Here is a 125,038-nt window from a genome sequence, read left to right as displayed (position 1 = left end):
GCTGTACATAGCCAGTAGAGTTTACTCTCCTTGCATTTGACATGAGGGGAACGTGTTCAAGTGTGCCTACACGAACGTGAAGCAATGGAACCAAACCAGATTTAGCGTTTGCTATTACTTTCATGTTAGTGACGATGGACATGGCAGTAGATAGAGTCTAACTTGAAGTAAACTTGGGGGCTCGCTTCTTGTCTCCTGCTTCTTTTAGTACTTTGCTAATTCCCCCCATTCCAAATTTCCGGTAAGTTCGCTTCTGCTCTCCCTAGAAACTGAACTTGGCCAAGACACCTTTTCCTAGTCGTTTACCATCTCCTGGTCGTTCACGCTAACGCTTTTCTCTCTCACTCCTTTGCTCCAGAATAATACGCTAGCTCTCCTTCTACTTTCGCAGCCTCGCTCAGTTATCTCCGTCGTTCTTTCGCCTTTCTCAACGTCAAGATTCCTTCAACCTCATTGCCACTCTAACTTCCAGAGTTGACGTCCTTGATCCTTCAGCCTTCATAGCGCAGCGAGACTTTTGAACTTGTTGCTAGACAATTTCAAAATATCCACAAGCAGGAAATTATCCTTTTCTGTTTCACCGTCTCGAATCACTTTCGGATTTTCCAAAGTCAAAAGCGAATACGACTTCGGTATTATTCCAACTTCACATATCCACACCCTCAACCTGAACACCAAGATCTCATCGCCCGACCAATCTCCGACCATGTATTCCTTCCATGCTCTACAAGCAGCTCAGCGGATAGTCGCAACCAGTCAAGCTTCGTTAGCAGAAGCCCATGCTAGCCTGCTTCAAGTAGCAGTTGCGCAAGCTACAATTCCGGCAGGAGCAGACGAGTTTACCAGGCGACAAGCTGCTATCAACGTTAGTGCAGCCCGCCTTGCGGTCGATACGGCGCAATTGGCAGTTGACAGGGCACAATCGGGTGTCCAAGTTGCAGTTGAAGCAATCGGTGTAGCTATTCAAGACGCAGAGCCAGCTCCTGCACCTGCTGAAGATGAGGTCATTGCTGGTGTTGAACAAGTCGTCCCTCGCCGCCCATCCGATTACTCATACCATGACTTCCAAGATTTGAGGCCGCTCATACCAAGAATCTGGAAAGCAGCAGGTGGCATTGGCACTTTCGATGAGTCCGATGGAAATAACGTCTTGCATGAATTGTTTCGCAGCGGTTGGGTCATCAGACGTAGAGATCCCGGCGATTCTGAAGGTATGTCAATTGGTCCCTGGTGGTGATATGCTAGGATGCTGATATCGCTATCCCCTAAAGGCGGGAGTCCTTGGGTGAAACTATCGCAGGCACATTTGAAGACCCACCTTTAGGGGAACCATTGGAGGCATATTTGAAGAAGAACCACTGGTGAACACCAGAATTTGATCGCTGTAACACCCTGGAGATTAGGGGTATGATCGCCTAGGTTATAGGCTGTGGATCGCTAAAGAACGCTGAAGCTCTGGACGGCGATTCGCACTAAAATTCCCAAGCGAACTGGCGATTAAGGGATAGGAACATGATCTGAAGAAGAGAAGAAAATCCAATCTCGAACTTTCTTCACTGAGCTCTGAAAATCTGCATTGACGAGCTGCATGATTTCTAAGGGAGGAGAAATCAAATGCTGCTAGCATTAAGCCCCTCTCCATTTTGCGCGAGCTTATTACAAAATTTCCCTTTAACAAAATGCAAGCTTTTTTCTCACTTTCCTCTCTCATGCACACAGAATCAATAGCATAGCATGAACGGCATGGATTAGTGCCTCGCAGACTTCTGATTCATGAATTGGCAAGATATTCCATACTATTACGTTGTTTTGAATCAGTAATACGAAATGACTTGAATCCCGAAAAAGATTTATTACAATAGTCGGGATTCGTTTGCTTCTCTGCCCAATACGCATACACTCAAAGCCTCTGTGTGTCAGTTACAAGCTTAGGTAGTGATTTGTGTATTTCTTGAATCCAACGTCTCGTGGCCTCAAAACTACTCAAATCAGGTCCCAAAAGTAACCTTATGTTCAGGGTCAATATTAGTATGAATTCCACAATTGTTTTCGTGATTTCCTTGTCTTTGAGACAGGGGCATTGTTACGCTAAGCAAGTGTGAGGTAACCCTAACCCCGCCATCTCCCCAGCTCAATTTATATGCATCCGCGAAGTTGCGGATAATATATCTACCCGACCACTCAGTTGTTAAGTTGAAATAGATTGAATTAGCCTCTGCATATAGTTTCTGTTCTCAATGCAATGAGCGCATTTAGAGGACACGTTTCTTTAACTTCGTAGACGGGGTGATATCCAGGTCAAATTCCAAAATTATATCTCCAAACCACTCTCACTCCAAATTTTGCTTTCCAGTACATACTTAAACCTAGAATTACCTACAAGCCCTCACAATGAGAACCTTCCTCCTTCTCAGCTCCTTCCTCCCCCTGATCCTAACCTCAAGCATCACCCCCAAAAAATCCGTCATCGACCCCGACAAACCCATCTACCTCGGCGACGTCTTCTGGCCCCCCTCCATGACATTCATCGCCTGGCTCCCCAGCGAACAACACGACCCGACCGAGTGGTGCTACCGCGCGACCGACACCTCGAACCACAAGCTGTTCTCGCTCGGCGGCATCGACGCCCTGCAGATGCACGACTATTTCAACCAGAACGCGTATATCACGCGCGAAGGGAAGCGGTACGCGGATTGCTGGATTACGCCGGAGAGCGGGAGGATGGGGGCCTGTGAGGGCGTGCTGGATTTTGATTGTGAGGGCGGGCAGAAGTTTACGGGGCCCGGGACGAGGAGGTGGAGTTGTTGGGTTGTGGAGGGAGAGAGGAATTATACGTTGCAGAGGGTGGGGAGGGGGGTGGGTGAGGAGATGACGAGTGAGGTGGTTATGACGCCTACTGCGGCCATATTGGGTTCCGTTCATAGTAGTTCGATTATGGGTGCTGCGTTCACGCCTGGCGTTACGGGCAGGCGATGAAGGAGTTTCTGTGCTTTCAAGTTGCGAAATTGCATCAGGTAGCTCAGTCGAGCCGTGGCTTGTATGAGAGAGCCGGCATAGGCAGTAGAAGCGTTTGAATTATTTCTATTATCTTTGACTCTGGGAAATGGTTTCGCTCGAGGTTCACTTCTGGTAGACTTCACAACCTCAACCAATAATGGACTTTCTCAAATCCCAAATCCTGTCCAGTATCGTCAACTTAGGAGACGGATTCGCCAACTCCGCTTCTGCTTCATCCCTATCAATCTTATCAAAGTACTCTGCAGGTGTGAAATCCATTTCTTTGAGAGGCACAATCTTTGTTCCAAAATACCACTATACTTTTGTCAATCTTCTTTGTTCATCTTCCACAGGGTTGTAGGGTACATACCTTGTAAGCAAAGTAGTCAATGATGAACAGCGGCACAGTGATGTAGGTAGAGAAGAAGTTCTCAGCACTCGGCTTCCCACTGAACGGAAAGATAGCGAAGTAGAGTTGAGCAGCGAGGAAGCAGATCACGAGCACAATGCCGAAGTACTGTGCGTAAGGAGCGATCATGGTGTAGAAAGGCAGGGTCTTATAATCGATACCTTGGGCTTTCAGGCCACGACGAAATCGGATATGGGATAGGTAAATCAGGATCCAGTTGCAGAAAGATGCTACTCCGACCTAGAATTATTAGTCAGGAGACCAACATTAAGCATTTAATCTTACCAGACTTGAAAACCACGAGTAGACTTGCTTGGCCGTGCTATTCAGATTCAAATACGTTAGACCACCACCAAGAATACCGCTGACGATCAGTGCCACCCAAGGACGGCCAGCTTCGTCCTTCCGTCCGAAGAAAGAATGGATGATTCCCAGATCAGACATATGCGTCATCGCCCGAGAACAGACGTAATAAGATGTAACACCACAAGACAGTACCGTGACGAAAACAAGACCATTCAGAATATGGGCGAAAATTGGAGAGCCGCCGTCTCGGACAGCGAGGATGAAAGGACTCGCGAGCGTGCCCGAGTTGCTGAGATCTGGGTCGTCGTATGGGATGCACATTCCGATTAGCCAGATGTTGACTACGAAGAAGGTGAAGCTGCGGTAGAAGAGAGGTTTGATGGATCGTTTTACTGTTCTTCGAGGATCTCGCATCTCGCCTGCGGTCATTGCGACCCAGCCAGCTAGACATGGGTTAGCACTGGTTTTGAAAAGAGAAATTGGTGAGATGATACTTACCAGAAGTACAACTGAAAGCAGCTTGAAGAAGAGCTTTACATATACCCTTCAGTCCATTATTGAAAGCAGCAGGAGACTTCCAATAGTGGAAAACGAGTGGTCCATGAGTTGCGGCCAAGCCTCCAGACGCCATGATGAACATAAAGCACATGCAGGAAACAATAGCAAGGACCTTCAAAATGCTCATAAAGATCTCAACGTGGCCATAGAACCGGACTGGGAACAGATTCGGAATTGCCGCGATGACCAGGAAAATGCTGATATATGCCGCCATAGGAAATGCGCGAGGAGCCTCCCAGTACTTGAGGACGGAAATACAGGCGATGACTTCGGCTGGGATGATCATAACCCACGAGAACCAGAAGTTCATGCCCATAGCGAAGGCAGCAGCTTGGTCAACGTATTCCATGGTCTGGCGAATATAGCCACCATGGACGGGTTTGTAGCAAGTCATTTCTCCGATAGACATGAATTCGATGTAAATAGCAAGCCTGGCTCATCAGTCAGTACTCGCAAGGAAGGACTTATTCAAGAAGCAGGACACTCACGCGACTAATGTATAAGCAATAGCACATCCAGCAGGTCCGGCAGCCGATAAAGCAGTCCCAGTACCGACCCAAAGGCCGGTTCCAATACCACCTCCAAGAGACAACATAATGACTGCTCGAGGTGAAAGACCACGATTCCATCCATAGTTCTCTTGCTCTGCTACCTCGACTTGTCCTGGCTCAATGTCCCCAACTGAACTGCCCTGGACGGCGATATCGCCTCCCTTCTTCTCATCGGCCATGCTTGGAATCGTATTCAAGAAGAGGCACAATTCAGGTCTTATGATCAATTATCAAATGAAACAAAGAGCAGCAAGCATCATCACCATGAGTGACCAGGACAATATGAATTGATATGAGGCCCGGTGAGCTCTCATCTAAGTTCGCAGAACAGCACAAAAAGGCAGCGAAAGCGCGGTGTTCGCCGACACCTACCCCATCATGTAAATTCTTATCAGCAAACTCATGGACATTGTCCGAAGTGGATTCATGATCTCCACTGAAGATTGCGGGGCGACAAGGTTCGGTTCGTTCATGGGTGGGATTGAGCACCTGCGGCAGTTACGGAGGTTGATCAGCACGACTTGAGCCAACACTCGAAGGCTGTGGATGCAGCGTTGTTAGAGGAAGATGGAGTGCTAGGCCAGGGCCAGATGTCGGGTACCACGCAACATAGACTTGCCTGGTGGCAGCGATGTAAGATACAGTTGCAGTCCAAAGACATGCAAAAGGTGTGAAGTTGCCCAGAAATCCAACCAAGGAACAAGATAACACACGCATCACCAAGAAAAGACGTTGGGACAGACGCCCGTTCCCGCAAACTTTAGGTATCCACCGTTAGTTACCGTTAGGCTCCTCAACACGCTAAAATCCCAGCATTCCAGGCACTGGCTCGCTAAACACCCCTAACTTCCAGCGCCGCGGCAAAGACATCCCACTTTACTCCCAGAAACGAGATAGGGCAACGTCTTTGTATATAGATACAAGAAAGCAAGATATTCTTATCAGAGTATCTCTTCGATGGGCCTCGTAGCCTCCGACATCACCTGACAAACATGACCTCCTCAGCACAGCAACGCTTAGAAGCCATTCAAAAGACAATTGCTCCAACATCCACATCACAAGCTGAGAATCCACCATTCCCATACCCAGTCCCCAACTCAACGGTCTCGTTTTGGAGAACGGAACTTCATCCTCTGGATAGTCATCGAAGTACGCCTGAGTTGCCGGAATCATGTGATGTTGTTGTTATTGGAGCTGGGTATACGGGAGTGGCTACCGTTCATCATTTGCTGGAAGGGAGGGAGGAGAGGGATGCGGGGAGGGGGATAGTGGTTCTTGAGGCGAGGGAGGCGTGTTCGGGTGCTACGGGCAGAAATGGTTTGTTGTTTTCTTCTTGCTTGATTCGTCTTGCAGAACTACCTTTCGATATGTCGTCGATGCACCTTGTCCGGAGCAAAGTCAATATCTACTGTTACCTGGGAGGTTTTGGGTTGGAAAAGTTTAGCCTGGTGGTCAAACATCCACTCTTAAAAACGGTACCTGCTCTTCCATCCGAACTCTTCCGCTAACTTTCATCCACAAAATAGGAGGCCACCTAAAACCAGACGTATACTTCAACAGCAAGTTCCCCTCCCTCTCTTCCTCCCCTCTCTCACTAACACCCCTCAAGTACCAAAATACCAAAAAATGTACGGCCCCACAATGGCCACCACCATCGCAGCCTTTGAATCCTCCCAAATCCACGCCGTAAAAGCCCTCGTCGACAAAGAGAAAATAGACTGTGACTTCACCCTCACCCGCGCCGTGGACGCCTGTCTCGACCAAGCCCACGCCGACAAAGCACTCGCTGAGTTCGAGGCCCTGGTTGAGAGCGGCGAGCCGAGTACCAGGGACGTGTGTTGTAAGGTCGGGAAAGAGGCTGAGGCGCTGAGTGGGGTGAAGGGCGCGAAGGTTGCGTTTAGTTTTACGGCTGGGCATGTTTGGTAGCTATGTCTCTTCTTGTGAGAGAGGGAGTTGGACTGATGTTGTGGTGATAGGCCGTATAAGATGGTTATGCATCTCCTGCAACGGGCTGTTGATCGGGGCGTGAATTTGCAAACTAACACACCCGTCCTCTCTATCTCGGACACGGCGTCGAAGGAAGGATACTACACCCTCACAACCCAACGAGGACCTTTATTAGCCAAGAAAATCCTCTTCGCAACAAACGCATATACGTCCTCCCTCCTACCCTCCTATACCGAGAAAATCGTCCCCGTCCGTGGAATCTGTACTCGCATCACGTGTCCCCCAGGAACGACTCCTCCTTACTTACCCAACAGCACGAGTGTCCGGTACGGACCTGGATGGTACGACTACCAGATTCCGAGACTGGATGGGAGTATTGTGGTTGGGGGAGCGAGACATAAGTTTATGCATGATTTGAAGGAGTGGTATAATGTTACTGATGATTCAAGATTGATTGAGCCGGCTGTGAGCCATTTTGAGAACGGATTGATGCAGAATACTTATTCTGGGTGGGAAAATTCGGGCGCGAAGTTAGATAGGGCTTGGACGGGCATTATGGGGGTATGTTGTGTTTTTTTGCTTGTGTGAATGGTTGAGAAGCGCTTACTTCGAACCTTGGAATATGCGTATCGTAAATGGGACGAACATTGACACTGACATTTGACTAGTACACTTCAGATCTGATGCCGCACATTGGAGCCGTGCCTGGAAAAGCGAACCAATATATTTGTGCAGGGTTTAATGGCCATGGAATGCCATTAATATTGTTGGCCACGAAAGGCGTAGCCAAGATGATTCGAGAAGACTGCTCGTTTGAGGAGACGGGTATTCCAGGCGCCTTTAAAACAACAGAAGAGAGATTGAAGGACAAACAGAATGCAATCTTGGACTCGAAACCTCAATGAAGACTTCGAGAACACAGAACAGCGCACGCCTCTTTGAAATGGGTCTGAAAGATTCATTCGCTTACTGTGGCATTCTTCGAGGATCTAGCTATAAAAAAGGCGAAAGTGTTAGAAGTGATTCGATTCTACTCTAAAATGGCGGTATCTTGGAAAATAGAGTCGAAGATGTATATCCCTCAAACTTTAGCTGCATGTTTGCAAACGCCTTTAGTCACAGTTGTGCATCTGTGCATGGTTCTGAACTTTTCCCTGAACTCTTTCGGATGGATACCATACCAATATATGTCAGCCCTAGGCAATGTGTAATTCACCTTCTCCGCCTGAATCTTCCACCTTCGTTGGAACTTCACAAGTTCCGAGTCCTCACAGCCCATGATTCGTAGTTGCGGTTCTTGTTCAACATCTCGTTCCCTGGTCAAGATGTCGTGAATGGCCACTCCAAGACGTTTAAAGTAGTCTCGATCCTCTCTATCAGAGCGCAGCCTGATGGTCAACTCCGTGATGTTTCTGAGGCCGGACATTCCATAGGTAGGACAATGAGTCAAAGGATGACAACCCATCTTTGAAAAGTCTTTGAGAAACATGCAGGCTGTTTCCGCAACTTTATTGTATTCACACGGTTGACAGATCTCGATTCGCTGTATCAGTCTGATATTGACTAGACCAATTTGAGTTTCGAAGCATAGCAATCCGGCGGGGTCCGAAAAGGTAAAGAGGTTCGTGGAGTAGAGTATTTCATTAGCTTCTTTGGAAGTTTGTTTATTCAGACGGCAGATGGTTGGGCCTTCAGGTTGCCAGATGAAGTTGCCTCGATCGTCGCGATATTTAATCGTGCACCGAAGAGGTTTGCTCCATTTTTCCACCCGAGCAAGCCTTGGTCGTGGCCTGATCGGCGTCTCTCTGGTCAAAGCATGTGAATAAATCAAGTTCCTGATTTCCGAGGGGAGTTCCAGGAATAGAAATATATCCTTCTTCCGTCTGACAGGTTTAATGGCTAGGTCGGTAGGCCTAGGATTTCTTTGCCATGTCCTGGAGGACTGGCGTATGGGAATAGCTTTACTCATTGGGTAGAGGAGCTTGGACCTGTCCTTACATCAAGAGTTTTTGAGTGGGTTGTTTATCGGAAGTTCGATATTGCGATTCGATGTGTGAAAATGAGAAGTCGTAATGCGTGTAAGTGCGCCTAACGATGACATGCTGCCCGAGTTTGCTTGACACGCTAAGCTTCTTTCGCGCAAGCTAAGCTTCGGCACTTAAGATGACACTTCACTTCGTCCATCAAATTTCTCGCAACACCACGATGTGCCCATGAATCCATATCTTGCATCCCGCCTCATAATTTCGCCCTATATTCAGAGAGAAACATTCTTAACTCTATTGAGAACGGAGCTTCTCCTTCCACAATCCTCGGCGAGTCGTTCCGAGAAAGTTCTTCCATACCGTACCCCACAATGATCGACTAACGGGTATGGCCGCAGAGGGCATTCAAACAAGCTGCTCATTGGGCATGCACCCCTCATGATGGCCCTGCAAGGAGAATCCATGTAGGCGGAAATCGTACCGTGATCCCTTGAAGTTTGGCACGCCACCTTCCCCTGAACGATATTCTATCTGAGTATACCGAGAAGCCATGCAAAAGCTTATTCTTGTCATAAGATGTTTGATAGAAATATTTTCCACCTCACATCGATCTGTTCCAGCTCCATGGGTTGAAATGCTGGCCCTGGACGAAAATGAGGGGTGGAGCATCTCCCCACTTCAACCCGAGATTGAGGATGAAGCGGGCCGACGGTGTTTATTTCTTCCTTGATTGAACTATATACTCTCTTTGAGTCCCCAAAGTTGAGTGACTGCAAGTTTTACTCTTTACTTTCTCTTGTCTTCTTTCATGATGAAGATCTCTTCTCTGCTTTCTGTTTCTTCGGCTCTAGCTGTTGCAAATGCACAGCAGTCTGCTTATGGTCAATGTACGTGCTCAGAGAATGAATCTAGTTATCAAGACTAATACTTCCAAGGCGGAGGAACAAGCTGGACTGGAGCTACCACATGTGTTTCCGGATATTATTGCTTGACTCAGAATGAATATTATGCACAATGCGTTCCCGGAGTTGGTAAGCTCACTTTAACCACAACACGAATAGCCAACTAACAAAGATCCCAGCTTCTACGACAGTCAGCCTCAGCTCATCTACCAAAGCTTCAAGTAGCACCTTGTCCACAGTGACTACCTCGAAGGTCTCGTCAGTCTCAACAACGAACAGCGCTGCAACGAGTTCATCATCTGCCATCACAAGCTTTGCTAAAACAAATGGCGATGTTTTCACAATCAACGGGAAGACCGAATATTGGATGGGGACCAATAGTTATTGGATTGGGTTCCTCACCAACAACGCTGACGTCGATCTCGTGATGTCTCATCTGGCCTCTGTAAGTCTTTCTAACTCATGACCTGCAACTCCTCTCAATGATCCCTCACTTTTGACCTCATACTAACAATCCCCAGACCGGCCTCAAAGTCCTCCGAGTCTGGGGCTTCAACGACGTAACCAGCACTCCCAGCTCTGGAACTGTCTGGTTCCAATCCTTCGTCACCGGCTCCTCGCCCGTGATCAACACCGGCACCGACGGTCTCCAGCGCCTGGATTACGTCGTCCAATCCGCCGAAGCCCACGGCATCAGTCTCATCATCAACTTCGTCAACAACTGGACCGATTACGGCGGAATGGCCGCTTATTGCACGTACTACGGCATCAGCCCCGTTACGGACTGGTACACCAATGCCGCAGCTCAAGCTCAGTATCAGACTTACATCGCGGCTGTTGTTGCTAGATATAAGACCTCGACTGCGGTGTTCGCCTGGGAACTGGCTAACGAGCCGCGTTGCAGCGGGTGCGATACTTCTGTCATCACAACCTGGATCAAGACGACTTCCGCGTACATAAAATCCCTGGATAGTAACCATATGGTAACCATCGGCGACGAGGGCTTCGGACTCACAACTGGTTCGGACGGAAGCTATCCATATACCACAGGCCCAGGGCTGAACTTCACCACCAACCTAGCCATCTCCACCATCGATTTCGGGACCTATCACCTGTACCCCAGTTCCTGGGGTGAGGTCGACTCTTGGGGAAATGGATGGATCACGGCCCACGCCACTGCTGCAGCAGCCATCGGGAAGCCTGTCATTATGGAAGAGTACGGATCTTTGACCCACTCTGATGAAGCGTCGTGGCAAGCTACCGTTCTGTCGACGCAGACGGCGGGAGATATGTACTGGCAGTATGGGGATGATCTTTCGACTGGGGAGACGAGTGATGATGGGTATGCGATTTATTACGGGTCGACTGAGTATGCGACGTTGGTTACTGCTCATGCTGCTGCTATGCTTGCTAAAGCGGTTTGAAAGTTGGGTTGAGATGTGGGCTCTTTTCTTCGGACGGACATTCTCTTGTAGTTGAATATCTGTCCTTGTTTCGGTGTATATATTGATTGGAAGGTTGCACATAAAATGAAAAGTAGGGACACCCGAGGAGTGATTTTAACTTCTTCAAAGAGATCTGTAGATCCCAAATTCCTTTCTTTGATCACTGTGAGCGAGACCACATAACTTTTGGGTGTTCAACTTTGCGTGCAACTCTTGAGTACTTCACTACTGCATTGTGTATCTACGGTTCTCTCATGTATTCATCAAAGAACGACGTTGCCAATAGACTCGCTTCGACGAAGTAATAGCTGCTGAATGTCATGGGCTGGGAGCCGCACTAAGTGTGATGAGGATCAGCAGGAACATCATAAATTGGTGCACTCTGCACTGTAGAATAATGTCTCAATCAATCCATTATACACTGCCATTCAGCAATAGCCTCGTTCCAAGCTTTTCTAAAACTCCGCCTCTGGTCTGTGGATAAAAAAGTGTGAACTGCAGCAATGCCGAGTCCGCTGGCACGTCGTTGGCTGAATTGTGGGCGATGCAACACCTCATCCAGGTGAATTGCGATTCTGGAAAGCAACAGGCGTCGCAGCCTAGCGCAAAACGTTCGTTTAAGCTGGCATTCTTCGACTGCGAGACATGGGCGGCAGAGGAGAAAGTCTATAGAGGAAGCAGTAGTTGCAACTTTGGCATAGAGACACGTCGGATTGGTACATGGAGGCTAGCATCAGCCAGCTTATGAGAGGGGAATGTTGAGCAGGCGAATACCTTTTCAGCTCGTATTACGCTTGCTTGTTCAAGTCCCTCCGCGATTTTGGAACGTACAGTAACAAGAAAGAGCGTCGGGAAGGATCAGGCACAACACTTGTGGATTCGAGAAATTTTATTTTGAGAGCATATCAGCTGTCGCCAAACAAAGCAACAGAGCAGCAAATGGGTATCTCGCAAATAGTACAACAAGCTTCGGAGCCTCCACTCATTTCAATTGCAACATCGTTGTTTTCACTCAGGAATGTCGAGCCCTCAGCCCGGCCATCTCCTTCTCCAGCCTTCTTTTCGTGACTTCATCCTTCAAGACTTTAGCACTACTATACTTGGGTATTGTCTTAGCAGCTGCTTCATACATTGATCTCTCCTCTTCGTTTTCAGATGCAATGCGCACCCTCTTGGGGCGTGTCATCGATTGGGCTTCTGGGGATTCAGGAATGACAGCATCGCTGAGATTGAACCCGTACCCCTTTTCAACACGCGGAATTGGTGTAGTTGGAATAAGGGACACTTCATCCAGATCAACGTCCTCCAATTCATCTCTCACGGCGCTCGAAGAAGTTCCAAATATGTCTCTTCCGTCAACAGATTCGAAAGTCACTTGCTTGTCTCGTCGAGTGCGCATGCTTACGCCTGGTCCCTTATGATGTGCATCCGAGGTTAAGAATCTACCTCCAGAGTTATTAACCTCTTCGAGAATATTCTTGCGCTTGGAGACAACTTTCTGTTGAAGGTGGCGTTCTAGTCCGAAGTATGGGGATGATGAGGCATCGGGGATTTTCCTTCGAAACCTCGGTCCCGGTGTGCTTGTGTCTGATCTTGAGGTTATGTTTCGTCCTGGCAAATCTTCCAACACATTTTCATACTCATCCCTCTTTCTCCAGAATCTGATAATTTTCTGGTAGCCTTCTTTGAGTGCTTTTGCTTCTTCGGCAGGTTCAGTGAACCACGGGTGCTTCCGAGCTTGGTCGGCCGTCATTCGTTTCTCGGGATCGCGCGTCAGAAGATTACGAAGGAAGTCTGACGCTCTGTGCGATAGACCCGGCCATCGCTCTTTTTGATTCTCTGTATGTAGCCCCAAGACGCGATCTGCGATCTCCTGCTGGCTCTCTTGGGTAAGTTCTTCGCGTGGAATAACATTGCAGCCGGTCAACATCATCATTGTCGATATACCAAGTGACCATAAATCAGCAGTAGCTGTGTACCCAGCGTTTGCCGCCTCGACAGCTTCGATTTCTCTGAAAGTATTAGTGAGGAAGATTAGACGCAACAATAAACTTACGGGGCAATGTAGCCAGATGTACCGACCCTTGACATTAATCTCCCGGATACTCGATGTGCGTAGTTCGCAAATCCAAAGTCTGTCAAGACTACTCGAGCACCAAAGTCCAAATTCGTGATCAGAACATTCTCCGGCTTGATATCTCTGTGAACAACTCCTTGTTCGTGCATGTATTGCAGAGCCAACACAATTTGTAGAGAGATGACGCGACTTTGCAAATCATCAAGCATGCCATCGTCGTGTGATGCGATGTAAGAGAACAGATCACCAGCAGGTGCAAGCTCGGTAAAAATGTAGCTGACAATGGTTAGATTCCTCGTGAAAGTTATGTAGCGTATACTGACTAGTGGGTGTTGGAGCAGAAGGTCTTCTTGAGATCGATAATGTTCGGCTGAGCACAGGTCAACACAGTTACTCAACGTGACAATTTCGACTTACATGAGAGAGTTTAGAGAGAATTTTGATTTCGCGCATGACCTTGCTGAGGCCCTCTCCTGCACGCTCTACCCTATCATGCCACGCCTTGCCGACAGCTAGAGAGGAATGTTCTTCTAGGCCGTCAAGAGCCTGTTGGATATCGACAATTTTGCAAGCTAGTTGCCTGGATGTCTCAACCTCTGTTGCCATATACACTGCGCCGTATTGTCCCTTGCCAAGGATACGGTTTGACACAGAATACCTATGGTCGAAATGATGGAGATCTTGGTTGTCGGCTAGCTCTTGAGACACTGTAGTGTTGTCTGGTTGTTGAAATCGGAATCTCCAACTCAATTGATTGTCGGTAGAATGTTTAATCTCGATAATCTCACCGTTAGTGAGCAAATGGCCTACTCGCTGCCCTCCAATCTTCCCAATGCAAACATCATCGACGTATGTACCATTGGTAGATTCGAGGTCTTCGCAATAAATCAATGGCTGAAACTCGTGCAAACTCTCCTTCTCGTAAATAACTGAGTAGATGCGAAAATGACGCTTGGAAACGCAAGGATGAGAAATGAAAAGGGTGCTGTCTTTTTAGAAATTGCTATCTAAAGTTCAAGTTAGGGACCTACGACGTCTCCCTAAGTCTACCAATGTATTCCTCATTTCCCGCAAATATAGGTATCGCTAGTGTTCATAGTTAGACACATATCCTCGAGTTGATGTAGTTTTCACCTACTGATATTACCTCCACGAGTGTCATCTAGGAATACGAGAGTCGCAAGAGGATCTTCATCTCGGAGTGGCTTGCGATTGTAGGGGAAATCTCCTCTCTGAAGTGTCTGCAGCGTCGTGCTGAGCCCGTCCATGGGAGGCATATCTACCTAGGTAAATGGAAGGTCAATTGAATTGTATATTAGTGAAATAGAAGAGTTTGTATAGCATGAGTTCTTCTATAGGCATTGGGCACCCATTGATTACTTTGATAGATTCAAAGTGAAAGTTCGACAAGAAGACGCGTCGAACACTTTCTGGTCTGGGAAGGAGACGTGAAGGGAAGGAGCGAAGGTGTCATGTGATAAGCCCTACCCTTACGATCATGCGGCGCTAATTTAGCGGTGTTCGCTTAATTCCATCATCATATCGGCACGCTCGATTTCCAACTTTTCATTCTGCAACTTCGTCAACACTCTCAAAACTTCGAACAAGTATGTTTCCACCACAACTCATTGATCACATCTAATAATCCGCAGCGATTCGAAGCCATGAGAGCCAAATGGAGAAAGAAGGTAATTCATCAAAAATCCACTTATCACGAATCCGCTTGGCCCTCATCACCTACACCCTCTCAACTCATTGATCACATCTAACAATCCACAGCGCGTTAGGCGTCTCAAGAGAAAGCGCCGCAAGACTCGTGCCAGATCGTAAGAAATACCCCATCCTCTTCACCTTTGGATCCTTGGCTGACTTCCTCCGCAGCAAGTAAACGACTCACAACAACTCGATCACGATCACTCTTACCTCTCGAACAAACCATCATGACAACATAACCTCCGAGTCTGCGCCATCTCCCGCATCGACGTCTACGCCTTTTTCAGCACACAGCCTACCTCACAGCTTGGGACTACCACTTTGTATTACGGCAGCTGGGTGTTCAAGGATGGAACAGTTTGATGACGCGCAGTCTTTGGCATTTGGTGGAATGGATTGGAAGGGAGCAGGATCGGTCAACAACTCTTTGTCGGATTGTCAATTGGGGGTTTGCGAACAAGGGAGCGATGGAATGAAGGCTGCCGAAGATGCTGGACACCATTGACTTCAATTGCTGCTACTGAATGAAAAAAGAAGTCCTACTTCAAACAACTTGCTCTTGTGTGATCTGCTTAATCCAATCGTATTTGCTCCTGTGCGTGCCTCAATCTCGACCGTGAACCTCTGTGATGTTGAACGTATGACGTATTGGGAGCTTGACGCACCGCCCTGCAGGCCATCATGGATCATTTCCAAAGTAATCTTTCATGCTAGAGACTCCTTTGGAGCTTCCTATCAATCTCCCAATCTCCCACTATATTCATGTCTATTCACTCAAGATTCCCAATTTGCCCTTCGTTGTGGTTTCCCCGCAAGGCGGTGAGAGCATCCAGGGTTTCGGCAGAAAAAAAAGCTCATCGAAAATTCACGGCCAACATGAAGATCCTTCAACCAGTACAGACTTGGGTACTGCGCAACTTTCTGCAAAATGGCAGATAAAGTCGAAAAGGTCAAGAAACGGAAGAGGCATATCGATGACTCTTCCAAGCCAAGTAAGAGAGTCGCAATCGATGAGGACAAGCAGATCAGCGTCTCCCTTCTCGAGACAGGAAAATGGGCTCCAGTTCTAGGTATGCGACTCTGCATTAACCTCGATCATATTGTTCATGATACATATACTGATAGTACATAGCTTCGACGCCAGGTCTAGCTATGCCATCAGAGATCAACCTCAGAGCATATACCAAAATGCGCAGAAATGCCCCTTCGAGAGTTGGGAAGAGCGGTGACATTGCAACAAAGGAGCTCATCCTGCACTCTTCCGACCACTCGAAACTCGACTACACGGCCCGAGAAGAAGAGGTAGGCGGCGTGGACTCGCTACTCAAACATTATATTGGCGTTTACGACCCTGAGACTGGCAAGATGGAGGTCGTCGAGGCACGAAAGATGATTGTACGAGGCAGTGTGAGAGCACATCAAGCTACCAAAGAGGACGACCTATCTATGGCGAGTTTGCAGATACCTTGTTCTGAAGTTAGTAAGCTAATTAGTATTCTAGAATATGAGAGAGCGTCGAAACGAGCTTGGACAAACCTTTGGTACCAAGAAAGCACGGAAAGCCATTGCTTCAGTCACGGAGAACGCTATTTCACCCGACAAATCTCTACGTATGCTCGCCAATGGCCAAGCACCCAAACTTGATGGTGCTTCCGCTGCTATCATTGCAAGCATGGCCAAAGCTACGAAAGGAATGTCAACGAGAGATGACCTATCTAAAGCTGCCGACGATGCGAAGCCCAGACCGAAAGCCAATCTGGATGCAACCGATGTTGCGGACGTATATACAGTCGACAGCTTGATTGGCGAAGATACAATGATGCTCATACCTGTAAGGCTGTGGCAGGAAGCTATCAGGAAGAACAAAGAGATCGTCATTTCATCTAGCTACGTGGCTAATCGCATTGGGAGAACTAAGTATGACAACATCGAGAAGTTGAAGATTTTACGATACATGCTTCTATTGATCGACGTCTACAACAATTGCACGATCATGAGAGGCCAAAGGAAGCTCCCAAATCCAAGAACACTCAGAGAGGTCATAGGCGATATGCCAGAGGCAGTTCTCGAAGGTGTGAAACGGAACTTCACAGAGGGAGGACTTATGTCCAAGTACAAGAGCGACTTACTGATCACGCATCTGTGTGCAATGGCATGTCTGGTAGACAACTTTGAGGTCGATATGTGGGATTTGAAGGAAGATTTGAAGCTGGAGATGAAGCCAATGGCCCAGTACTTCAACGAGATCGGTGCCAGGAATGGAGCTTTGGGTGTTGCAGAGAAGCAAAGATTGGGTCTGGACAAGGCAGCAGCAGCACAACGGAAGGTCGCAAAGCTAAAGCTTCCTCTGGACTTTCCGAAAGTGGGTTTTGGCAGGAGGAGATAGGTCAACGATCATACAAAAATGGAGCAATGATTCTTTCACTCGAATAATCGCAGCGAGTAGTCTACTAATCAACACTTACCGTGAAGCTAGAAATGGACTTTCCTACAATTGAACTCGGATCCCGGAGTCGTTGGAAAATCCCTAGTGACCGACGACTAAACCTCCATCCAACTCCAACGTCGTCAGAAACCAAGAAGTCTATTTTCGGAGTTCGGAAACGGTGCGAGCGACAAATAACCTAGAAGGTTGAGGCCCACAAGAAGGCAAATTTCATCTTGAAATTATTTCTGGGTACGCGTCAATGGCCAAGCCTCGCAAACCAAGAATCGAACAGCGATACGCTTGCGAAAGCTGTTCGCCGCTGACGATGCAGAACACCAACAGCTCTAGTAACAAATGCAACCATCATACCTGCGACACATGAATGCGAAACTGTGCACCGTGACCACCAATAGAACAAACTGCCGACCTCTCATAGAAACATTTCGAGCGTTTTCCGCATCTCACACCGCTAAAATGGAGGTTTTAGGGGTCCAATCCTAAAAGATAAGATCGCCAAGATGTAAGACGGGCCCTGCTGAAGAACAAGCAACGGAAGAACCTGCCAGCCAAGCATAGCCAAGGACAACAAGACCATAGGGCGCGATACAGCCTTACACACAAGCGTATTTACCCTCAATGGTCGTCGTCGTCAAATCTGCCTCATGTCTGCATCTCAACAAAGTTTCGTTCTCCTCGTACGGAACAACCGTGGCAAAGCCTTATGTAAAGTAAGGATCCTCGTAACCCTCGAACATGGTCTCGCAGCTGAGCCATTTAATGGGGCCAGGAAACCTTCATGCAGGCCCTCCATCGCAGCCAATCCCTCCCCCGGCATTGCCTTGCCGGTCAGACTTTCAGTGAACTGATTGCGATGAGACACGCGGCCGGATTGGACGATGGGAGAGCTCCTGGACTGCGCCCAGCGAGTGCATGGTTCCCGACGCTCTCTCTAGTGTGATCAGCGAGGGCTGAGGACGACAGGGTCGATACGACGGCGTGCACTTTAAAACGTGGACTTCCCCAGCCTTCTGATCTGACTGTTGTCTCCTGCTTTCATTACTATCCTATCGCACCCGTATATATACACCTTCTCATATACTTCATCGCATATACATCAATCGCACTCTTCGCTATATATCTATACCCCTTTTTTCAAAATGCCTGCCCAAGAAACTCAACAGCCCCAGGCTCAGCAAATGTCCGCTGAAGTCAATGCCGAGCAACCCGTAAGTGAACCTTCTCACCCATCGGTCGCCAAACCTCAATCATCTTACTTACAATTAATAGCGTGTTGCCGAGCAAATGACTGCTGAGCCCGTCAGCATGCGTGGTGGTGGTGAGGGCGAGGGAATCTGCTGCGGCATGTAAGTTCGGCTTCTTTCTTATACATATTTGTCCCAATGGATGCTGACGATCCTGCCACAGCTGTGCCGGTCTTGCATGCTTCGAGTGCCTCGAGTGCTGCTGCTAAATGCACACAGCTTAGTCTGATGACGAACGACGGATTGGATATATACCCTGGAGATACTTGTGTGGATTCGGGGTTGCGACTAAATGGAGTAATGCCTGGATATACGAGAACCGCAATTGAATATTGATGTTCTTCTGAATAATTCCTGTTCCCATTGAATTTATGTTGTGAATTTTACTAGGTGAAGGATAGTACCTCCGTTTTCTGCGACTTTGCTGTAAATGCGCATTAGTCTCGAACTGTCGTGAGCATCGACAGTATTTTCTCTGCGTTGTTCTTACTTCACAGCTGGTTCTATCCATATTGAAGATCCGAATCCTTTGTCTTTAAGCCTTGTGCCAACGAAGCATTGACTAGAACATGGGACGTTCCCCTGCAAAGTATATCTGCGGGTAGTGAGACATAGCTTCAAGTGACCAGTCAGGCAGTGCTTTCCCGCTGTAGAAATTCTAGCGTGCAGCTCAGCCGCACCCTTGCTGTTGAGACATGCTTTGTGGCGTCGCCTGCACGAGGACAGCTTCTGGTTCTCAGCTTCTTACTCCATTTTTCTGGAGCCACACATTGATGATTTATTAAGCACTTGACTTTACCTCCATCTCATCTTGCAAACCTTATGCACTTGTATCGACATGATGCTGCAGCTTTAAACCTTGCGACGAGCTTCTGAGAAAGATTGAATTATTCTTAGCTATTCTTAAATGTTGCTGGCAGAAGGAAAAACAAAGATCTAAAAGTCCCCACTAGCAGATATAGCCTCGCCAAAACATACACAAAAGCAATACCAAATCCCAAGACCCTCGTGACCGGGCCCATATATCCAAGTACCTTTCTCCTCAATCCATTCTTCCTGCTCTGTCCATCATTCTCGACTGGCGAGACAACCAAGGCCCTCGCACCATAGATCAAAGGCCAAGCAGCCGTAACCACCGCTGCAATTCTCCACAGCAATCCCTCTACCGGCGTCGGAAAGTGATAATCCCACGCAGCACAATGCAACAGACCAAACAACATCCCCCCGAGAATACCTCCCGCCCAGCCCAAGATCCCGCCTTCGAACTTTTGCCTCGCACCTTTCAAATCAGAATGCAAAGCATGTCCAGGCATCGAGTAATCATCTCCAGGAAAAACACCAGCGACATACGCCGGACCCGCCCTAGCCAACTCCAGCACCTCCTCCTTCGTCGGACATCTATCTGCCTTCACAAAACGCGGAGCAGCTATGTTCTGCGGTTTATTCCAGTACAGGAGGTAAGTACAAAATGCGCAAACCGAAAACGCTACAGTGACGACTTCAAATTGAGAAGAAGGCAGACTTTCTGCTTTGCGCATGATCAATTGGACGATTTGCCAGGTGACGTGAACGATAGCCAGGATTTTAGCTAACAGGTCGCCTTTGGCTATGTCGTCTATCTCATCGGAAGTGATGCCGGGAATCTTCTTAACGATGCCAAGCTCTCGAGCGAGCAGGAGCTGGGGGCCATCGAGGGCCCAGTGAGTACCTCGCAGACGGATGAGGTTGTAAAGTATGTCTGCCAGATCGGCCGGAATGATGTTTATGTCGTCTCCCGAGTAGAACTGTTGCTTCAGATCTGCGATGATTTCTTCTACCAGGAGAGAGTTCTTGTCGGTCTTTGGCTTGCAGCGCCTGTCCGCGACGCTCAATATGTGTGCCACTCTCTTGTTTGGAGGTTGTTTTGGTTTCTTCGGTGGTGCTTTGGATTCTTTGGACGCTTTGGACTCTTTGGGTGTTGCGACCGCGACCGCTGTTGACTTCGGCAATGCGTTTTCCAGGTCATCTTCATTGTTTGTCTCCGTGGCAGATAGTATGCTTTCACTTGTCGTCGCTTTCGAGATCTGGCTCTCTAACTTGTATGAACCAGAAGAACCTGCAGGAATCTGAGGTTTAACCTGAGGTAGTGGTGCTTTTGGCGTTTCCTCACTGAACAAAATCACAAACCCTCCCATATTAATAAAGAACGAATGAACCAGACTCCATTCGACTCCATCCTTCTCCGCAACGCTCCCAAACTGTTTCGTCAAAGCTATCGCACACGACAAATCGCCAAACGCCGTCAAGAGCAAGAACTCCGGTGCAAATATCGAAAAAATCATCAACTTGAACTGTGTGAGAGTTCTCTTTACGTAGTCTCTCCACCCCCGGTTTTGTATATATGCAGGAACATTCGGATGCTGAATCGACCAAGTACATAAGACTATTGTTGTAAGACATGTTAACAGGATATCGACAGTGCCGCGAGTATTCGGTTGCGTTACATAGTTGATGATATCGGGAGGAAGTGTACAATTAGTGCTGAACTTCGTCATGCCGTCAAAAAACAAATACTAGAACATGAATAGCAATAACGATATACAACAAAAACGACGCAAAAGATCAATACAATAAACAGAGCATCATTCAAATCAACATGATGAAGAGATGTTGAGATGGAGACGTCAACTTCCCAGTCTTTCCAACTCGGTGAGGTGTACACACACGCCACTCACGCGCACAGCCCATAGGCAACAAAGGCGATAAATGAAGCACGGAGACCTGCATTTCAGAAACACACCCAAGCCTTGCCGAACACCAGGGGTACCAATCCAGGGTCGGATTGGACGTTGTATTACGGGATCATGCAGCTCAGGCGGCAAAGTATGCTGGGATGTCGGCCCGTGCAGCGCTTGCAGATCGAGCCGAGAATAGATTCCGAAAAGGATGCCCAGATATCCATAGTCGGATTTGATACATGACTAGGAAATTGTTCGATATGCTCTGGAAACTTTACAGACGACTTTTGTCCTCAGGTACGCTCATTGAGATTGATAGAGAGATCTTGAAAAATTTTGACACCTGGGCAGTAGTGGGAGATCACGTGTAGCCCCTGAAGTTATCTGTATACCTAGGTACCTAGGCGAGTGCTTAGATCAAGCCGCTTGGTCTGGCTTTGAGATACATGTTCCTCCCCGCCAGGGTACACACAAAGACGTTGCTTCTTGATAGTAGTCAGATCGTGGGTAGCATTGAGACGCAACAGAAGCTCGAATAGTCACCGAAGACTCAAAGGTAGTCGTCGATAGAGGGCTGAACAGATTTAAAGTTCAACAAAACTTTCAAGTGAATTTAAATTCACTTGGAGAAAAAATCTTTTGTTGCACATCGCAATTCTTATAGCGCTCCCGGCAGGCACCTAAAGCGTGCGCTGCACCGGGAGATGTTGCTGAGACGCTGCGAGCACAACCGAACCGAAGAACTGCCTCGATCCCTCCACCACTACAAGTCAAACAAGGAAAGGTATAGAAACATCGCACGACGCAAGGGCATCATCATACAAGACTCAAGAGGCATAGCCTAAGACGTTAACAATTGCACAATGGTAGCTTCGAATTACTCCCTATCGAACATGGTGTTCAGAAGCAGTTGCCAATCCATGGCAGTCTATCAATAAGGCTAGGCTATGCGCAACATCTGCGGTGGCAGATTCCTTCAGACTTGGAGCATTGATGTCGTCGATTGTGAAGCCCCTCTCCGCCGTCATAGCTCGTGAGCTGTATCATCATGCCATATGCATCAGCAGCGCTCTGAATGGAACCGTTTATTTAGGGCAGAGTGGCAGGCTTAAACAACATCAATCAAGCTCCGAAATTCTGGATCTGATACATGGCGAGTGTCTTGTGGCATTTCCACTGCGTTGTCTATAAAGAGCTTATATTCTCAGCTGTCGATGTTCATTTAGGAGGCAAGTAAAGAAGTGAAGGTTGGTAATGAGATGTCACGTGCTGTAGTCCCTGAAAATTAGCCGAGGGAGGCCAGTTTTGTTACAATTCGCCTAGGTTTCTGGATATTTGAAATTACAACAAACAATCACACTCGAAATGTTACTTTCACTGTTTGCGTAATGATTTAGGATATGCAAATTCTATTAATATCAAATGCCCAATGCTTTTTGAAGTCAAGAAACCGTGAAATTTTGATAAGAAAAAACCAACGTTATATGCTCAATGCTTTTAGAATGTAAGAAAGCAAGAAGTTATGAAATAAAAGACCAACGCTCTATTCCAATTAGCCACGCCTCTATTCGCCACATTTTAGGTGGCCAAAATTTGGAAACTTTGAAAATGCCAAGTTCGCCCCATCTTCAAAAAGTTTGGGTCGTATCCAAAGGGCTACTTAGTGGCACACCATGCGTCCTTGGATGTCTCTCCCACAGATGGGCGGAGGAGGAGCTATTTGATGCTTGGTTGTACTCGGTACGGGACTCTTGCTCGTGATTGGATAGATCTTACTGGATGTTCCACTCGAAGAAGCATGATGCGTCAAGGTGAGTGAGGGTTGATGGGCTGAAGTGATTGGTGGTGGGTTGGTCGGGAGTAAACTATTCTCCGATGATGGATGGGTCGGAAATATCTTGTTTGAGATCTGCGAAGCTTGTGAAGTTGAAGATTTTGGTGGTAGAGGAGTTAGACTAGATCCTTTACTCAAGGCAGGACGTGGAGTTGAAGTCGGTGGTGGATGACTAGTTGTAGCAGGATTTGAGCTTGAAGACTTCCTAGTAGTCGTCAACAGAGTAGTTGGCGCAACACTCTTGCTACTAATGGCGGTGTTTGTAGCACTCGACTGAGGATCGATTGGAGGTCCACAACTGTTTGGTGCCATATTTGTCCCCCCACGTTTGACCAGTGGATAGTTAAGAGCAGCAGGGCAAACAAAACCTGCATTGGATCCTTTAGGAATAGCACCGTTGTAGACCATACGGACTGTGGGATCTGGGTTGGTGCTTCTCGGGTATGCCCAAGTAGTGACATAATCTGTAACCACCCTTTGCCAATTGAAATAATCTGAATAGTCGGCTTTTTGTCTGTTCGCATAGCTCTCCTCAATAGCTGCACGGTGGCCGTCGACATTCAAGAAGTATGCAATGAGACCTGCAACAAACGAAGTAGCTTTGAGCAAACTTGTTAGTATCTGACAATGTGACGGAGATATCAGCTCTAAGCTTACCAAATGATGTCCCCTTTTTTACCGCAGAACCCCCATTCGCCACATCGACTGTTATTGCAAGCCCTGGTGCATAGACATCAATGCCAGTTCCTGGAAAATTCGCTGGTGTTCCCCAGTTTGAAAAGTAGGTTCTGACGCCAAAGTTGTCGGTGGCTCCAACAACCATGATCGGAGCGGCTTTACGGTCTCTCCATAATGCTGGGATTGAGGATATTCCCTAGAAAAGTTCAGTGCCTAGACAGCTTTTGGTTGATTTGGATGTTTACACTTTGTTGTGCCGCTGTATTTCCTCCACTCTGAACCACAATACCTCCAATAGACAAGATTTTCTATCGAGGTTAGCACCTACTTCTATCATGCTCAATAGCGGCAAGGTCTTGTTTTTGAGTTCTTTCTTACCTGGATTTCCTTGTACCAAACGCCATACCAGAGATCTCCTGGTGGCATTGCTGACAACTGGGTTGAAACGGCGCTCGAAATAATCGCGTGACCCCAGGGTAGAGTGTTCGCATCATACCTCTTTATGATATCGTTAAGTGTTTGGGTATAGGCATCGACAATGCAGGCAATTCGAGTAGATTGAATCAAAGTCCCAACTGGGATTGGTGGATTTTGGGGTTTGGCTTGTTGGTCGGCCAGAGATTGTATACCTTGAGGCAACTTGACTATAGTGACATAAGTGCTATCTGAAGCTGCTAAAGAGCCAAACACCTTGGAAAGTCTGTTCCATAATTAATCCTGGGCATTCTTAGAGAAGCCGAAATGATAGATCCACAATACGTACTGCGTGGTTCCGTGCGCGCTGGAGGCTGCTTTGTAATCGGTTTTGTCCTCGTTATACGCATACGGCGGGATAGTCTCGTCGTTCACAGGCATTTTATTAGGATCTCCTGCGAACAGCCAGTCAGGTTCTACTCCGAACTTTGCTGTATACGCCAAGTACGCCTAGTTTATGTTTAGCCTTGACAGCACCCAACATGTACAATACCACCGCGGTAGCAAATACTCACCCTGCTTCTAGTATCACAGCCACTATCTATGATGTAGACCCTGGTCCCGGGAGTCGGACCCTGCGCCTCTGTAGCATAAGATCTAAGAGAGGATGCAGATATGCCAGGAGGCTGTGAAAGAATGAGGACTTCCTGGGGAGGTTGAGGATTAGGTGATTGAATGAAAGATGTAAGAGGTGGGGGTGGTGGGGGGGCTCTCTTGAGTAAGAAATCTTGTCCGGTATTGAAAGAAGCAGAAGTGAGGTTCTGATATGCAACGTCCGAGTAGGGGCCTGCATCATCATCGTCAAGCAAAATTGAGGCACCAAAATCTGTACTGATACTTGCAACCTACCACCAATTAGCAAAGTCAGACAGACGATATTACCAAGCTCACAGCTGGGTCTTTCTGATACTCCTCAACTTGAGAAGAATCTAGGTGTTGAGTCCAGAAGGCCGTGAATCCTGCGTCAGGTGCATCGGAAACGTAAAATGTTTGCGGATCAGTCTCTGCTTTTAATTTCGCGGTGAATGCGGTGATGACATTTCGAGGTTGATCGTAGTTGGGAACAATCACGTAGTATGTAGGGGTTGCTTCGGTTGTAGTTGTGGTCTTTGAGGTGGCTGAATGAGTTGTGAGAGAGCAAGCAGTTAGAGTATCGCATGCCTTTGTAGTAACAGTTCCAGTGGTACTTCCTTCGGTGTTGATTTGATAAAGCAATGTATATGTGCAATCAGTCACGGTAACCGTATGACAAGCTGATGTACTTGAGGGTTCTTCGCTCTGGTTGTCAGTGCCATCGTCTACCACAATGAGCGGTGGCGGAGCTATCAAATGTCAATAATTGCAGAGGGAGGGAAGTTTAAGCTGATGACTTACGTGGAAATCGATAGGGAAAGGGTCAGTTGGATCTGGAATCCCTACCCCTCCACCTCCACAGCCGATGATACATGGAAATTTGAAGGAGAATAGGTCGATAATTGTTCCCTGAATGTTTAAATTCTTGAGGTTGAACAGCACATTGAAACGTATGCTGAACTTTGAAAACCAGCCCCACAAGACAAATCCGTGGCGGTGCCCTTTGCTGTCATTAAAGAAGAATAAAGGTGCGATGGTCTTATGTCCCGTCGAGTCAGTTGTCGTTACCCACCTATCAAGCCCAGTGTCGGTTACCATTTGGATATTCAGCGAATCGGTAGGAACTGTCGTAGTTCCAGTCACTGCTACAGTTGCGTAGTTAGTCACAGTAGGCGTCTTCAATGTTGACGATGGACCCGACGATTTCACTTGGGAACCAGGTACGGCTGTACTAGATGGCTTAGGTGTCGAAATACTGGCAGGTGGGTGCGTAGAAGATGATGGTGGATGACTCCCTGATGGCAATGGTGTGGCCTTGACGCTGGACTCGATGGAGTGTGACTGTGGCGGATGCTGAGCACTCTTAGTAGAGCTTGCAATGACCGAACCGCTCTTTGCTCCACTGGATATACTGTGAGATGCTGGCGGAATTGACTTTGGTGCCTGTGAAGCAGAATTGGACCCAGCAATGATATGGGAAGAAGATATGCCTTGGGCACTGATGGACCCGCCAACGATGACATGGGATGAAGATGCACCTCTAGACAGTGGGGTAGTGACAGAACCAGGTCCAACAATGGCATGCGATGAGGATGTGATCTGACTTGCAGGAACCAGAGTGCTAGCCTTCGAGGGGGGCCCTCCATTGTTAGAACTCCAAGGCAAAACTGCTGAGCTTCTAGAAGGAACGACGGTACCCGGTGGCACAGGATTAGAAGGAGATTCGTGAGTGACGATCACAGAAGTAATATGAGCCGTGCCAGATGTGCGTACAGTCGTGATGGTATGCAGTGGCTCGGACTGTGGAGCTGATACAGATTCCGGAGGTTGTGCTGTTGGCGCAGACTTTGGTGCTGATAGAGAGAGCGTAGGGACTGGCAGAGAAAATGATGCTGGAGTAACGATCACCGAAGTAATGTGAGCCGTGCCAGAGATAATGATGGTCGTAATGGTGTGAAGCGGCTCAGACTCAGGCCCAGACGCATGGACAGCGATGGACGTCGCAGGCTTCTGTGTACCAGAAAGAACACTTGAAGGTGCTGATGGACCCACAGCGATGGACGTAACTGGCTTCTGTGTGCCAAGCAGACTACTTTCTGATGCTTGTGGTACTGAAGTGAAGACCGAAGTAATACGCACAGTACCGACATTCAAAATAGTAGTGAATGTCTGAGGAAGTGCCGGACTTGGCTGTACTTGAGTAACTCGAGACAAAGTGTTCCCTGGGCCAGTGGCCAAAGTACCAGGATGGCCTGGAGAATTGGCAGAACTGCCAATGCTGCTTGCAGGGTGCTGCGATGAAGGCTGAATAGCAGACTGTTGAATGCTTGAAGCAGGTAGTGGAGCTTTGCTCGAAACAAGTGGTGGGACTTGCCCCGAAGTAGGGCCTGGCTTAAAGGCACCACTCTGCGAGCTCTCGGAAATCACCGCCGAAGTGTGAAGCGAGGCAGTCGCAGTCAAGCTCACAGGATGACTTGCAGGCGCGACACCGATAGATGTGGCGGCAAGAGCTTGAGTCTGTCCCTGCATCAGGCAAGAGCATGCACTCGAGACAGCACCCGGAGAATTCGGGCACTGCGTAAGAACAATAGGTAAATCGTACACATTTCCGGTGTTGATGGTTTGCGTGTAAGTGTAGCAGAATGCCTTAGCCGGAGGACCTGTCGCCAAAAGTTCCAGATAGCAAGCACCAGCAGTACAGATGCTAGCGATTGGATTGCGTGCAGGAGGTGGTGCAGGCGGATGGGCTGAGCTTGGCGATTGGTGCTCTGTAGCTGGGCAGTTCGTGACCGTAGGGTGGCATGAAGTAATAGTGATGTGTGTAGTCTCATCGACGGTGATGGTTTGACCTTGAGCAGCTACCAAAGGAAAGAATGCAAGCAGCAATGTTGCCAAGATTGGTAGTAGAGGCAACTTCATGATGAACTTATCTCATGAAGATAGATTAGGTAGAGAGATTCAAGGGTACTCAAATCTTCAGAGTACCGAAGAGCTATCCGGGCCTTGAATAGTCTTGTTTTTAATAGTTACCGTGTTGCGAATAGATGAAGAGGTAAGCGGAAGATGCTCGTAGTAGTTGTTAAAAAGTTTGTGAAAGACAGTAAAAGGTTGAGGGAGAGGACGAACTCGCGAAGAGTACTTATGCTTTGAAAAGACGTAGTGAATAAAGTTATCGGAGTGTACCAAGACTTCACTGCGTTTGTACTGGTGATATCAAAGAAGAGAGAAGTATTCCGTGGCTTGCTTGAAGTTGTAGAGTCGTAAGACCAAGGGTTCTGCAGGCACAGGAGACTTTGACTTAAGCTCTATGTTGGAGGTCTTGGTAGTTGAGAGTAACGACAGTTGAGAGTAACGACAGTTGAGAGTAACGACAGTTGAGAGTAACGACAGTTGAGAGTAACGACAGTTGAGGGTACTGACAGATGAAGTTGTTGGTGGTTTAGGGTATTGCCAGTCGAGGGTTGTTGATACTGTAGAGTAGTTGAAGATAAGAAGCGTTATCGGAGATGTAAAAAAGGAAGAGGTTGAAGAGTTGAAGTTGTTGTTTGAGGGTGGAGAAAGGAGGAAGAAGAGTGATGGGGAGGGTTCTTAAATAGTAGTCTGGCTGTAGAACTGAGGCAGAAGACTAAGGCAAGAATAGGAAACCTGATAAACTGAAAAAGTGTTTTCTGTGAATTCAATCAAGCGCTATTGCTATGGTCGACTGGTCGAAGCTAGTAAGCATTATTGGAAAAGAACGTAATAGGAAGAAGAGTCGAGGAATGGAAGTTGCTGAAAGTCGAAATTGTTGTTTGAGGATGGAGAGAGGAAGGGGAAGAGTGATGAGGAAGGTTCTTGTATCATTGTTCAGCAGGGGGAGTGAGGCTAGAACAGAAGACTTTGTTAGATCAAAAATTGTTGTCGATCGATTCAAGAGAGGTCCGTTGATATTTTGGAGTAGCTGAAAATAAAAATGTTCGGAGGATTGGATAATCAACAGTCGAAAACTCGAGCTTAATGTTACTGGATAGAGAGAGGAAAAGGATAAATAGTGCCAAGGGGTGTTGGAGTGGTAGTTTGCCGGAAGAGCTGAGGCGGGTAGAAGAACCTCGAAACTCTTGTAAAGTGACAAGTATTCTTTGCGAACAAAGTAAAGACTGTTGATGCTGGAGTAGTTGATACTCTAGGGTAGTTGATGCTGTAAAGTATCTAAAAGCACGAAGCTCTGTCTGAAGACATGTAAAGTGGGAAGAAGTCAGAGTTGTTGTTTGAGTACGAAACAAAAAAAGAAGAAAAAGGAACAATGTTGTGCAGTGAGAAGAAGTCTTCAACTATCAGCTTTATGGGGGAATACTGAGGTAGAAACATAATCAAAAGGAGCAAGTGAAGTGAAGTTTTGCTTTGCGAACTGAAATGTAGTAAGGAGTAAATACCATTAAGCGAGAAGAAGTGAGGTCTGAACCAGAGTCATAGTATTGATAGCCACATTAGCTATAATACATATCAGTACTTGTCGTCTAACTAAAGGGCTTAAGAAGTGAACTAACTTTACTTAAATTTCAAGTCTGTTGACTCTGTGAGCAATGTTAGGCGAGTCCAGATCTAGACTTGGCTAGTCCAAGTCAAGTTCAGCTGAAAAGTGCTTAAACTTGAGTGGGACTCGGACTTGCCTAACTTTATCTACGAGCTATTATCAACTATTTGAAGAACTTCAAAATTGACCCGACTTTGCCTCCAACCAAATGACCCCAATTAAACTAAACAAAAAAGAGAAAAGACGATTATCAAACGAAAGCAACATCAACATTCGTAGCACTTGCTAGTACGTTTTACTACTACTTCGAATGGTATATTCATTGCTATTGCTAGTTTCAAAGCTTGAACGCTTCGAGGATACATGATTTATTCCGTGACATGTACAGATGTTGAGATTTTGTTTTTGGTTGTAGGGGTGAGGTACCTAGTTGCGTGAATGGAAGAACATGTTGGTGCATAAGGAATCTGGATGCTGTAGTGCTGGGAGGCGAAGGACCGGTATAGATATCTTCCGAGGATATAAAAGATGATCTGAAAAAGCATAGCAGCAGTAACAAGAAAAGAATACAGAATCAATCCATGACCACTCGATCATCAAGCCAACAAACTTAACAAAAACCATCACAATAACCCGTGCCGCAACAGAAGATTTCTTCCCAACCCATTTTTGGGCATATCTTACATTCTCAATTCCCGAATTCGCCGTACAAATACCATGATATACATACACCCAACACAACTATTTCCCTCATATACACGTCTGCCCGCTGAATCATAACCTAACCTCCTCCTTCACAGCAGCTTCCTCCCTCGGCCATTGAACCACATTACTAACGCCCCGGAACTTGACGATGTTGTCCTTATACGGATGGGCCTCCCCTTCAAAAGCTTTTAACCTTGCCTAAAACCTTCAATCAGCATTTCATTCATTCATTCATTCTTCTTTACCCAAAGCATCCACCTCTCCTCTCCTCTCCATCTTCATCCTCACACAGGGAAACACTCACAAGCCGATCATCCCTCAACCGATTCTTCGGCAACATCCCACTAACCGCCTTCCTCAGCACCTCCGCTCCCCCAAGCTTCCCCATCAACTCATCCATGCTCACACTCTTCAGGCTCCCCGGGCGTGTATTATGCCGATAGTACAATTTCTGCCACCGCTTCTTGCCGGTCGTGTATAGCTGCGCGCAATCCGTGACGACGACGTAGTCGCCGCAGTCGGTTGATGGGTCGAAGATCGGTTTGTGTTTGCCCATCAGCAGGATCGCGATGCGGGATGCGAGGCGGCCGAGTGAGGGAGGGGGGTGCGAGGAGGGAGAGGAGGGCGAGGGGCGGAGGGGGGAGAGGGAAGGATGGGGGACGGTGCAGGAGATGTGGTGCCAGGTGCGGGAGTAGGCTAGTTTTGTCTGGGGAGGTTATTGTCAGTTTGAATCCTCTCTTTCATATGTGAATAAGAAGGAGGAGTTACCAGGCCATTAGTTTGAGACATATCTGTAGCAGTCTCTTCGACCAATTGGTCGGACGGTGCTACAGCAGAAGTGGAAAGATTGGCGTTGGAGTGTAGTCGCGATCTCGATGAGGCTCAATCGCTGTCGTGACTTTTCCGCCAAGACATTTTTTTGGAGTTGTGGTTTTTGGGTTTAGCTTCGGGAGTCGGTTACCGAGCCGAATGAGGCGATTTCAAAGCAGCTTCCCCACGATGAGAAATGATACTGCTCTTTGACTTCGTTACAACTTTACAATCTCCCGGATTCACTCGATAAACCCATAGTCTATTATTATCTGAAAGTGATAATACCTTCATAGTAGGCAAGATGGTCATCACAACCCCATTCCAGGTCCGTATCCCCCAAATCCGGCATCGGCCGAGTCACGTGTAATATATACTGATGTGAAACAGACACTCTTCGCAGTCCCAATGACGTGCGAGAGCTGCGTCAAAGATATTTCCGGGTCACTGTACAAGCTGAGCGGGATCCAAAAGGTGGAAGCCAATCTCAAAGATCAGCTCGTGACTATCGAAGGCACAGGTTCGTCCCTTCTTACTCAGCCCTCTGAAACACTTCTGTGAGATGTTTCATCAGATTCTCTGTAATGTTTTATAGGATTCTGTTGTTGCCACATATCTGACTGTATCATTACTTAGCGCCACCATCTGCCATTGTGGCAACCATTCAAGCAACAGGTCGAGATGCGATTTTGCGTGGCACAGGTACTTCAAACAGTATGTTTGTGTTTGTTTTGTTTCTAAACACTTTTTCTCTCTTTCCCACATCCCTGCATATACATATATGTATTGACAAGAAACAGGTGCAGCAGTTTGTATCCTCGAAACACATTCTACCTCCGTGTCAGACAAAGTTCGCGGTCTCGCGCGAATGGTGCAAGTTTCGTCAGATCTGACACTTATTGATCTCACGCTGAAAGGACTCTCTCCTGGCACTTATTGGGCCTCTATTAGGGAGACAGGGGATATTTCAAACGGTGCTATCTCCACGCGGGGAATATGGAGCGATCCGAAGGAGAACTCTATTAAACCCCGTGGCGTTCTGGGAACGGTGCAAGTGGGCAAGGATGGGATTGGGAGCGTTTTCCTTGATAAGCCCGTTCAAATTTGGGAGATGATTGGGAGGGGGATGGTGGTGTCGAAACAAGTGCAGGAGGGGAAGGGAAAGTTTGAGAGGAATGATGAGGATACATTGGTCGGTGTGATTGCGAGGAGCGCGGGCGTCTGGGATAATGATAAAACGGTTTGTTCGTGTTCGGGAAAAACGCTCTGGGAAGAGAGAAAGGATGAAGTACAGAAGGGTATGCTATGATATATGGCACAAGATGGGACGATAAATGGCCTGCTGGAAGTCAGTGATGACCTGACCACCGGCTTGAAGGGACGAAAGAAGTAATGCAAAAGAAGAATATGAAGAAGAAGAACGCTCTGAGCGCTTCGATGGCCCTAGGCCTCTAATCTCCTTGTGGTGACTGTCAAACAGACAAGCGTTCATGCGTTTCTGACGGCTGTATCACAGTCGCCTTGGATCTGGGTGGGTACGCCAAGAATTGCTTGTTCGTGGAATGCAAGTCCCGGTCTGACAAAGTGCAAGCTGCCCTGATGGAGATCTATCTGGTGGCCCAAACAACAAGAGAAGGCTTCCGCTTCCAATGGATCCACCATGGAGAATGCCCGGCGGACGTCATTGGAGGTGAAGGTTAAAGTTGAGACGAAAACGGGCGGGCTCCTGTTTTAATGATCGACCGAGCATCATGCGAGCAGCGGGTGCGGTACGAGGCGAAGCCCTCAAGCCTCCACGGCAGGCATTTCAATGAGATCTCTTCATGCCTGAAATGTCCGACCTCTGGGTTCAGCATCGCCGACCAGGAGGAAGCATGTGGCAGTGGTGGGTAGGTTGAGGATGATTGTGGGTCGGTAATGGTGTACGATGTGCTGATCCAGGGCGAAATGCGAAACTGGCTGAGGTGCAAGCGAGTTTCGTCCAGCCTTGTGCAGCCTTCCCTGAGACTGCCAAGCTTCCTGCGCCAGGACCACACAGGCCAAATCGACGGCAAATAGAGGTGATCCATGAGCGTAATTGATGGCAGTGGGCGGCGGATGGGCGGCGGATTCGAGGCTCGCGGGACTGGAGCAGTGGAGGTTACGGGACGCATTTGGTACGCACTCTTGTGGTGTAGGTACGCCCGTACCCAAAAGTATGAGTATGCAGAGTTACGCAGTAGGAAGGTTGGGAGGAATGTGCGCAGGCGGAGTCGAGATTAGATACTTTTAGCAAAGTTCGTGGCGATAGCCAGGGATCTTGAGGTGATGAACGACGCGGCGGGATTCCTCTTCGTTCCTGTTGTTCCTTGGACCTGCAGAGGAATCGAATCTCGAATCTCTGTTGCTATTCTGGCTACTGGCTACTGGCTACTGTGCTGGAGAATCTAGCGAGATCTAGCCGTGCTGCCCTGAGCTAGAGCCCCTATTTTGAGCGAGACGAGGGAAAGGTAGAAGAAAGACGACCACCAACATCATCCTATCATGAGATGCAGTGGTGAATGCAAACAAGAGAAACAATAGACCGGCTCGGCACGTCTGTTGACTGGTTAAGACGACGTTGCGGCGTTGGACGTGAAAGCTTCGTGATAATTTCTCTCTCGGCGCATCTGCACAGTTGACGTTGTCTCCCCGCTCGTCGAACCGTGACAGCACTTTACGCGCCCATGGAACACCGCTCGTGACAGAAGCGCATCTCCCGTCGAACCAATAGTTGGGAATTGGCGCTCTTGGAACACTCGCTGCTTTGCCTTGGGGAGACATTGTTTTGCCGTCTCGACAATCGGACCAGGATGGGAACATGTGGCCTCCCAGCATGTCCTGGCCGACAGTAGTCGTACCTGTTCCCCTGTTACCAGATGAGTGGTGATGATGGTGGTGGTGTTCGTGTAGCAGCAGGGGAGGAAGTGGCTTGGATCTTTTGTACTGTATGATGTGCGCCAGGACAGCAGAGCCAGCAAGCCAGCAGCAAGCAGTAACCACGATTACGGCCTCATGCAACACACACTCAGCACTCACTCACTCACTCACTCACTCACTCACTCACTCACTCCCTCTCCTCCTTCTCGGCAAGACGCACCTCTCTGCGATACTCAATTCAGGTTCCAAACGTTCGATGAAAGTCTGACTTCACCCTGCTCCTGAAGGCACAATAGGGCACAGGGCTCACCTACCAATCTGTGTGTGAGGTCGCCACTATTGTCCCATTGTGTTGTATCTCCGTGAAGTGTTTCTGAAAGCAGCGAATCCTCACCTCAAGCCACGCAGCTTCAATCCCCATTTATTATCAACTGTCAAGCCGCCCTCGGACCTCAAGCAACGCAATTGCAACCGCTCCGCACGCATCACATCGCAGCACCCAAGCCAAAGCTGCATCGCTAGATTTGGCTTTTGTACCCGCATCACATCTACACCACGTACATCCCGTACAGCATCACAACCGCACCACCACCAGCACAAGACTAAGAGAAGAAGAAGAAGAAGAAGCAGGAACCACGAACTTCTTCACACGCACCGCTCGCTCCCTCCCGTCTGTTGTCGGTCGCGGCAACAAGAATAGAACAACATCTCCAATCGACGCATCCCTCGCCTTTCCGCCATTTCCATCACTCACGCATCTTGCATGAAGACGTCTCCACTCTAGCTCGGACCAGGACCAGGCCCCGCTGCGTCTCCCAATTCGACATTCTGTTACGCGCTGAACTCGTCGTCCACCCACTCAATTTCTTCCACACGCTCTCCCGGATCCAATCCTTACCCAACCTCCATTCACTCATCCAACATCTGCTGCTAGTCGGCCGGATCGTACCTTACATCTTCTGGGTCCAACATTTTCTTGTCTTTTTGACATCTTACAACTCTGCGTGGTCTTGCTAACGACTTCGATACACTCCTTGCAACAATCCCAGAATACTCGAACGCAACAACGCATTGTCCCGCCCTCGTATCCTACCGCATTCGAGAACACTAAAGTAATAGCCACGGGAACCCCGCAACGCCTATCAGCCGCCGCCTCGAATTAACAACTTCCAGGACTTGGAAGGCACACTCTGGAGACGGACATTTAGGAAATATTGAGAGCATTTGGACAAAACTTCTGAAGGTCAACATTTGGTCGGAGCAACGCAGCACTGAATTGTGTCGGACGACGAAGTACTGGTTCTGACTCGCAACATCTCGAGTTCCACACCGACAGACGGCTGGTCGCTTTGTGAGCGACCAGCGATTTAAATAACAGAGGATCAGGAGTAGGAATATTGCACTTGCATCGTTATAATGTCTTTGAAACAGGTGAGCAGTTTTGGCTGGCAGAAACTCTGAGGCAGGCACTGATGATTGAAATAGGAAATCGAGACCTGGGTGGCAGCTCTTGGCCACTACGATAATAATGAGTTTGACGAGGCGTTGAAGGAGTTCGATGGCATTTCAGATACCTCGAAGATTCTATTCAACTGTGGTGTCATTCATGCGACACTGGGAGAGCATGAGAAGGCGGTTAGTATTTCTACTGAGACCTTGAATTCCTGATTCTAATTATCGCAGGTGGAATGTTACCAGAGAGCGGTACGACTCGATCAATACCTCGCCGTGGCATACTTTCAACAAGGAGTATCGAATTTCTTGGTTGGTGACTTCGAGGAAGCATTGGCGAATTTCAACGATACACTTTTATATCTGAGAGGGAACAACATGATCGACTACGCACAACTTGGTCTCATGTTCAAGCTATATTCTTGCGAGGTTCTTTTCAATCGTGGTCTCTGCTACATATACCTCCAGCAAAAGGATGCAGGAATGCAAGATTTTTCCTTCGCCGCCAAGGAGAAGGTTGTCGAGGATCACAATGTCATTGATGAGGCAATCAGAGAAGAAGCAGAGGTACGAATCGAGTTAACCTATTTCTGGGTTCATTGCTAATTCTCTAGGGTTACACTGTGTTCTCGATCCCCGTCGGAGTCGTGTACAGACCCAACCAAGCCAAGGTCAAGAACTTGAAGACCAAAGATTACTTGGGTAAAGCAAGATTGGTTGCTGCTTCCGACAGAGCAAATGCTTTCACCGGTTTTGCGGGCTCAGAAATTAAGAATGTGGGGAAATTCCTTCACGTTTCAGAATCATACTGACAAGAGACAGGCTGGCAAACTTGACGTCAAAGACGACAGACCACCAGAAAATCTTTCCTTCGCAGCTACGAATCTCGTTAAACCAGGTCTCTCAAGTAAACGCCAACAATCAGAACCTCCTATTGGCAGAAATGTGTTCCCACCAACTCCACCTCCGGAGGCCGATAAAGCTCAAGCTCCAAGTCAGATGAGTCGTGGAGCTTCTGTTCGAAATGGACCCAAGCCTATGCCTGCGAAATTGAACATCGAGAAAGCTCGTCCAAATGAGAGATACGAAGTCCGTGATGAAATCCGTGAAGAAGCTAGAAGTCCACCTCAACGACGTGGTACTGCAAGAACAGCATCTGAGCCCAGAGGACCACCTTCCAGACAGTACTCACAACGCCCACCACCTCAAAGGAGACGATCAGAAGATGAGGAAGAGGATGCTTACCCCGACGAGCTGTACGACATGTACTCCGGATCCAGCAATTCTCGTAGCAGCCGAGCAAATGGAAGGAAACCACCACAACCTCGCTATATCGAAGAAGAGGAAGAATACGCCAGCGACTACGATGATGGTTCCTTTGACGAAAACGACTTTGAAATGATCAGAGGTCCTCCCGCTGGTCAACGATCACGTGCACCATCTACAGCCGGAGGACGTGGACAATCTCGTCGTCCCGACATTCGCAAGATTAGAGTCAAGGTGCATGCCGAAGATGTGCGATACATCATGATTGGTGCCGCAGTAGAATTTCCTGATCTGGTGGATAAGATTAGAGAGAAGTTTGCGTTACGCAAGCGTTTCAAGATCAAGGTCCGAGATGAAGATATGCCAAATGGGGATATGATTACAATGGGCGATCAAGATGATCTGGATATGGTGATTATGGCTGTCAAGGCTTCAGCAAAGAGGGAGAGGCTCGATATGGGGAAGATGGAAGTGAGTATCTTTTTCTCCGATCATTTCTAGAACTTGTATACTAACATGAAAATAGGTCTGGATTCAAGAAGTCTAAGCTAGTTGCTTCTCTTCCTATTTTCACGACATAATGAATTCCCTGTCTATTATATTGTTTTTTCATTTAAGCAGTCCTGAGAAGAGGAGATATATACCAGCGAGCGATCTTTATCATATCTTGCAATTGCATCATCAACAAAGAAGTTCTAGATTGGGGATGGAGTATCTTTTGTTTTTCTGTTCGGGGTATATATAATGCTCAGGAGTGAGGGATGAATATGTGAACACTACTTAGCTGCGAGACGGCCATGTAGTTGTGTTGGAGAGGAGAAGGGAAAGAGTATCTAGCTCAGATATATGTGATGAGCTTTGTAGTTATACAATCGTCTATCCTCACTTCTTCTCATGACATTTTGATTTCACTTCTCTATATCTATATAAAGTCCCTTCTTTCCTTACCAACTCTCACCCAACGAGACAAGAGCGTCTCGCGCTTCCAACCAATTAGAATCACCTTCCACGTGATGTTCCGGAGATCCTCGGCACCCGAAAGCCGTCCACTATCCGTCCATGATTATCGATAAAGGTTCAATTTTCAGTCAGCAGAAAAATACCCACCTACTAACCCTCTCCACCACTCACACGCCCCGAATTTCCATACCTTCAGCCTCTCAGCCTTCTATATATCAACCACCATGTCTCCCTCCAACACCTCCCTCCTCCAAAAAATACCCAATGCGCCCATCCCTCCTCTCAATCCTCCCAATCATCACTCCTCTCCTCCGTACCTTCGCCTTAAGAACAATCCCAGCAGCAATCCAACACCCTATCTGCCGCCGCAACTTTACTTGCCTCCCTCCCTCTTCCCAAGATTTCAAGACTATAATGTCTGATCTATCGAAAGAGGAGTTACCTGCCTCGATTGGCAAAATGGCAGACCCACCATCAACAGAAGCAGAAATCCTAAAGCAGCCAAACGACCAAGAGCCGTTATGCGACAAAACATCTTCCTCCTCATCCTCCTCTGCCCCACCACCAGAAGAAAGGAAAGAAGAACAGCCAAAACTCCCCAAACTCAGCGCCGCCGATTTCAGAACCTACAACTCCATGGCTGAGCACATGGAATACTTTGTCCGTCCCCCCCTCCTCCCCTCCCCTCCCCCCTCCCCGCACTAACGGATCTGTCGTTGTTCAGCACAACCACTTCCGCCAAACCTGGACCCTCCTCCACACCGCCTGCACAACCAACACGCGCCCCCGCAACCTCTCCCTCCGCCAATTCCTGCAAACCGGCCTCCAATTCATCTCGCACCTCGAAACGCACCACTCCATCGAAGAAGCGCACATCTTCCCCGTGCTAGCGCGCAAGATGCCGGAATTCAAGAACAAAGCCGAGCTATTAAGACAGCACCAGGAGATCCACAAGGGGATGGAAAGCATGGGGGAGTATCTGGAGAGGGTCAGGGATGGGGAGTGCGAGCTGGAGTTGAGGGTGCTGAAGGAGAGGATGGATGGGTGGGGGGAGGTGCTTTGGAGGCATTTGGATGAGGAGGTGAAGACGTTGGGGGCGGAGAATATGAGGCGGTATTGGACGGTGGAGGAGATGAGGAGGATGCCGATGTGAAGTTGAGGTGGAGGGAGGGGGGGCGCGAAGGATATGTTTGTTTGGTATGTGGAGGTTATTTTGTTTTATTTAAAGATCTTTTTATTTTATACTTTTACTACTGCCTGAGATAATGTGACCGAGGTGGTCATTGATGTCCCGCTTTTCCTGTTCATTCTTTTATTGCTTCGATCCAAAAATTGAACCCCGTGGTCAAGTGGTCTCTATTCTCCTTTACTAGTCATATTGCTTTCGTCTAGCATTCATATCGTCAAAATCATTGTATTCAATTCATCATCAATGCTATTCTGTTCTGTTCTGTTTTGTTTAACTTGTGCCATATCTGATCTCCACTAGAGGTCCTCTTGCTGATGCCGTTCGATCTCTGCTCCTTTCGTCTGAGTTGAGAAAAATAACTCGAGCTCCGATGAAAAGATTTCCCCAATTCCGTCTCCCTTGTACACCGGGATGTCCTCTGACAACCGAAATGAGTTCCCTCCGCCGACCGATCTAGCCTCAAAGAAGTCTCAAGCAAACTGTGCAAGTTTAGGAGACACCAGCCAGTGTGTATAACATGCCCAGGAAGTTGTGAAGTATGATTGAACTAATTGCCAGATGAGCGTGCTGCTGCTCCACTTGAAGAACCTGATTGCAACTTCCTTCTCCTCTCATTCTGTTTCTCCAATTCGTCCCTCCGCTTTTGCTCTTCTTCCTTCTGAACCCTCTCTGCTTGTTGTCTCTGAGCTTCCTCTCGCATTTGTCTCTGTTCTATAATGTGTTAGTTGCCGGTAGAGCAAGGCAAAACAAATGTAAATCAACGTACCTGGACTTTCTTTCTTCGCCGGGAAGATGGCACAAGCGGGTTTCACGTCCCTTCCGAAATTCCACGTGACATAATTGTATTTTTTGAGAATATCGTAGCCAAACACAATGTCATGTCTAGCAAGTTCAGCGACTCTGAAGACGTCTTCGCAGTGCTTGTTTTGGTCCAGTTCTCGCCAGTTCAGAGTCACGGTGCCTTTGCAGAGCATGTCTGTACCGTTAAGTGTCGCATACCTGTCTCCGGTACTTGGCGGCAGGATGGAGTCTGCATGGCCAAGCCTGCCTAAGAATTCGAGAGAGACCCAGCTAGTGAAGGAACCTGTATCTTTGAGCGGCACACCATGTGCCTCTCTTCCATTATTTCGGTATTCGACAAGAATATGAAGCTCGTCCTCCTATATTGAATCAATGTTCTGCTATTTCACAAGAGTCGAGGTGTGGGTTGCCTACCTCTGTAAAGATTGGAATAGACTTGGCTCTGGGGACAGGATCTAGGTCATCTAAAATGTTGAGTACCAATGACTCCCCAAGGTCCATGTTCTCCTCCTTGGAAACACCAATTGCCGGAATGTTGACTGAAGATGGAGCTTCTTGCTCGTGTGAAAAGCTTCCTCCCAATACCAACGGCTCCGACGATGCTCTCATCAGCTTCGAAGTGCCTTCACAAAGCTTCCTTAAATTTCTTTCCGCGTCAATACTCGATGTCATAGCTTCCCCTATTTCGTCAGACAGCTGTAACTTTGGGTCTTCCTCTTGTAAATCCTTGTTTTCGGTTGATAGATCCTGCCTGAGTGTATCATCCGAGAGTGCACTTTCCGAACCAAGTGCCGAGACTGGAACGGCCTGCTCTGAGCTCTGAATCTCGCTTGTTGCACTATTCGTCTCAGAGACAGGAGCGGACGAACACTCAGATCCGACTAGCTCATCTCTAGCAACCCCTTGTTCAACATTTTCGGTATTCAGAACCTGACTGAAAGACAATCGTTTGGCCTCCAGCTGCTCAGGATTGTTGCTTTTTGCTCCAACCTCTCCAGGGTGGACATCTTCAGAGGTGATTGTCGCAGCTTTGGCTGCCTCGGCCTTGTCAACATTCGTCAAAGTATTTCCAATGTTGGGAAGCTGGTCAGACAGCAGTTCTTTAGCCTCCACTCGCTGGAGATCACTATTCTCTACCCTGGCGTCTCCAAGTTTGAAGTCCTTGGAGGAGGTTGACTCCACAGGCTGAGCTATCTCGGACTTACCAATATTCGCACTAACATTGATGATATTCGCGATACAATCGAGGAAGAATCCCACGGCCTTGGCTTGCTTAGGATCACATTCTACCTCACGAAACCAAGAACTGAAGTCTCTAGAGAGAAACAACTGTAAGAACTTAATTGCGTCGGATTTGTCAGGCTCCTGGTGCTCCCTTAGAGCCTTGTCTACTTTCGAGAGCAGATCGAAGAACAATTTCTTCTCTTCCACAAGCGTATGATTGTTATTTTCTGTTCTATCACTCCTATATTCGAGGTCTTGAGAGGAGATTTGCTCTGTTGGCTCGATCAGCTTGGAACTTTCAAACTCGTTCGAAGCATGCTCATCCTTGAGAACTTCGATTGCGCCCGACAATTTGGGTGGAGCTTTACCAAGGCCATCGGTGCCATTCGCCAAGTTACCATTCTCGGGACCTCGAATGGGTTGCTTAAACGCTTCTCCTTGATATGCGAAACTGGTTCTTTCCGTAGTTATGCCAGACCCAGGATCTTGAAGGACGGATATATCTTGCACTGGCCCATATGTAGGGATCTTCAGCGATTCATCAAATCCACCTGATCCTTGAGGAGTGTCTCTTAAGACCTCTTGAACTTGTGGCTTTCTCTTGCGCGAATGTGGCTCAATCATGTCCGCAGTCCAGTATGATTCGCGAGCACTGGCGTGGAAGCAACGCCGATGGGTTGTCAAGGTTGACAGATTGAAAAAGAGGCACCGAAAGCATGCGTGTAGAGCATCTTATGTTGCAAAAAAGACATTGTTGACACGTGAATGATATCGCCGGTGGAGGAGTGGAAAATGGATTTAAGTTGTGATTTATCCGGCTTTGAATAGTTTATCTTGGTTGCTGTGAGACTCTGTTGAGACTTGACCAATAGACTAGGCTGAGAAATTTCGTTTGGTCCAGATGGGACAAAGTGCAGTCTTATCTCAGAGGCTTTATCGCGGAAAGTGGACATTCTATACTCGCAATGATACGTTGTCCTATACAGCAACGAATCCCGCACGAACTCAATCCTTGAAGCGGCGGGGAGAGAATATTGGCTCGTTCCAGGAATGTCTCTCTTAAGTAATCCGAACCAACATCCGCCCCAAACTCCGTCCTTGCGTCCAAGTCGTTCACTGGCTACGTCTTCAACTTGACTATTAAGAATTCGCCACCAGTTCCATGCCCGAGAACAACCACGTCAGAAATCATGGCAAGGCTGTCTCCATGGCTGCCCGGCCATTGTCGGACCCGGACCTTGAGAATGCCTAACATGATTCGTATGGGGAAGGTGGTGTGGTATGGATGCAGCTAGGTGCATGTGGCGGCGGCATTTGCGTAGACAAGATATGATTTATAATGAGAAAGCGAATGCGAATCGACACGGTCGGACTAGAACTGAAGCGAGAGGCAGCCTTGTCTGTCTGATCATCTCGAGGTCGAGGCTAAGTGACCACGAAACTTTTTACTCAACAACCAGCTTTTGCTTTCTGAGAGAAGTCAGTGTCATGTGCTAGGTATAACGCAATGAAAGGATATGCCAAACTTGGGTGGCTCATGGGAAATCGCCCCGAGACCGCCATATTGCGCTGTTTTTCATCACTCAGTGTCCAAAAGTTGCTTTACCTTCAGGCTGAGCTTACAAGTCTGGAGCAAGACCTTCGAAGATTCGCTGCAGAAGACGATGTCTCTTCTTATGGAAACAGAGAAGACTATTCAACTAACTGGCGAGCTCTCAAAGCATCCGTCGCTGAGAACGCCGAAGATGGAAAGTCAGGACAACAATGGGAGACTATGCTAGCAATTAGCGAAAAGCTTGAGGAGTATCGTGAGTATGGACTTTTCACTGAAGTCTTCGTTGTTTCTTTGATGATAACGATGTTCAGAAATTGCACTGCTCCGCCACCGGGAAATGAACGCTGTACCGGAACCCCTTCAACAGGACTTGGAATTTCTCATGAATTGGATGTCGCGCCCAGATATGGGAGGTGTACATTTAGACGGAGACGATAGGCTTATTTGGACCGAAAAAGAATTTCAAAGTGACTTGTTAACGTTGAAGCCGCGGATGAAGGAAGAGTTGTTTTATCACTGGATTTCCAGCAGTTTCATAAATCGATTTCATACCCTACTGGGATATTACTTCAAGGTAAGAGAGGCAAAGAAGGATCCTTATCAACTTTACTAAAGCAACTGAAGGCCACTCGACCGGAAGAACATCTTGCCGGGACAGTCATATATGACGATGCTCATCTTCGGCGCCTAACTAGAAGCATAGCAACTGTCTTCGCTTGCATGCTGCCAGTACTATCGATCGTAGTTCTTTATGTCGTGCAAGCTATGAGCAAGCGTCTTGGTATAGTTGCGGCCTTTACAATCATCTTCTCCGTCAGTCTTGTGACCATGACCAGCGCTGAGATGGGGGATATCTTCGCAGCAACAGCAGCGTGAGTAATCCCAAAGACAGATGTGGTGACAGTGTTAAACGGACACTAGATATGCTCTTGTGCAGGTTGTTTTCATTGGCACAACTGGCGGTAACTGTAGTTCAGTGAATTAGAGATAACTAGGTATGCTGCTGGGTAATGAGGTTCGGGCTCAAGAAAGAGTGCTTACTAACGAATTCCGCAACGAAGATGGCGAGATTAAAGTGGGGCTACCAAGCAGACGATACCGACGAGAATGGTTTATTGAAGATAGGGCGTCTAACAGTATTTGGAGAATTTGGTGAAGGAAATTGAAAGGGAAGGTGAAAAGATGCTAAATGTTACGCTCGCATGGAGACAGCCAGGAGGGGAAGGTGTCTCCACGTGATCGAAAGAGGAAGCTGCATAGGTTCCAATCAGAGCTTTTTCTTACAAATTGGAAAGTAGTACCATTTGATACAGTGAAAACTCTTATATCACAGCAAGTTCTGTAGGGTGGAATGGCCGATGAACAACTCGTTACAGTGAAAACTCCAAGAAAATAAATTAGCAGATAGAATACATTCAAATCATTGTTCAGACAAAAATATGAGCTGTTCACGTTGATCTAGATTCTGATATGAAAGGCACGGACAATGTTACTATGACTCTAATTTACAGTATGCGAAGGAAAGGAAGATGTTCTCTGTTCATCTCCCTTTTCTCAACAACATCACCATCCATCAATCCCCACCACCTCACCCTTCGTCACATTCGCATTCCCAACCCTCAACCCACTCATCTCTGCAACTCAAACCCTCTCTTCATTCAACAAAATCACCCTCCCATCCATAATAGCAAAATTTGAACTCCCAACAACCTCCCCTCCGCATCCCAAACATTAACACCGTCTCCACACCCCGCATAAACGTTCTCCTCACTATCCGTATTGATTCCGTCTGGGATGCCCACCCCAGGCATAGCAAACGTCCTCCGATTCGCCAACATGGTCGTAAAATCAGACTTGGAACGAAGAATCGTTTGCACACTTCGCCCCACTAGCGTAGCATAAAATCAGTGCTCTTCGAGCCTTTCTGTGGAAGCGAGCAATGAACAAAGGCATACGTGTACTAGGAAAGGGCATATCTTTAGTGTGGAGCCCTCGATAGAAGTGGCCCATAATTAATGCCAAGCCTTTGGACGTTTTGGCTTTTGAATTGAGATCTCATGTAGCAAGAGATGAATGGTATCATTGAATACCAGCCAACATTCAGCTATCCCGTGAGAGCACTTTTTCCCTCACACCAATATGTCCACTCAATCCTTTGCACAGCTGAGATAGAGTTCCGATAGCTGGTCCTTGAACCCCTTCGGAAATCTTGTGCTTTCCCACCCATGTCATTTGTGAACATTTGGCAGAATAAAAAGTGGCAATAATTGATCAGTTGATAATATTTTACCTGCTCTACTTAGAGAACCGAGAACTAGAGATACAGGATCAAAATCAGGAGCAATTATTAAAAACACTCTCCGCTTGTCTTGTAGTCACGTAAAGGGAATAAAGAGTGGAGGTCAAGATCAGAAGCAAGTGGTGAAAGCAAGCTTCACTTGTTTTTGTAGACACACAACGAGACTAGAGAACCAGGATCAGTATCAAAATCAGTTGGCACAAAGAAAATTCACTTGTCTTCGTAGACACGCAACGAAAAGGACTGAAAGTACTTAGGTTGATCAAGAGAACATGTTCACGTGACTCTGGATACACCAAACGGTATAGAAGGAATGGGAATAGCAGAATCCACCCTTGAAGCAATTGGAATATTCACTTGATGTAGGTACGCAACGAAAGGAAGCAATTGAAACAGCAAACTCTTACCCTAAATCAATTATAATCTTTACTCAATGTAGACACGCAACGGAAGGACCAAAAGCAGTTGATTGGTAGGGTACTTTCACGTGGTTCGTTCTGCATCGAACACTGGAATCTGCCATACGTGGAAATATACCCAACAGAGAGGTCTCAAGTGTAGAGATCCTCCATGATCGCCTATTCAAGCATTTTGACATGAACTTTGCAAGTCGTTGCGAGCCAAAAGATATCACATCGAGATGCCAACAAATGCTTGCCGGAGTATAGAACCAGCAGAAGGATAAAACTGATGAGCTTACCGTAAGTTCGAGCCTACTGTATAGTACTGCCCACTGCTAGCTAGTGTTCAACGGACGGAAACGTTGAAGACTGTTTGTGCTCAGGTGACTAAGCCTCGAGAACTATATGAAGGCGGTGAAATACTGAAAGGCAAAATTGTAGGAATCTTTCGTGGGTCTCTGAGACTTTAAAAATAGAGACACGAACATCAGTGCATATGAAACGACATGAACAAGTTAGTAGCTCTCTTGAATGAGGCTGTTATCTTTATGTTTGAAAATTTGGTAAAATAGAGTTCCAGATCCCATCTGCATAGTGGAACCAATCACAGCCCCTGCACTGCCAGCTCATACATTTCTGCATCTGCAAGACATAGGGGACAGATGTCAATGTTACACCTTCAACTAGTGTATAGATAAGCTGCATAAAACAAAAATCACAGGCAATTCCTGTCAGAGTTCAAAGTGGCTTGGGCATACACAGGATTAAGGCTGAGCCTTCATATTTTCGAGTAGCCAAGAGTCAGGAATGACTCAAATGACTCCGGTGAACTGCATATACTGCTGCAGATTGAATGTGGCAAGACCACTTCAGAACTGTAATTGCATATCCTGCTCGACTTGGGATATTCATCTAGTCAGAAGAGTCATAACTGAATCAATTCAGACAAGTTCTGACATGATATATCAAAAAAGAATAGCAGGAGCCGGACGAATCAAGTTTTTGAATGTCTCGAGACTCGACAGGCTTTGACAGTTGGAAGGAACAAAGATCATCTGTGACTGTACTCTTGATCATAACAACAGTGAAGGAAGATGCAACCATCAATGTCCCGCAGTGTCTGGTATAGGGTGGCACGTGCACCGCGCTAGTCAACAGTCTTGTAGCTCGTCAAAAATCCCACAGTCCCACCTCATCGCAAATCCACACAACCCAGAATCGATCGATCTTGACTCTGTGTACTACAGAGTGTCAAGACAGATCTTGTCGACGAAGACTCCCGAACCAAATTGTAGACTTGCAGCGTCCGCAACCGCCAAGATGAGTGACGCCCAAGCAAACGAGGCCGAAAAAAACATCGAGATCTGGAAGGTGAAGAAGTTGATCAAGCGCTTGGAAGCTGCGCGCGGAAATGGAACATCCATGATTTCTCTCATTATCCGTAAGTCTCTGGCACGTCCAGCAACGCGAAGAGTGTATATTGAGTCGTCGACCGTGTAGCACCGAAGGATCAGGTCTCCCGAGCAGCAAAGATGTTGGCTGAAGAATACGTCAGTCTGTCCAACCCCCACTGCTCTGGCTCTTCTAATATTCCATAGGGTACCGCGTCGAACATTAAATCCCGTGTCAATCGTCAATCTGTCTTGTCTGCCATTACCTCTACCCAACAAAGACTGAAGCTGTACAACAAAGTCCCACCCAATGGCCTGGTCGTCTACTGTGGTGAAATCTTGACCTCAGAAGGCAAGGAAAGGAAGGTCAACATCGATTTCGAGCCATTCAAGCCGATTAATACCTCCCTCTACCTTTGCGACAATAAGTTCCATACAGAGGCTCTTGCCGAACTGCTCGAGTCAGACCAAAAGTTCGGCTTCATCATTATGGACGGTAATGGTGCGCTGTTCGGCACCCTAAGCGGCAATACCCGTGATGTTGTTCACAAGTTCTCTGTCGATCTGCCCAAGAAGCACGGCCGTGGTGGACAATCTGCCCTTCGTTTCGCTCGTCTTAGAGAAGAAAAGCGTCACAATTACGTCCGAAAGGTTGCTGAATTGGCTGTTCAGAACTTCATCACTGCTGACAAGGTTAACGTTGCTGGCATTATCCTGGCCGGTTCGGCAGATTTCAAGAACGACTTGAATCAGTCAGACATGTTCGACAACCGTCTTCAAACAAAGGTCATCAAGGTTGTAGACGTCTCATATGGAGGAGAGAACGGTTTCAACCAAGCCATCGAACTTTCAGCAGAGACTCTCAGCAACGTCAAGTTCATTCAAGAGAAGAAGCTCATCGGAAAATACTTCGAAGAGATCTCCTTGGACTCTGGCCGCGTCTGTTATGGTGTTGAGGATACTTTGAAGGCTCTAGAGCTTGGTGCTGTTGAGATTTTGATTGTCTTTGAGAACCTCGAGATCACTCGCTGGGTCCTCAAGGACTCCAATGGTACTCAAACAGTCCTTCACACGTCCAAAGCCCAGGAATCATCCAACAGAGAGCAATTCATGGACAAGGAAACTGGCCAAGAACAAGAGGTTGTTTCGCAAGATTCATTCCTTGAATGGATCGCCGAGAAATACAAGGACTTTGGTGCTACCCTTGAGTTCGTCTCTGATCGTTCCTCTGAAGGCAACCAATTCGTCAAGGGCTTTGGTGGAATTGGTGGCATTCTCCGGTACAAGGTCAACTTTGAGCAATTAGCTGAAGTTGATGACGATGACGACTATTACGACGGTAAGTTATATCCTGGACTGGAAATGAACAAAAGCTGACATACATATGCTAGATTGACAGTTTGATGGCCTCGCATTGAGCGAGGACCCAACTCCAACTCCAGTTGCGCCGTCTAGTCAGAATCTGTCACCCCGCCCACCCGCCGTGCAGCAGATCCGACCCAGGCCCGCAGTCCATGCTGGCTCTCGCGCGAGAGGTGCAGTGTCAAGACCTAGTCCTCTCCGCTCCGTCACGATGGCTTCTTCTTGAGTTGAAGATTGAAAAAAATGTAGAGTATGCGACAATCTTCTCTCTGTGTAAAGAGCACTGGCTGATGTGATCCTAGGATAAAGACTCATAAATTTGAGTGCACTCTGATCCTCGCGGATGGGAAGGAAGTGGGAAGAATTGCGTTGAGCGAAAGTGCTTATCTGGATTTATGCTGCTGCTGTCTTTGAGATTTGCTGTAAATAGCCTACCCAACCTCGATCCACGCTTTGAGAGGTCGGGTCGAAGTATGAGAAAATCCAAAGACGATGCGGGCCACTATACATTTGAATTGACATATTGTGACCTATATATATATCGCATGCATAATCCTGCTTCATAAAACTACAGATAAAGTTGGAATATGTTGCGGCCCCTGGGTGACGTTAGTGGATAGTGGGGTAGCACTTGGTGGGGTCTAGTTCCGATACGGAGGTACTACGAAAACAAAAATCTGTTTGGTATCACTATCATAATTATCATAAAGAGTCGACCTCGGAAGCACCCAAGCAACTTCTCCGACCGCCCTGATATCGTCAGAGGTTGGCGAGATCTCAACATCGGTCCTTTTGACATGGCTTATTAGATTTCTTCTTCAATTTACTTGCAATTCCATCCATCCGCAACCAACATTTCCTCAATTGCTGAATGCCAACACAATGGATTCCCACCCCCAGTTCAGCAATGCGGATGTTCATGAACAAACTCCTATTGTCTCTTTCCTTGGTCCCGTTTCTTCTTATACTCATCAGGTACTTACTCTTGCGCAATATGAGCGTCCCCCTTGGTCCATCGGACTGACAGATTTCGATCTTGCCCAGGCGGCTCTCAGTTGCTTTGAGTCAGATAAATATGACTACAGGCCTGAGATTACTATCACAGGTACTTGCGACCTACCTCGTCCTCGATCTCCCTTTTAACTTTCGGTAGATGTCTTTGAGGCGGTTCAATCCGGAGATGCAGAATTGGGCGTTGTACCCTTCGAGAACTCTACTAACGGAGCTGTGATCTTCACTCTTGAGCTCCTTGCAGATCGCTACAAGAACTTTCCTGATATTACTGTCTGCGGTGAAGCTTACCTCGATGTTAGACATTGCCTGCTAGGCAAGAAGTGTCAACGCCAATCTACCGACTCTCCAGATGTGTCTGGCGCCTGTACTCCTACCTTGTCATCACCAAGTCCTACGAAACCACGAGCATCGCCCTTGCACAGTCTCAAGCACGTCAAGCGTCTCTATAGCCACCCTCAAGCTTTCGGACAATGCGAGATATTCCTGCAGGCATACTTGAAAGGCGTGGAGAGGATCGATGTCAGTTCAACAAGTCGAGCTGCTGAGATGGTAAAGGAGGATACGACAGGTACCAGTGCAGCTATTGCAAGCAATCTTGCTGCAGATATCCATGATATCGACATCCTGGCCAAGGGAATTGAAGACCGAGAAGACAATACAACCAGGTTCTTCATTTTGAGAAAAGGCGTTGACCCGAATGCAGGAGTGGCACCTAAATCCAAGAGCTTGATCTCTTTCACGGTTGACCACAAATCTCCCGGCGCTTTGGCATCTGTCCTACATTGCTTCCAGATATATGGCCTCAATCTGACAAGTATCAACAGTCGACCGACAAAGGTGGTTCCATTCCAGTACATATTCTTTGTTGAGTTCGAGGGAAGCAAGTTGCATGATGAAAGGGGTATGGTGAAGAGGACGTTGGATGCGTTGGAGGATTATGTTCAGAGTTGGAGATGGTTGGGAAGCTGGGATGACAAGTATGCGAAGTGAAGTACAATACTAGGAGTGAGTGGAGCCAATATACCTCACTTCCTGAGACATTTGACATTTGATGAAAGTTGGGAAGGAAGGCACAGCTTGGACTAGCTCCGATTTCGGTAAGCTGATAAGGCGATAAGAACCCCTGTCTCGAGAGAAATCTGAAGCTCAAGCTCGAGGTTGAAGATTACAAGCCATTGCATCTACTTTCTTCCTCCTCTCTTCTGTCGTTATTCCGTATCTCAACACCATGTGAAGACGACCGATCAATCTCTATGAACTCATCCGCTATCATTCCAGTCTGCCGAAATGTTTTTCGTCCAAATTTCCCGAAGCCATCGCGTTACCTGAACCACAGACACCAGTCTTCACTTTCCCAACTCGAGGAAACGATATATAAGGAGCTTGTCGAGTGCCAGCGGAAAAACCAAAGATGGGACCAACTTCATGCAAAGCATACAAGTGATCTTACACAAGCATTGGTGCACGTCCTACCTGTACGCTGTCGACCACCGAAACCTCCCATCAAATTTAGAGAGAGAAATCCAGGGGCTCTTATACCACAAGGGTATCATCAAGTCTACTTCAACAGTCTTTCTTCTCCAGCACGATTGCTTCCTGATGGGACCGATGATCAACACTGTCCGGGCCATGGGTTCGTCCAGCGGCTTTGGGCGGGAGGAAGCTTGACCTGGAACCCAGTGAGGAAATGGATGTTGGAGAGCGAGAATTATAGCGTGCTACAAGAAGATGTCGAGAGCGTCCAGGTTAAGGGGAAGGAGGGCGAGGAGAAGGTGTTTGTTACAATAAGCAGGAAAGCTGCTCTACACGGAGCATTTGGAGACCGCCGGAACTATGCACCAGATTCTCCGATAAATCTCAAGACTTTTCAGGAAGGGGTGCGTTTCGATGGTGGAGCTCTAGGAAGACTGGCACTGGAAGAGAAGAAAATTCTGGTGTTCATGCGATTAAAAACGAAGGACCAAATCAAACAAAGTCTCGAAACCCCAGCGAGAGTTATCAAACGTAAGCACTTCTTTTTCAAGCCATCCCTCGACCTAATTTCTAACTAATTCAATGATTTAGCTATACACAAGCCAGACTACAGTCTAGATGTTAACCTGTCTGCGCATTTACTGTTCCAGTTCTCAGCAATGACATTCAATGCCCATCGAATACACCTGGATCGTCAATACTGCCGAGAAAAGGAAGGACATCGAAATCTCCTCGTCCACGGCCCCCTCACCCAAATTCTAATGCTCTCTGTACTAAGATCACAGCTAGACCAGGAAAAGAAAGAAATGGTTCTTCGGTTTGACTACAAGAACCTAGCTCCCCTATACGCAGACGAGCTTATGAGAATATGTACCCGGAGACATCCAGACAATCCCCAAAAATTCGACGTCTGGATTGAAGGCAAAGAAGGAGGATATGCCGTTAAAGCAACAGCTGAAATTGGACCGGAACTTGACCACGACCCGGATCCATTATTGGTTGCCCCCAAGGTGCTTTCCAGAGCTACCAGGTGGAAAACGATTCTGAAGAGAGAATCTGGTGCCCCCATGGTGCTTTCCAGATCTACTAGATGGAAACCCATTCTAAACAGAGACTCAGAACCAGAGAAAGCCCCAAAGTTTAAGGACGGCAAGGAACATTTCTCGGAGCTTCTCAAAGTCTTCCAAGGAAAGAAAAGCGAGGAAACAAACGTCGAACCGGTACCTCATTCACGACCCCGTCGAGTTAGAGCCAGACGAGCCGTGGCAAGAGAAAGGAAAAATAGCAGGATAGCAGCACTATTCAAGGATGACGATACCACGAAATAGCCAGCTATTTCGAAATGTACGTTTATGTATTTAACGAGCATGAAACATGATTCAGTCATGCACCATAGCTTTTATCATGTATTCTAGATGATCACATCTTGACAGACGGAAACTCCTCTACTCCACGTCGCCGTCGCCAAGATGCAACGCCTATTGCAGTGTGCTGAGTCCGACCCATTTTCTCATCCGCGCGCGCCTTCGCAAAATCCATCAGACCCATTATCGCTTACAGAGCATCAATACCAAATCTCACACCTACTTTTTCTCCGCCCCCTTCCCAAAGAACCCATCCAGAGTCTCTTCACTCCTATTGTGCAATTGCCTGCCGAGAACCTTCGTATTCTCCATCGCCCTGTTCGCAATATCCGAGAACCGACTCCCACTGCCCATCCCCATCATGCTTAATCTCTCTTTAATGGCATCTTGAGCCTCTTCATGGCCGTTCTCACTCTTTTCTCTAGCTTTATCAAGTAATCCCTTGAATCCTTGATGTGGAAGGCTTTCTTTCACTTCTTCTGCGTTAGGAGCATTGATCATGTTTTGATCTGCTTTGTACTCTTTCTTCTTATCCACTCTTCTAGTAAGATAGACAGTTGCTTGGTGACCTTGAGCGGATCGGATGCGTTCTACTTCCTTTTGATAAGCAGTATCGTAGATATTGAATTCGGCCGCTGTAGGTGATTCTGCTACGATGTCAGGTGAAGGTGGAGAAAGCGTATCGTCACCTCCGGCTCCAATTCCGAGAAATAGGGGTTGTTCGTCTAGTGGATCATGTGCGTGACCTCTCTCACCAGACTCTTGACGGAGGATACCAGGGACTGGTGGTTCGGAGCTGGAGACATCGTCCGTGGACTGCTTTTTCAAAGTGGACGTAGGAGAGCTATGTTCTGATTGTATGATGGTGGTGGTTGAATCGAGGCGGTTGGGCATTGGTCGCAATTGATTCACATCTGGTGGGTCGAGGTCGTGATGAACGCCTTCTGCCGCGAGAGCCGTCTCAATAGGTCTTCGGTCTTCCAGATCGGCGCTCTTGGATCTGTGGAGTCCATGATCGCTATGGCCATCCATAGTCGCCGTGGTAAGAGTGCGGATACCTTGGCCCAATACTCCCGATAAGGCCGCTGGTCTCTTTGTGTCTAATTTGCTCTTGAATTTCTGTACTGCTTTCATCTTCGAAGTGTTAGTGCTGAACCGATCGATGAGAGACTCTGAAGTTGAAATTGCTTCACGGACCAAAACAATCAGGTTTCTCATTTTCGCCGTAATGGCGTGATTGACTTCGACTTCGCTAGGTGGTTCTACGAGATCTGCTATGTTTTCCTCCTCGGATAACAGAGGGTCCGTTCCCTTCTTGGTGACCCAAGGATGTTTCTGACAATCATTAGCTCAAGCAAGAAGGATTGTTACAATTGCTTACTCTGACTTCTGACATCTTTATCCTCTTAGCAGGGTCTTTCTCTAGAAGTTTTCTCATTAGGTCACAGAATTCTGGTTCGTCATCCGCTTCAATCTTCGGTTCATCTGATTTGATGCATTCGTATAGCTCTAAGACCCCAGTACGTTCGAATGGGATGTGACCGAATCTTAGGCAGTATAGAGATACACCCATGGACCAGATATCAGCAGCTTTACCAGATATGTGTCCATGCTTGGTAACGCATAGCTCTGGTGGTAAGAATGCTGGAGATCCAGCTGATTTTGCAGTCATCATGTCCGAGGCTTTCTCGAACATTTCAGAGACTCCAAAGTCCACGATCTTCAGAACATCATCTTCGGTGAGCAGCAGATTATCTGGTTTGATATCTCGATGCACAACACCTTGAGCGTGAACTATCAAGTGTTAGTGAAGTATGATAAAACCATCAAGGTTAAAGCTCACGATACTCGATTCCCAATATCAAGTCTCTGAACCAATGCCGGCACTGTTCGATGCTATAAGGATCTGACTGTTCATTGAGACCGACTTTCATCACCACTCCCTTCTTACACATCTCCAGCACCATGTATAAAGAATCTTCTTCTGGGTCGTCTAAGACTTCGATCAAGGATACGAGGTTCGGATGATTGAGCTTCTTCATGATAGCAATCTCCTCCTTGATCAAGTATAATGGATTACCGGCCTCTTCGTTATCGTGGATATCGGAAGCAGAATGTCGATGCAGAGGAGAATTGAAGCCCATGCCTGCAGCCAGATGTCCCGGTCTTCGATAGCCATGAGGTCTCCTGAGGATATTCGACTGAGCTCGTTTCCTCAGTCTCGATTTCGAGAACTCTTTGACGGCCTGAGACCCAAGTGTCAGTTCAATATTCCTTTGATATCCTCGATATGCTCACATATTCGGTTCCATACTGGTCAACAGCCAGATGCACTGCTCCGAACGAGCCTCGTCCGATTTCATCCTTGATTATGTATTGATTGATATGATGCTCTGCCTTTCCATCGTCTTCATTGTTCGTGTACTCCGATCTTGCATTGAGTGTCTCCTTCACCTCTCGATGTTGTGACGGCGTGCGGCGGTGGTGTCTCAAGGGACTTTGATATGCGGGGGTGGAGCTTCACTTGTTATCAGCCCACTGATACCCTCACTTATCTAGACATAACTTACAGATGTTGAATGATGGGTGGTCTGCCACTGTTCGTATCGCCAGGGACATCGAGCGAGATACCTATATACCAGATAATTAGAGCCTGAGCTCGAGCCAAGTGCCATCCCATCCATGGAGGGGAAAATTATAATTACCATGTGAAGGCAGAATATGAAGATCAGCTTCCTTCTGCGTGATATCTCCTGCGTGAACCGGTTCACAACCACCTGCAATCGCTTCAGGTTTCAACTTCTGATCGCTCATAATGTATCCGCTGCATTTTCTACTCAGAGAGTGCAAAAGGAAGCAAGTACCAGTCGGAGGTGCGTTGGGCGTGAGGCTGGCGGTAGTGTGGTATGATTGGACGCAGGGTCGCTTTAGCGCCGGTCTTGGCAAAGCTTCTTTGAGCCTTGCCGAGTCAAGTTGCTGCCGACGCTTTGGGGAACGGAACTTTTGTGAGTTTACGAAAGCCTCGTTTAGACAGAAGTTCAGGATGGTGGTTTACAGTTTCTACATCTTTGATAGGCATAGTATATAATTCTTCACTGGTTACATAATGGGAAACTAATTGTGTACAGCGGAATGCATATACTCCCGCCTCTGGGCCCGACAACCCGACCGGCCTATCTCTTCAGGTCCCCCTCCTTCGAGACCAATCTCAACCTCCAGCACATCTTCTGCGCCAATAACACTGGCTCCTACCAACGAACTCAACCCTCCTCGAAGATCAACACGTCTATCTGCACAAGATGATGCCAAGCTCATATTCGGTACCATCTTTTCGTTACGAAATATGGTCCGTAAATTGGGAGGTCCGGAAGATAGCTTCATTAGCTACAGGACGGGCCAATATAAGCTGCATTACTACGAGACGCCTACAAGCATCAAATTTGTGATGTTAACGGATACACAGACGTTGAATATGAGGAATGTCTTGCATCAGATTTATGTGAATCTATATGTGGAGTTCGGTGAGTCTAGGATTGGCATACAGGAGCATTACGGTTAGATGCTGATAGTATATAGTGGTCAAGAATCCATTGAGTCCAGTGGAGCATCCTGGTGGAGAGGGTGTAGCAAATGAGCTGTTCGAACTTGCTTTGGATCAGTTCGTGAAAGGGGTCCTTTGAGCCGGCTGTGAATATAATGCCTAGATGTTAAAACTCAAGCCTCTCGAGGGATCACAGCGGAATTCATGGTATCTTATGGCGTTCACGGGTGCATTGCAGGCGCTCTGGTAGGAATGATGGAAGTATGATCATGTTGGAAGAGATACCAGCCAGGTGTGGCAGACACCAATATGCGAAGAGTTCAATGTAGAACTAGACCAGCAGAAGCTCAATTCCCCGAGCCGATTTAGATCTCAGTCGACTTTTGAAGAGTCTGAAGCCGAGTTAAGTAAAAAAAGGTTTTAGGATCTGCCTATGAGAGCACCCTTCGAAAGTGAAAAGGTGTCAGAACATCTGCGCACCTCGCTTAAAAAGGACCTCGCCTCGAATGTAAAAAAAATGTAAAAAATCGTAGGAATCAGAAGCAAAAACTCAAGCCACCCGCAGGTGACTATCCAACACCATAGCCAGTATGGGGTTTAAAGGGGATCATCTTGAGACATTCGTATTTCAGGCATTCACACGAGAATATAGAGAAGCACGATAGAATCGCAAGCATCTATTATCCTGGAGGCCGCTGTCTCTTGAGTCATTCGTATTTCAAGCACTTACGAGAATATAGAGAGGCACGATCACTGTCGCAAGCATCTATTATCCTGAAGGCTGCTGTCTCAGAGGATGATACCAAAGATCTGCTTATTTAACTTTATACAATGCCAAAGAGTTTGAGGGCTGCAATTGGTTGAGAGCCTTCTTGTAGCGTGTTTTTGGCGAGGGATGTTGAGTAGCTACGTCGGTCGGTCTCTGGTATTTTGCTTCTCGCTTCTAGTCAAGCAAAGCAAGCATAAGGTCCGGAATCAATTCAGACATTGGGCAAAATCCAAAATGTATAACCAACTGTTCCATCACAATATGGATGTGAACAGTTTCGACATTTGCTCGAAGCTATTGCTCGATCTCCAGTAAGATTAAGGACAATGATTCACCAACAATAGCAGCAACATTTGGTATACGTTCAATAATCACTTGTGGCATTACTTGGTATCTTACATGTCTCATCATGAACCCCTGAGCAGATATCCATCCTTTCCACCCATACCACTGCCCAGACCAGAACTCCTGGCTCATATATATCCTTAAGCTACCTTCCCCTTCTCTGCCGTCTCCACCGCTTTCCCCCAAGCACTTTCAAATGTGGTCGTAGTCCCAACATCTATTACACTATCTTGTCCTGCTTCCGCTGGGACAACTTCGGCCGTTTCGTCTTTCGGTACTAGGACTGTACTTCCTTCATCTGCCATAGGACTAATCTCGCTCTCCCAATTGCTAGAATACACGACTGCAGCAAATGCCTCCAGATCACGTACTTGTTCCATCGCTTGGAGATACTCATTCGGAACGCCATTGCCAATGGAATGAGCTTGTCTCGTCAAGATGGCCAGAACTATCGGTAATTTTACAGGCTTGACATCCACGATTTCTGTCACCCGAGGAGCGTTGAGATCTGGGATATCGGACGTTGGTGGAACCTTGTATGCTTGTTGAGCAATCTTCTGGTCGACCAGTGTTGAATACCCAGCATCCAGTAATAGCGTCAAGACGTGAGAAAATGGTGGTGAATCGATCAGATCCGAGGTTTCGTCCAGTAAGCGTCTCAAAGGAGTAATGCTCGAGGAAGATATAGACACTAAGCTTGTAGGCGTTACTTCTGCTTCCATTCCCGACTCTTTAAGCACGAAAGCCTCTTGCTCTCTCGGTGGTAGCAAATACTGCAACCACTTCCCCTCTTTTCTCTCCTCTTCTGTAGCACCCTCGACTTTCTTCCGGACTTCGAGAGTAAGTTCTGAGAATCGTTGCATTGAGATATCGTCTCTTATACTCAAACTGCCAAAGACTTCCTTCACGGCAGCTTCGACCTTCAGCATGACCTCTTTCCACCCTCGATGTAGAAGCCACCAGCTAAAAGTAAGGTACTTCCTGTTGGTCTCGAAATCGTTCCCATATGCTTGGTCAGGGTTGTCGTCGTCATTATTCTCTAAGCTGATCGTCGATTGCTCCATTCCTCCAGTGGCTAGTGACACAACGCTTGAAAGATAGCTTCGCCGTCCTAACAGGTTCAATTGTATTCGAGTCAGGAGCGTGAGAAGAGCCAGGGTGTATATCAGCGTAAAAGACCGAGTAATAGCTATACACGAATCAGTAAAGTAGTCTTGGGCTTGCAAAGTTCGACATACAGCTGATCTTTAACTCGTTCCATAACTGAAGCTTGGTCTTCTTGGCTTTTGAAACTTGCTGTCCACCATCTTGAAGACCTTCCCCAGCTGCAGATGCTGAAGGAAGACCCATCTGACTTGCATGGATTCCGCTCTCACTTTGCAGGCTAGCCATGCTCCTCCCATCATCATCCGTCACGCTGGGTGGTGCAGAACCGATTTCTGAAAGGTGAGCTTCTCCATTTCTTGCCAACTTTGCCGCTTTCTGCTGCTGTAATTCGAAAGTTATCCTCTCAGTTTCCAGCTCCGCCATAATATTATCCGTAGCTGTTGGGAGTAGGGCCAGGACTGTGAAAGTGCAATCTTCTTGGTTTTGCTCGAATCGCCGTCGAAGACTGTGACATTTCGAATCAGCTATGAGCATTATAAAGTAGGAATGATGCTTTTATACTTTTCTCGAGCAATGCGATCTCTGCTCATGCCCTCCCGTGCGCTCGAGATCTTGCCCAACACATATTGCGTAGCAACATAGCCAGCACCTACCACTCCAAACCCAATGGCAATAGGAGTCCTGTTCCTCTTCAGGAATCTCCTCGTGGAGGCAATCATGGCTACCGTATTAATAGATCCCCAACAACATGCCGCATGTAAGAATGCCAAAGGATCGCGAATAACACGATTCAGGGAAGCAGTGTTGAGGAAAGTTGTACGAGGCTCTGCCAATGCTCAGCCCCTAGAAGACCTCGGCCGATGATGTGGCTGGGGAAAGCCGACCAAACGAACAAGGACAATGAATGGTGGCGAAAGTGGACCACCGATAAGACACCTTTGAAAACACATGCATGAAATCTACCCCTCCATCGACGCACAAAGCTATTCCTCAGCACTTCAACCACGCATCACTTCGACGAATTAATGCGAGAGAATTACACATGGCGATGGAGCAGCGCCGACCACCAGAGTACATCATCGAGGTGTATGCGGATCCGTCCAGCTTGAAGGATGTTATGAGAGGTAATTTATCCTCCGGGTTCTCTGCAGTTTGAAAGGGGGCGGGGAGGAGATGCGTCGAGTGAGCTCTGAGCTGACGAGTGTGCAAAAGGCATTCTGCACACGATATTCTTCCATAGATTCTTCCCTTCGATACGACCTAAGACGAGAGATGTACTAGATCTCTGCTTACCATTTGTAGAGGAGCCGGAGCTGGAGACTATGATCGATCAACGAACAGCTGCGCTGGTCCGGCAGCTGGACACGAGTTCGGATATGGGGATGCGGAGTACAGGAGTGAGGGGTCTTATGGCAGTGCAGTTCTTCGAGAAGAAGAGGAGAAAGGCATGGTTTACGAAGGGTGAAGAAGAGATATGCTGGGAGCAGTGGACATTAAATATCACACTGGCCACTCCACGGACAGAAAGCGGTATGTATATTGAGGCATTTTTGCGGTACAAAATACTGATATATTGGTTGTGCAGAACGAGCCAAGGTAAGGAAAGCAATGGAGGCTATGCTGCTCAAAGCAGCCATGAGGATTGTCACCACGGTAAACACTCATAAGGACCATATCCCGCCAATCACCACTATCGATTCCAACCCCTTCCCTTACCAGATCATAATTAACCCCAAGGACAACGGCTGGGGAGCACGAATGGGCATTTTCTGAGTGGGGGAATGTGAATAAAATAAACAAAATCGAGGTTGTACATACGAAAGATGGCTCGGAGTTAGGAGTTTCATAGATGGTTTGGAGACAGATACCCAATGAATTTGCATGGATTTGCAGCATTCAATTCAAATGGTTCAAATGCTCTCGAGTTCGCTCGTAAGTGTATATCATTACCATCATTAGTCGTAATTTCATATCAGCTCCTGCTGAAGGCCTTCCCTTTATTTCCTCGACCAAACCTGACGCTCGGAGGGACAAATGTCAGTGAGGACATTGCGCCAGAAAGTACGTCCATATCTGCATCTCCTTTGGAGCTTGGTGGAGTCATGATAGTACTCGTCTCGGGACTCTCTTCAGTATCCACGTCGTCCTTGGTCTCTTCGACTTCCTTTGTTGCATTGGTCGAGTCCCGAGTAGAGTTGCGTCTCCTTGTCCGGTCCTCGATCTCTGTCATATGGTGAGCAGCCGAACTTCTTCTTCGGTGCTTTCCAGTTCGTAGCATTGAGCTTCGCCTGTCAATACCATCGTTGACCACAAAGAAATCATAGTCCTTGGGGAACATGTGTTTATCGATGAGATGCATGCGTCTCTTCTGGGGAGTGGAGCATTTCCTATCGCAATCCTCAACAAAGCATGAATACTACATGAAGGAGTTAGCATTCGCACTTCTGGCTGGTTTGAATGTACTTACAGTCCTCTCTCCTCTCTCCCTTCTCACACTGATCAACGAATCATGGTTCTCCTCAATATGTAGGTTCAGAAAATGCTCGGTTGGAAAATTCTTCCTACACTCCAGACACCGATTGACATGGGTCTTCGCATAATGAACATCGTACTCCTCATAGGAAGCAAAGGTAATGGTGCCACGATGTGGTGGGAGGGAGCACTTCATTTTGTTCGTGGGCTGGACAGCTTCACCGCCTAGATGAAGGAGTTTTGCTGCTGGTGCTGGTGTATCGAGGAGAGTCGGGTGTACAACTAAGCGGACTGGAGCGCCTAATTCTTCTGTAGTTCCTGATTCTGGAGATGAAGGCTCAAAGTCTTCTCTTGTGCGTTTAGCCATCTTTGTGCTGCTCAACCCGGGGTAGTACTTGTTAGAAAAGTTTTCTGTAGCCTAACCTGTTAATATATCAACGACAAGCGCGTATCTCGTAGTATCTGCGTGAGACAATGCGCAGGATTTACTAGTGTTGCGGTGTGCCCTTGGTCGTTGGTGATTTTGTTTGGTTTGATGGCGATATAAGTGCAAGGTTGAAGAAGAGGGAAGGCTACGAAGCAGCCTTGTGGGATGCACTATGCCAAGCCTCCGCAGGGATCAAGTCATTTTGACGATCCGTCCATCATCGCCGCTCACACATCGTGGCCTGGCCCTGCCTTTCGTCCCTCTGCAACCATCGCAAAGTGTTCCCATCCGTATTCTTCAGCGAAGTCCTTTGTTGGTCCTTCGCTTCGAACTCTGGTAACTGAAATCGAACTTCAGATCGTTAGCGTCCTTTGTCTATATTTAAGCTCGACGTAGAAACAATTCCTCTATGGATCGATTCACCACCCCGCCAGATTCGCTGCGGACCATACTCGGCGCACAACTCGTCCTCATTTAACAAGGCCATCGACCGTGGGGTCGAGATTCTGCAGGAAATACTGCCGCTGTCGCAATGGTATCCCCTGTCGAGGAAAGATGGAAGTTCGTTCCCCTCTGTCAAAATCCTGGAGTGCGCCGATCTAACAATCTCACCAGGTATGCGCAAAAAGTAGAGACAAACTTGCAGAAGCTGCTCAAGAACAAGGAAGAGTACCCTTCTTACAATGATATCGAGCACCTCATTCGAGAGTAAGTCGGACATGATTAGGCATCTGCGCGCGTCTAATATTCCCAGGTTCCGTATTGCATGCGAAGCCGTGATCTTCCTCGATTTCAAACATGCTGTCTCCGTTAAGGTCGAACAAAGACTCTGGGATGCCCATGTCTTGATCAATAGCCGTTACCGCACGATGCTGGAAGGTCTCCGCAAGCCAAATAAGAAGCAACATTCGGTTGAAAAGCGCAATGTGGAGAAACACTATGTGGACTTCATCAAGACCAGTCAATTCTTCTACAAAGGTTATATTCAGCGACTCGCATCCCACTTCTCAGCCATGGACGGTCTCCGTCGAATTGCCCACCGCCTCTCTCTGGAAACCCTGACGGCCGACGAACGTGTCCGTGTTACACCTAAGTTGAAGGAACTGATCGAGACATCGTGTCACTCCTCTCTCTTGCGCTTGGGTGACTTGTCTCGTTATCGCAATCAAGTTAGGGTCAAGGACCGCAGCTGGGAGGCAGCCATGGGTTATTACACCTTAGCCAATGATCTCTGCCCCGACAAAGGCAGCGCCCACAACCAGATGGCTGTTATTGCTCTTGCTGATGGAAACCATTTGAACGCTGTCTATCATCTATTCCGAGCTATTGCCGTTAAGGAGGCACACCCTCTTGCTAGAGGTAATCTAGGCATTGAATTCAAGAAGGTCATTAGTGCCTGGAAGCATAATCGTCCTCATGGCAAGACCGACAGTCTGTCAACTCTGATTTCGTGGTTCGTTCTTCTTCAGGCTAGATTTCATGAAGGACAAGAGTTCTCTTTGCGGGAAGAACTTGAACAGGAAGTTCTATCTCGACTGGCATTACTTCTCAGAGAACAATCATTCCCAGATGTCCTCGAAAAGATCGTTATTGTCAGCATAGCTGCCCAAGCATTTGCTGGACAGAAAGTCTCTGGTAAGTCATCCTGGACACAAATTGCACGCAACGCTGACATTATTCAAGAACAATCCCAGGAGTCTAGTTTGGATCTGAAGTCTTACTACTTCTGTCTTGAATTCAATGTCAGAATGATCCTCGTGCTACTTCAAGTTCTCTCGCCAGAGTTGGAGCAGGACCTCAATGGAGAAGAACTCCCCAAGGAGGCAACCGAGCCAAAGGCCACCAAGCCACACGGAAATATCACTGCCGTTGCCCGTCGAATCTTACCTGCTCTTCGCCAATATAACACATGGCTCGCTGGAGAAGCAGTTATCCTTGCACATGTCTTCAACCCAGATGTGAATTTGCACGCCAAGGAGATGTGGAACATGTATGCTATGGTTCTCACAAAGTTGGTGAACTTCTTCCCTGCTGTTGGAGAGTTGCCTACAGTCCACTATCTTCTCGAAGAGGATGAGATCACTGTTGGCTTCGAACCACTCCGCAACCCTGCCGTTCCCCCAGAGTGTGATCTCTTCACGGATATGGATGGTGTACCCAAGGTACGTTCTACAGACCCCGGAGTAGAGCGTTACCATCCCAACATTGAGATGCAAGCTCGGATCCGCGATATCCTGCTTACAGCTGCCACCATGGAATCGAAGGACGAATTCCCTCTCCGTTTGAAGGCTTTAAACGGACATCACGTTTTCACTTATAACGCCGATACCACGACCCTTACTAGCCCTCGCACTATGACTAGCCCACAACATCCAGAAGGACCTGCATCCACCTTTGGCTCAGCACGAACAAACGGTTCCTCTTCTAAACAAAAATCTAGCAACAACGACTATGATGCTGATCAAGAAGAGAGTACCTCGGCAGCTGACAGTATGAATAATGCCCAGAGATGGGTAGATGATCTTACCGAACCAACTTCCCATGCCTCTGCTTACAATGAAACCTCGTACGGAATGCACAGCGGTACAGCTCAAGATGTCTTCGCCTCTATCAATCCTCATGGCTATTCAACTCGACTTCAAAGTACCCCAAAGATGCTACCCAGTTTGACGGGATTGTACAATTCGGCCTTTGCACCACAAGCGCACGAGCTTCAAGCTACGAGTCCCAACCGGCCCACCAGTGCTCGCCAGCTCTCGCCACTGTCGCTTTCTACCAAGGAGAATCGACTTTCTGCTGCTGCAACCCTAGAACAGATGACTGGCTATTCTACATTCAAGACTGGCTCTGGCTATTGGGGACGAAATTCTTCAAGACCAGTGTCCGGCTCTTTCCAGCAACCTGTCAACGAAATCCTTCAAGAGTCTCTTAACCAGCCGTACATGTCTTACTCCTCTGCGTTCGCTGATTCTAGCAGTATGTATGGTAACACTCCACAGACCTATAATCGCCTAAATGGAGGCTCCTTGACAGGCAATAGTTTCCCTACTGGTAATGGAAATTCGACAATCTACGGTGGTGCTAGCGATTTCGACACAGACCTCATGCTTCGAAGCTCGCTTGCGAATGGCGGTCAGTCAGGTTGGACCCAAAACTTCCAAACTCCTCCTGGTGGACAAGGTGGTTGAGGCTCTGCCATGAATGGAGTTTCCTGTACAACTATATGTCGTCTCCGTCACTATTCTTATCTTGGCTTCATGTGTTAGACTCCGGTCTGGCCATTCATTATCATCAGGGTCCGAACCTTCAAACTCTTTGAAGATAAAATTCCTTGTCGATAATAGCGATTTCCAAGTCACACTCAAAATGTTTCTCATTTCAGGGACATTTTAAGTTGTTGAAGGCAAACGCTATGGTCATCACAGAAGTCAACATCACTCAAAAACCATCAGTAAAACGTCAATGCAGAGGCGAATGTCCTCACGGGCGAAGGACTTTTCAATTTCTAAAGCCATGCTATTCTATGCAAATGATCGTGGAGGATCATATGGGTCATCTCATCGTATGGGAGCAAAATCATCCAGATTTTAGACGCTTCCGTTGTTGAAACCTTTTCCTCTCCTGAACGCCGTCTAAAATCTTTTGATGCATGAAGGGAATGGGCAATCTACAGGTTCGTGGGCTTGTAGGTCTGCTTGGGGAATGGGAATCTGCAAAGATGGGGTTTCTCGTTAGCTTGCTTGTATTTTGGTCGAGGTGGAGGGGAGTAAAAATTGAGTGGTAATTTGCGGCTTAGCTCTTTGTCCATAAACAGCAATCGTAACTCTTACATCTCACTTACTATCTCACTTACTTCCATAGCATGTGACCGTGATAACTGTGATGGAAAAAGAAAGAAAAACTTACGAAGGACCCAATTCCTGGATACTGAGCTTAGCCAACCATTGACCTTGGTCAATGCATTGAGCGAGGCTCTCGCCGGCAACCAATCCAGCAGTGAAACCAGCAGCAAAAGCATCACCGGCACCAGTGGTGTCGTTAATTAACTTGCTATCAATAGCATGAACCTTGAACTCTTGAACATCCTCTCCACCAACACTGACAATCGTTGGCTCGGTACCCTGAGTGATGATTGCAACTCTCTCTCGCTTCGTATTCTTCTTGGGGAGCGAAGCCAAAGCCTTAGCAATCTCCTTAATGTCCTTGGTCTCCAAGCCGTGATTCTCAGCATAAGACAACGCCTCAGTCTCATTCCCGATAACATAGTCCCAGTACGGAGCCGTAGCATCAAGAGGATCCTTGAAGAATTGGGGAATGAATGGTGCAGAGAGCGAAAAGACGAATGCCTTGTCGTTCTTGGCAGCTTCCTCAGCAAGAGCCATGATGGCAGGTGGGCAGACGGTCAAATGGTAACCACCGACGAAGTAGTGCGTAGCTCCCTCGACCAGCTTCCATACCTCAGGACTCTTCAAGTGGTCGAGATCATAGTGGTTCGCAGCTCCAAGATCGGTGCACATAGAACGATTGTGATCCGTGATAACGACACCACATCGACCAGTTGGCTGCGTCTTATCAACTCGGTACTCGACGCGGAGACCAGCAGTCTTGACGGCATCGTGGAGGATGGCAGCGTACTTGTCGTCACCGACGCCACCGAGGTATACAACTGAGTTTGGTGGGAGCATGTATTGGGCGCCTCGAGCAGTGTTTTGGGCTCCACCTCCGGCGATTAACTTTGCAGAGTAGTTGTTTAGGAGGTCTTCGTAAATGCCCTTGTGCTTTTCTTCCGCGAGGATGGCATCGTTGGGCTTGAGGCCATACTTCTCGAGGAGAGCAGTATTGCCTTGAGCTTGGATATCTGGCAGTGAAAAGTTGTCAGCTTTGTCTTGAATGATTGACCAACAGGTGAAGGTAAAACTCCCGAGCTGCTCATTACTGGATTCGGATGTGCTTCCAATGGAGGATTTTTTGGTTTATTTACCAAGTAAAGGGTTCTCTAGGCAGAGGAGTGCATATTCCTTAGAAGGCGCCATTTTGTGTTGCGTTGTGTGGAAGTTGTGGTGGAGTGGGGAGTGAGGTTCGGCGATGGAGGGGTCGGTGAGAATTCGATGTTTTGGCGGGGTTTTATGTAGCAAGCTTGAACTCAAACGGGCAGGCACAGTAGGCTTGCGAACAACGGCTCTTACAAATAGTGACATGGTACAACTTTTTTGCGAGATTTAAGAAGTGAATTTTATGCTATGGAAGTTTCAAGAGTCCTACTTGATTGAGGGAGTTCACTCTTCAAGTTGTCAGGCCACACGTCTTTGCGATTATACCATAGTCACGTCAGTCGGTTGAATCTCAAATCAGTGCAATGTGTTTTTTTTTCATTCATCCCCGTAATGCTCCTTCCGAAGGTACATAGAATGCGAAGCCAGCATAACCCGAAGCAATGAAAAGCCAATCCCGATCAAGACGCAATTTAGTCCTTTGTCTTTTGAGTACCACGCAACAGACCAGTTCTCCGAGCAGCAATGAGACCCGCCTTTTGACCTTGTGCAGCGTATCTCGAGATCGTAGAAGCCTTACCGATATGTTGATGGTTACCACCCTAGATTTTATCAGCATTTCAATTGTCCTCGCAGAATTGAATATACATACACCGTGAGGATGGTCGACGGGGTTCATGGCAACACCACGAGTCTTGGGCCAAGAGTTACGCTTAACAGCGAACTTGTGCTTAGCACGGGATGCCTCTGTATAAAATGTCAGCACTTCTATGTTGAAACCTCATTCCAGGTAAAACGTACTCAACATGGGCTTATCGGTTCTTCCACCACCAGCAACAATACCAATCATACCACGGGCACTGCTCTTGATGACCTTCTTTGCGCCAGATGGGAGCTTGACACGGGTCTTGCCATCCTCAGGGTTGTGTCCAATGACGGTAACATAGTTGCCAGAGGTTCGGCCCAAAGCACCACGATCTCCTGGCTTCTCCTCAACGTTCGAGACGACGGTTCCTTCGGGGACGGAGGCGAGGGGAAGGACATTTCCGACAGTCAGAGCGGCGTTCTTTCCGGCATAGATGAATTGACCAGTGTACATGCCCTCGTTGGCGATGAAGAGTTCGGTGTGAAGCTTGAATCGGTATGGATCACGGAAGACAACCTTCGCAAGAGGGGCTCCACGACCTGGATCATGAATAATCTCCTTGACGACACCTCGAATGTATCCCTAGACAGTGAAAAGAATCAGCCATCTTCTTCCTGACATGCTGTATATAATTATTCCAAAAGTTTCGTCCAGGGCGACATTTCCAACAAAGAGCCATTTGCTTCGAAGAACATAATATGGACCGACCTTGGATTCGGCGAAATCGAGGGTACGGAATTGGGCAACGCCTTGGCGGAGTCTATAGAAATGTTAGCCGATTTTGAAGCCATTCCACCAAAGGGAGTTTCGAAGCCGCCACGATCTCGAAAAGATCAAAGGATCACATACCGGGTGTGAGAAGTAAATATACTTCCACGCTATGGTAGTCAGCAATGGATCCTCGCTCATCTTTCATGAGCTTTGAGGGCTTCGAGATTTGCACGTACACCTTTTCTGTACAGAAGTCAGCATACCACCATTAGTATCAGAGAACGGGAACCACTCGCCTTTGATTGCGAATCACGATATGGCAGTCAGTAATGTAAGTCTCGAACAGGGGACTCCAAATGCTTACCTCGACCCATCTTGACGGTGTTGTCGATGAAGTTGTTGAAGATTCGTTGGTCGCAGTTTCCGATTCTGTAAAGTCTTTGTGTGTAGATTGGTGTAAGCGAATTTTTCTGCAGTGGTGCCTCAGGCTACCAGAGCCGTAGTTTAGCGTTCAACTTCACAACGTAACTTTACCAACCTCCATACAACAGGATGAAAGCCTCACATTGACAGCGACCACGATCAGATACCTTTCAATACTGCTCTGCTATTTGAATGATATTACCAGTCTATTCTTTCATTGTCGATCACTTAATTGCACTACCTTAATGCGAGGTGTGGGTCAAAGTTGACCATATTTCGCTTTGGGCTGACCTTCCTCCATCCCACGATGAACTTTGCATATACGATCTGTTATACTCTCTTTTGCAATTACTGGTGATGCATGAATAACTTTTATGATGGTCAGACTGCGTTTGATGCTCTAATCTTCGTCGGAGCCTCATTTTTGATTACTTTCATCTTCGCAGGAAGCGCATCGATATGCATCACCAGAATACAGGCGATGATGATGTTGGATTGTCTTTGGCGTTGTGGAAGGTTCTCCTTGCTGTGCGCGCGTTGTGTTGGGGTTGGCCAGCTTAGGCTCAAGCTTTTCGCGGGTTCAAGATTTGGCTGTCATGTATTTCTTCTCCTCATCAAATTTTCTCGAATATGCATCTATATACTTACTTCTATCATTTTTGCTGAATGATTTTGATGGTATCCCCCATTAAAACTCTCTTCTCTGTCAACCCTGCTACCAGCTAGGTGAGTCCGGCGATAGACGCTGTCTGTTTCGTGGCTGTGAAATACGCTGCAAACATGAGGATCGCGGAATTATCAATAGCTTGAGTTTGCTGGATCAAATTTCAATGATCTGGGACGGTGCAATGATAAGCGAGATGCTTTGGAGATGCGCTGGCCGTATGCTTTGCCCGCCCAAGGGTGGACATACCCAGCATCAAATCTAACGACGAAGGTACGTCACCCCATCAACAAAACACTAATAATTAGCTACTAATATCTCGTACAGAACATTCACTGTTCGTTTGGCTCTTGCGAAGGCACAATCGGTGTGTTTGCGGTATTTGGGTAGACGGATCATGAGCTTGGTGGAAAGTGGAATTTGCCCGTCACGATTACGAAATGGTCGGGCCAGTCACAGTTAATGGGATACAATTCTACGATGTGGCCATGGCGTGATATTGCTGGTTTCGCTGGCGGGGTATTGTACGTCGAGTTCTGGGACAATATATCAGATTGGAACTTGCTCCCTAAGTTCTCCTTAGGACTCATAGGACTCACCATTATTTCCCTGCTATTGTGCGTGACCAAAAAGTGCTGGCTTAATTAGACCAATGAACCTTCTCGCTGCTGCTGTTTTGTCGGCAAATGCTCAAGCTTCCTCTGACTTCATCTCCAAACTCCACCCAAAAAGTTCCACCACCTGGAACAACAAAATTCTCAACGCAACGCCAGTATGGCTTCTGATTCCGATTCTGAGTTGTCCGACGTCCCTTCTGACGTCGAGAATGATCTACAGTTAACCAAAAAAGATGGAATACTCAAATTCTTTTCGAAGCAATCTGCCGCGCCAAAGCAGGCCGAGTCTCCTCCACGAGCAAAGCGCGAGCCTTCCCCGCCACATGAGTACGTTCTGGCAGACAATCAAGATATTGCGGTAAGTCTTTGCGCATGCTCTGTACATTCAGACACGTAGAAAACGCGTGGGTTTGAGGTGCAATAGAATCTAACGCGCTCATGTCCCCATTGTGGACGAACATTGCTGACAGAATACAGTTCATTGTGATGTATCGCAGCCGGTTCACAGAAGTATTCCCAAAGTCGCTCATCAACTTCGGCCCTCAAGAATTAGAACGAGACGTGGTCGACCCTGTCCCTGGAGAGGGTGTAGAGCATTTCCTTTGCGCATTGCTTGGGCTGCTGCTCAACAGGAAGCAGGACGTCAAGTAGGTAGCTCCCTATTTTGCGCCCCAAGCCATATTTCTATCTACAGAAGCTGACCTTATGTGCCTCTGCAGAGCTGGACACTACGGTCGCGCCCTCGAAGATGCTATTCAATTACACAAGTCGCAATGGCCCAAGGAATGGGAGGCCAAGAATCCATTATCGGGCGGTGTCACATTTACCAGCATGTCTCCCACGGAACGAGTACGAGCACTATCACAGCCCCTGAAATACCCTTACTAATTATGACAATAGCTTACTCTTCTACGAGCTCTTATCCTCTGGTCGCTCTCCTCCTCCGACGCCGTGAAGGCCTTGATTGCATCTTCCTACAAGCAGACCCGACGGGAAGACGACCTCAACCAACCACTTTCTGTACAGCCATGGGGCTCGGATAGTGACAAGAGACGTTACTACCTTATCGAAGGCCTGGATGATACCCACTTTCGAGTGTACAGAGAGAGCAACTATATGGGGATCAAGCGAACATGGTGGAGCGTAGCAAGCGACATAGACGAGCTGAAGGGTCTTGCAGAGAAGCTTAACAAGGAAGACGGAGGACAGAAGGCCAAGCTCTTGAGCACGAGGATTACTGCTGCTATACCTAGGTTTGAAGCTACGGAAGACGTATGTGGTGGCTCTCATGTTTTGTTGCAGTTGACTACTTACTGACACACCCTCTCAGAAACGCAAACGCCGTGAATATCGCCAGATTCGAAAGCATCAATTCAAGCGTAATGATCTCGGTACCTCGCTATACGAAGGAAGGACTAGGGGCAAGCGTGTTAGATACAACTACTCTGACGAGGATCCAGAGGGTATCTACTCTGATGCCACTGCCACTACTACTCGCCGATCCACTCGTAACACTGGCACGCATACACCAGTTGAGTCTGGACCAACCATCACTCAAAGTGGTCGTCAAGTCAAGTCTCGTCAAGGTGGCGCTTATGGTGAAACTATGTTAAGTAGTGCGCATCCCCCAGCTGGTAGCTATGCTGGAACCAGTGAAGAACCAGAAAACGAGCTTGAAGCCGGTAGTCGACCTCGACGAGCGGCTGCGAATCATGGCACCAACGGCTATCCAAAACCCAAAGGCGGTCGACATATCGAAGGTTATAACGATGTCGATGAGATGACGAGTGATGATGAGGGAGACGCAAGTGAGCAGGATTATGGTGATGACGAAGAAGAAGATGAGCAAGTCTCTTTGGCCAGCGACGGCGATGATCAAGACGACCGTTCTGAAGAAGATGAGGAGATGGAGGATGCCGAGCCGAAGAAGTTGATTGTCAAGCTCATGGTGAAGACTCCAACTCCCGAGAAAAAGACCATCATCAAGCTTCGAGTCTCACCCGAGAAGGACAGAGATCCGAATGCTAAAGGGCTCTTCTTGAACACCAACACTAAGGAGAATGTTCAACCCGCTTCTTCTGGTGAAAGTTCCGAGCCTGCCTCAAAGATGACCGGCATGGCACCAAATTCACCTCAGCCAGTCAAGTCACCACTTGCTTTCCGTGGCAGCCCCGAGAAACCTACTACTTTCATGCCAGCCATCGATGTTGGTTACAGGGGTTCATGAGATGCCGTTGTGGTCATTTGATTTCAAAGTGTCAGCGGGCGGTAATATTGTAACGGCATGGGTAGACGGCGTTTTGAGAGTGCAAAATAGGCATTGTATGCACGGATGTGCTAGACATGATAGTAGCTTATGAGTGCTAGCTCCTGAATACTATGGTACTCTAATAGACAATTTCACGAAGGACTGATCTCTGAACCCCGTATGATTTCATGTATTGTCTGTTTAATTGTGACCTTTTATGTACGCTCAACCAATACTATACATGACCCGAACGCCCCAAATGCAATGACCCTTCGTCATATCCGACCAGGTAACGCCTATTATCCAAGTCTAATTAGACATATCGTTCAATCACTAGTATTCTGTGTTTTATAGTACTGTAAAAGTATCAGCACTCAAAATGCCCATACATCACCACCGGAATGCAATCTCCAACTGACATCACCCACCTCATTTGCCAGCTTTTGGTTCCCTGCTGCTTTACTGAGTCCTTCTGGTACTTTCCAATTGTTGGTCGTGTACCACCATCTTCTAACTTTTGCCCCAACGCTGCTACCGCTCAATTGAGCGTTCTTGTTCCAATATCGCCAGCCGTGGAGAGCAAGAGACCAGACCATGCCTTGGACGAGGGGAAAGACGACCTGTGCACGATATCAATGTTGAACTAGGTAGGAACAACGGATCTCGACATACCTGATCTCTAACAGTAATGAACAACACCTTCCAAGTAGTATCCGCGCCCGCAATACTAGCCAAATAGCTCTGCTCGAATCTCAAATCCGGTAGCGGTCCAAAGCTCTGCCGTCTTGGAATAGGCTTCAGAACCGAATATGGGATATCTTCTTCCTCTGAAGCATCGATTCCGTCTTCGTCATCGTATGCGTATTTGTCTAGAGAGGCCTCGGATGCTGGGGCGTGACTAGGTTGGGAGAGCTTGACGGGTTCCTTTTCGGAGGCGGCGGTGGAGGGATTGAGGTCGTGAGAGGGTGATGGGTTGCGTTTTATGGATGCTGTTTGGATTGTTTCTGCGATTTGTAGGGGGAGTGAGGACGACATTTTGTGGTGGTGTGCGTGGGTTGGAGATTGGAGATACTGCTTGTCTTTGAGGTTGAAGCTTGGACGGGAAGTGCCGAGGCTTGGAGATATCTAACGACAACAATTATCAGTCTCTGCTTTCACAACCATTCCACGCAAAATTAGGACTTACATGACTAGCGAGAAACTCGAAGTCGAGATACCAGTAGGTACTGAGGGGTCATGTTTCCAAGCCCTGATCAAGTATCTACAAATCGTTTCTCGAGCTACAAACTCGAGTATTCCTTTCCATCTGTCTCTTCCTACAACGAATTGCAAATGGTATCAACTCGTTTTATCTTATTTTGGATTATGTATCTCCATAGCTTATTAATTTCGGGAGTGCTATCGTCTGTCGCTCCTGCTTGTCCTTCCTCCTTCTCTCTCAGCCATCTAGAGTTGCTCCTTCCTCGACAAAGTTGTTGAGCATAAGTAACCCTCTGCTCTCTTTCTACTTCTCTCCAGTTAACAATATTCTCAAGACAACAAGTTATCTATACGCTGCCAGTCAAGTAATATACCTACTATCGTACAGTATAACAAACATTCTTTACACCTCTCTTGCAGTCTTCAACGACAAAAAAGGACAATCACTTCACAATCAGACGAACGTCTCTCAATCCTTCATCATGACACGATATACAGAGAGAACCGCCCGGGCAGCAACCAGAGCAAGAGTTATGGAGAGAGCGGACAAAAACTACTTTCGCATGGGCCAGACCTATGGTGCCTGCTACCGCTGCGGGATCTGGCTTACCGACGATATGATTGAGAACCACATCCGCGGTGTTCAGTGCAAATTTGTGCCCATTCGAGGAGGTGGCAAGTCTCGTGTTCATCACCGGGAGTATTTTGAGGTGAGTTATCTTGATTCATCGAGTGATATTAACTGACAGTGAAGGAATTCTATCCCTCCAACGCGAGCGGCCACAAGATAGAATTCGACGAAGGGCCCACTTATGTTCTTCGACCTCATCCGAAAAATTACATTGACCCAGGATTCATTCAGATGCGCGGGCCACCCACTCCTCCACTATCCCCTCTATTAGACGGAAATCCTCCTGCTGCTCAAGCACCTTTTTCAACGAATGAGAACATCCCCGCTCTATCTTCGGACCAAACCTCTCCGACGCCCCCTCGGAGTCCAACAGGCGCAATGGATCCCTTGATAGAAGAGACTCTGAAAGATAGAGCACGTGCAGAACTAAATGTAACTCTTCCAAATGAAGGGCTAGCCTCGGGGTCCAATTTGCCGCCCATTCATTCCCAATCGAAGTTTGACTGGTTACGGCGTATCTGGCTTCTCTTCATCCTCGAGTAAGTCCATAATATTGTCGGTATTATATTAACAGAGGCTTACGGTGACTAGCTGAACACTTTATTCGTTTCTAGGTCATCTTTGTCGCGAGGAATGGGCTAAGATAACAGAGGTGTGGGAATGGTGTATTTCTGTCTTGTGAGAGCGTATTGCATGTGGAGAATTCTCCATTAGTATAGTTATCCTAGCGAGAATACATTATCTATCAGTCTTATGTTCTTTGACACAAGTGAGTTCATGATAGGAACTGTAGAGTGCATGAATTCGTAGCTCTTGCTGGGCATACTAATTCGGGAGATAAGAATGGCTCTATAGTAAGAGCTCATGGATCTTCGTCCAATCTAGCCTCGATTCTACAAAGAACATCTATCTCGTGAGTACTCACAGCTCAAATTGGTCTTCCATTCAATTCTGGCACTACAAATCACAAGGACGCCATCTGTTAAACAATTGATGGTAAAGATGTTCGCCTTGAATATTCAACTATCTAATCCAGATTCTTTACGCCAAACAGACAAGAAACCCGTGGTATCGTAACAATTCCTGAGTCCAAATCTCGACTCCACGCTCAAAACTACCAAGATGTCTACTTTCGAATCATGACACTTGACATCCAAGATACTTTTCCCAATTCCACATCAGCTGTTCATCACAACTCATCTCCGAGGTGCCGAGCCAATACTCGATCGGTCTGCATCCTCATCCAACGGATCGATAGCAACATCCGACCTACTGCCATACCTATGATTATAATTCTGCGGCTGCATCCAACTCGTATCTCCCGTCACGACCCCCCTCTCATCCATCATCCCCGGCGCAACAGCCTGTCCAATGCCTGCCTGACTCACAGTACTAAGTCCACTCCCCCGATCCACATTCTTCTTCGCCATCGCATAACTATCCCTACTCGTCAGCTCCTCCGCATCGAAATCCCAATCCCGCCAGAAATCCCGCTTCCCGCGCGCTGCGCGCTTCACCCAGCCGGGGAGTAGGCCGCCGCGCACTTTGTACGTCCAGTAATCTTTGTTCTCGTAGTCGTACGGCACGATCCGTCCCCCGGAGACCTTGAGCAGGATCCACGCGCCGGTGTTGAGGATGATGTACGTTATGAGCCCGGTGATGAGGCCGTAGGCGATGGAGTACGTGAAGGGCATCACGGCCAAGGTAAGGAAAGCAGGGACGGAGTCGCCGATGTAGCGCCAGTTGATGTCGGTACATGCTCGAGCCATCATTGCTCCGACGAGGATGAGTGTACAGCCTGTGGCCCATGAGGGGATGCTGGCGAAGATAGGCGCGAAGAAGATGGAGATGAAGAAACAGAGGCCGGTGACGCAGGCGGTTATTCCTGTGGCGCCGCCTTCTGATATCCCGGCTCCGGATTCGATGAAAGCTGTTACGGGAGGAGAGCCGAAGAGCGACCCGATTGTTATTCCCATTGCATCGACGATGTAGGCCACTGCTGAGCCTTCGAAATCTTGTGTGTCTTCGTCGATGGCGCCGCAGAAGCGGGCCATGGAGTACATGGTTCCGGTACAGTCTAGGATGTCGACGTAGAGGAAGGTGATGAGCGCAGAAGCGAACTGAGAAGCGTTTTCGCCGGTGATGTTCCAGTCTTGAGCACCTAATGTGTGTTGAATTGGATGGAAAGCTATGACTTGTTTGAAAAAGTCGAAAGCAGCATCCCCGGCATTGCCTGGAGGAAAATTCGTTATAGAGGTACCACGAGGCCAGGAGAGGATAGACACAAGAAGGATGCCAGCAATGATAGCCCCTTTTACACGGTACATCATCAGGAATGCTGTGAAGATGCCGCCGCAGAAGATACCAACCCACATGGTAGGGCTGCGCATCTTGTGGGAAGTACATTGTCCGTTCTCGATGTATCCAATAGGACAACCAGCAATTTCGAGAGGGTCGGGAGATGAGCCTGTGATCGCACCTATTCCCGCCGAGTATGTAAGACCGATAAGAGCAAGGTAGAGACCGATACCTGCTCCAGCAGCAATCTTGAGACTTGTAGGGATTGTTCGTGCAAGCCATTGTCTGAGGCCAAGAATGGACAATCCAACAAATATCAGCCCTTCGATGAAAACAGCTGTTAGTGCGAGACGATATGGGACTGTGCCTGAGCCATTGCTTCCCACAACTTGGTATGTGAAGTAGGCGTTCAAGCCCATACCAGGCGCAAGCGCAATTGGCATATTGGCACAGAGACCCATGGCGAAGCTGGTGAGTGCTGATATGGCAGCTGTTGCGGTGACAAGATCACGTTGAATCTCCTGTTTGCATTGAGTGTAGGGCTCGTATGCGGGATTGCTGCTATTGAAGCAGTGTGTATCGTTGCTGAAGGCGCCTGTTGACTCGCAAATACATGTTCCTCCACTCGCTACTACCGGTCAATAAGTGCTCTGATAAGACATTGATGGACGTACCTGAAGTTATTTGTGCATTAACAGATATGATATAGGCCATTGCAAAGAATGTTGCGAGTCCAGCTCTTACTTCTGTCAAGAATCTGGTGCCTTTTCTCTCTTGTCTATGTCCTGAGTATTCCAGTCGGAATCGTCTTCCCACCACGCTCTTGGCTACGGCCATATTCGTCCTCTCAACCTGTAATACATCAGGACCAAGTCAGAAGAGAATGACATTGTACATACCCAACCCATGATGTCGTATTATGTACTTTAAACTATATTCGCAAAGATGTACTCCACAGCCTCCACCTTCAGAAGGACCTCAAAGCGTTATATTGTATATATCGTAAGTCGTAAGCGTTATTCCATTACTCCTAATCACCACACCAGTCTCCCCTCCAACCCGTAAATTATCTAGCCTTGCCGTTGACTACACAATATTCTATCAGGATAAGGCAAATGGCAAGAGCGGGGGCCTCCGAGCCGTGTGTTTGCGGTGACCATGAAACGAGGTATGTTTGCGGCCTTTCCAGAAAGCTTTAGGGGCAGAGCTAAGACTAAATATATCGAAATGAGGATCTCTCTATAGATGTGTAGATCTATAAGATATGTGGAAGGCTAGAAGTGAGAAAGTGGACCGGTCCGAATTTGTGCGATGAAGAGACTTGACCAACAAAATCTGACAGGGGGGCCACTACATAAGCCTCGCATGACATATGGAAGGCATGTGAGCGCGTCAAGCCACTCGGCATCTGTGAGCCTAAAGCAGCCAAGTAGATAGGGAACACAAGCTATCAACGCCTCTTTCCCACATGGATTCTCAGCAATTCGTCTCATCCCGCCGCCGTCAAATTTTCCTCTTCGCAAAAAGTTTCATGAAAAGACTGATGAAAAAACTTAACAGGGAGGTGTGGGTGCACAGGAGTGGGTGTCCTGGCCAGATTGATCGACGCACTCGCAGTAGTCTTGTCTTCCCATCCCACGAACAATACTGGGGGAGGGCTTGAACGATGAGGGCTTTTGTGCTGCCACTTGCATCGCCTCTCGGTTGCACTGCCGAAGGTAGAAGTTGCTTACAGTTGTCAACATTAGCGATGCCTTTTGGTGACACGCGACTGTACGCCTCTCAGTCTGAAGACCCCGATGTCCATTGCTGGAGAGGATGGCGATAGGTTCGGCTCCTACTTTCTGACTGCGCACCACGAGAAGTGGTCGCCCTTTGCATTGGTCTCCAGAGCATATATCTTGCAGGCATACAATGTTGTCCTCGGGTGACAAACAAGCATCGAGGAGGATTCTGATACTGCAGCTTCCAACGAGATGTGATGATGGGGTGAGGTTGGATTTTCTTCGTCACTCTGCTTCGTTAGAAGGTGGCGTGGCCGGAAAAGGATTACAACAGTAGTCTACGTTGGGGGGCCTGGTTCTATAAATTTCAGGGGTCTCAAAATGGAAGCTCCAAAGCCAAGAGAATGGGAGCGGCAACGACGGAAACTATTCCATTTCCTTTCCATCTTGCTTCCATTTCTTGGCTTCCAGCATGCGATAAGAACAAACTTCTATATTCCTATGGAAACTACCAATGTCTATCACATTCGAAGCATCCTCCTCTTCTTGATGTCAGCATTCCATCCGTGTCTGTGTCAGTTTACTAGGATGAAGCAACGGGCATAGAAAACGACAGGGACTCTTATTACATGTCTTCACAGCATATGCGTCTTCGAGACCAAGGATGTTTATCTGCTGCGGCTTAATACTGCAATGCGGTGTCCAGGCACAAATTTCCGCCAACGGGCTCGTCGTTGATCCGTATTGCCGCCATTGCTGGACAGAACAGATCAAGCAACGGAATAATGTGTATCTATCCTCTCTCCCACCCATGTTTTTTGAAGAAGATGGGTGGGTTTTAATGAAACGGACTCCGTTCGCTGCTCAGCTCTTCGTAGCTTTCCTTCCACTAGCGGACGGATACGAAATTTGGACGCCCTCGGCCGGTGCCGCACACCGCATACGTGCGGCGTTGAGCGTGGGCCATAGTGAGTTCGAAATATGCGATACATGCAAAATGCAGCATTTTTGAATACTGCTCTCATGTTAGGAGAGTTTTTTCTTACCAACTTCCAATAATATTTGTCCTAGGACTCGATAACCTACCTCACCCCGGATTCTGTCGTCCAACCAACACATCAGGCCCGATAGGTTCCCCTCATGTTCGTGCAGTCTTTTCCCCTCCACATACGGCCTCATAACAATTTGTATCACGTTTGCAATGCAGCGGGTGTTACCAAACCTGCGGGAAGGTGCATAGATTTCCGACGTACAATTGCTTGCATATGCTTCAGGAATCCAAAAGCAAGAGACCAGATCGCCGTAAAGGCACTGTCCTCTCGGTAATTAGCATGCGATCCTGTCTGCATTGCGCTGCATCTGCGTTGGCGAAACCGTTCTTCGGATGGAAAAGTAGTGTTTACGGCTTCCTGCTGCCCGGTGGAGGGGTCAAGACGAACGAGAGAAGCACCTGTTGAATGGATGCTACCACAAACGTAGGTGTATTGACAAGTTTGAGCTTGGCTTGCCAAGTCTGTCTTCTACATATGTGGACTTTTGTGGCACAGTGTTGTCTTACATTCGCCCCTTTGTGTTCAGCTGTTCTCAAGTTCCTCGAGTCTAGCTGACATTGTATATCTCCAATAATCTACGCCTACTCGCCGAGGAATACTGAGCTTCAAACAAACACCCGCCGTTCAGAGATAGTACGACTCATGAAGGTTTTGGTCCAGATCATCTTCAGCTGAGCAAGCTTTCCATAATCAGAGCACCAGCAGAAGTCTAGGCTTTCAAACGAATTCGATACACATCCTGCACCTTGCCGATCGGGACGAAAACGGCAAGCTGTTCAAGAACTTGCAATAATCATGTACGCGTCATGTTCTGGCATGTTCCGTCCTATCGACAGAGATTGGTTCTCGGCGCCGAGTTGTGTTCTTATGAAATCGGTCGGGAAGCTACACACGTCAGTTCTCAAGTTCATGAGATCATGAACTAGAATACTACAGTTCCAAAGTCCGCTCTGACGGCTCTTGGATATACTTTAGGAACCCGCTGCCGTTCCCATGACGGCAGTGAAGTCCCAAAGGAGAATGCGGTCCTTGGCTTCCGAGACAAAGCTACAAACGTTGAGCACAGAACGTGGATTCCATCTGCGATTATATCGGCTTAGAAATGACAAGGTCTAGCCCCAAGAGCCAGTGGTACAATTGCATCACCTCAAATTTTGAGGTCGCCGAAGGTTGTATCATATCTTCCCCTCTTCCCCTCATTTCTGTCGTTCTTGTACCATGTCGCTATGCTTCCTTCCGGTTCTGCTTTCTGTTGGTTACTAATTCCATCAATGGGTGAGTATGGACTGAAAGTCCAGACCAGAGTGCAATTCAAGCGATCGCTCTTCACTGTCCCCCTTTTTCTCGCTTGTATTACACTAAGGAAGCGAGGTACCTGTTCAAGAGCAGTTTTCGACAGGTCTTCGTCAGCAAGCGGTTTCTATAGATGTTTTATCATGTTCTGGGCTTTCACACCGCTTGCTAGTGCATATCAAGACGAGAATCCAAGTAATGGAGGGAGTGTTTATTGCAATCACGTGATAAGTTGTCTCCATTCGATATCCTGTAGCTGCTAGGACTGATGGTTGCATGTTGATTCAAGGAGGGTAATAAGAGGGCTTGGAGATGAACAGGCTTCTTATAAGCTTCAGAGACATCTACCATTACTCGGCCAAATCGAAGAACATTTCAAGGCTCGACCAAAATGCATGCAAAACCTGTGAACCTTGTGATTAAGCAAAGAGATAGACAATGCTATGTAACCTATATACCTCCAGCAACAAATAACATATCCATACATCACTATGATCATCCTTCATAATTATCCTTACACTCCCCGCCCCTCTTCGGCTCAAACAGTGCAAACTCCCACTCCCTCATTCGTCTCAATAACCCTACTCGCACTCTTCACCACCATCTTCTTAATCACTGTCCCTGTCCTCGTACTCCATTTCTCGCTATCCAAGCTAGTCTCTAACACCCAATTACCCTAGACTAGCAAAGTCGTCGTCGCTTTCATCACGCTCATTCCCAGATCTTAGACCGTCAGCAATCTACTTGGTGATTTTAGACATTATCTTTGTACTAGGTAAAGATGTGGTACCCTCGAAACGGACAAAGGAAATATCTTAACAGCAGTAAAATCAAATACATTTGGTGCTCAGAAAGACACCAGCAACAGCTTCAGTATCCATCATCTGCTTCGAAACCCTGCTCTCGAGGATCCATCCCACTAATTTAACATTCCTCGCAAAAAACACCACGCTACCCAACCCGCTAGCTTAACGCACGAATCAAGGTACAGTACAGTAGACGTTACCTTCTCCAACTCGAGCATAGCCCAGATCCAGCGACCATGGGAGGGTTAAGAGATAGAATCACGGTGCGTTGATCCTGCCGAGAGAGCTATACATTGTCGGTTGCCATCTGTGATTCGAATAAGTGAGCTCATAGACTCTTGACTCTGCTCCTCACATAGAGAAGGAAGCCGGGAAGCAGAGCAGCGGTAGTTTCCAGACCCGGTATGCTGATGCCCAGTGAACGTAGTTAAGATTTGGGCTAGAAAAGATGGTTGTGAGCTGGAAGATGTGATTTTGGGATTTGAATGTTGGATTGTATCTGGTCTTTCAGAGTAGACACTTAACTTAGATGACTAGGCGAGCAAAGAGTTAGGAGATTCAAGGTAGCAAACAGGTAGCCGGTCTTCACTACAATTCTACAGTCAAGCAAGCACAAGGCACGGGAGTATTAACTTCAAACATTTATTTCCAATCTCAATATCAAACGCTACGCTGTGCTCCCCAGAAATCAGACCCTAAACCCAGAAACCCTGACCCTAGCATCAACATAAAAGACTCCCATAAGGCAAAGAAAAATAACAAATCCAACATAAACGTGAACATGAGATGCCCATATGTACCCCAAGCAGGCAATACAAATCAATTCGACATCATTATCATCAACAGTAACAGTAAGCCGTGAGGCCATTCCTCCTCTATTTACCTCGCGCATCTTTCCTTGATGGCTTGGCATGTTCCAAAGCCTTGCGCCTTTTCCCCATTCGTAACGTCGTTATTTCGTAAACAATATTCCTTCTCATTCTTCCGCCGATTGGCTCTTCAACGCAATGAAATTCGTAAATCTGACATGGTACACCCAACGTTCTGAAGAGGTTCGGACGTATCTAGAAGCGAGAGGTAAAGCTTCGATTGTGCATCGGAGGTCTTTGAGCTGGCCTAGGTGTGCTCTTCTTGCTTTGACTGCCAGTATTGCCGGACCCGATTCTCTGGAAGCCTTGCATGATATCCCACCCCTCACCAACATTTTCAGCCAAAACATCCGGATTGAAGAAATCTTCTGTGTAATCAAATACATCAAAAGCGAAGAGAGCACCACCACTAAACTTGGTCGGCGAGTCGAGACCTAGGAGTTTACTTGGCGACTCCAGCCCGAAGCCTTTGAGAGGCGATGTAGTCTTCGGTGTATTGATCTTGGGTGTGAGCTTCAACAGTGGTGTGGATGTGACACTCTTGTTGAAGGTGCTGTTAGAGATATCTCCAAGAATGCTTGTCGAATTGGACTTGCTCAAGCGAGGTCTCTTTGCTGATCTCTTTTCAGGCGACCCATTTCCAGGAACAGAGAGTAAGCCAGCCGTAGAATCGGCAAAGATATCAAAGTCATGGCCAAAATCATGGAACATGTAGCTATTTTCGTCTAGCTGGAAAGCAGGACTCCAAGGGGCAACATTCTCTGTCTCAAGGCATGTCATACCGCGTAGGGGTGAGCCAACCATCTCTCGCATCTTGTCACGGTGAAGGCGGAGATTGGTATTGGGAGATGCAGATGGAGGTGGTCGAACGGGGGGCTTCAGTTTGACGATTGGCGTCAATGGTGGCAGCATCTGTGACGACTCTACCTTGAGACCTATGCGTAAAGGAGAAGAGGACGGAGGAGCAAAAATGGCTCGGCTTTTAGTAGGACTATCGTAAGAAGAGCCACGGAGGCGAGCAATCTCTTCTTCGGCACGGCCACGCTTAATCCTAGGTCCATCCGAGGTGAGTAGTCGGTGGGGTCGCATAGCTGAAGAATCTAATGAAGAGAAGTAACCGCTATCATCCATTGCAGAATATTTGCGTTTGCGTGAGCGAGAGGTCGAAGATGTTGGGAAGCGTGGTACTGGGGGAGGAGTATCATGTCTCTTAGGCCCATGTCGAGACACAGGCGGTGACGAGTTCATCAGGGCAGTTGGCGGGGATGATCGGATAAGAGGCGAGGAAGGCATTGGGATTTCTTCTTCAGGCTCTGGATCTGAGTTGAAAGCATCTGAAGCTGGTATTGTGGCATCGGATGAGATCTCAGGAATTGCTGGCAATTGTTGCTCTGGGACAGCATATGTTGGTTGTGAAGAAGGTGGTGGTGGGGGAAGCTCTGGAGGCGCAGGAACCAAAGGCTTAAAATGTGATGGCTCCGGATGGTTGAGAGGCATGATGTGGGAAAGAACGGGTACATTTTCATTCGAATTGGCAGGCTTCCGTGTCGTCTTATCCTTGATAAATTGATGTTCCATTCCAGAGACAATAGCCCAATAATTTCCCTTTCCCGGATCGTCCTTTGGTCTCTCTTGCTTGATAAAGGCCTTGTTTAGAGAGAGGTTATGTCGAATACTGTTTTGCCATCCAGCATCTGTGGCCGAATAGAAAGAGTAGGTATCTGAGATCCATTTGTAGATTTGGGCAAGAGTAAGTCGTCGATTTGGTGCTCTCAATATAGACATGCCAATTAATTGAGCATAGCTGTGTGGTGGTTTGGAACCGTCATCGTGAAGAGGTGGAAATGAATCTGGTGCTGGAAGCTCCTTTGGTAAATTCTCTTCTGCTTCAGCTGCTTCTTCATTCTTTGTCTTCTTGAAAGGTCTCGATTCATGTATGGGAGCCGCGTCCATCAATCGTTTCGTGGGCGGCTTCTGAGGATAGAGGCCTTCTAATGAAAAGTTCGACCGCGGTAGTCCCTCGTTATACTGTGGCATGGGTGTTTGGTAATATGTTGACTGTGGGTAATTCTCCTTATCGGTAGATGAACTGTTCGTGAAATCTGTGAAAAGAGCCTTCTGTGGCTTGAACTTTGACATCAACGGTTGCTTCTTTTCCATAGAATCCGTATTGTGTGATTGTCCTTCAGGCGGTGGCATCGAGATAGCATTAAGTTTAGTCCCAAAGGGTGCTCTTGACGGAGAGCTCGATGTTTGGTGGGCTGATTTGAATGGAGATTGCTTGATAGGGCCCGACTGAGGGGGATTGAACACGATATTCTTCCTCGACGCAGCATTCTTTATCGGTCGAAGAGGTGATAACTTCTTGGGCTTCGGATTCTGTGCTGATGGCATAGGGGCTCGGTCAAAGGATGATACTGGATCCTGATAAATCTGCAGCGGCTGCTGCGAATAACGCGTCGACGACATCGTGGGCGGTCCACGACGCGAAGAGATCTCGAAGTTCGGACGAAAGCGTCACCGATTTACGCGTAGAAATACTGTTCGATATATCGAGTTCGTAAAGAGGCTGCAGCATCTGAGGTTAGCCTTATGAAGCACATCAATCTCTGGAAAGACTTTGATGAAGATCGTGTACAGTACTTGGAGGGATGCGTACAGTACCAAGTGGATGCTCAGATGCGCTGGCTGGGGGTGGGCGATCGGATTGTGGAGCGAGATTGCGGTGGATTCCGTTTATGGGCAGAGAAGGAAGCAAGGGCGAATGGTGTCAAAAAGTCTCGATTGTCTTAGAAAAATGTGTAAGAACACAGGAGAAGAGCAAACGGAACCGCTGCTGGTCGAGAATTGAAGTCGGGACTGGATGGACGTTGGGAAGTTTGCCAGAGTGTGGGAGGATGGCAGCTGAAGGAGCAAGCAAAGCGGAGTGGAGTGAGGTGAGGTGAGATACGGCACGGCTACCACGGTTCCAAGCAGAGCAGAGCAGGGAAGCAAGCAGAGTAGGTAAGTAATGGTCGGAGCGTGCAGTAGACAGATGCAGAGCGGTAGAGAAAACTGTAGTGCTGCACGTTTGTATGTAACAGCCGGGAAAGAGGATAAGTTGGGTTGCAGGAGGAGGATGAAGAGGATGCCGGTTGGTTCTTGGATCTTGGCGGCCAGCAAAAAGAGGAGCAACGACGTAACTCTCGTACAAGTTCTCGACCGGCTCTCGACTCTGGGCAAGATGGGGGGCCTGTTCACCAGGTCTAGCGACGAGATACCGGACCTGCCAGGCTGTATCAAGTAAAGGCGCCCCGTCTAGTTTCGACGAATGACTGAAACCTGATCAAGCATTGGCTGCTGGCAAAAGTATCTCAAGTATCTGCCAGAAGAGGCTGCTGGCCGGACGTTTTGAAGCTTCTCGTATCGATGAGGGGAAAGTTTGAGAGTTTCTGGTTTGGGGGGACGAGGTGTGTGTTGAGACGCTCAGCCCTCGAACGAGACCTGCAGCAAGAGGATCGAGAGAAAGTAACCTTCCAATCTACAGTATCTGAATCTCTGATGCCTGGGATTTGCGCTGGATGGGCAGGATGATTGGGTCCGCGGGCTTCCGTGTGAAGGTCGTGATCGCGGTCGTGGAAAACTTGGCTGGCGCTAACTGAGCAAAAAGCGCGACACGCGTTTTTTGTGGTAAACAAAGTTGACGCGTCTTCATCCAATCATATACGAGTAAGAAAACACTGCATGAATGAAGCTTCAAAAAATCCTGAATGGCCCACGACAACATCGACTTTCACACCAAGCATGTTCCCTCCTATTCCTCTGGTTCTATGACTCTATGGAAGCTAAAGAATAGAAAAGAAAAAAAACAGTCACCATCCATCCCCATCTCACCTTCCAAAAAAGCATCTGCTGTCTTCCATCTCCCCACTCTGCAATTTCTCCAAATTCATGCGGAAAGCAATCTTCGCCCACAATCATCGTTGCCCGAGTCCTAATATAAAATTAGATTTTGTACAGCGCATCATGAGTGTACTGTGTGTGCACCGGCAGATGTGCGGTGCGCCGTGACTGTGACCTTTCACATGCCTGGTAGTCCACCAAACCTTGCCAGTGGGATACAGACGCTAGGTTCTTCTTGGTAAGAGAAATGATTTTCGGATGACGACACGAGACAGTGTCGGACTCGCCGGGTGCTGTTGATTTAGGGCTGGCTGCGACTCTGGGTTGGGTTTAGTCTGACGGTTGAGAGAGAGCGAGCTCAGGCCATCCACGTGCAATTTGATACTGTACTTCAAGTCAACTAGAACAAGAGCCTCTTATGAGGCAAGGCTATGAGTTGTGGTATGTTTCTGCAGTAATATGATTCACTATGTAGCCTGGCATAAAAGATACAACCCTTCGTATCTGCAGTCCCTTTCTATCTCCAAAGTCCGAAGAGGTCAAAATCCCACGCCTCCTTTCTCCTGCATCCTAGACATCCACCAACGAACCGTCATCAATAAACAAACGCCTGCCCACTCACACGCCGCCCAATGCATAACCGCTATCTCATAAATTCATCCTCCGTCCTCCCTCATATCAACAGCGAGCCTAACGCCAGAAAGCTCGCAATCGCCAGTATATGCGACGGCAGTGCCTGACTGCCGGTCGATAAATAGTACACAACTCCCGGAAAGTTACAGGTGAGGTTTGTGATCCGACCATTGATGTCCGCTCCTCCGATCGGCTTGAGTCCGTAACTCTCATTGAAGCCGATGTTACCAGGCTGAGGACATTCGAAGCCCAATGCTGCCGGGCAGCTCTGCACAAGATTGTAGCACAGGTCCTCACAAGGTAGGACCTCCTTGTACGGTCCCGGAACGACATTCTGGTCAATAGATGCGTTGCGAGAGCCGTTAAGAGCAGCTGAGTTGTTCACGTATGCTAACGTGGCGGGGTCGAGAAATGTGCCGTTGGGAAAAGGTTGTCCTTGCGCTCGAGGTTGTAGCCAGGAAAGTGTAGAAGAAAAGTCGGTGCAACGAGGAATACCGACTGAACAGAGCCACTGCTTATAAGCAGCATCACAGTCCGAGCAGTTTCGAGCTAGGGAGTATTGAGCAGATGCGGTGGTATCACATGGTGTCTGAGCGCGCGCTTTCTCAAAGAACCCATAGTTGTACAGTGTAGCGTTGTCGTAATAAGCTGCTAGACTGCTCATGTTTGGGAAGTTGTTGGGGTTTGCCGGAACAGAATAGGCAACTTGATCGCAGAATGAAAGGCCATATATCACTGCGCAGTTATCACCTGAGTTGTGTTAGTCTGGCTAGAAGAGAAATGCGCCGATCAGAATCTTACTTTGCAATGTAGAAAAACTAGTCATATGAAAGACTTGGCCTCCACCTCCAACCACTCCGTCCCCTGAAGCAGTTGAATTGCCATTCATTGCCAAAGCAACATTGTAACTCTTGCCAGCACTCAGGCCCGTGACGTAGAATTGCTGTTTGGGTAATGTGCCGCTTCCAATGTCGGTCATGCCGGTAACAATCTGAGTTGAAGTTTGTCCTGCTCTACTCGCAACAATCTGAGCATTGGTCTGCAGACCACAGTAGGAATTCTGAAGTCCCATAATAGAGGTAGAGTCCGTATCACTGGCAAATATCTGAAACGGTGGTATAATATCCATCCACTCCTCGTAAAGCGTAGTATTCGAGGAATTGGAAATCAAGGGATCAGTGAAAAGAAGAGCGGCATTGGAATCACTGTCAACTGTGAAAAGGTTGGGATCGGAGCTGTTCCAGTAATAGTGGTATGGTGCATCGATCGAGGCAGCTATCTGAGCGTTATAAGTTCCGCTCAAGGTTGAATCGTTCTTTGCATAGATCCCCATGAAAACATCGCCAGTGGCGTTCATTTCATAAAGTGCATATCCATTAACCAGCTCCATCATGGTCTGTGAACCTGAATCCTGTGATGGCCCAGGGTTGGTGTTGTTCTGTGACTGCGAAACGTATAGCTGGAGTTGAGGAGGTAGCTCTGTTGTAGTATTTGAGGAAGGTTGAGTACATGTGGTAACGGTGATGTATAATGTTCTCTGACTTGCGGTCGTCGACTGTCGGGGTCTAAGTCTCAATTCTGGGTCTTGCTCGTCCTCGTCCTCCTCATCCTCATCCTCATCCTCCTCGCTAGTATCCAAATCGTCGCCATAAGGAATGAAACTTCTGCCCTGAAGCTGTATTGGAGACGGCAGACCAGATGTTGCTGGTGATTTGTTCGCCCAAAGAGAAGCATTGGTAAACATGTAGGACATCACTTGTCCTTGTGGGATATTCGTCGTAACAGCAACATTGTTGATCAGAGCTGTCGGATCTGTGGTCGCTCTCCCAATGATCCCTCTATCAAAACCGATGAACTCTGCCTCGTAGCTCACCCCTCTAAGGTCAAGTTCTTCGTGATCGAGATCTAGATATGGTCTTTCTAGTAATCTTTCGTGGTTGTGATCCTCCGGTCGTATCGAGTCCACCCCCGCGGCATATGCGAAATGCGGCCATGAAATTGCAAAGTATAGTATCACTAACATCGCAGATGCTATAAGTGAGGCCGCAAGCCTCGACTGAAGCGGACTGAGCTTCGGGAGGGGCATTGCGGTAGTGAGAGCGAGTGGCGCATTGGAGATTTGAATCGGTCGTCGCACAAGGTATCGAGGAGGGCGCTGTACTGACGTGATATGATTAAGGGCCGTATACCATCATCTTGGATGCTGCTAGACCCCTTCAGCGGTCTTTCTCATCGATTCGTCGTCGTTCGTAGCTTGTGAGGTTCGATTTAGAATCTCAAACTCAGTCGATTCCAGTTACTATTTTTAGGCCGAGCGCACGCTAGTCCCAATCAAGTTCTTAATGGTATCAGAATTTCTCAAGCCTCAACTTGACCATGTAAAGCAAGATAAGGTTTTCTTTGAAATGTCAAGCATGGTACTGTAATTTCGTAAACTTCTTCCAAGTTGCTAAGATGTCCGACTTGATTTACGAGTTTTAGCACCCTTGTCTTTCTGATAAAGTTAGAGTAAGGTAACCCACTGGTGGATGATATACCAGAGAAATCGAAATCTTCCCAGGAAGAGGCTCCGAAGGAACCATCCGCTTCTCATTCTTTAGCTTGACATGTCACATCAATCTATATAAATTCGCAAGCATGTCCAGGCTTGCAGAAACTTTGCCGTCTAGTTTTAGCTCCACAGAAGAGTCAGCTACATCACACTCCTTCGAATTCAGTATTCTACTTCATTGTCTGTCCAAGGAAAGGTCATTGTGCATCTTGGATCATCACTATCATTGCGAGTACGCTTACAACTAAGACAAGCTTCACCCGTACCAGAAATGCGGATAAGGGCAGACAAAGTCTGAATTCATGGCCATTCATACACGTAATTTATATAACAATCCATAATGAAACGTCTCCCGGCCCTATGAGATTCGTTCCGAAAGCCGTGATTTCCATTATCGCCTTCGTTGAATGTCCGAAACACCGCCCGCCAAATTTCATGATCGCATACCGCATCTCATTAGTGAGACATCCTCCCACTCTCCCTCCCCTACCCCTCAACCTGCCCACATCCTTCCTTCATATTTGTTCATAGTAGCTGGAACTTCCATTCGTCGACGTCGATAGTAAAATCGAGTTATATAGGCTTTGCGACGGGTGGTGATATTGAATCATCTAGCTGCTTACAAGGTCTTCTCGTCAACCTTGGAGCGGAGGTTGGCTGCGCTCGCACCTGGTCCAGAGAAGTAGCGAGCGAAAACTGGCTGGATGAACGAGCGGAAGACAATTTGGGCGCCACTGACACGAAGTTAATTTCGCAATAGCAAAGTTTCTACTCTTGCAGACTCACCCGGTTTGAGGAAGAGCAAGCCAAAGAACGAGGATGAACTTGAATGTGAAGTAAAATGGGAACCAGTAGACGGCGTTGACGGCGCTTTCAAAGACGGTGAAGAATGCAAAGACAACCCAGTACTGTAATACAATCAGCATACTAATTCCCGAGTAATCTGTGACTCAACTTACTGTAAGCCACTGAGTATCGTCGCTCTTCCCAACGCTGAAGAGCGCTTCGAGGGAATAGTAACCAGGAATCACAAATCCAGCAAGGTTAGTCAAGAGTTGACCACCGATGTTGAAGAAGATGAAGAAGAAGTAGAATGCGATAAGGCCGAGAAATCCGTAGACTTTGGGGAAGCCAGTCTGCCTCTCGAGGTTGTTCAAAGTCTCATATTTGGACAATTCTTTATCAATGGCGGAGATATGATTCTGGGCTTGAACTTGAATGGACGACATGGTGCAGATTTATTGCGATAACTCAGAGCTGTAGCAGACGAAGTTGTGCAGAATGATGAATATGCAGACAGATTATTTGCGTGCGTTGTTAGACAAATGATGGTTTTGTGCGATGGAGAAGGTGCGACGAGAGGTCCGTAGGATGACGACGTGGAGTTGGCAGCCACTAGTGCCGGTTTTTGTTACCTCAGGTTGATCAGCAAAGTGGCTTGATCGAGGGGATCTGGCGAGTCACATGTAAATCACTTTAAATTAATTGTTCGAGACGAGCTTGGGACACTCGAGGGAGTTAATGACTTGGTTCATCTTGGACATTGAGAGTTATAGATTCATGTATTTAGTAGTTTTTACTCTGATTTCAAGAATTTCAAGTTGTGCGCTCCATCGGCGCAAAGTCAATTGTCCAATCTCGAATAGGACTTCACTAGATTGGCCAGTGGAGTGACGACTCACAACGTGCCCCGCAGCACGCAGAAGCCAGAAGACATGTATGAGATTGAATTGTACATTTCCTTTCGTCTCTAAGCCCAGGTGTTTGTCCTACAAAATAAAGAGTTTTCATCTGAACCTCATATGAATTTCATGTTATTTGTTCAGTCAAGTGTTGCTCCTCCTTTTATGGGCTGCCAATAGCAGGGCATATTATCACAACAAAGCCATTGTCCATATGCCCGTTGCCATCGAGGCCAGCACATTCAACGATGGATTTCGAAATTTCATGGGAGACAACGAAGTAGTACAAATCAATAAAGAATCGGTCAATCAATCAACAATATCATTTAGTATTGCAGTGGAAGAAATGTTTGCAGTTTGAAATGTTCGTGGTACAGTACTGTCAGCTGCCTGAGAGCCTAAGAATGTCCCGACCTCCGAGCTAGATCAAGCGAGGGTCGCCGTTGCCATCAACAAGATTGTTTACCAACGAAACTCTGTCATTGACCCTTCACAACACAACGACTCAGCACCACGACGCTGCAGATGAGCTTTGCTACACGCTCATAGATCATTATCTAGTGATATGATCGAATTCTCGACGCGAAAATACCAGGCGCACATCCGGACGCCACCCAACAATTCCTCGGTCGCATATCAACAAAATCCCAGCCACAGAATTTGGGCCCAGCCCACACAGACGATACTTAATCCTCACCGGACGCAATGGGTATGTTACTATCCGACGAGTCTGAGTTGCGCGATCAATTTTGTCAGCTCGGATTGCGAAAGGATATTTGCTAATGACAATGAAACAATGCAGACCAAGCTTCGATAGACACTCGACCTCCCAAACCTCGGTCTAGGTCAAATACTGGGGCTTCAAACAAGAGCAGAAAACGCCCTCTTTCGCGCGCATCAACCACCAGTGTACATAGCGGAGCAACTCAGGCCCCCTTGGAGCAGCAACTCGTAGATCCAGCTGCAGAGTTCCACTGGTACGATCAAAACGCTCATGCACACCAACGAAGATTCGAGTCCTTGAATCACCAAATGACTCCCGAGGAAACCATCATCCATTCCGCATCCCAGCTCCAGAATCCTCGAGATTATGACATAGATCCTGCGCTTGGTGGAGTTCCACATCATCCTATGTCTTACGGTCCCGAAAGCCAATATAAGATGGAAAATGGACGGCAATCAATGCCGACAGAAGTGTATGGTGCGAATTATGGCGAAGTGGATAGCCAGGTCATGGAACGCAGTGACGAGCAAGATGATGTCGATTCGGTTGCAGGAGCCAGTGCGCCTACGAAGAAAGCATCAAAGTCGAGTGCCGCAAATGAATTGGAGATGAGACAGCTTTTCCAAGCAAACAAGCATCGCAGTTTACCTGAGATAGCTACTGAGCTTCATGGGAATGAAAGGGGACCGCAATCTGAACGCCAGCGACAAGTCTTTGCTATGCTTTGGTACGTAATGAAAATGCTGCCTTTGCTCATGTCATGGTAGACTAACGGATGAGATAGGATCAATCAGGTGTGTTCGAATGGCAAAGGCTCCGTACCTCGCGGTCGAGTATACGCAAACTATGTTTCAAGATGTGCTACCGAACGAGTTACGGTCCTCAATCCTGCCTCGTTCGGTAAGCTAGTCCGTGTATTGTTTCCCGGGTTGAAAACGAGAAGACTCGGAGTCCGCGGCGAGTCTAAGTATCACTACGTGAACTTCAGCCTCAAGGACGATCAACCAGAATTGAATACTGCTCAAAAGCAGCAACCCGTCCCAAGCTTCAATCAGACAGACAGTTTTGCGACGACATTCAAGTAAGCCCATCTTCACTTCTAGGACAAATTCGTCCTTGCTGACTTATGGAAGCAATAGCATGATGTCCCAAGCCCAATACCCCGTGGACCGGGCAGCATTTCCATCTCCTGAGATCCCTCAGATGCCAGAACCCAAAGCTCAACGATTAGAGGGATTTGTCAGACCGCACAGTCTATATCATCAGCCAGAACTCCACAGCATTCCCCAGCTTGAGAGTACTACCTCGAAAATGGCCCAACGCCTTCGGTTCGCACCCCTAAGCGAGCCAGCTTCAGAATACGAGTCCCTTTCGCTGCCAAACATTGAGCCTCACGTTCCTACTGGCACAGATCGAGACTCTGCTACAGCTCTAAGTGCTCTCTACCGCTCTCATTGCACGTCCTTGGTCGATGCCTTACGATTTTGCAAAGAGAAGACCTTCTTTCACCTATTTACATCTTTCCATGGCACACTCACAATGCCAGTACAAAAACTTTTTGCTAATCCCAGTATCGCTCCATGGATCGAAGAATGTGACTTTCTAATGTACCAGAAAATGATGCGAGTCGTCGCCCCGCTCACTCTTCAGGTCGCTCCAAAACCCGTGCTGGACACTTTGAAGAATATTTCAGAGAGACTGGTCTCACACATCCAAAGCTCATTCCACGGTCACCCGAATCATGTCATCCAGGCCAAAATTGCACCAGCAACCCTTTTCGCCGGTCTATTGGACCGGGAATTGCGAGTCAACTTGACAGCACATGCTGCTGCCAATATGTTATCCAATCCGGCAAATCGTGATCAGATGTATGAGGATTGGATCACTCAAGTTCGGACCAGGAAGATTGCCGAATGTGTGCCTACACGTGGTATGGACGATGTTGTCAATCTACTCCTCACAGAGCTGCGAGACCTTTTAGACCCGGTTGGTGTGCCATGGGAGTTAGAAGGACTTACGCCCTATGGGGAGATGGCTTTGCGAACAGGTCGTCAACAACAGGCTAGCATACATACGGACTCTTCTACTGAGAATGTCTTGGATCGCTGGGTCAACTTTCTCTTGTCACTGCCAGGCAAATTCCCGTACGCTACACATGCAGAAATTGTATGGTGTGTGCAGAGCGTTGGCACTGCCGTGATGAGAGATATCACAATTGCACAAGGGAAGAGCTTCGGCGCTTGGTGGGTGACTAAGTGTTGGATTGATGAGATGATCGCTTTCATGGCCGAGCAAGGCGGATTCATGGAGTACAAAACTTCTCAGTCTGTGCGTACCGAGCATGGTCAACAGAATGCTCCAAGCAGAGCCACCAGTCATCATGAGAGCAGGTACAGCAGCGGTAGTGACGAATTCCTTCAGGAGAACGGACATCTCGATGGAAGCACGGTGGTACCACGACCAATGGACTTGACAAGCCAAGCTGCTATCAACGCTGCTGCTGGTCACGATGACAGTGGTATCAGTATGCCGACTCCTGAGGATGACTTTTCGACTATGGAGAAGTATCAATTTCGTCAAAGCAGCTCACATCCTGCCGCAATGACTAATGATACAAATCACGGATTGTCACTAGCATCACTGGTGTAAGCATCTATTTCTCGGAGGCCTTCCTTCATTGTTTAGGGTCATGGCGTGGTATTCTTGCTTGCTTGGGAATATACGACGGGTTTGACTGGACAAACCCTTTACGACGTGGACGATTAAACGACTGGGTTGTAGAAGGGTATTCTCCGGTGTACATTGGGTTAGGGTATATGTTTTTGTATTAGGCAGACCTATCTGCATTGATCTTATAGTGCTATTGGATTATTGCTTTTCAACGCATTTCTGCTTGGCGGTTCTAGGAAAGAGTAACCAGCCAATTGCCATTAACTTGGGTGTATTGGACATTCTGTATCTAGGATTAGCGAATAGCTGTGAGGCGCACGGCAAGCCGAAATATGCATTTTTATCTATCACGACTGCTGCTCTCTGTATGATCACTGGGAAGTGGGAGGAGAAATCTTTACTTCGCAACCCGATATCGCAAGCGAAGAAAATTCCGATGCTTGAAGCGCAGCGTCTGGCATCCAAACGCTCTGCCACGTCTCTGTTTAATGCTATACAAGTCATCAAATTCATCAGACCTCCACATGCAGTACGGTCAGAGTCAGAAGCTAGCGAACACTGCTTGAATGAAAATGAAACTCCCTACCTCTCTCTTATTTCACCATGAAGGAAACTTTACAAACTTACACAACCTTGACTCACATCTCCAGTCCATAAAACAGACTCATCTCAGGAACGAGTACGTTACGCGAAGTCTCGTCTCCCCTGTTCCTGAAGATCTGAACCCTGGGGTTTTCGTCCCAAAAACTCTTATCTTAGCGTTATTCCCTAGCCGATCTCGCGATTCCCGGCTGTGAGACCCGAAAAATAATTTCCAGAGTGACTCTTCAATTCCTGAACATAAATACGACCTTCTTTGCTTTCCCACATTTGCTTACTGCAATTGCAAACTCTCGCTACATACAGGATTAAATACGCTCTCTACGACCATTATTTCAAGAAGAATAGGCTTGGAGGATGAGTCCGAACGGGCAGACGAATGGCGTGGTGGTGAGGGGTGGTCGCACAGAGGGAGGGGCAGAGAAAGTACAATTGCTGAAGAGGAGGAATGATAGTGAAGGAGGATGGATTGTGCAGAAATTTGGGGGGACGAGTGTAGGCAAATTCGCAAAAAATATCGCTGAGGATATTGTGAGGTATGTTCGCTGACAATCGCGAGATGCAGGCGTAGTGGGGTAGAGGGGAAGAGAAAAAGGAAGCATGCAGAGCGGGAAGATGTGCATTGGAATTTCTGCTAATGGATCTACTGCATACAGGGCCAGTCTGAAGAACAATAAGATTGCAGTTGTTTGTTCGGCGAGGAGTACGGGGAAGAAGGTCGAGGGTACTACGAGTCGGTGAGCAAGTTACGAACACTATCCCACCAGCAATGCTAATTGCCAGTTCGCAGATTACTAGAAATCTTCGGTGTCCTCGAGGAAGTCAATGCGATCAAAGATACAGAGTCGGTGCACTACGAGAGTCTAGTCAATGAGTACGAAAGACTAGTATACGTGATTCGAGAAGATCACATCAGCGCAGCGAAATCTTCCATACAAGACAACACCATACAAGCGAACCTCATAAAAGAGATCGAGAACGAATGCAATGAGCTTATAGATTACAGAGCCGCGGCTGAGAGGTGGCACCTGGAGATCAATGGCAGGAGTAAGGACCGTATCGTCAGTTTTGGGGAGAAGCTCAGTTGTCGATTCGTGGCTGCTTTGCTAGAAGACCGAGGAGTCGAGTCTGAATTCGTCGACTTGTCGGATGTCATACATTTCAAGGCCCTGAAGGGCCTAGATATGGAGTTTTACCGATTGCTCGCTGCTGAACTGAGAGAGAAGATCTTGGCTTGCGAAAAGCGTGTGCCCGTCGTTACAGGGTATTTTGGCGCCGTGCCAGGTGGATTGATGGATGGCGAAATTGGGCGAGGCTATACCGATCTCTGCGCTGCTCTTATTGCTGTGGGCATGAAGGCAGAGGAGTTACAAGTCTGGAAGGAAGTCGATGGCATCTTCACAGCCGACCCTACGAAGGTCCCTACAGCTCGATTGTTACCGACCATTACTCCATCAGAAGCAGCAGAATTGACATTTTATGGCTCAGAGGTCATTCATCACCTTACCATGGACCAAGTCATCCACGCCACACCACCAATACAGATACGTATCAAGAACGTCAAAAACCCTGTGGGCAGCGGTACTATCGTCCTTCCAGATGCGAAATCTAATACCACACATCTCTCACATTCAAGAAGCTCAAGCAGTTTCTCGTCGTTGACGAGGAAGACACCCAAGAGACCTACAGCTGTTACTATCAAGGACAAGATTTCGGTCATAAACGTCCACTCGAATAAGCGGTCCATCTCGCATGGTTTCTTCGCAAAAGTCTTCTCTATTCTTGACAGAAAACAGTTGTCGGTTGACTTGATCTCCACCTCGGAAGTACACGTGTCTATGGCTATCCATTCTGCGAATCTTTCGGACGAAACTCTAGCAAAAGTAAAAGAGGAGCTAGAAGAGTGTGGAGAAGTCAGCATATTGAGCAAGATGGCTATCCTGAGTCTCGTGGGTGCGGAGATGAAGAATATGATTGGTATCGCAGGACGCATGTTCAGCACACTTGGTGAACACAACGTCAACATTGAGATGATATCACAAGGTATGTCTTTTACAACACTGTACTTGCTTTCAGCTCCTCCGATTCATTGAAGTAGTATCATCTGCTAACATTCATTTGCCAGGTGCCAGCGAAATCAACATTTCTTGCGTGATAGATGCATACGAGGCCACACGAGCCATGAACATACTGCACACTAATCTTTTCACATTCCTCGAATAAAACTTAAAGGAAGAGGTTACCAAAATGGTTCAAAATTTGGATGCATTTCCGGACTAGGGCGTTTAGCATTCCAGGAGAGGAGCATTTCTTGCCTACAAAAGGCAATTTCTTTTCTGCATACAGATGAAAACCAGGTGTTCATACGATCGATTCTTGCCTTCTTGTTCATACTTGATGTTTATAACTTCCTAGAACAAGATTGATGGTTCCAAAAAGACTCTCTTTTGACAAGATGTGAAACTTATTTGCTAATGAGAAACAGAACTCGCATACACGACAGTGCAAACACAAACACGAAATTTATCCTATCACGAGCCCTCCATCTGATCTCCTTGCTTCTCAGAACGAAGTCTCTTTTCGTCTGATGTTTCTCGTCCCACTGTCTCAGACAACCCCGCCATTGCGGCATCTTGCATGGCGATCTCCGAACACGAAGTTTTGTGGCAAGGTTTCTTCCCCTCGCAGCACATCCAATGTTCCTCTCTCGATTCTCAAAGCAGCTTGCCGTCACCTAAAGTGATAGAAGTCCGTAAATCTCAAGATTTTGAGTTCAGGTGGTACAGAGTGGCAGAAAGCATTGGGTTTGAGTGCCTACCAGTGTAAAATTCCAGTGGAGTATGGCGCGTTGGAATGTTACGAACGTTGAGAAGGAGTGAGAGAAATATTGAAAAAGGTCCTTTATCTCTCTGTATCCTCTCCATTCGTTTCTCATTCAAACGCTCCCAATACATCAAAGTTAAGGTCACGACTTCCAAAATGCACTTCACCTTCTTCTCTCTCCTAAGCACTTGCTTCCTCCTCCTCCTTCAACTCACAGCTACCCGCGCTTCCTCTCCAACCTCTATAAACAACAAAACCCCAACACCAACCTACCCCTTCACTCTCGCCGCCTTCTACTCCCCCTACCCACCCGGCTCCAACGCAACCGGTTCCTATGGTGTGAGCGGGATCTGCGTCCGCGCATTCGGCGGCTCCTTCTGGGTCAACTCTCAGAACCAGAAACCCGCTACTAGTTGCGGAGATTTGAGAGGGAAGGCTTGTCCAGCCGGGAACGAGACGGTGCTTTTCGTGGATGCGTTTGGGCAGGCTTGGTTGGTATGTGGCTCTACCCATTGGGGTCCTTTAAAAAGGCTGATGGGTGACGATAATTAGGATTCTGCGGAGCCGCAACAAGTGTACCTCGATACTCGAACCGGCGTCTTGAGTTATGTGACTTCGGTCTCTTCTCCTGCGAATACGATGAGTTCTGGGGCGTTGGTATTGAACTTTCTGCATCTGGGTCAGGGAACTACCGTTGCGGTTCCGATCCCTGGTGAGCCGGGCTATTATAACACTGGACCTGGTAAGTCTCTCGTCCTCTTAGAGATGTGTGCTGATGAATCGGGTCTGAAGGTTCTTTTAATTGGGGTGGAAGTGATAATAGCTATTGGTTTCTGTGTCCTAGACCGGGACCGGGATATCAGGTTATGAAGTATGTTGGAGGGAATGAGAATTGGAATTTGTGCTTGAGTGGAATTCAGTTGGTTGCTTTGGATTGGGCGGGAAGTGGACCCGCTGCTGGGGAGTATCTTTGAAATGTGAAAGGGGGAATCGTGGGATTGGATGAATGAGTAATGATGGGAGAGATGATGTGATGACTATGAGAAGCTTTTTGTGATATCCGAGGACAAATTGATTTTTGACAATGGAAATTCATACACTTCATACCTGGTTTGAAAGATCTGATTGAACGAAGGAGCCTGAGAGGATTGGAACAGGAGGATAATTAATTTCTAGTTGAATCTTGCGTTGAGTGTCAAGATGTTCTCGAAATCCCCAAATAGTTATATCATGCTAGAACATGTCGATGGCGTTTCTATAGAAAGCCGTTGTCACTGTATGATTTTGGTACACCTGTTCCTCCATTGTTCTGCACAAGCTGGGACACTTGCTCGCAACGCAAAAGGGGTCTCGGCTCGGCTGGTGGCTGACTCAGCCACATTTCGCCACATCTTTGAAAGTTCAGCCTCGCCTTCTCTCTAATTGATCTTCCCCTCGACGTTCATCCCCTCGACGCTCTTCTTCCCTTCGACGCTCTTCCCTTCGACGCTCTTCCCTTCGACGCTCTTTTCTCCAGCAACTCACATCACCAACGATCAAGATGCCGAAAGCAGAAGCAGGATCAACGAAATACCTAAACAACAAGCTCAAGTCCAAAGGACTTCAGCGTTTACGATGGTACTGTCAAGTCTGCGAGAAGCAATGCCGTGACGAGAATGGCTTCAAAATGGTTTACATTACTCAGTAACATCTTTAATATTCAATAACTAAAATTAGTATACAGCATTCTCAAAGCGAGTCCCATGTCCGACAAATGCTCCTCGTTGGCGCAAATGCGAGCAAATTCATCAATGATTTCAGCGGCCAGTTCCAGCGCGACTTCCTGCAACTTCTGCGAACATCCCATGGCGAGAAACAGGTCCATCTTAATCACTTCTACCAAGAATATATCTCGAACAAAGAGCACGTTCATATGAATTCTACAAAGTGGCCGTCGTTGACGGAGTTTGCCAAGTTCTTGGGCAGAGAGGGTATCTGTAGGGTAGAGGAGAATGACAAAGGTCTTCATGTTGCGTGGATCGACGACTCCCCCGAGGCGTTGAGAAGGCAGGATGCGATCAGGAAGAAGGAAAGGCAGGATAAGGGTGACGAAGAGAGAGAGCAGATGTTGATTCGAGAGCAAATACGAAAGGCTCAGCTGGAAGCAGAGGCAAAGGGAGAGGGAGAACCTGAAGATGAGGAGAGGGAGCTGAAGCGTGCCGAGGGGGAGAAGATCAAGTTGAGCTTCGGCGCAAAGCCTACAGCATCAAAGCCCGAAGAAAGCAAGCAGAGTACTGGTTCGCCCCCATTAGCTGCTACAGACTCGCTCGAGTCCAAAGAAGGGGGGAACAGTTCGGAGAAGGAGGGAGACCTGTCGAAAGCTCCAGCACCCGGAAAGGTATCGCTGAAGATGGGTATATCCAGCAAACCGAAGAATGTGTTCGCAGCGGCCAAAAAGAACGCTCTTGGGGGGAAGAAGTCTCTTGCAATTGAGCAACCCAAGAAGATGAGCGAAGCGGAGCGTATCATGAGGGAAGAGATAGAGAGAAATAGCAAGAGAGGCGCATCTGGATTCGGTGGTCCTTCACAGAAGAGACAAAAGTTCTAGAGTCGCAGTCATGGTCACGGTAGCATCGCATTGGCGCATGGGTTATGGGGTTGGACGAAATCGGCGTTGCTTCGATACCATTTGCATTGTTCTGTGGAGAAATAAAATAATTCTCAAATGTCCGTCCTTGACTCCATTGACTCCGTGCCGCTTTTCCATTCACAATGTCTCAATTCTACGCAGCAAATCCCCAGCCCAACCATGTTCCTCATCAGAGAGTCCATTCCACTCTAATCCGCCTCCGTAGCACTTCCGTCCCTCCTGTACAATCATCAGCCCAGCATTTACCACTAATCTTAGAACACTCACGGGATATACTTAATCCTCGCCTCATCCTCCATAACCGCCACAACCTCATCCGGCAACTGCCCACTAACCTTCGTAGCATACACACCCTTCACATACCCATCCAACCGCTGCCATTTTGCGACCCAGCTCCGACTCGGATCTGCGAGCGAGATCAGCCCTTCGAAGACTTGTGATGTGCAGTCGACTATGGCGTCCATGGAGCCTTCGAGATGGAGAAATTCTTCGCAGTTGGGACATCCTTCTTTGAGGAATCGCTAGAGGTGCTGTTAGTATTGTTTGTAAGGTGAAGGGGAGGAGGATAGGCTTGCGTTCTGGGTCATGACGATGGAGCAAACCATGCAGGCGCGGAGGTTGCGCTGCTGGCCTGGGGCAACGAAGTTGTCGGTCATTTTGCCTCCTAGGGGTTGTTTGAGATGCTGAATACGATTTTCTTTTCGAAAGCGTGTACGCGATTTGAGAGTATTTTGTAGGAGGGTTTGGGCAGAATGGACTTGTTGTTTCTTTGAAGATGTTGTTTGAATTCCAGGTACAAGTCGCGAGGCTGAGAAAAACACAGTCAAGTGATCTCTACAAGCCATTTCATTGGCTCGTGCGTAAGGCTGACAAAGCTCAACTTTCAAGGCGTGACAAACGCTCAACCATCAATGCCATAATGGGCCTGAAGACAGACATTATTGTGCTCTAAATGAGTTCTGGGGTCTTTTCGTTCCCATCTTATATATGGAAGCTTTTATGAAGTATTTCGAATGGTATCGACTTCCCGCATTGTTTGGTATTGCTTCAATCTCTTCATACTTAGCTAGTGCTGAGGACATGAGATAGCCATACAGTATTCTGAATGACTGATTTTCTGATACCGTGGGTAACTCTCCTTGAATCTACAGATATTATTCTGATTTTTAGACAATTCTCCATAACAAAATCTTCTTAGCTCCTCAGCGATGAATGCTTCTATTCGACCAGGGGCTGCAATAGATTTGGAATTAGGAGATACACATCCTACTAGATTTAATCTTCGTATCCGAATTAGCTCTTCGTATGAGTGAGTTAATTTTTGTTCGGAATATATCACGTGTTGCTTGTATACCTGCAACATTCGATTTGAAGGATCTGACAGACCTTTTACCAGCCGACTCGGCCAATCAATATGGGATCGATCACCTTACCGGATTTCCCCCAACTTAGGGAGCCATAGATGGGCAGCAGATAAACTTTTGAACCGGAATTGGTAAGATCTTACCTGTAGAAATATTGCTTCTCGAATGCATCGGCCCTGCTCGACATTCCGGGCTCTTTGCCTACTATGATTCCAAACCAGCTACCCCACGGTCGGCTCGTGTGGCGTAGCAGCGAGTCTTTCCCTCAGGATCCTCGACCCCTCACTCGAGATCGTCGACCCTGTTGTCTCCTGTCATGAGGTGGACGCCGTCTGAACTTTTCTCCAGATCTTGGCTTGATGTTGATTCCACCAATCACGATTCTGCGATGTTGCGGCTCTGATTTCCTTTTCCGATATTGGTAGCAACCGGACCGTCTATTCCATTCAATGGACTCACCTCAGAAGCATAAAAGATACCCGCAAGTCACCAACCAACCGCGCGCCTATGGCGCAAAAGTGGCGTTGATTAACGGTTGGCGGTCCCGGATACCGCAGACTAGGGAAACACTCAAGATGCTAGCCCCAGTCTCCTCATGCTTGCCTCTTTTCTGCATACGAGATGCGTCGTGTGCTGATCTCGGCCGTCGCCCACACGAAAGAACCTAGCGAAGACGGCGGGAAGAACATTAGAGCTCAGCTCTCTATACAACTCGGCCCGAAAGGGACAGACGAGCATCTCGACCTAAACAACTATCAAAAGCCTCTGAGCTTTGCAAAGTGTCAGTGCACCAGCAACGACATGCAGCCAGCCGTCTTACGATGGCGTTTTCTCTCTTTCTGTCAAAGTTCATCGGGTCACAACTTGTGGGGGATCCCGATGGATCTCGACCTCTATATTCAGGGGTAGCTCGTCTAGATTTCCTGATTGAGACTGCGGAGGGCTACATTCCGCTGTCGTTTGGCTCCAAAGATCATCCCAACCCCAGATTATACCCCATGAAACTTTCTATCGATACACGATTGGGCGACCTAGACCACAGATGTCCTGCGAACTGAACTGGGATCTCTGGCCGTCCTCCGAAACACTCGCAGCACCTTGTCCAATTAGCAAACTATGCCCTTACTCTCACATCATTTCCGTCGGTTTATCATTCATAGTGCACTCATCTACCCCAAATGACTTGTTCCAACACCCATAACCTCGGCTGCATTGCATTGCATGGGGTTGCATGGGGTTGCAATGTTGTCTATTAAGAGGGACAGTATGCCCTTGAGATACAGACCTTTCTATTCCTCAACCCATCGTTCTCTTTAGACGACTCAATTCAAGGCTCTTCGTGAGTACTGGTTAACTCTTCTGAATTGTATTTGGCTACGATTTCAATATGTCGGAGAAGCAGGTCCACGACATTTCGGCCGTCGACCATGTCGACGACACGCTAGAGAAGCCAGAGGCGGTGCAGACCAAGATTGTTATGGGCGATGAAGGCTTCAATCAGGCAATGCTCAAAGAGCCCCCTTCTCCATTCAACGTCATTGCGCTCCAGCTCTACATGATCTCTGTTATCGGCTTCTGTTGTTCGACTTCCAACGGATTCGATTCCTCCCTTTTCGGCTCTCTCCTGGCCAACAAGTCCTTCTTGAACTTCTTTGCCGTGGGCTCCGTCGGTCTCAAAGCTGGTATCGTCTCCTCCATGAATCAAATAGGCGCTGTTGTATCGCTTCCGTTCGTTGGTCCTGCTATTGATACCTTTGGCCGAAAAGCTGGCATGTTCATTGGTGGTTCAGTCATCATACTCGGTAGGCTACCTTCATGCTACTTTGTGCACCTAAATCGAATTAGCTTCAGGTCTAACACACTTTCTAGGAGTTATCATTCAAGGAACTTGTATTCACACTCATAGCGTCGGTCAATTCATGGCAGGGCGATTTTTTATGGGCATGGGAATCAATCTCATCTCCGCAGCTGGTCCTGTCTACGTTGTTGAAGTCTCCCATCCAGCATATCGTGGAATTGTAACAGCCTTGTACAATGTGTTTTGGCCTGTTGGTGCTCTTGTTGCCAGTTGTGCTTGCCGAGGAACCATCACATGGGGCAACAACGCATCATGGATCCTACCCATCTGGCTACAGATGATGTTCCCCGGCGTCGTCTGGGTCTTTGCTTATTTCCTCCCTGAGTCTCCTCGGGTAAGCTTCTTCACTTTTCACTTTCTCTGTTTGTTATGTTCCATTCGTGTGGCTGACCAAGTTGCAGTGGAACTACACCAACGGCAAGGCAGACAAAGCGAAGGCTTTTCTCACTAAATATCACGGCAATGGCAATCCTGAGAGCGAATGGGTTAAGCTTCAGATGTGGTATGTTCCCAATTCATAACTCCTTTCCCACAACCAAACTCAGTCACGAAATACGCCTCACTCCCAGCCCCATGTACTAAATATCACTTAGGGAATATGAGGCGTACCTAGAGCTTGAAGGAGCAGATAAGCGTTGGTGGGATTACCGCGCGCTTTTCCGTGACAGAGCCTCCGTCTATAGACTTATGAGCAACTGCCTTGTTTCTCTCTTCGGCCAATGGGCAGGAAATGGTAAGTCATCTTCGTGGGATGTCGAGTTTTACCAGTGGAGAATCAATTTTTTGGAAGGAACATGATGCTAATAGACCTCGATAGGTGTTGTGTCTTATTTCCTCGCCGGTGTTCTCGATACTGCAGGTGTCAAAGGTATGTCAGAGCACACCCTCCTTTCATTATTTGAAGCAACGACACAAACGATCACATTCTACTAAGCTTGCGAGAGCTCTGCTGACCTCTATTCTCTCATCTATAGACCCTGTCATTCAAACCGATCTCTTCACTGCTATGAACGCAGTCCAGGTCATATTCGCCGTCCTTGGCAGCACATTGGTCGACAAAGTTGGTCGTCGCCCACTTCTCATCTGGGTCAACGTTGGCTGCGCGGTCTGTTGGATCGGTGTCTCTACAGCTTCTGGAATTCAAGCATCGAGAGGCGATAAAGCGTCTAGTGCTGCTACAGTAGCAATGATCTACATCTTCCAGGTCGTTTACTCTGTTGGTTGGACTCCCTTGCAAGCACTATACCCTGTAGAGGTTCTCTCCTTTGAGATGCGTGCCAAGGGAATGGCGTTCTCTGGTTTATTTGTCAATATTGGTGAGTCTTAACCAGTCCTCAAACATGCTCCAAGGTCATTTGCTAACAGTCCCAGGTACTCTTGTCAACCAATTCGGATTCCCCGTTGCGCTTGCAAATATCAAATGGAAGACATACCTTGTATTCATGTAAATTCAAGTATTTCCTTTGCCAACTTTCTGCTATCGAAACCTTTTCACATTAGCAATTACTGACATGTGATATCAGGGTATGGTGTGCCATCCAAGCAATCATCATCTACTTCCTCATCCCCGAAACCAAGAACCGCACACTAGAAGAGCTAGACGAGATCTTCAAGGCCAAGAATCCAATGAAGGCATCTATTGCCAAGAAGAAGGTCAACCTCGATGCCGATGCCAACATCATTGGTGTGGAAGATCTTGATGGATCCGACGTCAAGGCTTAGTCTGGGCGATGAATTAATTAGAGATGGCTTTTGGTGGAAAGGGGTAGAGAAGAAGGGAAGATTTCGGAGGCAGATTTGTCCATCGTCTTAGCTACGAGACTTCTATGAGATTTTAATTTCGTGCTCTTCGTCTGCAATCAATCCTCATGATATACTACTTGTGATGGAACTGCCAAATGTCCCAATTTCAGCTGGACAATTATTTTCGAAAGCAATCCCAAGGCGAAGTGACAAGTAAAAGGATAAAACAAGAAGAAAAGTGAGCAAAAACCTAAACAAAAATACCCCCTTGCACGAGTACATACATGGCCCAAAAAAACTTACATGAAGTATTCTCTACATGAGGGAAAGCTTGTGTTGGCTCTGGTAACTTAAGATCAGCGTCTTTGTACCCAAGATCTACATTAGTTGTGTTGTAGTTTGGAGAGTCATTTCGTAGCATGTATAGACAGATTCGTAGTATGCGTTTCCGTCACATTGAGTGTTTGAAAGTCCCCTAGAACCTGCTGATTCGAAAAGGCGGACATTCAGATAGCATTATAGTCACTCAATTGCTTTCTCAGTGTCTTCAAAGTGTCTTATGCTCTCCAAAATAGTGACTGGGCATACTTATCACTGACATACATAATATTCACATATAATACACCCATACAATACAAATCCCCTACTCACGCATCAACATCCCCACCAAATCCCACGGGTCTCCTCCTCCCACCACTCTCCGGCACAATCGCCATAGCCTTATAAACTTTCCCCATTCCACTCCCTCCTCTATCAACCAACCTCTTCCACGCCCCCTCAATCCTCGTCTTTTCCTCCTCTCCTTTCAAGCCCTCCATCAACATCTCAGCCCTCTCCTTAATCCCCATAGCCTGCAAAAATGCTCCCTGCTCCACCGCTCCATGGACCTCTACACCAGGACTAGCACCCAGAGCCGCTTCAGCTAGAGCAGTGAAATCCACATCTGTCGAAAGATCGACGAGTCCCGGCCAGCTGAGAGGAGAAACTCGTTTGTGTTCTCGGATACCCCGTAAGGAGTTAGTGGGGATCGTGCCAGCTGGTCCGTAATCGAGGATTATGGCTGCTCCTGATGGTGTTTGTTTGGGTTCTTCTTTGGAGCCTCCTATTCTTTTGGCGAATTCTTGGGCGTAGGCGTGAGATTCGGGGGATATTTCTATCAGGGAATCGGGGGTGGATTTCAGGGCTCGGTAGCGGGGTGATATCTCGGGGAGGTAGAGACTGTGTGGAGTTGATGCTTTTGAAAGTGTGAGCTGGAAATCTGGAGGTGGGTTGGAGGATTGTTGGGATTTGGGAGTGTTAAGAGTGGTATGTGTCGAGCTTAGAGGAGTTGGTGAAACGACCATTTCTCGCCATTGTGGACCTTTGGGTTGCCTGGCAGAGGGAGAGAGTTCGTGTTGTCCTGTTGGTGTTTGGATACTCTCTTGAGATGAGTCTGAAGGTGCTATTGATTGGAAAGCATGAATCGGGAGAGCATCGAAGAATTCGTGAGCTACTATGAAAGGACTTTTGTCTTGAACTGATGGCACGTGAGCAAGATTTTGTGGAAAGGAGAAGAGCTGGCTGACCTGATGGTACAAATTTTATATTCTCTGTCCAGATGATAGGAAGATTTGCATGCTTGCTTATGCTTTGATGTCCAATAGATGTCTCAGTCATTGGACTATCTCCACATAGAAGCTGCTTCTGAGCTTCTCGTAGAGATGGACTCGCTTCTACCAGGTATACAGCTTCTATACTAGATGCCATTGGTTTGAAATTTCTTATTGTCTACATATTCTATCAGCAAGAGGCTTCCGTAGTGTATGCCAGGTTTTAAACATACTCGCAACATATCATCCATCAAAGTGCCTCTTCCAGGACCTATCTCAACCAACTCCACACCCTTGGTCTTCCTTCCTTGTGCCATCCATTCTGCCACAAACCAAATACCAATAAGTTCTCCGAAGATCTGAGATATTTCAGGCGACGTAACAAAGTCTCCTTTTTGCCCAAATTGGTCTCGTCCTTCTTGGCTGGACATGTAGTATCCTCCCAAATCCGATGTCAAACACATTCGCATGAAAGATGCTAACGGAATCGGACCTGTGGCCTGTAATGATGTTAGATGTATCCTACATATCAAAGACAAAGGGTATAGGTACTGTTATAGCTTCAGAGAGCTGTTTTGCAAGAGGCGTAGACCATTGTCGTTCCTCCGAAGACGACCACCTCACAGCAGTACATGGAGCTCTGTAATTCCAACGAGGAGCACTGCGTAAAGCAGTTCTCGCCTGCTTGCATACGATTGACCTCATTTTGGCCTTTCAAGATTGTTACCGTCCCATCTCAATCTGTCTATATTTTTTTGGTCCAGAAGTTGTAGCTCGGCTGAAGCTCTACCCAAAAAAATATCTCGGATCTCGACAATGACGCCGCTCGATAACAAAACAACAATAACAACACAATCACAAATGCTACCACGATGAGCACGAAACAGAAATCCCGCTGGGCAGACGACGAAGAAGATGCCGTGCTCGAAGCTCAGCGCAAGAAAGAAAAGGAAGAAAAGAAGCGCGCAAAAGCTGAGAAGCAGCGACGCGCAGATGAAGCAGCTGCCCTCCGAGCAGCAGAACTTCAAGGTGAAGCTGCGGCCGTCGCAGACTCCTCAAACAATAATACAGAGCTCTCTTCTCGGCCTGCTAAACGGCGGAGAATATCGCCAGAGATTGAAGGTGTGAAGGTGGAATTGCCTCCGGCGAAGCTGTTAAGGTTTCCCAGTCCGGAATGGAAGAAATGTCGCAGTGTGGAGGATTATGAGAAACTGAATGATATTGAGGAGGGTGCTTATGGATGGGTTTCTAGAGCGAAGGATTCGAGGACGGGGAATGTGGTTGCGTTGAAGAGGTTGAAAATGGACAATGCGAACGATGGGATACCTGTTACTGGCTTGAGGGAGATACAGACTTTGATGGACTGTGAACATCCCAATATCGTTGCTCTACAAGAGGTCGTTGTTGGGGAGGATACGAGTAAGATTGAAAAGTACGTCTCTATTCCCATTATATTCATGAAGATGTCCATACTAACACTCTCCAGTATCTTCCTCGTCCTCGACTTCCTCGAACACGACCTCAAAACCCTCCTCGAAGACATGTCCGAACCCTTCCTAACCTCAGAAATCAAAACACTGCTACACCAACTAACCTCTGGCGTCTCCTATCTCCACCAAAACTGGATCCTGCACCGCGATCTCAAAACCTCCAACCTTCTCCTCAACAACCGCGGCGTCCTCAAAATCGCAGATTTCGGCATGGCCCGCTACTTCGGCGACCCTCCCCCCAAAATGACCCAGCTAGTAGTAACCCTCTGGTACCGGGCTCCCGAACTATTGCTCGGAGCGGAGCGCTATGGGACACCGGTAGACATGTGGTCCATCGGCTGCATATTCGGGGAACTCCTCACCAAAGAACCTCTACTGCAAGGGAAAAATGAAGTCGACGAACTCTCCAAGATCTTCGAACTCTGCGGAATACCCACAGAAGAAACCTGGCCAGGCTTCAAGCGCCTTCCTAATGCACGCTCTTTACGTCTTCCCCAGAACCCCGTCTCTCAGGGCTCGGTGCTTCGAGCTAAGTTCCCGTTTTTAACTAAGGCCGGGAGTCAGTTGCTTATTGATTTACTGGCTTTGAATCCGGGGAAGAGACCGAGTGCGCAAGAGGTGCTGGAACATGCGTTTTTCAGGGAAGAACCTAGAATGAAGAGCGCGGAGATGTTTCCTACGTTTCCGAGTAAGGCGGGGCAGGAGAAGAGGAGGAGGAGGGGTACACCGAATGCACCTATGCGAGGCAATGTGCCCGAAATTAAGGCTACGGATTTCAGTGGTATTTTTGCCGGGAGGGAGGACGAGGAGAAGGGCGGTGGGTTCTCGTTGAAGTTGATATAGAGATCAACTTGAAGAGAGGCCTAGTAGGAAGTGGGAAGTTATAGCTTAGCTAAATCAGCTATAGCATATAAATACAGACTTGGGTACAAAAGATAAGCATGTATGAATAACTAAACAAGTTTTCAATCTTGAAAATAACTTTCATTTCCACCCATTACTTATTGACTTCTCCGCTAGCTATGCATACTCAAATCGTCATAATATATCCATGAATCCAAAACGCCAATATACCCAAACCACAGCTCAACCAGAAAGGAGCGTAAATTCCAACCAATTACACCAATGCCCATATCATACCCACTTTTTTTCTGGTTGCACAACCCTCTCTCTCATGTTCATACAATCTTACCAGATGATTCCAGTCCCGCTAACAAACCATGTGAAACTCAACACAGTCAGACAACACATCCCAAACATCATCCCCAATGCCTTCTTCTCCATGTCCCCCAAGGCTCCATTGCAGGTTGCACACTGGAAGTCTGCCAATGGAGTATAAGGCTGAGGCGTGTACATTCCAAAAGTATAGGAGTCGTAAACAGCAAGATATCCAGCTTGGGCAGTAGCACTAATACTACTAGCCGCATCGTAAATGATCAGTGTATACGTCTCAGTCAACAATGGATTCTGCACAGCCGTAGCTTGGTAATTGCCCGTATCCCATGTCACAGCACCCGTGTTATTAGCAAGTGTCTGGTTCATGGAGATAGTGTAGACCTGGGAATTCGCAGAGCAGGAAGCGAGGATATTGACAGCGGTAGGCGTTGCTTCAAGGGAGGTATAGTTCCAGCCAAATGTAACGAAGTCTCCAATCTTGAAGTATTGTTCTCCCGATGCAACGGCGGGGGTCATCATCGAGACTCCTCCTGCTGGGAGACGAGCATCGTACGAAGTGTGGTGGGAAGTTGATGTAGTTTTGTTCGAACTCCCAGTAGCTGATGCATCTGCTGAACCTATCGAGAATGTCGTCGTGCCCCCAGAATTTTTCGCCGTGGTTGTGGCTTTCCCTGTCGCTGTCGGAGCAGAAGTTGTGGATGTTGCTGTTGCTGTGTCTTAGATTTGTTGTCAGTCTCGTTCTCTCAAACCCTAGCGGTAAAAATTAGTTGGGAACAGCACTCACTATTGCTATCTTGTCGTCGAACTATGATGGAATCGAGCTCTGGTAACCAGTTTGGCCATATTGGCCATGCTGCTGCGTATGTGGAGAGGTATAGGAAGAGTATCGAGTATATTTGGAAGGTTTGTGAGGCTCGCATCGTGGAGGTGTCGTTTGTTGACAGTCCCCTTTAAATCCGTTTCAATCTTCTCAAGTCGTCCAAATGTCCACTTTTTTCTTCCTAAGATATAATCTGCACGATCTATCGTATGAAATAGTTATTCGACGTAAGATTCAAGCCTTGAGTTGTCAGGTTCGTTCCTACAGGATGTTAGCAGCCGCCCCTGTCGACCAAGCAACGCCACCACGATCGTTCCCCAACGCACCTTTCAACCTTGACTTCTTGTCTTCTTCAACAGTCGTGCAATGGCCGAACGAGTGAGGCCGTTAAGTAACGAGAGAATCGAGTATTAGGAGAGGTAATTGAGCGATTGTGGTGATGGACGACAAGGAAATTGGAGAAATGAGGAGATCATGGACCATCGAGGACCCGAAGGTTTTAGTGCAGGGTTGGTCTTCTCGTGTTCTGTGCAAGGCCTGAGCCGACCGAGCTAGAGTAGCTTAAAATAGGTTTTGCCTCTCCCCAATTTTTTTAAGCTTGCTGAGAGGTACGAACTTGAAAAACCTAAATCTTTTAATCGTGTTATATACTTGAAATGTCTTGAAGATGCTTTGCATGTCGCAGGTCCCGACGATGAAAGCAAGTGCAAGAAAGAACACCATCAAGGTACAAGGGAACCGGTACTCAAGGGTCCCCTTTTCAAGAGCCGGCCAAATAACCACTAGCCATATCACGTGGATTATATATTCTGTCCTCGAGCACTTGAATTTGAGGAGGTACTTGCCGTCCAAGTTCTTGAATTCAATCCGAGGATATGCCTCGATGAACACTACCAACTCCTTGCCTAGGAGTAGAAGTTTCAACTCGAATCATATGATCTCCTACTCAGCTCAGCTTGATGCAGTACACCTCATGTCAGCCCAAGCCTCAGAAGTCAGTCAGCCTTCACTGTTGAAGCCGTGAAATACTCCTTAGCATCACATAATTTCTCCTCCTACAGCTCACACATCTCGCGCCTCTTCCCACAGGTGGTGGCCAGTGATGCAGGATTTTTATGCCTTCCTGACAGTACTCGCCCGTTTGGTTCCAACACCAACTCCTCATCTCCAAACCCACTCTCCGTTCGTGCCCGCACTCGTATTGGACGATGTGTAGTACACACATTTGTGTGTTGTATTAAAGTGTCCTCGCAGTGTCCCAAAGATCGAGCGGTAGGGTGGGGAGGTGAAGATATATGGCCTACGATACAAGAGAACCGATCGTATATAAGTTTAGGGCTCAAAGAAAGTATTCTAGCTTCAAATGATAACATGAAGGCTCCACCAGCTACCAAACATCGGAGGAGCTGTCAATGAAGGATTCAATGCAATTCTATCATTGTTCTCATCACTTGACGAGATGACACTTCGAGAAGTCTGAACAAAGGCAAAGACGAACCAAAACATTACTTGTTGGTGTATTTATTTGTGCTCATGAACAAGCTCCTGCACATGGCGAATCTCAATGACCAGCACATGTAGGAACATTCGAACCGCTTAATGCAGCAAAAGTCTCGCTCTTACCATAAACGCCGTTTCCCCTTAGAAGACAGTAGTTCCGACATCCATGCAGCCAGAACCAGCACGCCCGCTCAAGTACTATGAATATTTATAATCATCGCATATCGTCATCCGCATCGCCATCAGCATCATCATCGAGGGGAGCTCCTCCAGGTATAGATCCGGAACTGTCAGCACTTCCGACAGATATTTTCCTGCTGCTCCGTGCTAGGGCAGCAGCCTCGCCAACTTCCATCGCATGAAGTTTCTTCTTCCTCTCGATCTCGAAGATTTCGTCCTCGTCACCCAATAACGTATGACCTGGAACCACATCAAAATCACCTTCTTCCTCCTCCTCATCTTCCTCGCCTTCCTCTCCTTCACTGCTTTCCTCTCCACTCAGGGTAGAGCTTTCGATTTGGATCTTGGGACTATCCTTCACTGCGCTTGGGCTAGACGGCCTCGAGTCAGGAGATAGACTGCTATTTGTGGCCTGGTTTCTCTCTGAATCGACTTTGCTAAGCTTCCTGCTGTTTCGTTCGCTGTCGGGATTGTGAGGTTTTAGAGTTGGGTCAAAATGTGCTGGAAGTCCGAGAGCTAAACACTGAGAATTAGTGATTACCTCGAGACTTGGGAGAACAACTCACCGGCTGCCACCTCATGTGCCTCGACATCCGGTTCATTGGTTGCCTCGAATATGCTGTTACTTCTCGAACCGATCTCTGTCTCATGCTCTTCGATTCCGCTCTCTTTCAATATCCTGGCATAGTCTTGTCGAGTTGGGTCCTGCTCTCTCTTCTCCTTCTTCTTCAGCCTCTTCTCTGTTGGCCTTACTACAACGACAGGTATGGGCGAGTATTGTAGACACCACTTCGAGAAGGAATTTCGTTGGTTGATGAGCCCTTGAATGCCACCGAGACTTCGGCCCCGAGTACCAACAATGAGCATTGCTGGTTCGTAGAGTTGGATCTGCAGAGCAATTAAATTAGCAGAAGCTCTCTCTCTTTGCTGTACCAGTAGTAAATCCTGGAGCTTTACCATTTTCCCAAAAGTGATCTGAGTCTTGCCTACAGCATATTCCAAGACAATACTGATGGCCTTATTAACGTCGCTCCTTTCTTGGATTCGTGCCATCAGATTCTTCGCATCCTTCTGGTACTGTCTACGTTCAACATTCCGATCACTGACATTTTTGCTATCCTTGTCGACAACCCTGATGCAAATAACCTCGTCGCCATCGTCCACCAATTCATCCAGCATCCAAGTCAGGGCAATATCGGAGTAATCATTCTCATCTATGCCAACCATGAACGTGCGAGAGCGTCTCTTGTACTGGTAGCCCTTGTGCTTGACATTGAGAGTGAAGGAAATGGTGTTCTTCTCCGTCGGCTCGCCACCTGCAAAGTTGTCGAACGAGACATGATTCTGAAATCTACTATTATCCGAGTCCTCAGTCAGTGCCATTGTCCAAGATACATTAGCAGAAGAGCAAGGGGCACAAAATTGGAAAGCCAAGTAAGCGCACAGCTCCAGCTCGAGCCCACCTGCGCACGATTTGAGAAGGCCAGAAGCAAAGGTGGGAAGGTGGGGTAACCTTAGGGCAGGTCACCCGCGCTGTTCCCTCTTGGCCGTACTCCGGTGGTGGTAAGCGACTCAAGGCTGAATGAATCGCGGTACAGTGGAGGGTCGTCTGATTTGGTAGATCCCGCCGGTATAAATTAAACCGAGCCCCCTAGAAACAGGAACTTTCTTCTTTCTGCTCCAAATTCGAGCAAAGGGTGAGAGAGAAAGAGGACTTACGATTCGGCAGGGGGAGACCGCTCGCGTACTCGCGATGGAGGCTTCGCTTTCGTGGACCCCGTCGGCTTATGGGCACCATTGGATTTAAAGGAAATGCTGGACGAGGATGAAACTCGATAGCGAAGGCTGGGGTTTCGCTGGACGTGATCTGCTTTGACATGTTCGATGATCGGATCAAGGCGCGCAGATGTGAAGGACGTGGAAGAGTCGTTGGTGCCAGGTAGAGTCAGTGGTGAAATGGGCGGACTGGAAGTTTCGGAAGCAACTGGACGGCCAGGAGACGTGGGAGACGTGGACGAGTCGGACGACATCGTGACAGGCGGATGTTAACTCTTTAATCGCGTTCGCCTTCTCAAGCTTGAGCCTCGTAAGACTGCGGATGATTGAGATTGACTGAACAACATCGACGTGGGTTGGTAGTGGTTGTGTGGAATGAGGAAGAAGCTTTCTCTGCAGAAGCTCTCTTCAAATATTCGGTAGCCGTGCTGAGCTCATTGATATCGGAAGGCGCAAATGGCTTTGTCACACGAACACCACAAGTGAATTGCTTATCAAGTCAACAACGATCCATAGGAGACTGTAGAGAGGCCAACGAAGATGGAAATCTGTTGATGCAGAAGGATTTGATGTGTGGAAGCAGTCGGTGTGTTGATGAAATGCTTTACAAAGGCAGCCCAAGCTTGGCTCTGTCTGTCAGCCGTGCCTCCGCCTCCCAGCCTTGTCCACCAGAAGTGGATCAGTGGATTTCACATGACGAAACATCGTGCGATTCAACGCATCAAAGTTGGAGAGGAAGTCGTCTGGGTGTTTGCATTCATATTTGATTTGTCTATGTATCTCAGAACACTATACTCAACGGAAGCCATCGTCTCCATATGCCCTCATCACGGAGTCCGAAGACCGCTTTTCCCCATACGCCATACCATGCAAAGACCCCAAAACCCCAGACTGCAAGGAAAATGGAGCGTCGTTATCTAGTATGTTCGGGCCAAATTTCGGAGGTACCAATCAACCAGTTTACGACCAACCTTTGCTTCGGAAATGTGGATCAAGTCCTAGGATAATTGATTAGCAGGTGATATCTGAAGATGGTGCAATTCTTACTCCTTGCATGGCATAATCAAGATCATTAGAATTGACTATTTCACCATCCAGAAGGCCATTATCCGTCCATCTGATTTGTCTGCTTCTCTGCTTGTTCACCAGTAACCATCCTCTCAACTTTTCTGGCTCAACCTCCAGGAAGCCTGCCAATTTCTTCAAGTCCATGGTTGTGTAGAGGCGAAGATAGGACTTGACAGTTGGGCTCCACATATTCGTCTTGACTTCGTCCATGAAGATGGCCAAGTGATGCTCCAGCGGGTCGACATTCAGCTCTGGGTTGTCGAAGTCGGGAGGTGTAGGAGAAATGAATTTTGGGCAAGAGGAACGGAACAGCTCCTCAAAGATTGGAAGTGACTCCGGTCCACCACGCTGTAGCTTCAAGAGCTGGTCACCATACTTCTCACGGAGAGCAGTGTGGATAGTATCATCAAGTCTGGTTGGGTGGAAAGCCACGCAGATGGCAATCAGGGCGTACATTTGGTCGTTCTTCTTCGAGATCGAGTCGTACTGAGCGTTCTTCTGGAAGTTCTTGGTTCGAGAAACGTAGATGAGGATGTGGCTGAACATGCGGATGGCATCTGCGTATCGGCGCATCATCATGTAGGAGAAACCAACATAGTAGTAAGTTGTGAAGTGCGCCGCCATGACCCGGGCGAACATAGCCTTCTTATTGAGCTCAATATCATCGAGAGTCTTCAACGCAAGACTGAAATCTCCCAACAAGCAGTGAACCCTCAGCAGACCAATGATAGAGAAGTATCCAAGCATTCGGTACAGAGACTTGGAGCCGTAGTCGCCAGCCACTGCCATAGGCTCCTCGTTGCGTTTCATAGCAGCCAATTGTTCGTTGATCTGAGATCGTTGAATGAGGGAGTATAGGACGTTGAGCACGCTGTAGCAGCCCCAGGTGTTTGGTGCTTCGCGGAGGATGGTAATTTCTTCTTCATTGTTTCCCTGCCGCGCGACACGGTTTCTGTACGAGCAGAACGAGTTGAACTGGTAGATAAATTCGTCAATAACATCCCAAGCCCAGTAGTACTATTGTCAACGTCAGTAAATGGCCATTGTGGGGAGTCTGCGGAGTGCGCACAGAAGGGGGTTCCAAATCGACTGGACCGTCCGAGTTCAAGATGAAGTGGAACAAGCTGCAGTAGTTGTCATAACTAGCAAACTTGACCTCGAGAGGAGCTGAGAAGTCAAGAGGTTGTGCTGCTGCCGCAAGTCTTGACTGGATGTCATCGGTCTGTTGTGCCATGCTCATCGAACTGACTTGTTCCAGCTCTTCCATGCCTTCATACTGAACTTGCTCGCGGTAGTCGGCGGCGAGAGCCTCCTCCTCGATATCAGAGTCCTCGTCCATGGCTCGCGACGGAGCACCGCCGTTTTGAAAGGCGCTCATTGTGTATTCGTGGTGGTGTCAAGGACAGAGGAATGGTTGGAGGGGTTAGGTTCAAAAGTCTCGAAATTTGGCTAACCGAGAGCGCACAATCTTTATCTTTTGTGGTGGCCTTAATAGTATATTCGAGAATGGGCGGACGTGAATGAAAAGCATCACGTCATTACAAATTGAAACCATGTGTAATTTTCTTGAGTTTTAACAGTCTTGTTTTTTTATTTATGATTTCTTGAAAAATTAACAGATATCACGTGATGCATCTCTGGACGTGGACAGTACCTAGCAGGGAACTGTTCAGGTAGCACTTTTTCGGGCTCCATTATCTATAGACCTGTTCTGTTTTGGAAATACCCGAACACGTTTTAGAGTACCTGGCAGTAGAAAAGTTCGCCATGGCTTATTATTCCAGAATTCAGCTCACTCAAACATACTGAATTCTTGGTTCTAATTTTAGTCTTTCTATCATACACAGATAAGTCAAAGCTTGGTAAACAAGTCGAGCTGCCCGGCAGACAAACACGGACTTGCTGTATTCGAAAAGTATCTAACATTACAGAATAAAAACATAATAAGAAAAGTAAGTCATAAAGTTCGTCAAGCATCTATCTCACCCCAAGCATGTTCGAGAAGACAAAATTACACACCAAGTGCCTTTGACCTCATTGTCGGACCTGCGCTGACCCTAACCATATGTCGGCTTTGGCGCAAGACCGATGTTGTCACCCGAAAAAGAAAGGCGAAGGGGGCTGTCCTGCTGGTGAACAGACTGAGAAATTCTCATCCTCTCGGTGCTGTCATTAGGCTTCTCGAAGACAGCTTCTCCAGTTTCTCCCTCGGGCTTATTCCTACTTCTGATGAAAGCAAGAACGATGACAATCATCCACAGCAGCCACATAACAGCAGCGACGACGCCATATGCGATTTCTCCTTTTACTGTATTGCCCGACAATTGAAGACCGAGACCACCGTTGATGATACCGAGTGTAATCACAGCTCTGCCCCAGAAGATACTATTTCATGAGTCAGGTCTAGACTTTTGTGATTGATTCGAAGAATTTGAGCGCCTCGTGTGCCGTAGTTCGCAAGACAAGGGTCGAACGAGGCTTAGAGCCACAATTTCCAGTCCCTACATAGGGATAAGGCAAATAAAATGAAGATAAAACTTACTGAGGGTATGTTGCAGCATTGGGTCGGCCTTCACGCTTATACAGAAGGTGATGCGTGAAACCAGAAATGGGCTGCAAAAGCAGACATCCCACGACTACCAGTCCAATAATCGAATGGTATTGGTCAAGCTGTTTTGACACAACTGCCATCCATACGCCCATACCCATGCTGCTCAGAACAATGATATATGTGAATGTCATCCAGCCAGCGTGGACCCAAACCAGGCCCGGGAAACTCAGAAGACGAATTGCCATGGCGCCAATGGGGAAGAAGAGTACGAATGCAATAGGAGCCAAGATAGCATGAGCCATTCTAACATTGGCATAGTCCGCCGGCATCGAATCGCCACCTACAGAGGATGAGCCCGACGATGATGATCCAGAATTGTTTCCCGATGATGTTGACATTGCTGTGGTGGCCAGGAAAGGGTTGGAACTGCTACCACCACCAGCGTTCTGGAGATTGAACGTCGTTTCTCCGTAGTTACTGTGCTGAGCAAGATTGGCAGAAACATCGTCTGAAGAGATCACAGAACCGGTCTTGTATGCCCAGATCCAATTAGAGTTCGTGTCGGTGAGACTCATGGATCCACCAGTCCATGTATTACAGTTTGAGCCTGAAAGATCAGCGAGGATGTGACTGAGAATATGAGCTAACTTACATCTGACGTTCGCAGTCATTACACCGTTTGAGATTCCTGAGCCTCCTAAGAGCGTTACATCCGTGGTAGTATCTGATTCGGGTTGTCTGTTTCCAGAACCAAGACGTGGTGAGAGTGTAACATTGTCCCCCGCCGAGTTCGCGTAGATCATAAATATATTCGCTCCTGTCATAGATGTTCCCTGGCCCAACCCTATCCAGGATAATGTTGAAGGCCCAGTGATTTGAAAGTATATATCGCCAGAACCGCTAGATGCAGTGGTAGCAGGGACGTTAACTGCATAGCATACGTTGCCAGAGGGACAGTAAGTGACATTTTGGGCAACAACGCCACAAGAAGCTGTTCAAAATTAACATGAAGGATTCAATCAAAGATTGAAACACTTACCCAAAGCCAGGGCTCCGAGCAGAGAAGAAAATTGCATAGCTGTGGACTTGATAATCAAACAATATGAATTGGGCGTAGAGCAGGTCGTTGGACCAGCAGATGGACTATGTAGTATTTCTATCACTCAGGACTAGGCCAAGAAAGCACTGTCCACCGAGGCATGGTCAATATCGATGATCGATGATGCGCTACCTATAGACTGAAGACGGTCGAGAATCGCGCGGCGGCCAAGACTCTTTGGGACATTGACACAAACTTAGGTGTGGTTTTAAAACAAAGTCGATCGGGGAATAAGCCTTCGTTAAAGGTAGCATCCCGAAATCTTACAACGCCGTGGAGGAGGATTGGGTGATAAGAGCTATGCTTGGCTGCAAGGGGAGACCCTTGAATCACCGACTTCCAGACGCCTTGTGTCGCAATGAACAACAACAGGCCGCGTGGTCTCAAACAATTCAAACCATCATCTTGATGACCTCTGCCCAGGAGAAGTTCCTCAGGACGATGCAATGACAATGCGCCTTGCGTTGTGGCACTACCAATATCTTCCTAGCCTTGGGTCGATTTTAAGTTGACAGTGGGGGTCGATACCGCATCCACGCCCCAGGCACGACTTTGTAAGTTGACTTCATGATTATTGGTGTGCTGAAACGCAGATCACAATCAGACTTTGTGTCGGGATTCAGACTTGCTCGATGCTTAATGCCCGATAAAAAGTCTGCGGAATCTGCGATACATGCCGAACCGTTCGATGAGTATGAAGGATGGACCGCCAAGCTTGACGATATCGATGACCGTGGGACTAAGGTAGTGCGGGGCGTACCGGTAGTTCCACGAATCTCCACCCAATCCAGACCATAAAGTGACAACCACTTGTAGGTCTAGTGAACCGAACGTCCACGTCAGGAACCGAGAGAAACATATCAATTGTTAGGAGTGACATTCTCTCCCTGCTCTTCTCTATACGCAATCGTCCGTACCTTTTTACACGGCAGACGCCAGGCGATCGCTTATAAATTGCCCAATGAGAAGCTTCGGGATTGTCAGCCATCAAACAGAGATTGCTACATGTCACGAGATCCATCGATGTCATCTGTGCTTAATGGTCGTCATGGACCGATCATCACCCGTAGATCATGCAGGTGTCAGGTAAAAGCGTTATTTAGCTTTCTCGGAGTTCTCTCCTCACAGAGAGTTCTTTAGTACGTCTATTCTCGTTTTGAAACGCACCACTATCTGTTGAGAACATATTCATTCAGCATCTATAGCTTTTGCATGATGCTGTCTTGGTCTTTTCGACCAATCTTCGACCAATATTATCGATTTCAAGAATCCTCTTTCGCTCAAGTTTTGCGCCTCCGCCTCCGCCTCCGCCTCCGCCTCTGTTCGTATGCGTTGTGTCATATTTTTATCGGTTTGGAACAGTATTGGGGACACCCAACCCTCAAAACGTAATTAATGGATCTTAGACAACGAAATGAGACGTATCAGACATCTTGAATGAGTGGAATTGATGAGCGATCAAGAGACGTCGCTAGAGGGAGGCTCAAAGTGTTGAGAAGTCCGCAAAGCACCTGCCTTCTAGAAGATTGATGAGCATGAAGTGGTGCTTGCATCCTTCTGCAGTTCAATAAACTACATTTTCCGTGTAGTGCTGATTCCTTTGTTGTACAATTCTAGTAACAATACATGAGCTCACCTCGATGCTCGCGGTCTTTCCGATACTCGTCTCACGTGATGGCGTTAAAACCCTTTCTAAGCAAGTATTGAAGTTCACTCGAACACCTAGGGGTGGTCAAGAGGAGTAGGATGAAATAGACTCGTCCGTAAATCGAACTGGCATAACATACTAAAGACAATGGGTTGTCCTGCAGCCGACGTGTTCCAGTAACTTGACAGCATTTACTAAGGGTGATAGAATCATTTGCAGGATTGGTTCTAGTAGAAGTGCATAACACCATACTAATGAAGCCTTCGACCCCGCCTGCCTGGAACCCGCTGCAGATCGTTGAACTAATCACCAAAGCCTGTGGATTCACACTTTCCGGATCCTCAACAGAGCTTATGGGTTATGGCTGAACGGTAGATGCTCAAGTCCAACGGGTTCGGCGTATCCGCTGTTCCGTAATTTTTGGTACGACTTCCCCGTTGACTATCATCGTACTAGGGTTCGGCTATTGACCATCCCGTACAAGTGTAGTCCCAGAAGAAAGTCAACTCAGACCACCGAATGCCTGGATTTTTCCCCGTAGCTTTCTATATATTTTTCAAGACTACACATGAAGAGATACGCAGTAAAGGATGGGGCGAGAACACAAGCCGTTGACTATAACAACTGCACCGGGATGCAAGGCACAGTACATAAATTTGTGCTATAACCAAACGAGGCACGCAGGCGAAGGATGGGGTCTGGAAGGTTTCCCAGGGGTAATATTCAAGAAATAATTGTGCTGATATATCATGAAAATGTCCAACCACTGCTTAAAACCTCGGCACTTTGGAGCAGACTGTTCGCTGGTGTTCCTGCATGTCTTTGTGGTGGGTAATCTCCGTGCTCAGGCAAAGCCCACTTATATCGCACACTGAAGACGGACATTGAACATAGATGTATGGTTTCTTGGAAAGCTCCTTCTCGCTATTCTTCTTATGAAGTATGAGTCCAGCATCAATTGAGAAGAGAAATATAATTCTGTCTAGATGTCTAAAATTTAAAAAGGTGAAGGTTTCAATATAGATGGGATCGCGAACTTGACAAGGTTCTTGAAATAAGGTTAAGGTTGCATTAGCGCCCCTCGACTAGGAAACTCTCCAACATTTTTGACAAGTAGCCGTGCGACGTTTGCTGAAATCACAATTGTGCAATGGACAACATGGACACCATGGCCACTGTCACCCTCGATAAGGTAAGTTACCGATTTGGACAGATTATCCTCTATCTCAACTGTTTCTGATTTCCGAGACATGGGTTCGCTCTGAGAGTGTGCTCACGGCGGATGGAGCTCGTCCTTCCTAACACAGATGGATATGTTTGCTGACACCATGGTTGTACTCTAGGCCTACTTCGAGACTTTGTTACGCAAGTAAGAAATATATCCCTTCAACAATCGCAGATCTTGGTACCCCTAAGAGAAGCTGCGATGGGAAGGCTAATCAACCCTTCTCTGCAAATAGAGCTCAATTCCATGCTGGCGGACTCGATTTTGCTACCCCTCTTGATATTCCAACAGTCACGATCCCCAAATCCGATCATGACAATCTGCTAAGCTCTGCTCGTCAATATGGTACGCAAATCCCCACGGCTGCGATTTGAGAGCGAGGCTAAACATCATAGCCAACCTACGACGCAATCTCTATCGAGGCGGAATTGCCGAAGAAACTCTGGCGGTAAGACTGCCGTCTTTATCTTCTAATGTTATCTATGTGCTAATGCCTTGAATGCAGATCTTGATCAAAGATGATTCCCCTGCAAATGAAAATGGCAACAAACCTACCACGATGGACGAATCAGTGGAGAACAGATCGTTCTTTGCTCAACAATCCACGGCTATGAACTCGAAGCCTGAAACTCAAGACTACACATTCGGACGAAATGCCAACTATACCCCTCGAAGTGACTTCCGGCCTCGAGAGCGCAACTCGAATGGCTTCCATACACATTCGCAGACCAATGATGATTTTGCTTTCATGCCAGATGGACCGGATGGATTCTATGATGACGGTAGTGGGCACAACGATTCTCAACAGCGTCAACAGCGCCAGCAGTACGACAAGTTTGCTAAGAGAACTGTGCTTCTTGCAAATCTTCCGGAATCTACAACTCATTTGGATCTCGTAGAGGCAATCAAAGGTGGTATGTTGCTTGATTTATATCTGCGAAGTCATGACCGGACTGCAAGCGTCTCCTTCTTGGAAGAGACTGCTGCACAAGAGTTCTTCTCTCATGTCAAGCGTCATGATCTCTACATCAAAGGCAAGAGGGTATGTAGGAATTGTTCACACCCACAAACAAATACTGATACTTCTTAGGTCGAGATTCGATGGAATGACAGGCAATTCATTCTCCCAGGACATGTCGCCAATAAAGTCTCAATTGGAGCTACCCGAAACCTCGTCATCTACAATTGCAGTCCAAAGCATACCGAAGACAAGATCCGTGAAGATTTAGAGCATATCCACAATCTTGTGGTCATCAAAGTCTCATTCGCCGGTCAGAATGTCTACATCTCCACCAACTCGGTCCACAATGCCATGTTTGCTCGAACTTGCATGATGAGTCGGTCGTAAGTCAAGATTAGCTGTCTATCTGCTAGGTCACTAACGATGATAGAATCTACAAGGGCTCCAAGATTGAATGGGACAACGATGAGTGTGCTGCACCTCTTGAACGACCATTGCAGAGCCGAAAAGAGAATATCCCACAAAAGAAGAAGGCTGCTCCGCTGATGAATCGTTTCCATCTCCTAAACATGGACGATGACGATAATGATTCTCTCGATGAGGACGACGACGAGAACGACATCAGCGGTGTCACTTTGCCCTCTGCTCTCAAAGCATCTCCCACTAGTATCGCCGCTTGAAGGGTATTATTCGCGGACTATCTCAAAAGCTTGGCCTGAGATAAGAAAGGTTCTACCTCGACTGTGTAGCCATTCGATGTTGTTTACTTATGATTCTATTCTCTTAGGTCCGGCAATGGTCTCAATCTGGCGTTCAAGGGAGTTCATATCATCGGTATGTGTGCAGGTAGTCATTGGCAGATACCCATAACTGTTATTGGTGTTTGCAAGCTCGGTATACCCAAAATTGCGTTTGATGTTTCCTGCTGCTGGCAAAAAAAGGGACGGTAGATGCATACATCACTCGGAGATAGTAGATGATTAGGTCGAGAGACTGTTAAATGAACAGACATATGGTTCTTGTAATTCAATAGTATTGCATACTGAGTGACAATGATGCTTCACGTTCGTGCACGGATCTCCAGTTGGGGTAAGAGCTTGTCGATCCTTACCCCTGAAGACCCACTACCACGGACAAGAAAGTGGGAGCGAGGCTGACGACAGTGACACGGTTTCATCCACATCTCGAATCCTCGGGACTCAGCCGCACAGCTTCCTCCATTCCAATACAATGTGATCGCTGGCCATCAGATTGGGCCTGCCGTTAATTCTCAATGCTACCATCAGACAAATGCGATGATGATGCCTGCGTGGCACCGGGATTTCGCACTCGTTCGACAGGCGCGGCGTCTGCGACCACAATCGCCTTCTCTACGATTCCGTTTGTCATAACGTTCCTCGTCGTTAGTATCATAGCTTTACAGAAACTGTTTCCTGTTGTAGCAAGTCTACAATCATCGAAATACGAAGAGCATTACCTTCCCAGCGATGCGCCTCCTAGTCTGCGACAAAAACATGCAGAGCATAATGCGAAGTCGGGACGGAGAAGGGTAGTTGGAATTACGTTCTCGGCCACAATTGCACTGGCAGCTGTGCTGGTCGAGCTGATCCTCTGCGAGTTGTCGAATACATTGAATCCCGCTGCTAGGACCTTCGCGTTGAAAGTGGTGGTTCCGACATTACTCTTCTCTCTGGTGATTCTGATTCCTTTCCTCGAATTGCAGTCTATCGTTTCTGGTTCTGGGTGGTCGTTTAAGAGACACAATGGCAGGATACCGAAGATGACATGGGCGTTACAAGCTTGCGGATTTACGACATGGCTGTTGGGCTTTTGGTGGCTTGGGAAAGGTGTCCCAGGAACTTACATCCACACAATGGCTTCTCAGCCGGGAAAGGACCTCAACGAAGCATGTTTGGAACGTGTTGGTATAATTGGAATATCTTTGATGGCCTTGTTGTCAGGGTTTGCAGCAGTCTCAGCCCCATGGCAGACATTTGGAGCCAAGCAGAAGCCGGTCACTGAAGCAGATATCAATCGAAAGCAGGCCGGTCTTGATGCTACAAATGATATGCTAGCTGCAAAACGCAGCAGACTCCGAGCTTTACAACGCAAGGTTCAGGATACACCAACAGAAGGCTTTATGACCAAAGTCATTGGCACAATTCGTGGAAGTGCTGATACTCAAGAGTTGAAAGCTCTCGAGCTCGAAATTGCTGGTCTAGAGTCAATGTCCGTCAGCTTGGCAAGCTCTCTCTCCCTACTCCAGACTCGATTTGCCTCCTCCCAGCGTGCGTCTTCTCCTCTAGGCAAAATATTCCTGACGCCGTTCGCATACGCCTTTGCTCTTTATTGTGTCTACCGCATCATAACGGTGTCACTCACCATCTTGCGCCAAGTGCTATTTCCTTCTCCAGATACAGCTTTCACATCTTCGACTACCGATCCAATAAATCGTATTCTCTCACTCCTAGCAAAGCACGTCGACCCAACGCTTGATCAGCTCGCTTGGTCCCGCCAAATCTCCTTTCTCCTCTCCGGAATTATCCTTCTCGCCTCATTCAACTCCGTCTTACAAACGTTCCATATGCTCACCAAACTCTCTCCTTCTCTTCTCTATCAAGCACAGGCAAATCTCGCTCTGATTATCGCCCAGATTTCAGCAACATATGTCATAAGTAGTGCATTGCTGCTAAGAAGTAACCTGCCCACGGAGATGAAGAGTGTGGTTAGTGAAGCACTGGGAAGTCCCCTTGAGCCAGGATTCGTGGAGAGGTGGTTTGATGGATGGTTCCTGATCGCAAGTTTGGGGACTGCCGCGGGAATCTTCATCTGGAAGAGGATAGCTGGACCGGGGGACTGGGATGATTGGGATTTTGACGGAGACATTGAGTTAGGACAGAAGCGTTCATGAATGGGTACGAGTTGCATTATTTCCTGGAATTACATGGAACGGCGATCTATTCGAAGTGTATATCACGAATTGACGCCCATACAATGGCCAAACAAGAAAAGGAATTCTAAGGCTAATATTTGTGTAATAGAAACTTCATCAAAAGGCCATAATGCAACATTCTGAGCACAGTAGGTCCATACATATCATATATAATGAGTCATGTCTACTCATGGCTACTCATATATGCAAGTTTAGGTAGACTAGCCTTGCCTAGTAGTAAATCCTACTGCACGTGATGGCTTCTTCAAAGTTCTCCTGGATTCCTCGAATTTCTCCTGGATTCCATCTGATATTTTAGGTCTTACAGACAAGTATATGTACCTTCTGTCGCTCGTTTCTATTTCTCTTTATGTTTAAGCTCTAGGACCCGGTTCTCTTCACTTCATCGACGCCTTGTGACCTCGTCTGCTTCGAATCACGGGGAAACAAAGGGCATCAAGGTCGAATAACCTCACAATACTTCGCAACGATGAAGATTGAGCCATTCCGCATCAATGTGCCTCAAACTGAAATAGACGCGCTTCGCACGCGACTATCCAGCACCCGCTGGGCTCCTGAGTTGGACAATCAAGACTGGTCTTACGGAGTCAATGGCACCTACTTGCGCGAGTTGGTGGACTATTGGCAGAACAAGTTTGACTGGCGTGCACAAGAAGCACAGATCAACAGCTTCCCACAGTTTCGCACCGAGATCGACGGCGTGCCGATTCATTTCATTCATGTTCGTGGAAAGGGTCCCAATCCCGTTCCCATCATTCTGAATCACGGATGGCCCTGGAGTTTCTGGGACTTCAAGGATGTCATCATGGCACTGGCGGATCCCGCTGCTCATGGCGGTAATCCTGAAGATGCGTTTGATGTCGTTGTCCCTTCATTGCCAGGCTTCACTTTCTCAAGCCCGGTGCCCAGGAATGGTGTAGGGTATGTGGAAACAGCGGATATATGGGTCAAGCTGATGCGGGCATTGGGCTACGAGCGCTTCGTAACCCACGGAGGAGATGCAGGGGGGTTTGTAAGCTCGAGACTGGGACATGCGTACCCGGAATCCATCATGGGTGTCCATCTGAGCTTCCCCATCTTGCCGGGTGTGCCTCACGAAGAAGCTGGTGACCCAGCCGATTTGACTCCAGAAGAGCAGGCTCTGATCAAAGGGCAGGACAGAGGGCCAGGCGCCTTCATTCATGTCATGATCAATGCCTTCGACCCGCAGACGCTCGCCTGGGCAATGCACGACAGCCCAGTAGGCCTGGCAGCATGGATACTCCTTCGTCGCCGTGCGTGGAGTGACTGCCATAGAGACGTGGAGACCAAGTTCGATAAAGACACATTGCTTACACATCTCTCGCTGTACTGGTTCACCAACAGCTTCGTCGGAACCGAGCTGTTCTGTCGAGCATCGGTCTTTCCCCAGCCCATGGCGCTCGTCAACGATATCAAACCTGAGATCAGCGTGCCGACGGCCGTTGCCGTGATGCC

The 125,038-nt window shown here is 47.6% G+C and overlaps 51 protein-coding genes across 51 annotated transcripts in view; 27 read left to right on the top strand and 24 right to left on the bottom strand.

The window, feature by feature from the left end:
* Positions 1-706: 706 nt before the first annotated feature.
* LY89DRAFT_666733 (uncharacterized protein) lies at positions 707-1,365 on the top strand (the record flags this gene model as incomplete). Its single annotated transcript, XM_018212933.1, has 2 exons — positions 707-1,211; positions 1,301-1,365. The coding sequence occupies 2 exons, from the start codon at positions 707-709 to the stop codon at positions 1,363-1,365; spliced, it is 570 nt and encodes a 189-aa protein (XP_018074245.1).
* Positions 1,366-2,217: 852 nt separating this feature from the next.
* On the top strand, positions 2,218-2,976 carry LY89DRAFT_779782 (uncharacterized protein; the record flags this gene model as incomplete). Its single annotated transcript, XM_018222326.1, has 1 exon — positions 2,218-2,976. The coding sequence occupies exon 1, from the start codon at positions 2,392-2,394 to the stop codon at positions 2,974-2,976; it is 585 nt and encodes a 194-aa protein (XP_018074244.1). The 5' UTR covers positions 2,218-2,391.
* Positions 2,977-3,053: 77 nt separating this feature from the next.
* LY89DRAFT_779781 (amino acid transporter) lies at positions 3,054-5,480 on the bottom strand. Its single transcript, XM_018222325.1, has 5 exons — positions 4,759-5,480; positions 4,211-4,701; positions 3,692-4,155; positions 3,368-3,646; positions 3,054-3,312 (listed from the first exon to the last, which is right to left on the bottom strand). The coding sequence occupies exons 1-5, from the start codon at positions 4,998-5,000 to the stop codon at positions 3,145-3,147; spliced, it is 1,644 nt and encodes a 547-aa protein (XP_018074243.1). The 5' UTR covers positions 5,001-5,480; the 3' UTR covers positions 3,054-3,144.
* A 333-nt stretch (positions 5,481-5,813) lies between these two features.
* On the top strand, positions 5,814-7,673 carry LY89DRAFT_695518 (DAO-domain-containing protein; the record flags this gene model as incomplete). The annotated part of the gene is made up of 5 exons (XM_018216767.1): positions 5,814-6,138; positions 6,348-6,380; positions 6,431-6,743; positions 6,798-7,329; positions 7,437-7,673. 5 exons carry the CDS (start codon positions 5,814-5,816, stop codon positions 7,671-7,673), a joined length of 1,440 nt encoding a protein of 479 aa, XP_018074242.1.
* A 1,891-nt stretch (positions 7,674-9,564) lies between these two features.
* On the top strand, positions 9,565-11,079 carry LY89DRAFT_580672 (glycoside hydrolase family 5 protein; the record flags this gene model as incomplete). The annotated part of the gene is made up of 4 exons (XM_018209073.1): positions 9,565-9,640; positions 9,689-9,771; positions 9,828-10,100; positions 10,177-11,079. The coding sequence occupies 4 exons, from the start codon at positions 9,565-9,567 to the stop codon at positions 11,077-11,079; spliced, it is 1,335 nt and encodes a 444-aa protein (XP_018074241.1).
* A 1,033-nt stretch (positions 11,080-12,112) lies between these two features.
* LY89DRAFT_579670 (Pkinase-domain-containing protein) lies at positions 12,113-14,137 on the bottom strand (the record flags this gene model as incomplete). Its single annotated transcript, XM_018209019.1, has 4 exons — positions 12,113-13,112; positions 13,157-13,453; positions 13,501-13,547; positions 13,595-14,137. Coding segments are annotated over 4 exons (1,887 nt in total), but the record flags the coding sequence as incomplete, so codon positions are not given.
* A 1,651-nt stretch (positions 14,138-15,788) lies between these two features.
* LY89DRAFT_682721 (RNA polymerase I associated factor, A49-like protein) lies at positions 15,789-17,562 on the top strand. The gene is made up of 3 exons (XM_018214555.1): positions 15,789-15,960; positions 16,023-16,339; positions 16,392-17,562. Exons 1-3 carry the CDS (start codon positions 15,819-15,821, stop codon positions 17,274-17,276), a joined length of 1,344 nt encoding a protein of 447 aa, XP_018074239.1. The 5' UTR covers positions 15,789-15,818; the 3' UTR covers positions 17,277-17,562.
* Positions 17,563-19,440: 1,878 nt separating this feature from the next.
* LY89DRAFT_682720 (uncharacterized protein) lies at positions 19,441-21,310 on the bottom strand. The gene has a single exon (XM_018214554.1). It carries the CDS (start codon positions 21,112-21,114, stop codon positions 19,474-19,476), a length of 1,641 nt encoding a protein of 546 aa, XP_018074238.1. The 5' UTR covers positions 21,115-21,310; the 3' UTR covers positions 19,441-19,473.
* A 1,571-nt stretch (positions 21,311-22,881) lies between these two features.
* On the bottom strand, positions 22,882-24,506 carry LY89DRAFT_464533 (uncharacterized protein). Its single transcript, XM_018207707.1, has 4 exons — positions 24,188-24,506; positions 24,055-24,117; positions 23,789-24,005; positions 22,882-23,730 (listed from the first exon to the last, which is right to left on the bottom strand). The coding sequence occupies exons 1-4, from the start codon at positions 24,233-24,235 to the stop codon at positions 22,958-22,960; spliced, it is 1,101 nt and encodes a 366-aa protein (XP_018074237.1). The 5' UTR covers positions 24,236-24,506; the 3' UTR covers positions 22,882-22,957.
* A 5,332-nt stretch (positions 24,507-29,838) lies between these two features.
* On the bottom strand, positions 29,839-30,923 carry LY89DRAFT_779773 (ribosomal protein L13). Its single transcript, XM_018222324.1, has 3 exons — positions 30,843-30,923; positions 30,379-30,780; positions 29,839-30,272 (listed from the first exon to the last, which is right to left on the bottom strand). The coding sequence occupies exons 1-3, from the start codon at positions 30,861-30,863 to the stop codon at positions 30,144-30,146; spliced, it is 552 nt and encodes a 183-aa protein (XP_018074236.1). The 5' UTR covers positions 30,864-30,923; the 3' UTR covers positions 29,839-30,143.
* A 235-nt stretch (positions 30,924-31,158) lies between these two features.
* Positions 31,159-32,329, top strand: LY89DRAFT_641233 (homocitrate dehydratase). Its single transcript, XM_018211704.1, has 4 exons — positions 31,159-31,212; positions 31,275-31,404; positions 31,521-31,598; positions 31,685-32,329. The coding sequence occupies exons 1-4, from the start codon at positions 31,189-31,191 to the stop codon at positions 32,191-32,193; spliced, it is 741 nt and encodes a 246-aa protein (XP_018074235.1). The 5' UTR covers positions 31,159-31,188; the 3' UTR covers positions 32,194-32,329.
* Positions 32,330-32,387: 58 nt separating this feature from the next.
* Positions 32,388-33,179, bottom strand: LY89DRAFT_464483 (uncharacterized protein). The gene has a single exon (XM_018207706.1). The coding sequence runs from the start codon at positions 33,035-33,037 to the stop codon at positions 32,582-32,584; it is 456 nt and encodes a 151-aa protein (XP_018074234.1). The 5' UTR covers positions 33,038-33,179; the 3' UTR covers positions 32,388-32,581.
* Positions 33,180-35,198: 2,019 nt separating this feature from the next.
* On the top strand, positions 35,199-37,047 carry LY89DRAFT_666723 (tetratricopeptide; the record flags this gene model as incomplete). The annotated part of the gene is made up of 6 exons (XM_018212932.1): positions 35,199-35,213; positions 35,268-35,417; positions 35,466-35,801; positions 35,849-36,010; positions 36,057-36,971; positions 37,027-37,047. 6 exons carry the CDS (start codon positions 35,199-35,201, stop codon positions 37,045-37,047), a joined length of 1,599 nt encoding a protein of 532 aa, XP_018074233.1.
* Positions 37,048-37,919: 872 nt separating this feature from the next.
* Positions 37,920-38,613, top strand: LY89DRAFT_580057 (uncharacterized protein; the record flags this gene model as incomplete). The annotated part of the gene is made up of 2 exons (XM_018209042.1): positions 37,920-38,120; positions 38,185-38,613. 2 exons carry the CDS (start codon positions 37,920-37,922, stop codon positions 38,611-38,613), a joined length of 630 nt encoding a protein of 209 aa, XP_018074232.1.
* A 583-nt stretch (positions 38,614-39,196) lies between these two features.
* Positions 39,197-41,298, bottom strand: LY89DRAFT_731124 (uncharacterized protein; the record flags this gene model as incomplete). The annotated part of the gene is made up of 3 exons (XM_018219546.1): positions 39,197-39,360; positions 39,416-39,809; positions 39,865-41,298. The coding sequence occupies 3 exons, from the start codon at positions 41,296-41,298 to the stop codon at positions 39,197-39,199; spliced, it is 1,992 nt and encodes a 663-aa protein (XP_018074231.1).
* A 548-nt stretch (positions 41,299-41,846) lies between these two features.
* On the top strand, positions 41,847-43,214 carry LY89DRAFT_772492 (uncharacterized protein; the record flags this gene model as incomplete). The annotated part of the gene is made up of 4 exons (XM_018221909.1): positions 41,847-42,482; positions 42,541-42,803; positions 42,854-43,101; positions 43,151-43,214. The coding sequence occupies exons 1-4, from the start codon at positions 42,182-42,184 to the stop codon at positions 43,212-43,214; spliced, it is 876 nt and encodes a 291-aa protein (XP_018074230.1). The 5' UTR covers positions 41,847-42,181.
* Positions 43,215-43,864: 650 nt separating this feature from the next.
* On the bottom strand, positions 43,865-44,272 carry LY89DRAFT_682711 (uncharacterized protein). The gene has a single exon (XM_018214553.1). The coding sequence runs from the start codon at positions 44,065-44,067 to the stop codon at positions 43,897-43,899; it is 171 nt and encodes a 56-aa protein (XP_018074229.1). The 5' UTR covers positions 44,068-44,272; the 3' UTR covers positions 43,865-43,896.
* Positions 44,273-46,249: 1,977 nt separating this feature from the next.
* LY89DRAFT_666719 (peptide chain release factor eRF/aRF subunit 1) lies at positions 46,250-47,716 on the top strand (the record flags this gene model as incomplete). Its single annotated transcript, XM_018212931.1, has 4 exons — positions 46,250-46,370; positions 46,430-46,479; positions 46,528-47,659; positions 47,712-47,716. The coding sequence occupies 4 exons, from the start codon at positions 46,250-46,252 to the stop codon at positions 47,714-47,716; spliced, it is 1,308 nt and encodes a 435-aa protein (XP_018074228.1).
* Positions 47,717-48,564: 848 nt separating this feature from the next.
* LY89DRAFT_579899 (PDT-domain-containing protein) lies at positions 48,565-49,686 on the top strand (the record flags this gene model as incomplete). Its single annotated transcript, XM_018209035.1, has 2 exons — positions 48,565-48,787; positions 48,836-49,686. The coding sequence occupies 2 exons, from the start codon at positions 48,565-48,567 to the stop codon at positions 49,684-49,686; spliced, it is 1,074 nt and encodes a 357-aa protein (XP_018074227.1).
* A 132-nt stretch (positions 49,687-49,818) lies between these two features.
* LY89DRAFT_464132 (uncharacterized protein) lies at positions 49,819-51,625 on the top strand. The gene is made up of 2 exons (XM_018207703.1): positions 49,819-50,700; positions 50,761-51,625. Exons 1-2 carry the CDS (start codon positions 49,950-49,952, stop codon positions 51,495-51,497), a joined length of 1,488 nt encoding a protein of 495 aa, XP_018074226.1. The 5' UTR covers positions 49,819-49,949; the 3' UTR covers positions 51,498-51,625.
* A 127-nt stretch (positions 51,626-51,752) lies between these two features.
* On the bottom strand, positions 51,753-54,347 carry LY89DRAFT_731120 (BcCMK3, calcium/calmodulin-dependent protein kinase; the record flags this gene model as incomplete). The annotated part of the gene is made up of 6 exons (XM_018219545.1): positions 51,753-52,868; positions 52,915-53,327; positions 53,377-53,779; positions 53,832-54,051; positions 54,104-54,164; positions 54,239-54,347. 6 exons carry the CDS (start codon positions 54,345-54,347, stop codon positions 51,753-51,755), a joined length of 2,322 nt encoding a protein of 773 aa, XP_018074225.1.
* A 183-nt stretch (positions 54,348-54,530) lies between these two features.
* Positions 54,531-55,514, top strand: LY89DRAFT_682707 (snare-like protein). Its single transcript, XM_018214552.1, has 3 exons — positions 54,531-54,613; positions 54,662-55,054; positions 55,110-55,514. The coding sequence occupies exons 1-3, from the start codon at positions 54,577-54,579 to the stop codon at positions 55,211-55,213; spliced, it is 534 nt and encodes a 177-aa protein (XP_018074224.1). The 5' UTR covers positions 54,531-54,576; the 3' UTR covers positions 55,214-55,514.
* A 689-nt stretch (positions 55,515-56,203) lies between these two features.
* Positions 56,204-58,273, bottom strand: LY89DRAFT_641207 (Peroxin-3). The gene is made up of 3 exons (XM_018211703.1): positions 57,857-58,273; positions 57,427-57,800; positions 56,204-57,377 (listed from the first exon to the last, which is right to left on the bottom strand). Exons 1-3 carry the CDS (start codon positions 58,012-58,014, stop codon positions 56,329-56,331), a joined length of 1,581 nt encoding a protein of 526 aa, XP_018074223.1. The 5' UTR covers positions 58,015-58,273; the 3' UTR covers positions 56,204-56,328.
* LY89DRAFT_682705 (DUF1649-domain-containing protein) lies at positions 58,267-59,183 on the top strand. Its single transcript, XM_018214551.1, has 3 exons — positions 58,267-58,419; positions 58,508-58,825; positions 58,881-59,183. Exons 1-3 carry the CDS (start codon positions 58,338-58,340, stop codon positions 59,066-59,068), a joined length of 588 nt encoding a protein of 195 aa, XP_018074222.1. The 5' UTR covers positions 58,267-58,337; the 3' UTR covers positions 59,069-59,183.
* Positions 59,184-59,267: 84 nt separating this feature from the next.
* Positions 59,268-60,134, bottom strand: LY89DRAFT_580446 (uncharacterized protein; the record flags this gene model as incomplete). Its single annotated transcript, XM_018209060.1, has 2 exons — positions 59,268-59,711; positions 59,763-60,134. The coding sequence occupies 2 exons, from the start codon at positions 60,132-60,134 to the stop codon at positions 59,268-59,270; spliced, it is 816 nt and encodes a 271-aa protein (XP_018074221.1).
* A 592-nt stretch (positions 60,135-60,726) lies between these two features.
* LY89DRAFT_731115 (uncharacterized protein) lies at positions 60,727-63,382 on the top strand (the record flags this gene model as incomplete). Its single annotated transcript, XM_018219544.1, has 4 exons — positions 60,727-60,755; positions 60,810-60,902; positions 60,949-61,829; positions 61,878-63,382. 4 exons carry the CDS (start codon positions 60,727-60,729, stop codon positions 63,380-63,382), a joined length of 2,508 nt encoding a protein of 835 aa, XP_018074220.1.
* Positions 63,383-63,796: 414 nt separating this feature from the next.
* On the bottom strand, positions 63,797-65,246 carry LY89DRAFT_682702 (Ribokinase-like protein). Its single transcript, XM_018214550.1, has one exon. The coding sequence runs from the start codon at positions 64,877-64,879 to the stop codon at positions 64,097-64,099; it is 783 nt and encodes a 260-aa protein (XP_018074219.1). The 5' UTR covers positions 64,880-65,246; the 3' UTR covers positions 63,797-64,096.
* Positions 65,247-65,658: 412 nt separating this feature from the next.
* Positions 65,659-66,916, bottom strand: LY89DRAFT_695504 (putative 60S ribosomal protein L2; the record flags this gene model as incomplete). Its single annotated transcript, XM_018216766.1, has 7 exons — positions 65,659-65,787; positions 65,838-65,932; positions 65,987-66,413; positions 66,540-66,591; positions 66,681-66,709; positions 66,781-66,785; positions 66,907-66,916. 7 exons carry the CDS (start codon positions 66,914-66,916, stop codon positions 65,659-65,661), a joined length of 747 nt encoding a protein of 248 aa, XP_018074218.1.
* Positions 66,917-68,403: 1,487 nt separating this feature from the next.
* Positions 68,404-70,473, top strand: LY89DRAFT_580475 (uncharacterized protein; the record flags this gene model as incomplete). Its single annotated transcript, XM_018209061.1, has 5 exons — positions 68,404-68,604; positions 68,724-68,893; positions 68,966-69,095; positions 69,147-69,518; positions 69,577-70,473. 5 exons carry the CDS (start codon positions 68,404-68,406, stop codon positions 70,471-70,473), a joined length of 1,770 nt encoding a protein of 589 aa, XP_018074217.1.
* A 344-nt stretch (positions 70,474-70,817) lies between these two features.
* LY89DRAFT_682700 (DUF1770-domain-containing protein) lies at positions 70,818-71,587 on the bottom strand (the record flags this gene model as incomplete). The annotated part of the gene is made up of 3 exons (XM_018214549.1): positions 71,167-71,587; positions 70,914-71,114; positions 70,818-70,850 (listed from the first exon to the last, which is right to left on the bottom strand). The coding sequence occupies exons 1-3, from the start codon at positions 71,527-71,529 to the stop codon at positions 70,821-70,823; spliced, it is 594 nt and encodes a 197-aa protein (XP_018074216.1). The 5' UTR covers positions 71,530-71,587.
* Positions 71,588-72,448: 861 nt separating this feature from the next.
* LY89DRAFT_779755 (uncharacterized protein) lies at positions 72,449-73,026 on the top strand. The gene is made up of 2 exons (XM_018222323.1): positions 72,449-72,864; positions 72,917-73,026. Exons 1-2 carry the CDS (start codon positions 72,557-72,559, stop codon positions 72,918-72,920), a joined length of 312 nt encoding a protein of 103 aa, XP_018074215.1. The 5' UTR covers positions 72,449-72,556; the 3' UTR covers positions 72,921-73,026.
* Positions 73,027-73,233: 207 nt separating this feature from the next.
* Positions 73,234-75,580, bottom strand: LY89DRAFT_682698 (uncharacterized protein). Its single transcript, XM_018214548.1, has 3 exons — positions 75,523-75,580; positions 75,298-75,475; positions 73,234-75,251 (listed from the first exon to the last, which is right to left on the bottom strand). The coding sequence occupies exons 1-3, from the start codon at positions 75,529-75,531 to the stop codon at positions 73,522-73,524; spliced, it is 1,917 nt and encodes a 638-aa protein (XP_018074214.1). The 5' UTR covers positions 75,532-75,580; the 3' UTR covers positions 73,234-73,521.
* A 4,982-nt stretch (positions 75,581-80,562) lies between these two features.
* LY89DRAFT_731108 (uncharacterized protein) lies at positions 80,563-82,836 on the bottom strand (the record flags this gene model as incomplete). The annotated part of the gene is made up of 1 exon (XM_018219543.1): positions 80,563-82,836. One exon carries the CDS (start codon positions 82,834-82,836, stop codon positions 80,563-80,565), a length of 2,274 nt encoding a protein of 757 aa, XP_018074213.1.
* Positions 82,837-84,689: 1,853 nt separating this feature from the next.
* On the bottom strand, positions 84,690-87,142 carry LY89DRAFT_611764 (uncharacterized protein). Its single transcript, XM_018210597.1, has 2 exons — positions 85,684-87,142; positions 84,690-85,632 (listed from the first exon to the last, which is right to left on the bottom strand). The coding sequence occupies exons 1-2, from the start codon at positions 86,966-86,968 to the stop codon at positions 84,923-84,925; spliced, it is 1,995 nt and encodes a 664-aa protein (XP_018074212.1). The 5' UTR covers positions 86,969-87,142; the 3' UTR covers positions 84,690-84,922.
* A 910-nt stretch (positions 87,143-88,052) lies between these two features.
* Positions 88,053-88,662, bottom strand: LY89DRAFT_580751 (uncharacterized protein; the record flags this gene model as incomplete). Its single annotated transcript, XM_018209077.1, has 3 exons — positions 88,053-88,167; positions 88,220-88,341; positions 88,393-88,662. 3 exons carry the CDS (start codon positions 88,660-88,662, stop codon positions 88,053-88,055), a joined length of 507 nt encoding a protein of 168 aa, XP_018074211.1.
* A 1,158-nt stretch (positions 88,663-89,820) lies between these two features.
* On the top strand, positions 89,821-92,488 carry LY89DRAFT_666703 (uncharacterized protein; the record flags this gene model as incomplete). The annotated part of the gene is made up of 4 exons (XM_018212930.1): positions 89,821-89,824; positions 89,918-90,570; positions 90,634-90,920; positions 90,973-92,488. The coding sequence occupies 4 exons, from the start codon at positions 89,821-89,823 to the stop codon at positions 92,486-92,488; spliced, it is 2,460 nt and encodes an 819-aa protein (XP_018074210.1).
* An 839-nt stretch (positions 92,489-93,327) lies between these two features.
* LY89DRAFT_641170 (aspartate kinase-like protein) lies at positions 93,328-95,542 on the top strand. Its single transcript, XM_018211702.1, has 4 exons — positions 93,328-93,645; positions 93,766-93,846; positions 93,900-95,152; positions 95,235-95,542. Exons 1-4 carry the CDS (start codon positions 93,467-93,469, stop codon positions 95,330-95,332), a joined length of 1,611 nt encoding a protein of 536 aa, XP_018074209.1. The 5' UTR covers positions 93,328-93,466; the 3' UTR covers positions 95,333-95,542.
* A 214-nt stretch (positions 95,543-95,756) lies between these two features.
* On the top strand, positions 95,757-97,019 carry LY89DRAFT_716349 (uncharacterized protein). Its single transcript, XM_018218262.1, has 3 exons — positions 95,757-96,427; positions 96,485-96,674; positions 96,725-97,019. The coding sequence occupies exons 1-3, from the start codon at positions 95,963-95,965 to the stop codon at positions 96,904-96,906; spliced, it is 837 nt and encodes a 278-aa protein (XP_018074208.1). The 5' UTR covers positions 95,757-95,962; the 3' UTR covers positions 96,907-97,019.
* A 345-nt stretch (positions 97,020-97,364) lies between these two features.
* Positions 97,365-98,618, top strand: LY89DRAFT_682689 (uncharacterized protein). The gene is made up of 2 exons (XM_018214547.1): positions 97,365-97,601; positions 97,656-98,618. The coding sequence occupies exons 1-2, from the start codon at positions 97,473-97,475 to the stop codon at positions 98,517-98,519; spliced, it is 993 nt and encodes a 330-aa protein (XP_018074207.1). The 5' UTR covers positions 97,365-97,472; the 3' UTR covers positions 98,520-98,618.
* A 20-nt stretch (positions 98,619-98,638) lies between these two features.
* Positions 98,639-99,353, bottom strand: LY89DRAFT_682688 (transcription initiation Spt4). The gene is made up of 3 exons (XM_018214546.1): positions 99,137-99,353; positions 98,829-99,082; positions 98,639-98,780 (listed from the first exon to the last, which is right to left on the bottom strand). The coding sequence occupies exons 1-3, from the start codon at positions 99,215-99,217 to the stop codon at positions 98,750-98,752; spliced, it is 366 nt and encodes a 121-aa protein (XP_018074206.1). The 5' UTR covers positions 99,218-99,353; the 3' UTR covers positions 98,639-98,749.
* A 1,720-nt stretch (positions 99,354-101,073) lies between these two features.
* Positions 101,074-103,574, top strand: LY89DRAFT_463246 (MFS sugar transporter-like protein). Its single transcript, XM_018207702.1, has 8 exons — positions 101,074-101,727; positions 101,795-102,117; positions 102,185-102,285; positions 102,377-102,516; positions 102,601-102,651; positions 102,758-103,099; positions 103,155-103,227; positions 103,307-103,574. The coding sequence occupies exons 1-8, from the start codon at positions 101,313-101,315 to the stop codon at positions 103,503-103,505; spliced, it is 1,644 nt and encodes a 547-aa protein (XP_018074205.1). The 5' UTR covers positions 101,074-101,312; the 3' UTR covers positions 103,506-103,574.
* A 497-nt stretch (positions 103,575-104,071) lies between these two features.
* Positions 104,072-105,977, bottom strand: LY89DRAFT_641156 (DUF185-domain-containing protein). Its single transcript, XM_018211701.1, has 4 exons — positions 105,668-105,977; positions 105,349-105,615; positions 105,092-105,293; positions 104,072-105,042 (listed from the first exon to the last, which is right to left on the bottom strand). Exons 1-4 carry the CDS (start codon positions 105,818-105,820, stop codon positions 104,174-104,176), a joined length of 1,491 nt encoding a protein of 496 aa, XP_018074204.1. The 5' UTR covers positions 105,821-105,977; the 3' UTR covers positions 104,072-104,173.
* Positions 105,958-107,546, top strand: LY89DRAFT_611740 (kinase-like protein). The gene is made up of 2 exons (XM_018210596.1): positions 105,958-106,547; positions 106,602-107,546. The coding sequence occupies exons 1-2, from the start codon at positions 105,988-105,990 to the stop codon at positions 107,446-107,448; spliced, it is 1,407 nt and encodes a 468-aa protein (XP_018074203.1). The 5' UTR covers positions 105,958-105,987; the 3' UTR covers positions 107,449-107,546.
* Positions 107,547-107,597: 51 nt separating this feature from the next.
* On the bottom strand, positions 107,598-108,695 carry LY89DRAFT_682685 (uncharacterized protein). Its single transcript, XM_018214545.1, has 2 exons — positions 108,566-108,695; positions 107,598-108,497 (listed from the first exon to the last, which is right to left on the bottom strand). Exon 2 carries the CDS (start codon positions 108,295-108,297, stop codon positions 107,794-107,796), a length of 504 nt encoding a protein of 167 aa, XP_018074202.1. The 5' UTR covers positions 108,298-108,497; positions 108,566-108,695; the 3' UTR covers positions 107,598-107,793.
* Positions 108,696-110,144: 1,449 nt separating this feature from the next.
* Positions 110,145-112,461, bottom strand: LY89DRAFT_462912 (uncharacterized protein). Its single transcript, XM_018207699.1, has 4 exons — positions 112,001-112,461; positions 111,239-111,635; positions 110,848-111,169; positions 110,145-110,797 (listed from the first exon to the last, which is right to left on the bottom strand). Exons 1-4 carry the CDS (start codon positions 112,309-112,311, stop codon positions 110,316-110,318), a joined length of 1,512 nt encoding a protein of 503 aa, XP_018074201.1. The 5' UTR covers positions 112,312-112,461; the 3' UTR covers positions 110,145-110,315.
* A 20-nt stretch (positions 112,462-112,481) lies between these two features.
* LY89DRAFT_462934 (uncharacterized protein) lies at positions 112,482-113,023 on the top strand. Its single transcript, XM_018207701.1, has one exon. It carries the CDS (start codon positions 112,652-112,654, stop codon positions 112,976-112,978), a length of 327 nt encoding a protein of 108 aa, XP_018074200.1. The 5' UTR covers positions 112,482-112,651; the 3' UTR covers positions 112,979-113,023.
* On the bottom strand, positions 113,024-114,681 carry LY89DRAFT_462933 (eukaryotic translation initiation factor 3 subunit L). Its single transcript, XM_018207700.1, has 2 exons — positions 114,195-114,681; positions 113,024-114,142 (listed from the first exon to the last, which is right to left on the bottom strand). The coding sequence occupies exons 1-2, from the start codon at positions 114,501-114,503 to the stop codon at positions 113,069-113,071; spliced, it is 1,383 nt and encodes a 460-aa protein (XP_018074199.1). The 5' UTR covers positions 114,504-114,681; the 3' UTR covers positions 113,024-113,068.
* A 384-nt stretch (positions 114,682-115,065) lies between these two features.
* Positions 115,066-117,073, bottom strand: LY89DRAFT_462857 (CBD9-like protein). The gene is made up of 4 exons (XM_018207698.1): positions 116,716-117,073; positions 116,329-116,667; positions 115,668-116,283; positions 115,066-115,510 (listed from the first exon to the last, which is right to left on the bottom strand). The coding sequence occupies exons 1-4, from the start codon at positions 116,750-116,752 to the stop codon at positions 115,183-115,185; spliced, it is 1,320 nt and encodes a 439-aa protein (XP_018074198.1). The 5' UTR covers positions 116,753-117,073; the 3' UTR covers positions 115,066-115,182.
* A 2,518-nt stretch (positions 117,074-119,591) lies between these two features.
* On the top strand, positions 119,592-121,289 carry LY89DRAFT_666691 (uncharacterized protein; the record flags this gene model as incomplete). Its single annotated transcript, XM_018212929.1, has 6 exons — positions 119,592-119,615; positions 119,840-119,993; positions 120,044-120,096; positions 120,154-120,690; positions 120,739-120,992; positions 121,040-121,289. The coding sequence occupies 6 exons, from the start codon at positions 119,592-119,594 to the stop codon at positions 121,287-121,289; spliced, it is 1,272 nt and encodes a 423-aa protein (XP_018074197.1).
* Positions 121,290-121,787: 498 nt separating this feature from the next.
* On the top strand, positions 121,788-123,689 carry LY89DRAFT_682681 (uncharacterized protein). Its single transcript, XM_018214544.1, has one exon. The coding sequence runs from the start codon at positions 121,883-121,885 to the stop codon at positions 123,518-123,520; it is 1,638 nt and encodes a 545-aa protein (XP_018074196.1). The 5' UTR covers positions 121,788-121,882; the 3' UTR covers positions 123,521-123,689.
* An 86-nt stretch (positions 123,690-123,775) lies between these two features.
* Positions 123,776-125,038, top strand: part of LY89DRAFT_462759 (microsomal epoxide hydrolase) — a 1,588-nt gene continuing 325 nt past the window's right edge. Inside the window, exon 1 of the mRNA XM_018207696.1 lies at positions 123,776-125,038. This exon is cut by the window's right edge and continues 325 nt beyond it. Within this exon, the coding sequence (XP_018074195.1) occupies positions 124,032-125,038 (1,007 nt within the window). The 5' untranslated portion in view covers positions 123,776-124,031.

The sequence above is a fragment of the Mollisia scopiformis genome (assembly GCF_001500285.1).
Source record: "Mollisia scopiformis unplaced genomic scaffold LY89scaffold_7, whole genome shotgun sequence".
NCBI lineage: Eukaryota > Fungi > Ascomycota > Leotiomycetes > Helotiales > Mollisiaceae > Mollisia > Mollisia scopiformis.
The sequence above is the reverse complement of the archived record's forward strand: the minus strand, read 5'-3'. Positions and strand labels throughout refer to the sequence as shown.

Bases quoted from the DNA above. Each gene is read 5' to 3' on its own strand.
- LY89DRAFT_779781 (XM_018222325.1), bottom strand. From the start codon at position 5,000: ATGGCCGATGAGAAGAAGGGAGGCGATATCGCCGTCCAGGGCAGTTCA. The intron at 4,702-4,758 runs GTGAGTGTCCTG...CTGATGAGCCAG, and splicing joins ATTGCTTATACATTAGTCGC to GCTTGCTATTTACATCGAAT. The intron at 4,156-4,210 runs GTAAGTATCATC...ACCCATGTCTAG, and splicing joins TGCTTTCAGTTGTACTTCTG to CTGGCTGGGTCGCAATGACC.
- LY89DRAFT_682721 (XM_018214555.1), top strand. From the start codon at position 15,819: ATGGCAGATAAAGTCGAAAAGGTCAAGAAACGGAAGAGGCATATCGAT. The intron at 15,961-16,022 runs GTATGCGACTCT...GATAGTACATAG, and splicing joins AAAATGGGCTCCAGTTCTAG to CTTCGACGCCAGGTCTAGCT. The intron at 16,340-16,391 runs GCGAGTTTGCAG...TTAGTATTCTAG, and splicing joins AAGAGGACGACCTATCTATG to AATATGAGAGAGCGTCGAAA.
- LY89DRAFT_682720 (XM_018214554.1), bottom strand. From the start codon at position 21,114: ATGACGAAGTTCAGCACTAATTGTACACTTCCTCCCGATATCATCAAC.
- LY89DRAFT_464533 (XM_018207707.1), bottom strand. From the start codon at position 24,235: ATGCCACCAGGAGATCTCTGGTATGGCGTTTGGTACAAGGAAATCCAG. The intron at 24,006-24,054 runs GTAAACATCCAA...GAACTTTTCTAG, and splicing joins ATACAGCGGCACAACAAAGT to GGAATATCCTCAATCCCAGC. The intron at 23,731-23,788 runs GTAAGCTTAGAG...GTTTGCTCAAAG, and splicing joins AAAAAAGGGGACATCATTTG to CTACTTCGTTTGTTGCAGGT.
- LY89DRAFT_779773 (XM_018222324.1), bottom strand. From the start codon at position 30,863: ATGTCTCAAACTAATGGCCTG. The intron at 30,781-30,842 runs GTAACTCCTCCT...TAACCTCCCCAG, and splicing joins TGTCTCAAACTAATGGCCTG to ACAAAACTAGCCTACTCCCG. The intron at 30,273-30,378 runs GTGAGTGTTTCC...TGAAGGTTTTAG, and splicing joins GGTTGAGGGATGATCGGCTT to GCAAGGTTAAAAGCTTTTGA.
- LY89DRAFT_641233 (XM_018211704.1), top strand. From the start codon at position 31,189: ATGGTCATCACAACCCCATTCCAG. The intron at 31,213-31,274 runs GTCCGTATCCCC...GATGTGAAACAG, and splicing joins TCATCACAACCCCATTCCAG to ACACTCTTCGCAGTCCCAAT. The intron at 31,599-31,684 runs GTATGTTTGTGT...GACAAGAAACAG, and splicing joins TGGCACAGGTACTTCAAACA to GTGCAGCAGTTTGTATCCTC.
- LY89DRAFT_464483 (XM_018207706.1), bottom strand. From the start codon at position 33,037: ATGCGTCCCGTAACCTCCACTGCTCCAGTCCCGCGAGCCTCGAATCCG.
- LY89DRAFT_682711 (XM_018214553.1), bottom strand. From the start codon at position 44,067: ATGTTGGCGAATCGGAGGACGTTTGCTATGCCTGGGGTGGGCATCCCA.
- LY89DRAFT_464132 (XM_018207703.1), top strand. From the start codon at position 49,950: ATGAACTCATCCGCTATCATTCCAGTCTGCCGAAATGTTTTTCGTCCA. The intron at 50,701-50,760 runs GTAAGCACTTCT...TCAATGATTTAG, and splicing joins CCCAGCGAGAGTTATCAAAC to CTATACACAAGCCAGACTAC.
- LY89DRAFT_682707 (XM_018214552.1), top strand. From the start codon at position 54,577: ATGGTGGTTTACAGTTTCTACATCTTTGATAGGCATA. The intron at 54,614-54,661 runs GTATATAATTCT...AATTGTGTACAG, and splicing joins CTACATCTTTGATAGGCATA to CGGAATGCATATACTCCCGC. The intron at 55,055-55,109 runs GTGAGTCTAGGA...GATAGTATATAG, and splicing joins GAATCTATATGTGGAGTTCG to TGGTCAAGAATCCATTGAGT.
- LY89DRAFT_641207 (XM_018211703.1), bottom strand. From the start codon at position 58,014: ATGATTGCCTCCACGAGGAGATTCCTGAAGAGGAACAGGACTCCTATT. The intron at 57,801-57,856 runs GTATAAAAGCAT...GAAATGTCACAG, and splicing joins GATCGCATTGCTCGAGAAAA to TCTTCGACGGCGATTCGAGC. The intron at 57,378-57,426 runs GTATGTCGAACT...ATTCGTGTATAG, and splicing joins GAACGAGTTAAAGATCAGCT to CTATTACTCGGTCTTTTACG.
- LY89DRAFT_682705 (XM_018214551.1), top strand. From the start codon at position 58,338: ATGGCGATGGAGCAGCGCCGACCACCAGAGTACATCATCGAGGTGTAT. The intron at 58,420-58,507 runs GTAATTTATCCT...AGTGTGCAAAAG, and splicing joins CTTGAAGGATGTTATGAGAG to GCATTCTGCACACGATATTC. The intron at 58,826-58,880 runs GTATGTATATTG...TTGGTTGTGCAG, and splicing joins CACTCCACGGACAGAAAGCG to AACGAGCCAAGGTAAGGAAA.
- LY89DRAFT_682702 (XM_018214550.1), bottom strand. From the start codon at position 64,879: ATGCTCCCACCAAACTCAGTTGTATACCTCGGTGGCGTCGGTGACGAC.
- LY89DRAFT_779755 (XM_018222323.1), top strand. From the start codon at position 72,557: ATGCGCGGGCCACCCACTCCTCCACTATCCCCTCTATTAGACGGAAAT.
- LY89DRAFT_682698 (XM_018214548.1), bottom strand. The intron at 75,252-75,297 runs GTACGTCCATCA...GACCGGTAGTAG, and splicing joins TAATGCACAAATAACTTCAG to CGAGTGGAGGAACATGTATT.
- LY89DRAFT_611764 (XM_018210597.1), bottom strand. From the start codon at position 86,968: ATGCCCCTCCCGAAGCTCAGTCCGCTTCAGTCGAGGCTTGCGGCCTCA. The intron at 85,633-85,683 runs GTAAGATTCTGA...AACACAACTCAG, and splicing joins TAGTTTTTCTACATTGCAAA to GTGATAACTGCGCAGTGATA.
- LY89DRAFT_641170 (XM_018211702.1), top strand. From the start codon at position 93,467: ATGAGTCCGAACGGGCAGACGAATGGCGTGGTGGTGAGGGGTGGTCGC. The intron at 93,847-93,899 runs GTGAGCAAGTTA...GCCAGTTCGCAG, and splicing joins GTCGAGGGTACTACGAGTCG to ATTACTAGAAATCTTCGGTG. The intron at 95,153-95,234 runs GTATGTCTTTTA...TTCATTTGCCAG, and splicing joins CATTGAGATGATATCACAAG to GTGCCAGCGAAATCAACATT.
- LY89DRAFT_716349 (XM_018218262.1), top strand. From the start codon at position 95,963: ATGTTACGAACGTTGAGAAGGAGTGAGAGAAATATTGAAAAAGGTCCT. The intron at 96,428-96,484 runs GTATGTGGCTCT...GACGATAATTAG, and splicing joins CGTTTGGGCAGGCTTGGTTG to GATTCTGCGGAGCCGCAACA. The intron at 96,675-96,724 runs GTAAGTCTCTCG...TCGGGTCTGAAG, and splicing joins CTATTATAACACTGGACCTG to GTTCTTTTAATTGGGGTGGA.
- LY89DRAFT_682689 (XM_018214547.1), top strand. From the start codon at position 97,473: ATGCCGAAAGCAGAAGCAGGATCAACGAAATACCTAAACAACAAGCTC. The intron at 97,602-97,655 runs GTTTACATTACT...ATTAGTATACAG, and splicing joins ACGAGAATGGCTTCAAAATG to CATTCTCAAAGCGAGTCCCA.
- LY89DRAFT_682688 (XM_018214546.1), bottom strand. From the start codon at position 99,217: ATGACCGACAACTTCGTTGCCCCAGGCCAGCAGCGCAACCTCCGCGCC. The intron at 99,083-99,136 runs GCAAGCCTATCC...CAGCACCTCTAG, and splicing joins CCATCGTCATGACCCAGAAC to CGATTCCTCAAAGAAGGATG. The intron at 98,781-98,828 runs GTGAGTGTTCTA...ATGATTGTACAG, and splicing joins GCGAGGATTAAGTATATCCC to GAGGGACGGAAGTGCTACGG.
- LY89DRAFT_463246 (XM_018207702.1), top strand. From the start codon at position 101,313: ATGTCGGAGAAGCAGGTCCACGACATTTCGGCCGTCGACCATGTCGAC. The intron at 102,517-102,600 runs GTAAGTCATCTT...AGACCTCGATAG, and splicing joins CGGCCAATGGGCAGGAAATG to GTGTTGTGTCTTATTTCCTC. The intron at 103,100-103,154 runs GTGAGTCTTAAC...TAACAGTCCCAG, and splicing joins TGGTTTATTTGTCAATATTG to GTACTCTTGTCAACCAATTC.
- LY89DRAFT_641156 (XM_018211701.1), bottom strand. From the start codon at position 105,820: ATGAGGTCAATCGTATGCAAGCAGGCGAGAACTGCTTTACGCAGTGCT. The intron at 105,616-105,667 runs GTACCTATACCC...ACATCATTACAG, and splicing joins AGCTCTCTGAAGCTATAACA to GCCACAGGTCCGATTCCGTT. The intron at 105,294-105,348 runs GTATGTTTAAAA...TAGAATATGTAG, and splicing joins TGATGGATGATATGTTGCGA to ACAATAAGAAATTTCAAACC.
- LY89DRAFT_611740 (XM_018210596.1), top strand. From the start codon at position 105,988: ATGAGCACGAAACAGAAATCCCGCTGGGCAGACGACGAAGAAGATGCC. The intron at 106,548-106,601 runs GTACGTCTCTAT...AACACTCTCCAG, and splicing joins GATACGAGTAAGATTGAAAA to TATCTTCCTCGTCCTCGACT.
- LY89DRAFT_682685 (XM_018214545.1), bottom strand. From the start codon at position 108,297: ATGACCCCCGCCGTTGCATCGGGAGAACAATACTTCAAGATTGGAGAC.
- LY89DRAFT_462912 (XM_018207699.1), bottom strand. From the start codon at position 112,311: ATGTCGTCCGACTCGTCCACGTCTCCCACGTCTCCTGGCCGTCCAGTT. The intron at 111,636-112,000 runs GTAAGTCCTCTT...CTCGGATAATAG, and splicing joins CGGTCTCCCCCTGCCGAATC to TAGATTTCAGAATCATGTCT. The intron at 111,170-111,238 runs GTAAAGCTCCAG...ATTGCTCTGCAG, and splicing joins AGATCACTTTTGGGAAAATG to ATCCAACTCTACGAACCAGC.
- LY89DRAFT_462934 (XM_018207701.1), top strand. From the start codon at position 112,652: ATGAAATGCTTTACAAAGGCAGCCCAAGCTTGGCTCTGTCTGTCAGCC.
- LY89DRAFT_462933 (XM_018207700.1), bottom strand. From the start codon at position 114,503: ATGAGCGCCTTTCAAAACGGCGGTGCTCCGTCGCGAGCCATGGACGAG. The intron at 114,143-114,194 runs GTGCGCACTCCG...CGTTGACAATAG, and splicing joins TCGATTTGGAACCCCCTTCT to TACTACTGGGCTTGGGATGT.
- LY89DRAFT_462857 (XM_018207698.1), bottom strand. From the start codon at position 116,752: ATGCAATTTTCTTCTCTGCTCGGAGCCCTGGCTTTGG. The intron at 116,668-116,715 runs GTAAGTGTTTCA...AATTTTGAACAG, and splicing joins GCTCGGAGCCCTGGCTTTGG to CTTCTTGTGGCGTTGTTGCC. The intron at 115,511-115,667 runs GTAAGTTTTATC...CTCATGAAATAG, and splicing joins AATGCTGCAACATACCCTCA to TATCTTCTGGGGCAGAGCTG.
- LY89DRAFT_682681 (XM_018214544.1), top strand. From the start codon at position 121,883: ATGCTACCATCAGACAAATGCGATGATGATGCCTGCGTGGCACCGGGA.